Raw genomic sequence first — 131,251 nt, forward strand, 5'->3', positions numbered from 1 at the left:
ATTCACTTCACCTCCTGCAGAGGGCAGATATGTCATAATAAAAGCTATACAGTATAGGGCAGGCCAACTGAAATTTAGGATGTATGTCTGATTTTGTTTACTTCACAGAAGATGTTTAATGTTGTCTAGCCTATATTGTACATTTGTGGCCTAATGTTTATAAATCAGGTTATTTCTCCAATATGCAACTCTCCTTATCTCTGTCTTACACACATCCACATATGCATTGTGGACACACACACACACACACACACACACACACACACACACACACACACACACACACACACACACACACACACACACACACACACACACCTTCAACCGCTTATCTGTAGTCTGTAACTCCACCAGCTCCCTCTCCACTCTCCAGAGCAACATTAGTAACTTCCTCCTGGGGGATCCAAAGGCGTTCCAAGGCCAGTGAGTCGATGTAATCCCTCCAACTGCTCCTTGGTCTGTCCCGGGGTCTCCTCCCAGTGGGAAGTGCATCGAGGACCTCCCTAGGGAGAAGCTCGAGTGGCATTCTGACCAGATGGCCGAACCATCTAAGCTGGCATCTTTCCAGGCTAGTCCAGAGTCTCAGAGTCCAGAGTCTCCGAGTTTAGAGTCTCCGAGTCCAGAGTCTCTCTAGCGTGCACCGGTGTAGGGTCCATTGGGCCACGCGGGCCGTAGCCCAGTCAGTTTAGAGCTGGCCCAGTCTAACCTCGAAGAGAGGGGGCGAAAAAACAAGAAAAACAAGAAAAGACTTTGGCAGCCCTTGTGCATGCACATTTCTGTTTAGTTTAGCAAACCACAGCATGCAAGCCGCCTTTGTTTTAAATTGTCCCCCAAACCGTTCACACTTCACACCTATCGGCCGGGGATGCGCTGTGTGTGTGTGGCTAGTGGCTACTTTGATCTCCTCTCAGTCTTGCACCTGCGACCGGCTCCTCTGCACTCATCCAGAGGCCCAGTGCAGATATCTAGGGCCCTGCCCTATCAGCCTGCAACTCTTATGTTTCATGTCTCTTCAGTTCTTACCTGTACATCTCCTGTGTTTCATTCTTACTATAGCTGTTGATGCCCCAATTTCATTCTGGGGATCAATAAAGGCTTATCTTATCCTTGAATCTGTGCTGTGGTTAACCTAATTCTGTTCATGTTAGGGCTGTTGAGACTTCTTGTACCATACTAGACAGACATTATGATTTGCCCTTGAGGTTGTCATAGAAACCCTGTCTGTGAGTATAAGACAGCAGACGTGTTCTCACACTAAACCATGTCACCAAATGACAGGGTAGAAGAAATCCTACCGTGCCTCTGATGAGCACAACCAACCTCATCAAGTCAAGTGGACTCACGGCTCTGCCAGAAGCCACTTGATATGAAATTGGCTGCATTCCATGTGCACATGTGTATGGCATGAATTATTCATGTATTTTTTCAGCTGCTTATTTTTAAGTTATCTTGATTTAATTAGTTTAATTTGTGTGCACACGTTACATTTTGTTCTCTTGGTTTGTTGAATTGTCCCATTGTTTTGTTAATTTCTCGTCTCTCCATTTCTGTGCACAATATATATTTTCTTCCACTCTCCACTGCTCTCTTCACCCTTGGTAGTAATTTCTCCTGCTCACTCTCCGGATACCCTGGTTCCCCGTAATCCATGGTCACCATATAGGCACACCATCCACAAAATGATGCTAAATAGCATTAAAACTGGTTTATAATAATAGGGGAACCTCTTTTGTATAGGGCCTATCTTAAAGGTGCCTTATTGTTTTCTACATACCTATACCTGCTGTAACTTGAGGTGGTAGTTCATCACTGTAGCCTACTGGGATACAGGAATTGATTGACTCACAAATAGAGTGAAGCTGTAACAAAGCAGAGACTTTATGTGTCATGATGAAACAGCCAGGTGCATTATATTGCAATAATTACCATGTGCCTTCTGGCTGCCATGTAAAGAGGCTTTCAAAATGCACCTGGATACCATAGACTTAATGGGGTTTGGGAAAGAGGGGTTGTGATTCTGATTGCACAGTGGCTCACTAATTTGTTTTGCCATGGCAACATTCAATTTTAACCTACAACTGCAGCTGGATAACAATGAGATATTTGGGAACTAAATAGGACATTGCACAATGCTATAGCTAAATAGAAGGGCATTTGTATTGGGAATATGACAATTTGTAGGAAGTATACTCAAATCAGTTGTAATTATGGAGCCTGTCCCAGAGTGGATGGATGGATGGATGGATGGATGGATGGATTTTATTTTGTCATTGAACACACAACGAAATTAACCTGTTTGCATCAATACAATGCAGTACATTATCTTTTGAAAATACCAGATCTAGAAGCTTGCCCTGTGAGCTTATCAAATACTTGAAAACAAAATTTAACAATTGGATTAAAATAAGGTCCATGTCACAAACTATTATCAGATGGGGGTCAATGGCAAGGGGGTCCGTGACATCCAGTGTCATAGCAACCCCTATAGGAGAAAGGGTTGCACTTTCCATGCTTAAATGTAAACCCACTCCCTAGCGACAATCTTTACGTCTATTCCAGTCCTATTCTTATTTATGGCTCCCAATGACAATCTTCTTTTGCATCAGCTATTTCCGTCAAAGAGATTTGGGGCTATTCTTGTGCCACCCCTTATCCCTTATCCCTAAACTAATTTGCCAGTTTTTACTACCGGTATTTAAAAAAACCTTTTAAAATAGGTTCTGCATTAGCATTATCATGAATGTAGGCAGTTCATAAAGTTATATGAAATTAGCTGGGCACGAAGGAAAACTCTTTCAAAGTGAAATATTGCCTCCAGTGACCATGTCTGAAGGGACATTATAGGTGGCTCAAAGAGGTACTCAAGTCTAAGCTGGGATTAGTGGCGCTGCAGATTGTCAAGGGATTTCTCTTTTAACCTTATGCCTCGGGATGATCATGGTGGCCTCAGTGTGCGTGGAGACACTGGGTGAAATGTTGTGATCTAGCAGACTAGCACCCACGTAATGGTGCTTTCTCATTCCGACCTAATCTCACAGATTGCTTGCTCATCAAGTTGCAAGCTTGGCTCAATTGGTTGAATAGAATTTAGACAGGTTTTAACACAGTTAAAACAGTTGCAACCAAGACAAATCAGCATCAGTGATCTACAAGGTCATTGTATGTTCAGACACCCTTGCCCTGGTGAGCTATAACAATTATTGTAATGTACAAAATGATCATGGTTGTTGGTTTGTGAAATGTAGACAGGGGTGGACAACTTTGATGATGGAGAGAGCCACTATATTTCCACACTCACTCCAGAGGGCCACATTGCATGTTACGTCTTAGCAAAAATAGCCGTTCTTCAAGCTCAAAACGTGCCGCAGTGCAACATGCTTTGAGCTTGTGGATCAGCTATTTTTGCTATTAGGCCTATTTGAATTGATTTTTTTTCAATTGTCATTAACTATATGTGTCAGATCATTGGGGTCTGCTTATATAATAGTTGACAGTGGAGAGCCGGGGCGGCAAACAGAATGCAAGTTCAAGAGTCAGAGATAAGTTGCGAGCTCTGCTGTAGGCCATTCATGGCCAACTTGTGTGCAAAGCACAAGTTGGCAGCTCGACAGAGTGCATTTCTAGTTATTATTGTTTTATGAATTTGATGTTAAGGATTAATTGATGCTCTCCATATCCATGATGAAATGCACCTGTGTCAGGCTTTTAAAATGAGCATGTAATATATTTTCTGATAATAAGTGTCATCACATATATCAGTGGTTCCCAAAGGGTCCGGGGAGCCCCAGGGGTCCTTGAGGGAATTCCAGGGGGTCCCCACCCTGATAGTTTGGAACCAAATAGTTTGGACCCCTATGGGTCTGTAACTCTGAGAGTGTACAAATGTAACCAAATGGACCGTGTCCATTTGGTTCCATATACACTCTAAATTAACATTGATTTTACAATATAAATTGGGGGTCCCAGAGATAGAAACTTCATTAAATAGGGGTCCGTGAACTCTCTTTCTTTGGGGGTCTCTCTTTGGGGGTCCCTGGCATATCTCTTCACTGACGTAGGCTATATTAGCAGCTATAGTCTATAGCTGCTAATATACGTCAGTGGTTCCCGAGCGTCAGCCAAAAACGTTTGTCCCTGGAGAGTAGAGACTGGGTTCGTTAATGGCATCACTAGGCCATACACTACAGCTGAGAAGAGATGAGTAACTCAGACGTGGGCTCGACTGGGCTCCACCCATTGGCCGCGCGCTGCTGTCTGCTGTGCTGACTGACAGCTGGTGACGTGATCTTGGAAAGTATAGCGCTCAGCTGGCATTGGCAATACTAATTTGATGACTCTTTATCTCGAAACAAAATTGGAAATATTTCATAGGATAAAGGTTTACTGTTCGGTACAAAAAAATGGGATTATACACCATCAGCATGAGAGGAATAATGCGTTTGGTCGGGTCGCAACATTCTGCTTGAGGAGGCTTCGTCAAGGTGAGGCATCTCATCTGACTCTGAGCAGAGTGTGGCTGCTGAGAAACTTTGCTGTAGTTTGAAATGCACATTTTAAGGTAGGCCTATGGGCTAGGTCTATTTAATTGCAGCTTCACAGCTAGTCACATTTTAGGCTAAAACAGTCTGTTAATGTTGGGTTGCAAGCATGTCACAGAACAACAGAAACCATAGGTAGGCTACTGTAGAATAGCCTACCCTACAACATACCAAACTCCATGAATATTTTTGCAATTTGAACATAATGGTCTAGAAAGGCTAATTGCAAATGGGTCTTCTGAAACCATTATGGTGCACGGCGACTGAACGTGTTTCTGTCAAATTGCGGTGTTTAGGCTATTCTGCAGCAGTGATGTCTTCTGAGAATTAAAGCTATTGGACCAGACATAAAATAAAGCGCATATGAGGTAGGACAAGTGTTGATTCCAGGCCTGTTTATATGTCTACTATCAGTATAGGCTATTATAGGTAAGCCTATTTTGAGGAAGGCTTAGAATATAAATGAAATAGGGGGGAATCCCTCTTTCAGTTCACAAAATGTGCATTTAGCCTATAGCCATATTCAGCAGTAGACTAGGCTACAGAACAAGCATTACATTAAGGCCCCTTTTCCACCGGGAACCGGTTCAGTTCAGAACCAGTTTTTAGTCCATGAGCCAGACCTCCAAAATTGGAACATTAATTATGAATTATAATATATATAGGATCAATATATAAGTAAATTAATATATGATAACCCTTCCCCTATAGCTTTTTCATATTCACATTTTGTAATTTTCATCTACAGACCTATATGATAGATGAATAGGGTGAAACTTCCCCAGTTGATTACTTACACGAAGACAGTGATTTATTGCATTACACATTTTCTAACCCTAACCCTACATTTAAATATGCAAATTGGGCATAGGGAAATATGCAAAAAATCGAAATTATGAAAAAGCTACTATACTGTGGAAGGGTTATCATAATTGACTTATATTGACAATTTCATATGGTATGGTTTTGCACATTCAATTAATAATTAATGTTCCAATTTTGGAGGTCTGGCTCATGGACTAAAAACTGCATGGTTCTGAACTGAACCTACAACTGCATCTAAAATCACTATATAGGCCTATAGGCTATGTTCGACCAAATACCTCAAAAGCCTATTGATATTGTGATGATATTGTGGGGATGACTATTTGTGCTTTCACAAAAATATACACACTGTGAGATTTCTGATGAATAATCATCAGTAACTTTACAGTAATGCAGACTTTAACACCAGGGAAATGAACATGCCATATGATATCATGATATTAAATATGATATCCAGAATTCCAGGCAATAGTCTCATGTCAATGATAATTGCCCATCCCTACTTGTCACACTTGTTACGTTATTACAATATGATTCCAATAAGATAAACAAATCTCTCAGAACATCCACACACAAATCACTAAATGTGATTAAATAAACACATTTATATGCGTCTCAATTAACACACTGAAGTTTACATTTAGTCACACTGCAAACACCTTGTGTCCAACCTTTTTCAGACAGCGTTATTTAATTTAGTGGGGGTAGGTTAACTCCCCGGGAATTAGCACTAATCTACATGTGTACATGTGCTACAACGCACATGGCATAATATGCAGAGATCAATGATCCACTCTTATTAACTGGCACCATGCAGACATTAACAACATGAATCCTAGCGTCCCGATTCTGGGCATGACATATATTCTGTGAAATAGTAGGCCTATAACATTCCTCAAAAATAGCAGATCTACAATCTCATATTCTGTGAAATAGTATAGGCCTATAACATTCCTCAAAAATAGAAAAATATCTATTTTCTACGAAGATATTTGATGTAGAGGGAAAAAAGGAGGGGGCCAAGGACTCCCTGGGGGAGCCCCTTCAAGGAAGTATAATAGGTTTACCGGTAAGAGGTTAAACAAAGGCATTTTGATAGCATATTTTATTGAGTCGCACCTCTACTAGCTCTACTGTAGGCCTATAGGCCAAGTCACTCTCTGAAAAAGCGTTTCACAATCAAGCTCTGTGTACATCCACCAGCCCAGCATACTAAAAGACAAATTGGTTCTAAAATATAAATAAGATAGCTTAATATATATGACTCTTTCCCAAGCCTAAACCTCAAAACTCTCAGAGTTACATCATAATAAATGCAACTGTGTTTTATCACAATGAAGAAGTGGACTATTTGTTCAATGGAATTCCTGGTATTTCCAGTCTTGTTTTCTCAAATTGTAAACTGTTGAACTAAGGAGTAATTCTGTCCTCAGTATAATTTGGTCTTTAAGTGAGCTATGTTTTGAGTTTTTGCCTTGTTTTTTCTTAGTTAAATTCTTTATTGTCTTTTTACTTTATTGTGCTATGTTTTCCTGTTTGGTTTTAACTTGTTGATTGCTTGTTCTGTGTTCTGTTCAGCACCTTGTGACTTTGTCTTGAAAGGTGCTTTACAAATAAAATTTACTTACTTACTTACTTACAGTGGGCCTAATAGACTTATACTTCATACAAGAGAGTATGGCCTTTAAACCGAGGTGATCTTTCACAGTGCACTGATCCTGTTTGGAGTTAAGACATAGGCTAATCAGGATGTATTTTTAGTTTCTACACTGAGTGAAAATTGGTTTCAGTAAACACATGCTCAGCACATGCTGTATCCCACGTCTCAGGGCTTCCCTTTAACACTGGGGGACAAGAATGTAAAATCAGCTATCCTGGACGTGAGCTTTTAAGAAGTAATTAGAGCTATTTTCAAAGTCAACACACATTAGTAAAACGTATTCTCTCACAAACAAATCCAACTGATAGTGATAGATAGTTAGTAATACTAATACATTTTGTCTTGATGTCCAACTTCCAGGCCAGCAGAGCCAGCTAGACAAGAGAACATGGCGAAAATCCACACAAAGCAAGTCCTGTCATCGCGACAGAGGCGATCCATGTTCTGCACACCAGATGATGATGTGGTCGTCATTGAAAATGGGGAGAGCAGGTTTGGCCATAACACAGAAGACTTGTATTACTGTTCCAAATGTTATGGTTTTGTTCACAGTGACTAAAGACATCAAAGTTCAGGATTTTGTATCAAATCCATTAGAATTCAACATATTAACATACAGTACATCAGAATTATGGCACCTGAGATTGGGATGGGGGGTGGGTAGCTGCCGCTGGTGATGTTATACATTGCATTGATTTGGGCATGGTTTTATCTTTACCACTAACTTTGTCAGGTAATATAATTAGATAAGTACTGTACAGTATATTATGTTTTAAATGGACAAAAATAAGTTCAAGAACATGCAAAACATTTACTGTAAAATATTTGGAATAGAATAAGCCATCAACTGGCCAATTAGAAGTTTAATATTTTTGTCTAATTGATTCTGGAGAAAAGCGGACACCCATAATAAAGCGCAAACCATCTGTCCATATAGTCAGATTTAAATCAAATGAATGAAGATTGTCATGCATGAATAAATAAATATGCACCCCTCATTAACATGCCATTCATTTCCCACCCGCTATCTTCCAGGGCTCAATCTCTCTGTGAAGAAGCTGGCTCTGATATGCAAGGAGAGGGAGCTATGTCTTTAGCCACCACTGCCAGCAGACTGCCTGATTCCCACAGAGACTCATTTGCAGGTGCCGGAGGCATGGCCAGGTACTGTCTACAAGTGTTTGTACTTTGTAGCACATGTAACTGTACAGTTTGTCCCGTATGTATGGCTGCCTACTGCCTAGGCCCTAGACATGTGTTACTGTGTACTGCCTTTCCTACTGCTGATCCTCTAGGCTCTCTCACTTCCTGTTCATGCTGCGGAACTGGGCATCTCACAGAGTGCACCGCGAGGTGGAGAGGCCCGATTCCTTCCTGGAACGCTTTAGAGGACCTGACCTCAAAGATGTCTCGAGTCGAGAGAGCAACATCCAGTCTATGGGTCAGAATGAGACCCTCCGTGAGAGAAAGTAAGTAGTGTACAAAGGTGGTCCTTTGTTAGTTAGTTGGTCACCCGAATCATTTTGCTTTCCAATGACATCAAGAGGTTGCAAACTAATGTCATATCCTCTGGTGACTCACAAGTAAAATAATAGTTGTGCTGAGTGGAGCTAAGAGTGAATTTCAGTCAAGGGCAAACGGTACAGCGCATAGCCGAGTATGTGGGATGTTTTCTTTTAAGGCTACAAGCATTACACAATGTCTTCTTTTTTGTAGTCATCTTTGTAAGTGGCCACTCACCATTTACAACATGAATAACTGCAACAACACAGATAAGTAAGTGTGTATAGTGGATCTGAAAATAGATGACTGTAGCATATTAGAAAGAGAAATTGTAGCATAATAGCCTTTAGTAGCCTACATGCAAATAGATATATGGTAATGTAGTATTAATGCAGCAACTGGCCTAGTTGTTTTTGCTTAGAATTGTATAGTTGATGTGCCCAGTGTCTTGTCATGCATTACCGGTAACTTCCCGTCTACACAAGTAAATGCTTGTGACTGTGGTTGTATGGATTTAGCCATCAGCATTAATGTTGCAGACTGATTTGAATTTAATTTGGCCTTTTAATAAACAATTATGGCTGTTACATTTCTTGTTGAGTAAATAAATGTGGCAACTACTCTAAGTGGCAATAGAAAAATAAAGATAGCATAGACTCACTACAAGCACAGCTGTGTAACGTTGCCATCTGCTGGACTAAATGTGCACCACATCTTCCTCCTGAGGAACCCTACCTAAACAGTAAACAGCATCCCGGTTTTACAGTGCTGTGGATAGGATAGTCAAATAGTAGCTCCTCAGTAGACCTCCTCCTCCACCCGTCCCAACCACATAACGGCTCTGTGTGATCTGTAGCAAAAAAGACGACAAGAAAGAGGATGTTAAAAAAGATGAGAAAAAGGATGAGGAGAAAAAAGAGGAGAAGAAAGACGGGGACAAGAAGGAGGACGAGAAGAAGGATGAGAAGAAGGATGAGAAGAAGGATGAGAAGAAGGATGAGAAGAAGGATGAGAAAAAGGACGAGAAAAAAGATGACAAGAAGGATGATAAAAAAGATGATAAAAAGAAAGTGGAGCCACCGTAAGTATGTCACTGCGAATGGTTTTGGTGGTTCCAGTACATAATACACATGGGAAAATTAAGCTTAATTTATACGTCACTCATGGAACATAAATGATTTTCAAGCGACAAACCCAAGGCATTGCATCACATTTTCAGCGAGCAGCAACGCCACACAATGATGTATAAATGAGGTTTAGACATAGGATTGTCTACAGTTTTACACATGTTGCACTTTTGCAAATAAAACCTAGAGATGAATTTCCCTAACCATGCTGTTGTTCTTTTAGGAAAGATGTTTGGATCATGGATACATCAAGTGATCTCTACTACAGATGGCTCACTGTCATTGCTGCACCAGTGTTTTATAACTTAATGATGATTGTGACAAGGTATTCGCTGTTTCATACAGACCTTTATTCATTGCTCTGTACGGTTAGCACAAAACAATCTAATGCATTTCCTTTCTTGATTTCATAGGGCCTGCTTTAATGATCTCCAGGCCAATTACACAAAACTATGGCTATTTCTGGACTATACTACAGATTTTATCTACTACGCCGACACATTCGTCAGATCACGAACAGGTCAGGATCCAGAATTTCCCCTGAAGCAGGTGTATGTATATCATTGTCTCCACCAGGCCGAAGGTATAGAGTATGTTTTGTACTCCGTCCGTGTGCGTGCGTGTGTCCGTCCGTCTCCATACAGCTAATCTCTGGGACCGTTGGCCCGGTACATGCCAAACTGTGCACACACTCCCTGGACAACAAACCTATGCCCCAATTTCTCCAAAACGGCCTGTTATATTACTCCTACACATTTTATCCATACATCACGGAAATCTATAGTCATGTCATCAACACAGACCTGTCCGCTTCCCCGCATATTCCATCTCCATTGGCTAAGATGGCGTTCCAAAGTTTGCAGGATTGGTCCGTTTTGAGCAAAATGCCTCAAATCATTAACGCAGAGTGCAATTTGAGGGAAATCTCGCATGCACAATTTGCACATTCCCACTAGGCAGAGGAAGAAATGCCACTTGAAAAATTTCACCACAGCCTCATGTTGACGCTATAACTAGCCCATTCAGGTTTTTACCTATAGACGAATCCAGGAACGGGTCTCATGGTCGCAGCTTACCTATTTCCTGTAGGCGGACTCGACGTAGCTGCAGGGTTTAAACCCTCACCAGGCGCATCTCTTCCACTACAGTGAACGGCAGAGTGACTGATGTTAGTCTGCCTCAAACTTTACTCTTTTACCTGCTTTCTTACTAACACTAACATTACAAAGATGCCCAGAACATCGAGATGAACCTGTGTAGTTTATGGCTGCTCCAACAGTAGTGGCAACAAAAAAAAAAACTGAATGTCACAATATCCACCACGGTGGCTGAGTTACTGGTTGAGTAATGGTTGTGACGAAGCAGTGAAAGATATAACGCAGTCTTACCCAATACCCAATCTTTCTGTTTTATTAACACAAGGCTGCTGTACTTTATACCTCATACTTTAAATACTTAGTATGAGGTATAAAATACAGCAGCCTTGTGTTCATAAAACAGAAAGATTGGGTATTGGGTAAGACTGACATTATGTATCTTTCAGGACCTTTCACTGCTTTGTCTCAACCATTACTCTCGATGTTCTGGGCATCTTAGTAATGTTAGTGTTAGTAAAAAAGCAGGTAAAAGAGTGTCACACTTTGCCCTATATTGTGGGTAGTGTTTGCCGAAAATATAAGGCACATGTAGGAAGAACAGGCAAAAGTTGGAGAAAACTGTCAGACAGAGAGCTTGGATGCAGAGAAGTCTGTTCTTTATTCACCTTTTCACACCATCACAACTGAACGAAGGTATTTACACAGCAACTGGCAGGTTGGTCCTCACACCTCTGCAGTCCTGCTTTGACTGACTGGCAGTGGGAAGTCTTCCTACTTATATATGCTAAGCCCCTCCCACGGACCATACCAACCCTAAATTGATTCCATCAGTTTCCATAGTTACTCAATGTCCAGAGACACCACATTTCATATACACACATTTAAAGTGTTACATAATATTCCACACATTATCCACATAATATACACAATGATAAATCAGAGTACTCTAAACAAACCCTCATACTGTTGGTATGTTCCCCACACGCCACAGCTGATAGTTGCTCCCTACAATGGAGTCAACCAATTATCAATCAAGCATCATCATCATCATCATCATCATCTCATTTACATACACATCCCAAAATAATATAATTCTCTGCAACATACACAATAAATAATAATTAAAACTTTAGCCATTCAGTCTCAGTGGCAGGCTGAACTGCCACAAAGAGTAAGGTTTGAGGCAGACTAACATCAGTCACTCTGCCGTTCACTGTAGTGGAAGAGATGCGCCTGGTGAGGGTTTAAACCCTGCAGCTACGTCGAGTCCGCCTACAGGAAATACGTAAGCTGTGAGGCCCGTTCCTGGATTCGTCTATAACTGCACTGGTGTGTGTAAAACTTTGTATGCACACTCCCTAGAGGCCAAGGAAAAACCTTTAACCTGAAATTTTCACATCTGCTCCACCAGCAGGCCAACTTATGTAAAACATATTATTACTCCTTCAGATTGTATCCAAATTTCACGTAAATCGGTACACATGATCTCCATGGTCATATCAAGACAGATCTGTTTGATTTCTCATATTCCATTCTGATTGGCTAAGATTATCTTCCAAAGTTTAGTACAAAATGCTGCAAATCATTAAAACAGCGCCCGACTGCGGTGAAACTGTGCAAGCATATTCCCACTTGACATTTTTCCAAAAACAATCCTATCTTGGTGGAGACTTGTCCCCCGAGGGACACATTTTCTAGTTACTTGCGCAAGCAGAGCGCGCAAGTACTAGTTTCGCCCGGGACTCGTATGCACCGTCCCAGCCGTCCCGCCAATTTTGATGCGTATGCACCGTCCCAGCAAATGACGTAATGACTAATTGTGCCTGATACGGCAGTGGTGCCAGATTAGATACATGTACTGTATACATAGGAGCATTACCTTTAATCCTCCCAACACTAAAACATATCGTCATTACGTCACCATCGAAAACCAACTACACTCTGGCATTGGGTCCTTTAATCCACATCTTTATTACGTAATCATTGAGAGCTAGTTATACATAACTATGTATATGTGTATAAAACCAATGGTTTTCGATGGTGGTGACAATGACTTCTAGCTGTCGCCTCACAGCTAGAAGTCTAGTCTAGTCTAAGGTAGGTACCCTCACAAAAAACATGCAGTAATCCTGGTCACTAAACTGCCTCCCCCTGGCCTGCTGATGGAGGGGAAAGGAACTGGTTGGAATAACATGTTCCTTCCACGCGCTACGTCCAACCAGGGAAACTCCCCCCTGTCAGGTGTAAAGGAGCAACTTGGACACTCAGGCATGAAGGAAGCATGAGTTCAAGTCCGTTGCTCTCCCCTTGTCCCCCATATATGGGGACTAGGTTGGTGGAGGGTGTGTAGAGCCCAGGATCACATTAGATGATTGACACAGGGGTGAAAAATGGGTTACAAAATCGTGGGATAAAAAATATATTAAAAAAGAAAAAGAGAACCACTGAATTATAGACTTGATTCTAATTTCTATTTACATTCCAACAGGTTACCTGGAACAAGGCCTGATTGTGAAAGACACCAAGAAGTTGAGAGATAAATACCGAACAACGCCTCAGTTCAAGTGGGACATGCTTTCAATGGTACCTACGGATCTACTGTTTCTGAAGTTTGGCTACAACAACCCCGAGTTCAGAATAAACCGTCTGGCCAAGATAAATAGGCTGTTTGAGTTCTTCGACCGCACAGAAACCAGAACCAGCTTCCCAAATATGTTCCGTATCAGCAACCTCGTACTTTACATTCTCATTATCATCCACTGGAACGCCTGTATGTTCTTTGCTCTCTCCAAAACCATTGGGTTCGGATCGGACACGTGGGTATATCCGAACATCAGTCACCCGGAGCATGGCCGCCTGGCCAGGATGTACATCTACTCCCTGTACTGGTCCACCCTCACTCTGACTACAATCGGAGAGACGCCTCCTCCAGTCAAGGACATTGAATTTGTCTTTGTCATTGCTGACTTCCTCACGGGCGTGCTGATTTTCGCTAGTATCGTCGGTAATGTAGGTGCCATGATCTCCAACATGAACAAATCTCGTGCCGATTTCCAGGCCAAGATCGACTCCATAAAGCAGTACATGCAGTTCCGCAAGGTCACTAAAGACCTGGAGGCACGAGTCATCAAGTGGTTTGACTACCTGTGGACGGAGAAGAAGACATGCGACGAGAAAGAGGTGCTGAAGAACCTGCCCGACAAGCTCAAGGCTGAGATTGCCATCAACGTCCATTTGGATACACTGAAGAAAGTGCGCATTTTCCAGGACTGCGAAGCTGGTCTGTTGATCGAGCTGGTGCTCAAGCTGCAGCCGCAAGTGTTCAGTCCCGGAGACTACATCTGTAAGAAAGGCGACATCGGCCGAGAGATGTACATCATCAAGGAGGGGAAGCTGGCGGTAGTGGCCGACGACGGTGTCACGCAGTTTGTGGTGCTCAGCGACGGCGCATACTTCGGAGAGATCAGTATATTGGGCATCAAGGGAAGTAAGGCCGGAAATCGGAGGACAGCCAACATCAGGAGTGTGGGCTACTCAGATCTCTTTGCGCTGTCCAAAGATGACTTGGTTGAAGCAATGACTGAGTATCCGGATGCTAAGAAGGCACTGGAGGAGAAGGGGAAAGCCATCCTGATGAAAGACAATCTCATCGACGAGGCGATTGCCAATGCCGGCGCTGATCCCAAAGACATTGAGGAGAAGATCATCAAACTGGAGGGCAACCTGGGGATCATGCAGGACAAATTTGCCAGAATGATGGCTGAGTTCACAGCTACCCAGGTAAAGATGAAAAAGAGGGTGAGTGAAATGGAGGGCAAGGTGAAGTCTATGCGGCCTGAGGACCTGACTGAGGTGGTTGCTGACCAGGACAAAAAAGTTCAGTAATTTGTTAAATGAAGAAAACTGATTTACAGAGAAGCCCATTAATTCTACAGAATAAATATGCTTAGTGTGCTTTAAATTTTTTGCAATTGGGTCTTGCAACTACAGTAAGAGAAAAAACCATCACATTTCAGGCCTCTTTGTTTTTACTTTGTGGTCAAAATCCATAGATTTACCCAGGGACTAAAAAGAGCTTATTTTTCATTTGATATGCTACTTAGAATGTTAGAATGACACTTTTTAATTGTATTTAATTGTATGTATTTATTTACATATTGTTATTTGTTATCAGCACTGGCATTGTCTTTTGTACTGTACCTTGTTAAAATGTGTCAAAATATGTGCAGTGTAAGTTCAAGCTGTGATTGATATCCAATGTGCATTTATATTCTTGACATGGTGCATATCATTTCATCAGTCACATGTAAGAAATACGGTATAGGAAAATAAATTGTATATATTAATTATTAAAATTGCTTATTAGTGTTATGGGGATGTATTTATTTGTATGCCTAATCTGTCTTGACTAATAATGAATGAGCTGTTTTTCTCCTGAACATGTCTGTCTTTGTCTATAGACGTTAATCATGAACTACAGTGCACTCACAGTAGAAAGCAATGGATTTCATACATTTATTCAAATGAAATCTGGTATCGATTCTCATTGTATGTTTATCAAAACTCCAGTGTTCCATCCTTACCAGCACACACAGTATCACTTTGCATTCTGAAATGGTGACTTAGAAATGTTATTATAACTAAAAAAGGAAAAATATATTAAAATATACAACTTCTGATGTTCTTATTTAGTCATTTGGTAGATGAAGAAATATCCTGTATTGCATAATTATAAACATTAGCGCATCACAACAAATGACAAAACAACAGGCACTTACATGCAGGGCACGGTGGATAATTTGTTTCTAAATGTAGAATGCTAATGTGAAAAAGCCAATTAAATCGTTAAAGACTGATGTTAGTGATGAGCAGGCTAATTTTAGAGTAGGAAATTAGAAAAATGCATTTGGAGAGCAAAACCTTTTTTCTGTATGACCGAAACATAAGTTTCAATCAAGACATGGTTATTTACCATACATCAAAGTGTAGTAAATTATTTTTTATTCATATTTCATAAGTTCATCGACACGAGTATAACCATCTTTTAGCACATTCATTTTTTTCACCTGAGATAATATTTGACCAAATAAAATAATAAAGAACACTTGCCATTCTTTAAATGATGTAGGTATTGCACATTTGTGAAGGGATTGCACTTTCAGGTGGCGACTGGCGAGCGTCAGCAATTTCACTTCAAACATAAAAAAAGAAATAAATATACCCTTTTCAGTGGCACATGAAGCTGTCATAAAGCACATTTCAAAACCCACCTCACTACAAAATAATCACACTAGTACAGTTTACTAAATAACAGCACAAATCCGAAACCATTCAAGTAAAATGCTAAGTAAGGAGAAAAATACAAAACTACTTTGAAGACTTACTTCAAATGGGTGGCATTGGCTAGGTGTGTTTTCACCCTGAAATACAAATGGTTTTAATAAAAAGGTAGGCAATGGGGGTACTTTGCTCGGCAGTATTATGCCGGATTCCACCCCATGAGCTCAATGAACCAAGAATTGACAACTGCTGTAGCCGAAATGCACCAGACTATAAAGAGTAGTCATTAGAACATTTAGCACCAATGGCAACTGGTAAAACAGCAAAAACTCTAAACTTCATTTTAAAAAGTTTTGGCATTTACTAAGCATTTATGTTTAAGTGCACTTTCACAGTTTTTAATTCACAAATCAGATTAATAACCTCACTTCTATCTGCGCAAAAAGCCACAACAAACTTTAAAAGAAACAACAAAAACAGCTATATGACTTGCAGTGTCAACCTCTTTGGAAAAACTATTGGGGATGAATTACATTCCAGGTGAGGTGAGAGGGTTTCAGGCACATGATAATTGCAGCATTGTTGTAAATAATACAGTAAAATTCCCTTTTCTTTTAGTTGAGGTTGTAACAACCACAATCAGAGCACAATTCTGAACAAAACTGCCTTCACAGCATCCCAAATCCTTTGGAGTAAGTCATAGCTTTGAGAAGTCTTTCCCTCAACTTTTCTTTAGTAGAGTATTCTGGGAGCAGCAGTGCATTGAAGCAGGTGTGAGACGTTGGCAACCTGGAAGAAAGAAGGTAAATTAAATTAGTAAAACTAATTCATACAATAATGAGACAGCAACAATTGAAATGGCACCTGAATCACTTTATTTTATCATTGAGGGTATTTTCAGCCACACAGCTGTGCAGCGCTTAACCAATCAACAGAAAATCTGCTTAGTGTGTTGGTATTATGTAAAAATGTCTAATAGCGTCGGAGCTATTTACAACTTCACTAATATGTGAATGCTCATCTCTGTTCCATGTTATAAGAAAACATAAAGTTAAGTTTATAACCAAATTACATAATGTTGTACTTCATAACCTAAATGTTAAATATGTTCTGGTTTAGAACAGCCATAATTATTACAAAATATTGAGAGACATGAGATGAGATCTACAAGCGCATCCCAAAAGCAATAGTTACAATGGGGCAAAAAAGATAAATCACAGATTAATCAATGCATAGAGAAAATAATCACCAGATTAACCGATTATTAAACTAATTGATTTTTAGTTATTTGTAAACGTTGCTCTTACATGCCGTTTATGTTATCATACCTGTCTGTGTCTGAGCCATTCTTGGCGATGATCATTTTTAACTTGCCCAGGCCACCCACGGGTGCTCTGTCTGTGCCAGTGGTAAACTGAAGGAACAATCTCTGCTGCTCCTCTCCAAAAGAATGAATAGTTTCCCAGAAATCCCTGCGTGCAGACAATAAAGAACAATGAGAATCAATGTCAGTATTCTGCAGTACTGTGATAATACAAATATTTAGATGGATTGGTGCCCTTTGCATGAGTAAAGACACAAAGGAAGATTAAACTAATTTACTTGATAACTTGACAGTCTTTGTTATAACCGCCGTCATACTCCGTTGTTTTTTGAAGTGCGTGAAAGTCCAGATTCTGGAGGGGGAAAAAAATAAAATACATTTTCGATTACACAGTGAAACTAATAGCAGCTGCAGAAAAACATGACACAATACATTCATCCCTAAGTGTTTTCTTACCCTGCTTCCGCAGATAAGCAGCTCAACTTCCTCAGGTCTAAACAAGTACTTCAGCGGGGACTCATTTGTGACCATAAGGAAACCCTTTTTGAAGGCCCTGAATTGCCTCTCCACGCTCTTGTTCAGTACGTATTCTGCATACAGGTCCACAAACTCCTAGAATGACACACAAAAAAACACCACTTTAAACGAGTGGTTCTCAAACATTTTCATGTCAACCATGAAACCATGAACCATGAACCGAGGATGTTGTTCATGTCCGAGGACCCCCATCTGAAAATATATCAGGTACCCCCATACAAGATTTGTGGTGTTACAAAAAAATATAATATAATATCACACACACACACACACACACACACACACACACACACACACACACACACACACACACTTTTAAATATAAAAAATATATAAAATATATATTTTTCAAAATTGTGGTTAAAGTAGTTACGCTGGACTCCCCAAAAAGTCAATCAATCGCCTTCAACTCATTCAAAACACAACAGCTAGAGTTCCTACACTAAACAGGAGATATGACCACATATATTACACCTGTTCTTTCCTCACGGCACTGGCTACTAGTGGCGTTCAGAATTGATTTTGGCACCTGTTTATATTTTTGACCTCCTGACTCCTCGCAAACCCACCCGTAATCTTAGAACAGCAGACAAACTTTTACTTGACACCTCCAAGACAAGGCTTGTGACAGAAGGTGACAGGGCTTTCGCTGCTAGGGATCTATTTCTGTGGAACTGACTACCACTGGAATTTAGACAGGCCACTTCAGAGTCCACTTCCAGTCTTTTAAAAACTCATTATTATTATAATGGATTTTAGCTAGAAGAAATAGACAGCTAGTTTCTGCTTTCACTCTTCTCTTTGGTCATCCTCTAGGCCTCCTGCCTGGCAGTTCCAACCTCAACAGTCTTCTACCAATATACTTACTATCCCTCTTCTGTACGTGTCCAAACCATAACAGTCTGTCCTCTTTGGCTTTATCTCCAAAACATCTGACATGCGCTGTGCATGCACTCTCAGTCTGATGTACTTGTTCCTGATCCTATCCATCCTTGTTACTCCCAGAGAGAACCTCAACATTGTAGTCTCTCTCTGCTACCTCCAGCTCTGCTTCCTGTCTTTTCCTCAGTGCGACTGTCTCTAAACCATTAAACCAAATGTGTGGTTTAAATGCAAGTGCAAAGTGGACTAGTTGAAAATGTTTCTGAGGCTTTTGTTCCATGGCCCCCATAGCAATTGTAAAGCCATGTCTTGCTGTGTTGAATCCCTACAATGAAACCATAAGCGATAGGCAAGATGGCATAAAATTATAACATACTGTCAAATATTCTCTCATACAGCCATTGCATTGGTGAGGTTTTGGAAGGTTGAACTTGTGACCCATCAACATCACTAGTAGCATTTCAGTGCAGAATGTATTGCTGATAAAATGTCCGGCCACATAAACAAGTGCACTACATAGTCCTATCACCCCTGTGTCTAAGGTTATATAGGGTCATTTGTGCAACGTGCCTCTCCCCAACTACTGGAGAATTTGTGACACTGTACTGAAGTGACTAGATAACACGAGGAATGGTGGCGAGAGGGAAAAAACATTTCAGCCTATTACGCTTATCTCAGTGTTTCCTTTCCTTGAATGCACTACCCCAGTATTCTATAGAAGTGATTCTCAACCTCTTTAATATCAAGGACCCCTATTTGATATGACTTATCCCTAGGACCCAATCCAAGAACATTTTTATTGTTAGACATAATTCGTTTGTTCTTTCATTTGATCAGAAGTCCTTTCCAGTCTATGTAATGTAGGTATAGAGATAACCTAACAATGCAACTCTGATAAAAACACATAATAATATGATAAAACTATCAATCATGTCGCCGGGGATGCCCCCTTCAAGGACCCCTGTTTTGAACTGCTGTAGAGCACAATCCATCCTACAGCTGAAATCCTACAGAGATCTATTGAAACACACAAAATGCATTGCATCAGTAAATTACAGACCAGCATCTAATATGTAGTGTTGGTGTCGGTGAACATGAAACCTTGGGTAAAGGTATGCAACACTGTTTCTAAATATGGCCCATGGCTTATGTCAGGTCATCTACCCATACGTACCCACTTGAGTGTTGTCCTACTGGAAAAATAACAATGTTAGTTCAGAGTTCAGAAATGCCTTCACCTGTCTATTCTCCTTAGTAACTGGCAGCTCATCTCCCTCTTCTTTCAAGTCATATGTGACTGGATTTCCAAACAGGTCTGTCTGTGATATTTGGAAGGTGAGCATCATGTCCTCCTGAACGTTGCCATTATACTCCAGTAACCCCTTCAGACTCTGGTAGAGAACCTGCAATAGGAAACAAAGCATCATGAACACCCCCTAGCAGCTAAAACTACTTTCATTAAACAAACTTCTAAAGGTGACAGATTTGGTCAAATGTTACTGTGATCACTAGTCATCAAATGTGAGAGGATACAGTATCCAGTTATGTTTTCCATTTCTGAAATAAGGCTTAAGTCTTTAAGTAGATCCTACAAAATGATGAAACATGGTGACAAAAACTACACAAACTATTAACTTCCTTGATTGTCTATCACCAACTTTGTAACCTTCGTATGCAAGAGCAAATCCGGTTATTGGTGATATACAGTAGTGACAGATAGAAATCATTGTACACTACTCTCTGCCACATTTGAATATTTGTAATAAATGTGATTTTGCTGCCTTGACTAGATAACGCAAACCTTTAATAGTTGTTATTGGGCATGTAACGATATATCGATATATATCGATATTATATCCCGACGATATGTATCGATTTATTCAAAATAGAAATAGATTTTCTTTTTTTAGGGGGGCTAGTGTGTGATATGAAATGTGAGCTTTAATCATATTCCATCATATTCACGTGCTTTTGGAGAGAAATGAGACAGTCACCATGCAGTCACTTTCAGTAGTAGAGGCCTGCAGAGGGGAGCTGTATGTGTCTGTGACTGTTCCCAGGTGATGGTCGTTATTGATGCTCATTAATACATCAAGGAAGGCAATTATGTTTCTGCACTGTTAAATAGGTCTACATCTATCCTAAGATGCATTCAAAGAAAACTTTTTGTTGTTGTCATGTTAACTCGAGCTAGGTTTAAACATGAAAGCATGTTTACAGTTGTTACGTGATTTTACATGAAAAGTAATGCTACTTTTGCAATGTTTGCAAATTGTGAAAAAAGCTTGGGGAGGAAGATAAATCATAAAAAAAATGGTGTTGAAAGAATTGTTGAAAATCGTATCGTGACCCTCATATCGTGATACGTATCATATCGTGAGTTGAGTGTATCGTTACATGCTTACTTGCTTAGTTGTTATATTTAGAATGCATATTATGCATTCAGAAACATAGGAAAGACAATTTGAAGTTCACTGTGAATCATTATGTTACTATACTGGATGAGAATCTGCCAGATCCACGAAGGTTCCTTTCTTGCCCATGAGCTTCCGGTAGACAACCATAGGGAAATGTACGTCCAGGATGCAGTTATTGTAAATGGCAAGTCCCAGGACTATGCCAATGAGGGTGTACTGGGCTTCAATTTCCAGCGAGGTTGAATTAAACCAAAAAAGCTTTGTGGCATCGTCATAAGTGAACATTCCTGTTGAGGAAATGGAATGCATGAAAACAAAAACAATACAATGACACAGAGAGGAGTCAACATTAAGCAGCTGAATCGACAGAACTACGGTACGTACCAATGTCAGGATTAAAGATTTCCTGTAAAACCAACTGGAAGAACTCCTTTGAAACACCTCCCTCGTCGACGCCTTGCTCTCCCTCAAATTCAACAAACAGCTGTTTCTTCAAGTCAGAGGGGTTCTCCATGGAGATCATCTCCAACTGAAACACAAAGTAAAGGATTGTTTATACGTCATCAAACGACCATGTTCAACATAGTTTGAATTAGCCTTGAGAAGTCACTGAAGATGCTTTTCCTTTTTATACGGATACTGTATATTTCATTTTCACTTTAGGAATGGGGTAGTGTGTGTGTGTGTGTGTGTGTGTGTGTCAACTAGAATAGCCGACTGAATGTGACTGTGAAAGTGAATTTATATATTTTCCAATAGAGTATGGTTTAAAAAGAAAATAAGTAATCATTGAGGGAGAAATATGGGATTGAGCAATTATATCCTACTACAAAATACATGCATTTATATTACCGTAACTTACTCTGACGAGGGCATCGTCAATGATGTGATCCCTGCGCACTTTGAGCTTCAGGTAGGGGTTGGGCTGCTGGCCCTGAACCATGCTGTAGAGTGCTGTGATGCGGCGCTCACTGTACATCCTGATCCTGTTGTCGTAGTACAAACCCTGATTCTTGGTGATGGCATTGAGGATGAAGGGGCAGCTCTGGAAGGAGAACTTGGCCTCGGAGTCCACCTTGAAGAAGGTGAAGTCCTTATCCATCTCCACAACCTCGTTGAGTGGCTCGTTGACAAAGTCCTCGAAGGGAATGAGGGGTCTCCTGCTGTCGATGCTCCGGACGCCCAGCTCTTTCTCCAGGTAGTCGACCAGGGGGCCCCTCCTGTAGATTCGCTCCTCCCCCAGCAGCTCCTGCAGCGTCAGCTCATCGTTCTCCAGGTCCTCGTCTTCCTCTTCGTTGTGCTCGATGTCCAGCTCTCCTCCTAGGATGCTGGCATAATAGAACAGCTTCAAGCATTTTGTGGCGGCCACCACAGTCTCGTCATCGTTGACCAGATTGTCACTGTCGTAGTCGTTGCTGACGACCGTGAATGTGATGAGCTGCTGGAAGATCTCCATCATATGACGGAGCCGCTCCACGCCGTAGTCAGACCACAAGCGGGACAGCTTGGCGAGCGCCGCCACCGGCAGTTTGCACATGGCCTTGCAGAAGAGCGGCATGGCCATCTCCAGGTATTCGGGGCTGTGGAGGTTGCCGTTCTCCATCATGATGACAAAGATGTTGATGTAGTGGGGGTTTGCCTCGTACGCGTCGAGGTAGTCCAAGTCCAGCTCCAGGTTTCGGGAGAGGTAAACCAGCGCATTAACCAGAGCTGCCTCTAGCTGATCGTTGGCCAGAAGCTTGTCGTACATCCTCCTCACCGCCTCGATGTCTACCGACACTTCATCAGGGCCGAGCCTTCGAGCAGCACTGTCCTTGTCCGCGGCAGAGGAGGCGCCAGTGCTCTCCTCCTCAGGGTCTTCTGTAGGGGGGTGCTCAGCCTTCCTAAAGCTCTTTGTCAGGGCATCGGCGTTGGAGAAGACCCTGCCTATAACACGTACGAGAGTGGAGTGGTTTCCTTCCCCTTCACAGAAACTCAGGATGAGGCTTAAGTTGTTCTCTGTGAGATAATGAACATCTGCAAAAGGAGGGAATTGAAAATGATGAACCAAAGACATTGTTTACATATTTGTGTCCAAACCATTTAGAATGAAATCCTTGTTTACCTGAAAAGTCCTCTCGGTTGGGAAAGAGATTCTTGTCATTCATCTCACTGCTTAAGTCAGGGGGGACTCCGTTGGCACTGCTGTCAAGTGACTCTACGTCATCATATTCATTCTTGGAAGAGTTGGGATCACAGAGTTTTGCGTTAATCTTATAAAGCTCAAGCGCTCTGACAGCTGCTGAATTGTTATCCACGGCTTGAAAACTGCTGCATGATGCGCAAAACTCATTCGTGCACTCTCCATTTCCACAGCCGTCTGTTAACTGCCGAAAGTAGCGCTCGATTAGATGCTTTGCAGCCGCTCTCTTCCTGCAAGGAATCCGCAAGGATTTTAAGAACAGGATTCTCTGATTACTAAGACAAAAGCACAAAATCATATATTTTGCAATGCAAACATGAGAGCACACCAAAGGCATGTTGTTACATTACAAAATACACTAATAAACCAAATGCAATTGTATAGTAGGATGTTCTGTACTAAGCCTTCACTCTAGGAAAAGTGTGAATGAATGTTCCTAGACAGAACATGTGCCTCAGGGGGTGCAATGGTGAAGACAAGGAGTAACTGGTTGCATGCTTGTGCACAAGTCCAAAATGGTATGACTTACATTCGGCTTGGTTCAGATTTCCGTGTCGTAGGCCACTTCAGTCCTCTGAAAGCAAAGTAAAATATCACTTACATATAATGAATCTAAATGGCGTATCCGACTTTATATATGATGATGCAAATTCATACATTATAGAAAAATATAAATGTTAATTTCACTTTGGTGGCATACAGGGTGCTTCATTCTCCGTATCATGCAGGCTACTTAGAAATGTCAAGGTTTAAATCCCATCATCACACGGTCTGTTTTCCTTTCATAAATCATATTATTATTAAAAATACATAAAACATACATTTTCTCTCTCTTGCCCTCCACTTAGTCTCAATCTTGACAAAATGGACTACTTCAATGTATTCTAATAACAGAGTTATGTTTACATTGTGTGATATTTATTTTTGTTTAATATTTTGGTGTCAGCGTGTTGGTTGGCACAGGAAATATAATGTATTGTGAATTGTGTCTGAAAAACCCTGTAAGGGATGGGCTGCGAAAGGCAGCCAGACACGGAAATAAAATCATTCATTAAAAAATACATATCCTCTTTCTGCCCACATTCACATGTCTGCATAGTGCACACTACTACACTATACATACTGTAGATCACTATGGACAATGTACACTCATGCACACATGTGCAACTGTAGCATATGGATGACAGGGGGAGCAGTCTAGACTGGGTCTAAACTTATCTAAATGGATTGATTGAAATACATTAGTCAGACCTGGTGTTTTATTTTCATTTTGTAATAGTTGTTAGGTATTTATATTGTATTGTTTAGTACTGCATTGTTTGTATTACTTATCAATAAAGGTCAAAATCCAAAGTACTTTATGTTTTTGATCACTAATCTTACAACATAATAGGCCTAATCATTATTATAATAACAATGATTTTTTTGTATTAGTTTGTCACTCAAAACTTGTAACAAAAAGATTGTTACAATTAATCAATAGAACATGGAATATGTTTTTTTAAATGTTTGATGACAGTCATATGTTTACTTCTTGTTACCATGAATCAATAGAGCAACATGCATGTTTAAATATTACAATCAATCCATGGTGGAGAGAACAACATGGTGTTGCAGGCAGCGAGATTGACAGCTGACCCCCCCGCCGGGACCAACGTGAGGTACCAGAAAACGAATCGGTTTTGGGTAATCTTTAGATTCCAACTTTCAACACGCCAAAACAATAACACAATATATAGCAAACTGAATGGACATTTGAACTTAATGCATATTCAATCAGTGTATACTGACCTGTGATTTCAACTGGGGCTGTTGTTGTCCTTATGTGACTGTGCAAAAAAAGAGAAATCACTTCTTCTTACAGCTGTTACTGTTATGGATACAGTCGTTTGAATTATGTTCTAGGCCGGAGTTAAAATGTATGTTTCTACACTCAACTGACGAATATGAATATAATACTGAGTGATCGGATAGATTTGTTTAGTGAGTCAAATAATTTCCTCTACCATTTTGTCAACAACACAGACAGACATCTATCCCAGCATGCCGCGCGAGGTTGTAAAAAAAATCACAAGTTCAAGGAAGAACCTAGATCCCATAGCCCAGAGATAACTGTCACGCCGTGATTGGCTAGGTGTTAGATCCCATTGCCCAGTAGAGACAGTCACGCTGTGATTGGCTAGTTGGTTGTCAACGAAACGTCTCTAAGGCAGTGGTTCCCAAAGTGGGGTCCGGGGACCCCTAGGGGTCAATGAGAGGGAGTTCCAGGGACCCAGCTAAATTATAGTTTGGAACCAAATGGACCCTTAAGGGTCTGACTGTAACTCAAAGAGTTGGTTCCATGGTTAAATTAACTTTGATTTTACAATATACATTGGGGTCCCAGAGATAGAAATTCCATTAAATGGGGGACCGTAGCCTAATTCAGGTCAAACCGGGGGCCCTTTGAAATGAAAATGGCAATCACTGCTAGAGCCACAAAAATCATCTTATGGGGGTATATATTTTCAAATGGGGGTTAATGGGTATCATTTTGGGGGTCCTTGACATGAAAATGTTTGGGAACCACTGCTCTAAGGAGATCCCAGATAGCTACAATATGCAGCTTAACTTTAATTTACACAACTAGACATACTGCAGTGAAAGGTTAGTTAGTCATGCAGTTATCAACACGAGTCTCACTCTAAGCTTTAAGATTACATTATGATTTGATTTGAATCATATTTCTACACCAATTAATGGGTTATATAAACAGAAAATAAGGAAACAGAAAAAAGCGACCTAATATACTGACTGGATAGATATGCATTTTCAGAGCATGTTTATTTTAATGATCAATCAATCAATTGCAAGTTGGAACTAACTTATACAGTGCAGGCCTACTTTATACATTTCCTGAATAAGCATTTGATCCCCTCTATTGCCCACTTTCCTGAAATAAACATACAAATACCTTAAAACTAGTCTTTAAATCAACACAATCTCTTTGCTATGGTGTTCATGAGATTCATGAGTGAGAGCCCTAAGTTATAGCTGCATTCACAATTAGGCTGTCTATGTGGAATTGCTTATACTTGGGTTTTGTTTCAGTCTCTGAAATAGGCTGCAACTATATCGATTATATTGTAAATATACTGTATAGTGTAGGCCTAAATTATTCTATCTATCATGGGGTTTTGAGTAATCGAAAAATCGAGAAGCGCATTTCTTTTTCTTCATTTATCAATCAATCAATCGATTGTATTCATTGATATAGTTTCATACTTTGTCACACAATGGTGTCATGCAAAATAGTTACACACAAAGCCAGAGCCAAGAGTTGGATGGGCTAGATTATGAATTGATTATTTGATATTCGATATTTCTGTTTTTATAATCAATGAAATCCATTAGTTTGATTAACTTCTGCACCCCTGCTGTGTAAAAAGCCCTCTGCAGAACAGCAAGTAGAATATTTGAAGAAGCTTATGAGGTTGCACTGTATTATTTCAGATGCTAATACAATTTTTGTCTGCAATTGCTGCGGGCCAAACAGACAGCCCAGTCAGATTCATAACCTTTAAATCAGATTCATAAACAATAAATCAACACTGTAGCAGGAAGTCAAAACCATGGCAACTCTCACAATAGGGCCTTGTAAATTATGCATTATCTAATCCATGTGCATTTCTCCCATGGCGCTGGAGAGTGTTTGTAATTCTATAAGCGTGCAAGATGGAGATAGAGTCTTACCTCTAGTGTGACATTTTGTTTCTGTAGCGACCGGTCCAATCTGTCACACTAAGGAGGCACATCCACTTAATCTACACTGCTTGTTATGCCAGGGCCAGGGGTTACGATGAATTAAATGTGTGGTTGTGTGTCTGTTAACCACATTAATGTTCCTACATTTTCAAACTAAAATAATAATAATAATGATTAATGTAACAACATTTTTGGAATAACATTTTGGACAGGTTTGATTGATTGAACACTTAAGTACAGTTCAATTCAAGGTCTGCTAGACTCAGGATTTTAAACCCAAGAAAACCTATGACTTGTTTCCATTGGGGTCCATACCGTCCATTGTACTCAATTCATAGGATCCCAACTAGATACTTATATATTTAGTTACCAATTCGGAATTTATTATGAGATCAGTTTCACACACATGATTCTGTGCATGATGAATTGACATGTGAAGCCGTTTCATCTATACTTAACTGAATCACTGACTGCTCTGAACACGACTCATTTTTAGACTGCATGCAGTTATCCATGTGAACACTGGGAGTCTCTGCAATCACACAGAGCTAAAATTAATTATCAGGTATGGCTTCTGTTTCTCCCTGGATGTGGATAATGTTCCCCATATAATTTACGGTCCCATCCTATTTGTTTGACCACTTAACAAAATTTGCCTGTAACCATCTCCATTCAAAAGGTAGAAATAATTGTATATCACCTAATTTTAGGTGAAATGAAAACCTGCATGCAGTTCTGTTTACAGTATACTGTAAATACTGTGTCATATTGACATGTAAACTAACCAGATTTGACAGATCATGTATACTGTGTGTGTGTGTGTGTGTGTGTGTGTGTGTGTGTGTGTGTGTGTGTGTGTGTGTGTGTGTGTGTGCGTTTGCGCGCGCGCGTGTGTGTGTGTGTGTGTGTGTGTGTGTGCGTGCGTGCGTGCGTGCGTGCGTGTGTGTGTGTGTGTGTGTGTGTGTGTGTGTGTGTGTGTGTGTGTGTGTGTGTGTGCGTGCGTGCGTGTGTGTGTGTGTATGTGTGTGTGTGGTCAGTGCAAGGGGAGGGTTCTCAGTGGGTGGAGTATAACACCAAGTACAAACTTGAGATGCCCCCCAAAATAGCTAGATTATTTAAGGAATATTTAAAAATAATTTGGGACACAGAGGCCACTGGAATTTGTGAATCTTTCAATCTCTCTCTCTCTCTCTCTCTCTCTCTCTCTCTGTTATTTGCTTAATCAACACCAAGTGCAATATGGTGTCTATCCAACCTTTGTCAACTATATTCTGCTGCATGCTCACTATACTCAATATTTGACCGACATATTTATTATTAATCTAATTTGTATTTAAAATAACTTAATATTTTCGGTGTGCCACTCATACATCATATAAACAGTTTCATTCATGAATAAGTGACACCCATGTTACAATGCAGATGTTTTAATACTTCCATGCATTGGTACCAGAGCCATGAATATAACAGCTCAGCACGTTTTGTTGCAGTTATGTGTATTAACTGGGGAAAAATTATCACAAAATACCATGCATGGATAAATAAAGCATGCCGTTCCATCCCATCGCCAGTATCTAGTCACACTCGGCTTTAGTTTACATTCACAGGAACAAGTCTCATCATTTCATTTTTTTCAGCACAAAGGCTGCTCCCTGTAAACCTCTTTGCTCAGGCAGTGTAATGTTTGAATTATTCAAATGGACAGAAAGTAGGAATTTTCAGCCTCCGACTCAGGTAAATGGACCCCATGTTATAAGCCCATGTCCTTTGAACATTAGCGGTAAGTATGCCAATACTGTATATGCGGCCATCATTTTAATTAACATATTACCCTGTGACATTAGATGGCCACACTATTGTCTGACGTGGACTGACTTTACATGAAATGTACATGGTCACGCTGTGTGTCCTTCCTGGAACATCTCCATTAACCTCAAATGCACTATCATTACTCTACATAAAATATGGGAATGCAACGGCAAGGATCTATAGAACAGGCATCCAGCTCTGTGAGGGCTACTGAAGGTTGGTGGTAGGACACAGAATACAGGGCTGTACACATGCACTTCATCAATGTTATAAGTGATTCCTGGAGGCGTGCCATCCTCATGGGAGTGGACAGGGGGTCACCGTGGCAATTAAAAGGGAATTGAAATCTTCTGTGATTAAGATGAGTGTACTTCCAGCAAATTACATAGTAAAGATCTCAGTGTTCATATCTCCACTTGTAACTCAGAGATTATACAAATGTAACCAAATGGACTCTTACCATTTGGTTACATTTGTGCAATGTGCACTGTGTTTTTTGTTGAAACATTTTTGTTTCTGATCATTGCTATAGAGTATAGAGGACAGGTCATATCACCCGCAAATGTGGAGGACCCCCGTAGTAACTCTGAGGATAGGGGTTCCGGACCCCCTGTTGAAAACCCCAGCTAAATTTGTTCAGGATACAAATTCTATCCAGTCAACTCAGGAGAGAGAAATCCACTTCCAATTCACTTGTTTATCCTGTAGGAGTTCTCTCTCCTGATTGGACGAGATTGTTATTCAAAACGGAAAACCATTTTTACAAAAGAGCTGGGGAGACAGACACTCCATAGCAATTATTGCTATCAAAATATATACTGGTAGCTATTTAACACATATTTTAACAGAATATCTCTCACACACACACACACACACACACACACACACACACACACACACACACACACACACACACACCCTTAAAAAAAGAATGCTCTCCGTGTTAAATGAACACTCAGGATGTCACAGTGTACCATAAGTGTGTTGGCTAGTATCTGTGATCAGTCTAATTATCATGTGCTCTCAGATGTGTCTGTCTCGGAGGCCCATCTCATTAGCTCAGCTCATTTCACAACACCTCAGCAGTTCTCCGAGTATGCACCTCGTCTGAACAACAAGAGGGCAAAACATGTTAAACTAAAACGTTTCAAAGTTGGCTGCAACTGGATTCCTGCCTCACAGCGATGGAAAGACTCATGAACATGACTCTGAGCCATACAGTTTAGCCACATTTAGCTTCCGCAGGATACGAGCGGATACAAGTGAACACAGTCACATGGTGCATCTACCAACTGGGTGACAGATGGCCTTGGCCCGCAAGATGCTTCAAGTCCCACGAGGAGGAGGTTCACTCCTAAAGTTCAAATTGGTACCATGCACTTTATGCTGAAATTCACAAACTTTCTTTTAGGGAATAAAACGTTATTTTTACCAATCTCTATACGGTAGAGTATGTTAATACAAACATTATAACTAACACAACTGTAGCGTATTGGTCTCCCTGCTCTTCTATTGAGACATTTAGATTTGTGATCGGTGAAAAGAACAGCTACTGGTTAACAAGAGGTGCATGAAGGTCACAATGCAATAGCATATCCTCTTACCAAACAGGCTTTCTGTTATAGCTCGCTTAACTGTAGCAATTTCAGCACTCGCACAGGTGCAGTGTTGTGCAAATATAAAGTCACATCGTGACAACCTTTTAGATTTGACATGCAGATTGGCAATTTTCTCAATATTAAAAAGAAAATACAAGCCTGGGCCGGAATAGCGGTCTGGGCTGGGCCGTCAGAGTGTTGCAGGTTTTAGTCCCGATCCCGATGACCTTTGCTGCGTGTCTTCCTCCCCATCTCTCTCCCCATTTCCTGTCAATCTACTGTGATCTATCAATAAAGGCAAAAAGTTAATAAATATATATATATTTTTTTTAATATATACACAGATAATCTCAAAATAAGGAAAACAGCTAGGTTGAAAGTCGGCTGAGAGGCAGCAAGGAGTTAAAAACACAAACTATTCCTATAACCTAGCCTGTCAGCCAGCAGCATTGAGGCTCACTATTTATGAGGCAGCTTAGGAAATTGAAAATGTCCTGATTTCAGCCTGTTATAAAAGGATGGGCCATGAAAGCAGGTCAGGACAATATTAATGACCGAGCCACTGAGGCCAATGAGTCCCTTATATGACAACATGCAAATGACTTCCATTAACTATGCCACGATCAGTCTCATCTGTGTCTGGAGGCTGCAGGTCTTCACAAAAGCAATCAGATCAATGGGTGCAGATTGAAAAGGAGTGTGCGCCATTCATCCCCGGGAAGGAAGCCTTTCAATCATATTACTCATGTCTTACATCCCGTGAGAAGAGATTTGACAGGTTTATGACAAGAAATTAATTTAGCTCATTTCAGCTCTTTTGCGTGCGCTCACCGAGGAGAGCGCACATTGGACCCACAAAAGCTGTCGTTTGCTAGAAGAGAAACAAACAAAAAAAAGACAACCCAATTGTGAAGAAATATTACTGATACATTGCATCTCAACATTGCAAGGCAGACGGTTGCCATCAGCACCAGGCCGCTTGAACCCTGCAATGTGGCCAGAGCGAGGTGTTAGCCCAGCAAATGCCCTCAGAGTGGTGTGAAGCCACTGCTGCGGTCTCAGCAGTCTGAGTAGTCGCACCATTCGAGTTATGTATTCAGTTATTATAATACTTAAATTAAAACATTTTTGGAATAATGATAATAAAAAACAGTAAAAAAAAATTTGCACAGCCAATCGGGCTGAAAAAAGAACGGCACAAAAGTAAAATGAAAAAAGGAAATGCAGCTGATCAATCTTGGGCTTTGAAAGAGATGAAGGGAGCAGCACTGTGAGGGCAGAGGAGTCATCATTATCTGTTGAAAGATGAGGAACTGGTTTGTAAAAAGTGCAGCGACGGTCAGTAATTTGGCCGCCCCATGCCAGTGGCTGCGTAAAGGCAGCATCAGCAGAGCAGCGTCTCTATCCGTGTCCCTTTCCCCTCATCATGCCTGAAAAGAAGCATTAATAACTTCTCCTCCTGGCAAGGGACCACAGATGCTAAGCACACCAGGCAAAGACAAACTGCTGCAACAACAGGCCAAAGATCATCCATCTTCTAATGCTTGGTTTATGCAGCGTCGCACGACGGCGTCGACCTGCCGAAAATAGCTGATTTTACAAGCTCCCAAGGCGTTGTCGATGCAGTTAAGAGCTTGTAGATCGGCTATCTTAGGTGCGCAACACCATTGCACGACAAAGTATAAATCTGGCTTAGAAGGGCCGGCCGCTCACATCCACTACGTTTGTGCGCAGTGTATGAGAATTGGGCACTTGGTTTTGGAGACCCAGGACCAATTTTCCCAGAAAAGCAGAAATGGACAACGATAATGAACTCATGGAAGCCAGGAGAAAGGTCTGGCTGTGAGAGAGTTCAAAATGGACTCTGCATGGTTGGGAACAAGAAGGAGAAGAGTCTTTTCTGCCATATCAAATGTGCTAGTGTTAGGGCCAATTCATACTCCTATTTTACCGCTGTAGAATTTAGGACGGTACCCGCCCCCCCGAACCTCAAATGACGTCACATTGTAGGCTCTACAGAGCCGAACCGACTTTTATTCGTCTCTAAAATAGGAGTATGAATCGGCCTTTCATGACCTTGCATAGCCTACGTCAGGGATACTCAAATAGATTTACCTGTGGGCCACATTACAAAAATGGCAAGGGGCCAGGGGCCAGTAGATAAAATTACGACATTAATGATACTTGATAACTTCTCTCTTTCAATTGCTTTATTTTCGCAAAATGTATCAAAGTACAATGTGCATGCACACAATATGTAAATAAATAAATGTGTTACATTTTCTTGCATAAACACAAAGAGCTGTTTCCATAACTGCACAAATTATTGCACATAACATGAGTAGCTGTTATAATAACATAACATGAGTAGCTCTTTGCCTGCCTGCCTGCCTGCCTGTCTGTCTGTCTGTCCATGAGTAGTTATTTGTCTGTCTGTCAATGAGTAGCTGTCTTACTGTCTGCCTGTCTATGAGTAGCTGTCTGCCTGCCTGTCTATGAGTAGCTGGCTGTCTGCCTGCCTGCCTGTCCAATTGTCCATGAGTAGCTGTCTGTCTGCCTGTCTGAGTAGCTGTCTGCCTGCCTGCCTAATTGTCCATGAGTAGCTGTCTGTCTGCCTGTCTATGAGTAGCTGTCTGCCTGCCTGCCTAATTGTCCATGAGTAGCTGTCTGTCTGCCTGTCTATGAGTAGCTGTCTGCCTTCCTGCCTGTCCAATTGTCCATGAGTAGCTGTCTGTCTGTCTATGAGTAGCTGTCTGCCTGCCTGCCCAATTGTCTATGAGTAGCTGTCTGTCTGTCTATGAGTAGCTGTCTGCCTTCCTGCCTGTCCAATTGTCCATGAGTAGCTGTCTGTCTGTCTATGAGTAGCTGTCTGCCTTCCTGCCTGTCCAATTGTCCATGAGTAGCTGTCTGCCTGTCCAATTCTCCATGAGTAGCTGTCTGTCTGCCTGTCTATGAGTAGCTGTCTGACTGCCTGCCTGTCCAATTCTCCATGAGTAGCTGTCTGTCTGTCTGCCTGTCTATGAGTAGCTGTCTGCCTGCCTGCCAGCCAGCAAGTTGGTTAACAGAAAATAAATTGTTATGGCTGAGTAAAATAAAATACAATAAACACAATTTGCCTGAAAATAGATTACCCAGCTATGACCTTTTTCATGAAAAAAAATGAGTAGTGATATGGCTGACTGAGTAAAATAAAACAATCTACCTGAAAATAGATAGCTATAAGTGAAGAGCAATTTCCGCAATTACCATTTCCGCAATTTCCATTTCCGCAATTTCCGCAATTTCCATTTCCACCATTTCCGCAATTACCATTTCCGCAATTACCATTTCCGCATTTCCGCAATTTCCATTTCCACCATTTCCGCAATTTCCGCAATTACAATTTCCGCAATTTCCGCAATTTCCATTTCCGTTTTACGTATACGTATGACCTTGCATCTCTTTTTCTTTCTTGTATAACACAAATTTGCTTTGCCAATAGTCCACGATATTCAGAGTAGAGAGTAGTGCTACTGCATGAAATGTAGGCCTACGCCCACAAACATTTAAAATATATTTTTGTATTTCTAAGCAGCAAGCTAGATAGGTTAAGCTAATTTAATTTCCAGGATAAATCTTACACGACTGCAAAGGGAAAGGCGAAACATTTGTATGTGTGATTGTGTGTGTGTGTGTGTGTGTGTGTGTGTGTACCAGTCTGTCTCAAGAGACTACTCTGCAAGTGACAGCTATTCACTTTAAGAGCTGGCTGTGACCTGTATGCAAGCCACCCCACCTTCTACTTTGGCTCTGTTCAAGGTTATTTTATGCTAATTAATTTATCCAGACATTGACAAATTGTTTTGGTCACACTTATTTGTAGATACATCAGTCTTTCTAATATCAATGCTATAAGGAGCAGCCCTAACAGTTAGTGACATATATTTAATTGAGACCGCAGGTCGCATTTACTATATGAAAATGTACATTTCCCGTCAGTCAGTTACTGTAGTTAGTTAGTTAGTCACCCCAAGCCCCCAGTAAGGCTACCCAACGTTGAAGATGCCACTACCTACTGGCGAAATGTGGAATTGCAGCACTTTCATGGAGGTGGACGGACGTTCATGACGTCACGTGCGTAAGCCCGCACCTCAAAATTGAGGTTAGGGGCTAGGCTAGGCTAAACCTCCGCTCGCTCGAGCCATTGAGTTATAATTATACTTCCGGCAGTCTTCCGGGTGCTTCAAAACGCCACTGAGCAACTTCCACTGAAATGAATTGCGGGGGGTAGGGGCTAACGCTGTGGTTCGGTCTCTATCCTTTATAGCTCTATGATCACCCCAGGCATGACTCGTGAGTCGTGACATCACGTTACATGGCGGCGGTGGCTCAGGGGTAGAGTGCCTGGATGGGAACCGCAAGGTTGCCAGTTCAAACCCGGGCTCCCCCAGAGTTACTGTCGAAGTGTCCTTGAGCAAGACACTGAACCCCTAATTGCTCCCGATGTGCTAGTTGGTGCCTTGCATGGTTTCCGCTGCCATCGGTGTATGAATGGGTGAATGTAATGCACAATCTATGTAAAGCGCCTTGGATAAAGGCGCTATATAAATGCACCATTTACCATTTACATCATCAGGGATGGAGGTCCGATATAAATACATATATGGAGATCCCTGATGTCATCAATATTGTCCAGCAACTCTACATCTGACCGCAAATCTCAAACCATTAGATCTCCATATATGGAGCTGACCTGTTCTGACAACCATATGTTGATCCTTTCTTATCCATCCTTCCTCTTTGTCTCCCTTTTGACTGATACCTATCCATTTAAACTCTAGACGGGCCTGCCCCAAAGTTTTAGTGGTGGACAGGCCCGAAGTTCTCAAAAGGCCCGAAAACTACCTGGGCCCTCATCAAACCCTGTACACTCAAGACACTGCAATTCCTGGTTCAATATTCAAATATGTTGTGGAACCTCGAAGCCTTCACTACACATAGGCTACTGTACACAGATTGAATTTTACAGTGAGGTAGGCGCATATCTTGTCTAGCAGTTAAACTTTTGGAGAAGTTATTTTAAGTATTATTTAAGGAGTATTTCAAACCGAATTCAACACACTGATACTTAAAGGGGTAATGTGCATGCGTTTGTAAAACACCCACCAGCATAAAGTACATATTATCCACACCACAGCACAGCAGAGATGGAGAGTGAAGCTTGGTGGCAGTGCACAGACAACCTTGAACCATGCATGGGGCATCAAATATTCTATCTTCATGGATTCAAAAAAGGCATCAAGGTCTACAAAATTTCCAACCAAACAGCAGAAACTTTGTGTTCATTAACATTTTGAAACTAAGCGGTGGCAGCATGGAAAAATGTACAGCAATTAGCAAAAGTGACATTTAGAGGCTAAATGTGATCAAATCAAATAGATCTGCCATGGAAAATGTCTTCACTTAGCAACTCTTTAATGCAGAAAATACAAAATTTCTGGCACATTGACCAGATGAATGTCAGTGTAACCAAAATGTTGGCTGATCATTGCTATGCACCTGCCCAAGTAGGCGTGCAAAGATCTATTGATGTTTGTGCAAGTTTGAATGCCATGTTGATTAATGTGAATATTATGAAATGTCTGAATGAGCCGACATTCAAGTCCACAGGGTTTATTAACAGGTGAGAAAGTTAATTTACATTAGCTGGGAAACAAGTCTGCATTCGTCAATGTTTATTTCTATCAGTTTAATCACGCTATGCCGTCTCAGACACACATCTAGTAGGGTCAAACGCCTCTGGCCACTAATATCACAGCCCTAATAGGCCTACATAAAGTCATTAATACTGAGAAACACCTCTGTTTGCAGAGGCATGGAAAGTATTGCCTTAAACTCTATAGCGGTCAACAAACGGTGGGCATAAGCACACTGGCACACGTCCAGATGTGCCTTGGGATTGTGAGACAGTCAGACAGATATACACATATAAATTATAATTTATATTTACTACAGTACATATTTTGTGCACACTAATTCCAAAATGCAGAGGAAAATTCTACACCCCGATCAATTATATGAACAGTTGACATTTATCAATGTTAACGACTGAACACATTGGCAATAACTATACCTTACATAAATTATATGAGTGATGTGTCCAGTCCTGGCTGTATAATTGTTAATTATGGACTTCCTCTCAGTGCTCAGGGCTCCACAGGGGCAGATGATACCGTGCCCTGACCTCAGCTGGGTAGAAACATTTATATCCAGAGGGCATGCTCCCAGCTGTTCCCTCTTAAGTGAGCCTGGGGATCTGAAATTTCCTGTTCAATCAACTGACTTCGAGACAGGCCCGTCTGGATAGATCATTCACAGAATGCAAGAATGCAATAAAACAAAACGGCTAACTCCACCACCTCTCTCCTTCTCATGCAAGTAATTGACAATATCTAATGTCACAACACCAACTTTGATGAGGCAGTATTGCATTGTTTAAAAAATATAAGGTTTTATTCATTTCCTTAAAAATGTATATTTTTAATTTCCTGAAAAATGAACATTTTGGAGTTATGAGGTTTCCTCCGGACAGCAGAGATATCTACAATGGCTCTTGGAGCAAAATAAAAGACAATAACAAAGCAGAAGGTCAAACTTGAACTTAACAAAACAGAACTCCTGTTTTCAAACCATACAATGAAGTTTCACAGTTAGTAGGCTAAGTTACATAGTAGTGGCGGGTCGGAGGAAGACCATAGGGATGTTCCTCGATCAGCTATCAGACACAGACTGAAGATATAGACAAATTCAGAAACGGGTGCATGCTTACGTATGCTTTACGTATAATTTAAATGCTTAGTATGAGGTATAAAGTACAGCAGCCTTGTGTTCATCATACAACAGAAAGATTGGGTATTGGGTAAAACTGACGTTATGTATCTTTCAGGACCTTTCACTGCTTCGTCTCAACCATTACTCCATGGCTCTGGTCTCAGCCACCGCAGTGTATTTTTTGACATTCCGTTTTTCTCCAAAGTTGAATGTTGCCAAGGGTGAGCCAGAAAATAGCAGCCAGGAGAATGAGACTAGCAGGACACTGCCAAAGACACCAAGAGCTGTCAGCCAGCAAACTAGTGCTGTGGGAACCAACACACGGGCACCGGTCACGAGGGCGTCCCACGCCAACATACGTGGATGTACTCAAGAACGACGCAGGAGTGCAAAGCACCAACGAACTGGCCAGATGTATGGAGAACTGGGATGACTGGAAGCAACGATTAGAAAATCTTGCCTTATATAGGATGTTAATGGTAGAATCACATATAAACCCCTATAAAAGAAATTGCTCAATACCGACAGACGGTCAGCAAGTGGATTCATGAATGTATGTATATAGACCAATAAAAAAAGAATATAGGCCATATACCACATTTCCCACTTTAAACAAAAGAAGCCTGTCGTCTGCCGGACTATTAGGGTTGTAATTTAGGACGCATCATCGGTAGTCTACCCTTGGTTCTTGGGATGTTTCGGCCTTGACACTATACACACTCCCCAAGGTGGCCAGCTACAGACCTGAGCTTGCGTAATTCCAAATTAGTCATGAGAGTCACCTTCATGTTGAATGGCAGAGAGACTTCTCGTGGGACTATGAATGGCAGGGGCGTCCTTTTGCCAGAGTCAAGCCTAAACTCACCGCATACCTGTGTACAGAGATAACAGAGTATTATATACAGTAGGGCATGACAGTGACATGTAATCCTGATTCAACTCCCGAAAGTTATGATCATGCACCGTCTGGTTGAGCCATCAGAGCACACTGTAAGCTCATTGATCAGCTATACAAATCCATGATGCAAACAATTCATTTATCAAATGATTTTGTTTTTGTTACGGTTGTTGTCTTTCCTGTTTAAATAGCTACAGAACAGCTATAAACATATCAAAAGTATATATTTGAATTGAACACACAATGAAATCCTCTTGTGCTGTTAAGCTGGAATTTATTCAAGACATATGTACAAGAGCCTTAAATGAGACTGACAACGCATCATCCAAAGGCGGCAAGCAGCTTGAAAAGTGAACCATTGTGAAGTAAGACAGACACAATCGTTAAAAAACAGAACAAGTGGTACTGTACTGGAGGCCTATGTTGTAACTGAGAAAGCCCAGATATGTTTAATTGAGGAATGTCTCTTCATGTAAAGTGGCTAAAATGGAATGCATTAGAAGGCTGAACCCATTTCTTCTGGCAAACTGGATGCCACGCTAAGGCAAGGCAAGGCACAGGCAAAACACAACGACAGAGAATGGACCACACAGTATGATCTGAATAGATAAAAGCAAGAAGATGGACCGGAAATTGACTGAAAAGAAAAGTCAAGCCTGATTTATGCGTTGGTGACGGTGTTGTGCAAGAAAGAAAGGCATTGACGCATAAAAACACGCTCAACATCATTTTAAGGCAGAACACATCGTTGCCAAGGCATTATCAGGCTTAACCATACATAATGTACCATAAATATCTTCTACAAACACAAAAGTTGCTCCTTGGTGAGCAATGACGCCCTATTATCATTTAAATGAACAATATCTTTATCTCTCGAAGGCAAACTCTTCCATTTGTAGTATCTTATCCAGTGTTAAGGCACTTTGCTGTTGCTTAGAAAATATTTGTATAAAAGAAAACTGAAATACAACTATATATATATAATATATAAATGATCTTTGGTAAAAGGTATACTTTACAAAAAACATATTCAAGGTGCTGCTGCAAATTCTTTGGAAAATAGAAAAAAGGGTAGCATGTGATGCCAATTCTCCATGTAGCGTTTGATTACGGTGAGGTCTGCAAAAGTACCCACGATTAGGACTGGGCAATATATCAATAACGTGATATTACATTAAATATCGTCTGGGATCTTGGATATCATAATATTGTAATATGGCATGTGTGTTGTTTTTTGTCATGGTTTTAATCACTTAAACCTTATTTTATACTGTCAGAAAATAGCCAAATGCTTCAGAACATGTGTGCCTTTGACAGTCCAACCAAGCTCACTAACCGGACAACTAGCCCTATGAATTTTAACCCCCAGAACACCTTTAACAAGCTCACGTGACGTGGTGTGAGCCTGTAGATGGGCATTTTTTTCCCACCAAGAAACAATCTATATTATTGTCACAATACAATATTAGCAATGACAATATCGATGGAGCATGGAGGTATTTGGTAAAAAATATATTGTGTAATATTTTGTCACAATTGCCCAGCCCTACTTGTGATGCACTTTTTAAATTGGTTTAAATACTGCATCAATGAGCACAAAATATCTCCCTACGAAACATGTCAACAGCAACTTCAACACTCACTGGCAGCTCTGAATCAATGCTTCATAGTGCAAAACATGCATCTTAAAGCATTTGAGCATTTTTGACAAGAGCTTGACATTGACATCAACCAATGAGCTCTGCATTACAGCTTAACAGCAATGGACAATAGTAAACAATTGACTGACTTACAACATACTGGAATTGGAGAGTGAGCGAGTCAGTTTTGTCTGACAGCATGGAGGCAAAGTTTTTTGGTTTGTTGAATTAGTTTTGTGGTTCACATGGTTACTCATTATCAGCATAATGACATGAACAGCTTAATTAGCGCGCGCGCACACACACACACACACACACACACACACACACACACACACACACACACACACACACACACACACACACACACACACACAAAATGTCTTTAGGTGTGTGATGCCGATTTCTCTTGATATTACACCTTAAGACCTTAGTTAATTGATGTGAAATGTAACTTCCTTTAGTTTACTGTACTCATGATACGACGATATGTATAGATAGTCCATAGCTTGTGTAGCCACTGAAATGTACTGAAATACAGAACAGCATTAATAAACTTATCAAAAGTATATTTTAATTTAAAATCCAGCAATGAGACTGAGAAATAATGCTCTGAAATGTTGTGATAATCCATGTCAAGATAAGGCCCCGTTATACTTTGTTGCGCACCAGTGCCAAACAAAAATAGCCGATCTGTGAGTTCACAGCGCGGTGCACCACTACGTAGACTGGACATTGTTTTGGTTGCGAGACACCGGCGTACAATCAAATATAAATCAAGCCATAGATTCAAGTAGGTACTGTAACTGTACAAGTAGGCACTGTAGAACGTGTTTGCATGGCAATCCTGACGTTCAGAGAGAAGGACGATTCTGGAGGTATATGAGAAAACCAATAAAACGCTCCTCAGGCCCACTCGTACTGTACCTGTTCAAGGCCAAATTTAACACAAGTCAGAGTGGATTTACAGGCATAGTAGCTGAAAGAATGTGGACAGTACCTTATCATATTAGAGAGGATGTATACACTCAACTGCCCAAATAACCCGGTTAATGGAATGTCTGCGATCTGCACAAATAAAAACAAACATTGCTCAAGTACTAGATACATTTTTTCCAAATAAAAGGTATTCCAGAGTTTATTTTAGTTTTTTTTTAAAGAAGAGATAATCCAGTTCTTCCATCTCCGATCTCTCAGAAATATATATATTTTTAACTTTAGCTAAAACATAAGTACCTATTTTGTATTTTTTATAAAACAATTCTCTAAGAAAAGAAAAGAAAAAATATATAATAAAATTTTATAAAAACTATCGTGCAAATTGGAGGCAGAGTAACATGTTTATAATACATCATAAGGTGGTTTGGCGCGATTGTTCTTCGGAACAGTTTGGCACACGTCCCTCTGACCTGGGCAAAACAGCGCCATCGGCCTCCACGTTCCTCTTGTAGGTGACCCACTGGGCCCCCCCGGTAGGGGGCAGCGTCAGCTGAACACTGTCTTTCTGTGCGGGCAGTGGAGTCGAGGTGATCCAATTGGACAGGCTCAGATCCGAGAGGTCTAGAGTCCTGTCAGGGTCCTCGGCCGGAGGCGCCTGCGGCCGAGGAGCCTCTTTGGTAAAAGGAAGAGTGTCCGCTTCTGTAGCGGCTAAGGTGAAGGGATCCGAGAGGCCCTTCTTACTGTCTGCGAACCCCGGTGGGTTCCTCTGTCCCTTGGAATGGGCCTCCCCGACGTCGCTGGCCCTTAAGAGCGGTGACCAGCTGCCGGGGGAGCAGCTGGTTGGTGCAGCTTTGGATTCTTTCTGACTACAGTCTTTAGGGAAAGGCCTGGAGAAGGACAGGAAAGGAGGCTTCGGGCCGAGCGGCGACCCGACCTTGACACTGCTCAGGCTGAGGATATTCCTGCGAATTTCGCCAGGGAGTTTATCTAGCTGCCTCCCGACCTGGACGGGGCTAGGGAACAGTGTGCCTTGGCACGCCCTGTAGAAATATCTGCAAGATAAAGAAGGAGCAGACATGAAGCCCTGCTTCATAGAGGAGCCCGGGGAGGAACATGAAAGGCATCTGGTATCTAACAGACAAAACTTGGCAGTAAAAAAAATAAAAAAAATAAAAAAAGGCTTGAACTGTTCCGAGATGAGGATGCTTGTGTTTGTGTATTCATGCATCTGCACAACCTCTTGCTGGTCTACTGTAAATAGCCATTAACAGACAACGCACTAGATTAAACAACACAACCTTCGCTGCGGGGGGATATTGCGCACCTTATGCCAGATTTACATTTGGTTGGGCGCTGTTGTCGCACACTGAAAGGTTATACGTCAGTGCTTCTCAAAGTTAGGAACCAAATGAACCCTTATGTCTGTAACTCTGATAGCATATAAATGGAACCAAACGGACCATTAAGGGTCCAACTTGGTTCCATTTGTACCTTCTCCGAGTTACAGAGTTCCGTGGTCCTTGAAAATAAAACGTTATATAAAAGTATAACTCAGGCCTCATCCACACACAACAAGCACCCTTTGATGTTCACCTGGGCAGCAGGGCCACGGCTGGCGTGATGATACAGAGCAGGTAGAAGATGGGGTCCTGCAGCAGCCTCTGCATGGTCCAGTAGGGGTTGGAGGGGGAGTAGCAGGTGGGACAGGAGGCGTTGTAACACAGAGCCACCGTGAAGAACAGGGCTATGCTAAAGCATATAGACAACCAGTTCATCCAGGTCTGCAGGGGGAAAGACAGAGGGTATTGAGAACAGTGGCTCACGAGGTAGAGCAGCTGCTTTGGATCCTGCTGTATTGTAACTTCCTAGTCGAGCTTGGGTGGGAGGCCAATCGCAGCCCTTTCAAAGACATCCTGATCAGTCAAATCCGTTCCTGGCGACATAAACAAATTTAATTTGTCCATTTGGAAATCAGTTGGCTGTTCAGACTTCATCGCGACGAGGAAATCTTCATTACGATCTTTTTTTAATTTTGATTAGCTTACTTCCTTTTTAAAAAAATTCACAAAGTTACATACTGTGCGTAATATTTCAATACAGCTTTTAGTTAGGTAGTATAGTAATATGAATCCAACCTAGTACAAACCAATCCCTCACTGATGCTCTCTAATGTGTATCTTTTCTATAAGAAAGCTTTCTCAAAGATTGCCTGACAACGGAAAAAAGGTTCAAAGCAAATGCAAATGGTGTTTTGCTACCCTCCTGACTTGAACAGAACTATATAACTGTACACTACACTGCAAGAAGAAAAAAACAAAATAAATAAATACTGCATACTCCCAGACACTTTTCTGTTTTATTTGTCAATGTTTCGGCCAAGGCATTAAATCAGAACATGAAGGACAGAAACCTTGACAAATAACAGAAATGTGGGTGTAGTAGGAGTATGCACATTTTATTTTGAGTAAACGATCTTGCGTAGGGATTTACTCCCAGCACCACAAACATTTCTGAGTCTGCATATTGATCTCCCTTTAAATTCTTGCCTCCCCAAAATATTTAAAATTACTTAGCCGCATGAACTGTCTCTAGTTCTCTCAACACTGGGGTGTTGCAATGCGATGTAGACCGACTATTTACCATGAAGAAAGTTGGTGTAAAGAGAATAAAGGACAAGACAAAGTATAGACCCCTGGGGGAAGTATATTGGGTTTAAGTGGTTAAAGTCGAACAGATTTTTGTAAAAGGATATACAATTACAGTAACAACAGTTGTCATTTCCACCCTTGCTATTAGTGATATTGATGCATGGGCATTAGCTCTGACCCTGATAGAGATCAGACATTCTTATGTTGAATGTTGTGCTGGTGGCTTTAAATGTTTTTGTTAGCTGACCCTTTTCCACTGTTCATTGTTCTCCAACAAGATGCTGATTCATTGGACCAAACATCCAGATATTTAAACACAAGACTCACTAATAATGGTAAAACTATAAAATAAAATAAAAAATAAACTCTCAAACTATCCTTAAAATAATATATCATCTTTTAACCTAATTTCTTAAAGGCCATATCCAATATCCACATCTCAAAACAAATTATTGATATTCATGAACATGTCAATGTTTTTAATTGGTCTGTTCTTCAAACATCTCGTTTGAAATGGGATTCATTTTAATTTGTCTTTGTGTGTTTTCTGTCTGTGTTTTTAATTATCCTGCCGTCTATGTTATTAGCAAAAATAATTTGACTATCCTGGTTAAATAAATAAGAGTGTTATGTTTAGCCCATTGAGAGCATACCGTCGTTCATTAGATTTCCGAGGAAGCCAAAATCAACATGCATAGACTTGAAACTTGCTTGAGGTACAGTAGGTGATTAGGTAATCCAATACTGGGTTATGACCCCGTTATTTTATGTCAAAGCTACAATGTCGTTACCATGCCTTTACAGTCAAATTATTGGCTTAGAAAAGAGACCCAAAAAATCTCCATGAATTCAAGGCTTTATGGGGTGTGTAATTGATAGAAAATATGTATTTTGGGGTGAACAACTCCCTTTTCCCCATTTAGTGCTGTTCGGGAAAGCGTCTGTGTATTTGTTTTTGCAATAGATATAGAATAGATAGGCCTACATGATTTTATTTAACATTTTAGTTGTTCTCGGGCAGAAACCTCTTATCTCCATATATTTACTTAGTTTTTTCGTAAATTCACAGCCCTTCAGGCTCCTACTGCTACTACAGTGGGTTTCGTGATTAATTATTTATTCTTATATGATTTCCCTACCTAAAAATGTAGTGTCAAAAGTAACAATTATATCTTTGAAATGTAGAGTGAAAGCCATTATTATCGAAATATACAATCACTCAAGTTAAGTACAGATACTCAACAAAAATAAATATACCCAAGTATTCAAGTAAATGTACTTGACCACTGGTCCTCACAGATGTACAGTACTACAAAGTAAAATCCTCAGTGCTAATTAATCAATTTGTAACTCAGAGTTGGTCCATTTGGTTACATTTGGTCACTCTCAGAGTTAAACGAACACTGAGATTTTTTACTGTGTAGAAGTATAAGAGTACACATTTGAAGATGGGACACATAATTAATTACAGGCACACAGCCCACAGTGCAAGGATGAGAGAGAGTGTGGTCCGTTCTCACCTTAAATCCCCTTAACTGACTTTCACAGCCATTTACCAGTGCACGCATTATTTCCAGAGCGCCTGGGGCGATGAAGTACCTGCCAGCCGGGCATTTGGCTATGTTTACTTTTAGTCGATGCCGTTCACTGTGAATATGGGGCCCGTCTCTGCCACAAGAGGCCATCGTGTCCAGGAAAGGCAGTCAGCGAAAAGGACATTTTTCATGTACAGAACTTGTCAGGCAAAAAATTTACAGCCGCAGCATAATGGAACCGACCCTAATCCAATGCGGTGCCATAAATTTAAAACGGCTCATGACCAGGACAGCCTTGTAAGATATGCGAAAAGACACACACAGATACAGGCGAATAAAAATTCTGTGGGAACGTGGGACGTTAAAAAAACCCAAAGAAGAGTGAAGAAAAAAAAGACTAAGACAGCTATTTTTGGTCACTACTGTGCTTGTGTCAAACGGCGGAGTTGCTCTGTGGTGTCGACAGTTTGCAGAAGGTACTGGACAGAGGCAGACTTAACTGTCAGGGTGATATATAGGCCCTGATTCTGCACAGCCTTCTGGCTCAATGTAATCAGCCAGAGCTAATGCAGAAGTACAGCCCTGTCAGCCTCCGCACGGCTACACTTGCATAGCCAACATGCTGATTGGAGAGGGCATGAGACAAGAATATAGATGTAAATGTAAAGCTTGATTTATGCTGTGTTGCCGTCGCTGGTGTCGTGCACAGAAAAGCGCAAGAGAGCTTGTAAATCGGCTATTTTGGGTGTATAAATTAAGCATTGGATTCAGGCTAGTGAATACAAGTGAATACAAATACAAAGTGAATACAATTATATGATTGTTTCCATTCTTATTAGGTATAGAGCATGGGTTCTCAACCTGCGGACCGTGGCCCTCCCGGGGGGTCGCCAAATTATTTTGGAGGGTCCAAAATAGCAACTGAATGGCTGGATAATGGAAATTAAGAGTTTACACATAGTGTACAAATAGAGAAAATACATCATAAATAAATCGCATGGGGATTTTGAGTGATACACTGACTGACGGACAAAAATGTACGATTTCATAGTAAATGCGACATGCGGTCGCAATAACGAGTGCATCTTACCCAGGTTTTGGTCTCAATGCCCAAGTGAACCAGGATGGTGAATAAGGCTAGTGTGGTGATGGGAGTTCCCCATGTAAACAGATCCACATCAGAGTCAGCATAGGCCTGGAAGAACGAGAAGACAGGGACACAGCCGGGGACAAAGATGAAATTTGGAGGGGGACAGTGATGGAGAAAGAATGCAGAATCAATCCGAATGGCTCAAGTAAAGGCAACACAAGACATCATTTCACCATAATCTGCAAAGTTCAAATGGACTTGAAAGAGGCAAATTGAACTCACAAAGTAAGGAATGAAGAAGCAGACGAGGCTTTGGTAAAATGCATCAATCATGTTCATCCAGAACATATATGGCTTGTATTCCTGCAAAGATACAACACACTATAAGACAATGCATCAATCATGCATGTTCATCCAGAACATATATGGCTTGTATTCCTGCAAAGATACAACACACTATGAGACAGACAATGCATCAATCATGTTCATCCAGAACATATACATGGCTTGTATTCCTGCAAAGATACAACACACTATGAGAAAAACACATCCACAGCTAACTGAGAGATACAGAATATCGTTGCCGTCAGGTGGAGATTTTGTATGTACAGAAAAAAAAGAAGAGAAGAGCTTGTAGATCGTCACCTACTTTTGCGTGTCACTCTTGTATTACATTAGGGTATTTACTGAAAAACATACAAAGTTGAAATATGATTTTTGCCTGATAACGACGATATACAAAAAACTGTGAAATCTATTCATACATAGACAACCCTTTAACGATGAGGTTATTGATTGATTTATTGATGATGAACTGTAATCAATAATAATAACTGTCTTTGAGGCACACAGTTCTTATGGACAGTGCACTCACTGTAGGATATACCAGGCACAACACCCACACACACTTCTGTACAGTTGAACACTAACAATTACAGGGGGGGGGGGCCTGACAAACATGGCAGGACAACAGGTTTACAACGGTGCTGTGAAACGAGGCGTTCAGAGTACATTCAGAACCCATTGTTGGGCTCATGCTATTAGTGAAAGTGAGTGGGACTTTTGTATTCCATTATGTGCTTAAAATATGTGTAAGGTGGAGATGATGGTAGATAAATTAAACAATTGTCATTTTTTGAACAAATGTGCAAATGACATGCCCCAAATACTAGGGATGGCAGTCTTAAAGCGGTTAATATATTATACAAAGTATGTAAGCAGCCATACTGCAGCCGTCTATAGTAAAAGTTAAAGGATAAATCCAAGCATGCTATGCTAGGCAGGGCTAACGGTGTATATTTTAAATGTTTTAAAGCTGGTCATTTCAACTTCAAAACGGAAACTAAAATCCACCAAAATCCCTTCGAGATAAAAAATAAATACTTAATTATGGAATAATAATAATAATAATGAGTTGTTCTATAATTTGAAAATGTTTTCCTATATTGACATTGCAAATAGGGATGCCAAGTTGAAAGTAATGTATTGGATGCATGACTAGAAAACGCATACGGTATCAGGCTAGAAAACACTTATCTATAACATATCACATGTAGATCGACGGACATGGAATCAATTACACCCAGTGTTGATCTGAAATCAGATTAATTTGCAATGTTCAGATTTAGGAGAAAATATGCATATGCACATGAATTTGAGGTTAAATGTGAACTATTGCCATCCCCCGAGACCCTGAATGACACTCCTGATTTGTATTTGTATGAATTTCATGTCGTCATATTTGTAACCATTTTAGAAAAACAATAATCAATAAGCCACATGAGCCTATGAGGGTCGTAGGCCCTCTGCTTCGCGCCTTGCACCACTACACCTCCTAGCAGTGGTCAAATTCCAGGCACACCAAGGCCTCTTTTGCTTATTGCTTTTATCTAACAACGCTGAGTAGGGCTGGACAGACCTCTGAGTTCTGGCCGTTCATGTAGAGGTGAGGTAGTTGCTGGAGGGTCTCGGCAGTCACGTCCTTGTCCAGAGTGCCGGTGATGAGTTGTGGGAAGGCAGAGAACATCAGGTTGAAGAAGATAAGATACCACTGATCTACCATGGCTGAACCTGAGAATCCACAGTAGAACTGATACCAGAAGATGAGGGCCACAAACATCTGTGGGAAACAAAAGGCCAAAACAAATCAGGGAATGGATACACAGAACGGCATGACAAGATAAAACAAAACACTAATACGGTACATATTCACTCCCATGCTCTCGTCCAGTAGCTTGAGACTTCCACTCCATATTTTAAGATGGCAAATACACCAAATGGTGTATTTTCTCAACGTTTGTGTGACACTCTTGTACGACATACAGTATATGGTGTAGTAGGGTGTTGATTTACAAAAAAAACATCAAAATATGGAGATACAAGGCATCTGCCTGACGGTAACGAAACGTCACATTACACTCATTGAGCTTAAAACGAGGTCAACTCAAGGTTGTGCTGGAGTAAAAGCTTGACATGATACTGTAAATGTTTGCAGCTGGGACGTAACTTGGAACTTGCTCTATTATTAAACATAATGTACTGTAACTATTAGCAGACACAAATCTTAACATAATTTGTTGTTTTATTGTTAGCCTGTCATGATGTTAGCCATGTTCACAGTGAAATCCTAAGAATTATGAACTTTGCACAGCTAAAATATTCTTTTTTTTAATCGACTCGCATCATCACTAGTGGCTAGGACCCTATCCCTAGTAGGCTACTAGCTGCTAGTGATGCTGCGAGTCCAACACTGGCGAGGAGCACTGGCTCCTGTATTATCTATGGAAGTATGCAGAGTATTCTCATGACAACGTAAATGTTTAGATTTGTGAGATTATTTCATGCCACTGGGGCGACACAGGGAGTATTGTATAACATGCATGCAGGTTCAAAGTCAAACAAAGCTCAGACATTCTGGTCTTGTACGAAATGTTCAGTCAACATGGGCTGAACACATGATATAACTCGATTCACTCGGTATGCATATAGCAGTGGTTCTCAAACGCTTTGAGGTCAAGCACCCCGACATTTATATGTGGCTGTGGACCCCTATCTGGGCCCGTACCCCCAATAGAGAATTTGTATGCTAAAAAAAAGATTCTGCGACGCAACATGTTGTGATTCTGTAGATACTGTAAGTATAAAAGTAAAGTTGGTTTAACAGATTGTAATTAACTACTACTACTGCTGGGAACCCCCTGGACCACAATTTGAGAAACACTGTCATACAGAGCTACAGCCAACAACTCACAGCATTAGTTCCCATCTGAGTTAGGACCTGTGTCCCATATTGTCCCCATAAAAACATGGAATCTCTTCAGAGACTTGATATGGCTAAAAGGGAGCTTACAGCATTCTTGTAGAAGAAATAGAGGATCATGTTGGCCAGTCTGGAGTAGCACCAGTGGCCATGGACCAACAGGAGCTTCTGAAGGTACTGGAAGCGAGGGAGAGCAAAGTCACTCGCCATCACTGCCTGCAGAGGAACAGAAGGAAGCAATTATTCTCATACCATGTTCTTCATTCCATTTCCTAGTTTTTCTGTCTTTTGACCACAATTGTTTGTTGCTTTTCTGCCTTAACCTATTGTAATTCAGATTTTATGCATTGTGGGTTTTTTCCCATATGATTTGAGAGGGAGATTGGTCAGCTGCCGTATCTGCTGTAGGGATAATACAAAGCTAGTGTAAAGCCAGGCACTGATCATTGCCAAGTACCACCACTGAAGAGTTCACCACTACACACACGATTGCTATGGCTGGCTCGCAACGCGCTGTGTGCTTGTAGATCAGGTATTTTTGGTGAAGAGATTTGGTGTAGAGGGGAAACAATGAGGGGACCAAGTATAGACCCCCGAGGGACCCCGGTTAACAGGGTTAATTCACTGCTGAGTTTATTCTGTAACAAGAGAAGAAAACTGTGACAATCGACTGTTCACAGAATGACAGTATAATAACGGCAAGGCCGGTTGTCCGTGATTTCAGCCACCCTCCACACACACAGGGAATCCACCTCCACACACACACACACAGGGAATCCACCTCCACACACACACACACAGGGAATCCACCTCCACCCTCCACACACACAGGGAATCCACCTCCAACCTCCACACACACACACACCGGGAATCCACCTCCACCCTCCACACACACACACACACACACACACACAGGGAATCGAATCCACCTCCACCCTCCACACACACACACACACACACACACACACACACACACACATAGGGAATCCCAGCCTCAACCTCCACCCTCCACACACAGGGAATCAACCTCCACCCTCCACACACACACACACAGGGAATCCACCTCCACCCTCCACACACACACACACACACACACACACACAGGGAATCCACCTCCACCCTCCACACACAGGGAATCCACCTCCACCCTCCACACACAGGGAATCCACCTCCACACACAGGGAATCCACCTCCACACACAGGGAATCCACCTCCACCCATAACCGTTTAAAGTAGCTAATCCTGCTGCATTTGTGCACCTCTATTTAATAAATCTTTTTACGAGAATAATATCACATAAATGGAGCTGTCCGGCTTTTGGGGATTCATCGTTGCAATGGCAGCGTGTTTGTGGTTGTCAGTCTCCATCAATCAGCATACAAAACAAAAATCTCCCAGAAGTCTACTCGTTTAATAACCTGCATTTCAAAATGATCCCTGTAACCTTTGATAAAACGGCTCAAACTGTCAACCTTAACTGTCGACAAGAAAGATAACAGCAGATGCCTCATTGTAGAGCAATTTAGTTTCTGCTGCGCTCTAATAACGGAGCTTAAACGACTACATGGGGATGGGGCTCCTAATAGAAAGTGGGGCCTGTTAATCATAATGCGACATTTGCTGGGGGTTTGAGTGCAGGGGGGGTGGTGGGAAGAAAAAGAAAAAGTGCATCTCAGCACACCCCGGACTCCCGAGGAGGGAGTGACTGCCGGCTCATTAAGACCAAATTTTATTAACAATGATTAATCTAGCGACCCAGTTAAGGAAGGGATATTGAGCTTTAAACAGATGTGCCACGCAGCGGCTCGCCTTGGAAAGCCCTGCCTAGGAAGTTAATTGGACGGCTCCATCATTGCTATGCACGATCACCCTTCCTGGAACATTGTGTTAGCGAAATGTTCAGTGGAGGAAGGGTCAACAGCGCTGCCCTTCCCCGCCGCAGAAGCGGATACCTCAGCAGTGGCATTGGAAGTGGCCTTACAGAGCTGGGCGGAGCGGCGCTGGAGTGCAGCGCTCTCAGCAGGACATGGGCACAACGAGGGAGCCCTGACCCTCCTTGATATGCGGACATAAAAGGCCATCCAATTTGGAGTTGTGTGTTAACGCCTATAGAGGCAGGTTCCATTAGTGATGGAAAAACACACAGCTGGGGGGAATTAATTAAAGAGAACGGCTGAATCCACTTTTTTCAAGAAGATGCAGCGGGCGATTCCTTTTAACTGTACATGCATTGTCTGTATGCATTCAATTTCAAGGACACTGGCACCGGCCACTTTACAACTTTGACATAATTATACACAGACATACATGTACAGTAATTAGATTAGTTTCTAACCTACGGTAGTCAGAACCGTGTATAAATGAAGCAATAGGCATAGAATATTTTGAGACTTTTTACCTATAATACCATGCCAAAAACAAGGATGCCAGGTTATTAGGTATTAGTTAATAGGTAATAGATTCAGGTAAAATTCAGGCCTGGGTGTGAAACCAGTGGGCAAGCGCTGTCCTACACAATTTAATTTACAACCGTTTGACTGAGCCTAACTTTTACTTTGTCGTCAAGTAATAATTGACTAGGAGTATCTATACTTTGACTCAAGTACAGGGGTTGAGTACTTTCTCCACAACTGCTGGGTTTCTCCTTACCTGCATCCCCTCCTGTCCCGAGATCCCCACGCCCACGTCAGCCACCTGGATCATGCTGACATCATTAGCCCCGTCACCTGAGATTAATGCACGGAGAGGGGACGAAGGGGGAAGGGAGACAGAGAGAGAGAGAGAGAGAGAGAGAGAGAGAGAGAGAGAGAATGTCCTCAAGCGGGGGAAACTGCTTTCACAGCGAATTGCAAACCATATGCCACACGGAACAATAAACCACACCTACAGTATCACCTACTGGTTTTCTGACAACACAAGTTATTGTTAGGTTGTTATTTATTGCAGTTGGGGTATGATCTCTAGAGTCATTCTCAACCAATATTTATAATCTGTGACATTTAATTAGCAAGTAAGGCTAAGCACACTACACATCTGCAACATCATTTTACACCCCACCCCCCCTTTTATGTCCCTGAACATCTGGATGCTAAAAGTCAAACATTTTAAATGTAAATGTTTCTTTTGCTTCTGTATCGGTTCTACGCTCTGCTTGTTCCTGCACACCAGTGGTTGACAACGTGTGGTCCACCGCCAGGGATCCTTGAAGGGGTCCCCAGCTAAATGATTCATAGTTTGGAACCAAATGGACCCTTAATGCCCTGTACGGGTCCATTTGGATCAATTTGTACACATTCAGAGTTAACACTTGTGCATTTACAGTGTAGATCGGGGTCCCAGAGATACAACCAAATAGTATTAAGGCTGTTGCTTAGGCCACAGGGGTCCGTGGCCTAAGCATATCAAACTGGCGGTCCATGAAATGAAAAAAGGTTGAGACTACCCCTGCTACCCATGCAAATCTCTCCATCACAAGGAAAGATAAAACATGATATCATATCATAGCAACTGCAAAACCTCACAATGTACCAAAACCTAAGCATATTACTAAATTATATTATCAGCATATTACTCGGGAATCAGTAACCACAGAAAAATATATAAATGACCAATAAATATTGAGCACAGGGGAAAAATACAGTGTAGAAATATAGTGTATCCTCAATGGGATGTTAGCAATGGTCAAATAGCCTATTCCCAGACTGATGTCCACATTTATCATGAAATTATACTAATGAGGTCATTAGATACAATTTTAAATTATTGTTTTGTATTATATTACAACATTTGCGGGCAGGCCCTACACTAGAGACGGAAGAAAGAGAGGGGTAAAACATGGTCCTCGGACGGATTCTAAACCCAGGACACCGGCACCATGTGGCTGAACCACCACGATACCAATGCTGTGTGCAATATGTTCACCTATATTGGGGAGTGGTAAACTCAAGGATCTTGAAGGATGCGCATGTGTTGTGGAAAGATTTTGTTTCGGTTAGTGGCATCCATCATGCTGAGATGGCAAACAGGCTCCCAGGGTACAGCTGGTGCTCAACGACCATATTTACCACCGCCAGTGATACTCAGGATACTCAATTTCTCAGTCCATAAGCTGCGGCATGTAAACACAACATCCCATTTACAGTAAACTGGAAAATATGAGCAACATTAAAGTAGCAATGTCACCTGAAAGTCTGCCAGAAGAGAAGAAAGAGTCTAGGAAGATTTTCTGAAGCTTAAAGCTTCAATACATAACTTATTTTAAAGAAGTTATGGTTATGTATTTTAACCAATCTGTATAGTAGAATATGTTATTACAATAATACTTGTATATCTGCAGTGGTTGGTGGAGGTGGTCTCCCTGCTCTTTCCTTGAGACATTTAGGGCTCCATTTTTGTCTCATCTTTCTAAAGCCACTATTTGGGGTTTTAGGAGTGGGGAAAGGGTGTTCCCCCACTAAAGTTGGTATTATAAATCCCTTAAACACCTCCGTTACCCGTTATATTATGCATAGGTGTGGTTTGGGCATTGCAATAATTAAACCAAATTTAACCAATCACCAGTCTTGGCTTTAAGAGATCCCTTTAATAGATCCCTTACCCGTTGCCCGTTAGTGCTATATTGCTTCATTGCTGCCCTGAAGTCTCTGCTGCAAACCCCCCCCCCCCCCCCCCTCCTCCACTCGTCTTTTCATTGAGTCACAGCTCGCTCAAATCTTGCTCATTAAACTACGAAATTAGGGCTTTCATTTGGTATATAGATCGTGCGTGTAGGCCGTCTCTACGGAACGGTATGAAGCGAAAAAGAAAGGTCGGTCAATAAACCCCATTTGCTGCCGGGGTGATCATGAACTGAAAGAGCAAATGGAAATGGAATCGCGCACAAATAACTTATTTGACTATACAATTATATAAACACAATGGACACAAGGAAGTGGAGGGAGTGGCAGGCACTCGACTTCTGCTGATTATAGGAAAATTACAAAGAGATAGGAGAAAAGGAGAGATGAGGCAGCCTACGTACACCGCTCTACCGAACTAATTTGGCATGGCTTATGGGTGCTTTTAAACTCCACTAACGACTTCCGAAATGTATGTGACCAAAATAGCAATTTAGGGGAAAGCGTGCCAACACGCCCATGACCACACCTCTAGGCGCAAATACCGGTCTCGGCAAAAAATATAGCGGGTGACGAGGGACGAAAATACCATTAAGGGACAGAGAAAGCTCCTATATTCATAATTTTCAGGCAGCGGCTGAATTGCGGGCCGTGCTGCGGGTAAAGGCTGCGACAATATTGGAGCCCTTAGAATCTGGTGTCTGGGTAGGTCGTCTACTGACTGTGCCTGAAGCTCATAATGCGTTTTCTCTCTCCCGGGCCAAGAGGGAATTCTGCCTTGGAAGTAATTGAAATTTGAAAGACATTTGGTTTCCCTCGACCCAAGTTCAAATCCCGAGTAGGAAGACATGACTGCAGCTTTAATTTATATTCCAATGTGCAAAGTTGTCGCTTGCAGAAACGCAGTCTAATATGTAGTATACATTAGGCTTAAGGCAAAATACTTCAAGTTATTTTCAGTTTGTTTTGAACAACTTATTCCGGGGTATCTACCATTTTGCTCGTCTCTCCTGTGATGCTGTGGCGTTTTGGGTCTGGTTTTCATTCCATTTTGAGCTGGAGAAGTGATCAGGGATCTGGGAGACGTGTGTGTGTGTGTGTGTGTCCTGGGCATGACATTAAACTGCTCCGTTAACTACCACCGTTAATGTAGTGGGTGCAGATTTAAGATGCATTTTATGTGGACTGTGTGCTTCAACACCATCGCAAGCTTCCACACTACAAGGCACTGTCACCGAAGGAGTATACCGACAGCCGGTGCTGCCTGGTGGCCCCTCCCCTTCCAATGAGCAGCTACAAGGAAGAGAGGTGTTGGACCTGGCCTTTTAGCGGTGTGTCCGTCTGCTGTCGGAACAACAGTGGGTGGATTTTGGGCCCATGGGATCAGCCACGCTACGGGGAACGATATGACACCGGGCGGCAATGCAGGAGTGGACTGGGAAATTGTTTCCTCTGGTGGTCCAGCCTGGGACCACAGACTGTTTTCATTTGCTCCTTTTGTTCGCACTGTTCTATTTTTGTGCGTTTTACCCATTTAATTTCTTTGCAAAAAAATATAAATAATAATAATAGTTTTATTTTATACAAAGTGTAGTGTAGTAGAGTGCATACGCACTCATCTCCTGGCCGGCATATTGTGCATTGCTCCCCCACCACCATCAGAGTAGCGATTCATAATGCAGAACAACTTTCGCTGCTGTTCACTTTGGCTTAATGACACGGTGGCATAATAGAGGTGTCATCGAGGTGACTTATGGCTGTCTTTCCTGTGTTTGCTGTGTGTTTGTTAGTATTGCACTAGGGGACAGTCCTGTGTTGTTGTTTTTTTGTCTGTCAAGCGCTTTTCCTGTCATTGCTGTGTTAGCATTAACTTGGAGTGGCTTAGTGGAGACACAGGAGAGAGCTAGCACGCCCACCCACACAGTAAAATACAGTTCTAAAGGAACCAAATGCACCTATAAGGGTGCTCAGAACCTCCGCACCCCCCCTCCCCAAACACGCACACGTGGGTGCAGCAGGCGTAATCACTCAGAAGTGCTATTATTCACCATGTTATTCACATGTACACAGTAAAATCCTCTGTGTTACTTGATTAAAGTAACCCAACTTCCATTTAGGACCCATGTATACTATACATGACTTGGGTCTCTGGTTTAAACATGTATGCACAGTACACACAGACAGACCAACAAATAGACTCTGCAAAGAATATTCACAGCTATAAGGTCTACAAAGAAAGTACTGTGTGGACAGCCTGGTACAAAGTCAGTACAGTATGTGGCAGTATTTAAAAAAATAATGTATAATATGGAAACGTACGCATTTACACTTTTTTCATTCTGTAATTTTGTCTCGGGCGATTAAGGATTCAATATAAAACGTAATTGCAAAGTCATATTTATAGATATACAACTAGTCTACTAGTTAATTGTGTTAAACACAGATAAGTCTTGTGCAAAACATTCATAGATTGAGTTTGTGTACAGACAGGCTGTGGCTGTTGCACACGTGTGTCTGTGAGTGAGAGAGGTTCCACTTTTTCTTTGAAATCAGACACGTTGCCAAGAGAAGCTTGGCAACGAACAGGCTCCTTTTCACCAACTTTGCCTTTTAAACACCATACGGTATATGGAGTCACAAGAGGTTCCAGAAACAGTGCCATTTCCATGGTTCACCACCTATCGTGAGTTGGCTCTGAATGCTATCCTGGCATCAGACCGTCGGCATGTCGAGTGCCACCTTGCTCGCCCGTCACCTGTATGGTGAACAGCGGGTCCCAGGGCTGCATCCAGAGGGCTCTTCCCTCTACTTGCGTGTACACTAATGATTAGTGGTGCAACCACTTCATTAATACACAGGCAGACTCTTCACATACTAGAGCATGTCTGGAATAAGTGTCAGAGCTGAAATTGTCATGTAAATATGAAATAAATGCCCAAACATGTAGCTAGGTGTAATGTTAGAGTTCACAGAAGTGAACCTTTCAAGGCTGTTTTCTCACCTCGCTGTTTCTCTGCAAGACATTACTCTATAAGCCATATCTCCAAAACTGGTGTATCAAACTGAACAACCAATGTCAATTTGAAGCTATGATTCCCTGCTTTCATATGACATGAAAAAAAAAAATCCAAGGGGAATCAAATGTAGTCACATATGTAACCAGCTGCGTCACTTTCGCTCCCATGTAGCTGACATCTGCCCAGACACATTTAAATTATGCCCTGCAGGAAAACAAGAAGTTGACGATGACATGCTGTGCGTGTCAACCTGTGAAATTCACAAGTTGGCTTCCTCGCGTCTTGTGACAATATGCTCACGTCTTCTATAACGCTACATAGCTTCTTATTTAGCTAATGTATTTTCACTTGAATAACAATATCTACATGGTTACTTCATATTTCGCTTCTGGTGCAGCTCTGCATTAGAAAACAATTATGTATGTAAGTTTTTAACATGTCTGTCGGATACAGTAAAATGTATGTACCGTCAAACAAGTGTTAAAAAAAAAGAAAATAATGATGTCAGCATGTGTATAAATAAAAGGCATTGCATGACCCGATTCGCATTTGTAGATAAGACGATTTATGAGCCTCTTTTTAATCGATAGTTTTTCAAGTGAAGGCAGACAGGAAAGACGAGGGAGAGACGAGGAGCGACATGCAGCAGACCGCAAGGCCAGCAGGCACCCCGACTTATGGGCCTCTTAATAGCTAAACACGAGACATCTCGTGATTGGCATATAGATTGTGCAGCTCGCCAAGATCGACATTGGAAGACTTATTAGGTTATTATTAATCCATTAATCCACTTCGCGGTTACTATATTAGCGTTTCTGACGAAAGAATAATAACTAGTGCTCGCCCCGGAAATAAACGATTATTACTTCACCGGATCAGCTTTTGGGCTCTTCAAAATAAAAGCTCGCAGCTGAAAAGCTTGGCGTGACAGACCTAACCTTGAGAAATAGTTAAGTAATCCGGGATAAGACAATCAAACTAGTCCATATTCCTTCACTTAAAGCCCTCTAATCATATGTTTAGCCCTTAAGTAGGCTAATACATTCTGTATTGTGATTCTGAGGTTTTATCTAATTTAAAGCAGTAATCCGTAATGTCCTTTCCCAAAAGGGAGGTAATTGCAACTGTAACACCAAAGATGTGAACACGGGCCTCCCAGATGACACCACATCAAGGCAATTAACTTCTTGTTAGAAAGCCAGTAGTACTGTAAGTTCTGAAAGCAGCAGAAGTCCCAGAGAGGACCACGGGTGAAGGACATAGGGGGAACCAATTTTGCCAGATATCTACTCATAAAATAGGGGACTGATACAAATCCTAACAGCCACTGCTTTCATTGTAGTTGGAGACATAAGGCATTACATTACTTATGGTTTGGATTATTCATGGTGCTTACAAGAAGCAATGTTCTAAGCATTGACCACCTAAAATTGCACAGCCATAATGTTTCAGGGCAATAGCAACATTCTTGCAAGGCAGTGATTTATGGGAGGAAGATTCTAAGGTTAAATGTTTGGAGCTTTCCTGATGCAAACCACCTGTTCGGTCCCATCATCTGTTTTCCTGGAATCACTTAATAGTTCAAACTGCGTTGGCCTCGAGAAATTCTAGCAATGTAACCTTATGTGATCCTTTAGCACCAGTACTGTCTGTCAGCGGTTCACCAATAGCAAAAGCTTATCCCATCCAAATATTCACGGACACTTTCATTTACACTTACAGTATGTTTAGTATTATTAGTGTGGTTGCCGATAGGCAAACAGACAATTGTCATTCGTTTTTTTTTCTCTCCTCTGACTGGACGACAATTACACGCCCTATCTAACTGAAGGCATCTTTTTCCCCAGGATTGCACTTTCTAGTTGTTATTATTATGTAGTTATAGTAATGTGGTCGCATTGGACATTTGTTGGGGGAAAAAGAGTCCCTGCCAACTGTTAAGAATAGGTGAATAACTTACCTATGGCAAGGGTCATGACCTTCAGCTTGTTCCGCACCAGTTGGACAACCATGCTCTTCTGCAGCGGCGTGGAGCGACAGCAGAGCACCGAGCGACAGCTCCGGGCCACGGCCAGGAACTTGTCCTCCAGGCTCTTGTCCAGGGCGTAGGCCAGAGTCCGCCCGTCGATCACAAGGCCCAGCCGGTGCACCAGGAAAGGAGTGGCGTGGGGGGAGGAGGAGGAGGGGGAAGACGAGGGGGGATAGATGGCAAACGCCGGTATGTCCCCAGGGAAGGCCTTGGTGGCCTGGTCCATGGAGCTGCTGCAGGCCCCGACGTACTTGGCCTGGATGTAGTGTAAGCTTTCCTCCAGCAGCAATGCACACGCCTCCTGGTTCAGAGAGAGAGCACCGTCAGAGGACATTATTGGTTACACACTGATCGGTTAAATCGATTATAAAAATAAAAGAACAATTTTAATACAATAATTGATTTGAAAATATCAGATCTACGAGCTCACAATACGTCTCGTATTGAGTGGTTAATTGGTTAATCATATAAATCAATTTAGTCAGAAATATATTACAAATTCTTCATGCCGATTCTTTGATCTATTAAAAAACTAGAAAAAGTGCCCCTCCGGGCACAGGTCTCCACCAGGGCAGGTTGTGGCCTCCTGGTGGCGCTATAATAGGCCAATATGAAAAGAGTGACATTTCTTCTTACGCCTTGGATGGCAATTGGACGATTTGAGGCATTTTGTTCCAAAAAAGTGTTTTGCAAAATTCCACCTGTTGGTGGCGCTCTAACAGGCCAATGTGAAAAGGGTGGGATATATTCCTCAGCCTAGTAGGAAAGTCTGTGAAAGATTTCACGTAAATTGCACGCTGCGTTCATGATTTGAGGCTTTTTGTTCAAAACGGGCCAATCCTGCGAACTTTGAAAGCCAATGTTAGCCAATTAGGATGGAATCTGAAATATCGGACAGATCCGTCTTGAACACATGACTATAGAGATACTGTGTAATGATTTACCATTTTGGACAGAATCTGGAGGAGCAATATAAAAAAATGTGTTTTTCAAAAGTCCGAACAGGCCGTTCTGGAACATTTGGGGCAGAGGTTCATCGTTGGCATCCAGGGAGTGTGTGTGCAAAACATACTCTCTCCCCATGCCTTCGGCCTGGTGGAGACAAATAGCTGATGTAGAAGCTCCCAACGTGTTGAAATATGATGCATTGTGAGCTTGTATATAGGCTATTTTAACTATTGGGAATTATTTTTATAAATATTTCGTAAAGGAATGGTTTTGGTCATAGGTTTCCACCTGACAGCAATATATCTGTATCAGTATCAGTCAGTTTGAGCGGATTCCAAATTGGCTACTATGACTGCCTATGAATTCCACAGGCCTGGGTATACAACCTGACCTGGCGGGGATCTGCGTCGCGGGCCCGGCCGCTCAGCGCTCACGTCAAGTGAGTTGTCTCTGTTGCGCACCGAAAACCACTTGAACTCCCCGAAAACGGCTTGTGCTCACGGCAACTGGAGCACACAGCAACTGGCACGAGAATTAGTCAGTCGTTTCTTTGTCACAAGCTTGCGGCCGTGGTTAGATAGTTCTATTGTAAATAGCAGACCTAACAAGCTCACTAAGTGGCTCGGTAATGAAGTTTCAAAGATGTAGTATGCACATAGCGCAAACAGGACAGGTTAACTGGGCCATGTATGATAATGTACGAACAACACGCATTTGTGCGACCACGCGACAGACTATCAAATTAGCCATGGTTCACATGACGCTCGTACTTCACAGTCATGTTTCAGGGCTAGTATCAAATATGAAGGACTGACTATCATAAACGATACAGACTAGAGACACCTCGGCAATAATATCACCAAGACAGTTTTTGTGTATTTTTGGACCCCAATTCTTGAGGCTACTCAACAAAGTCGGACAGTGTTTTATTTAAGCTACTTCAATTTCCACATGACTGTGTTGTTGCTGTGAAGTGAATCTTCATGTCGTGCAGACGGTGTGAGTTTGTTACTCTTCATGCCGCGCCAACGATGGGAGCATTGGGATGTAAAGGTTGTTGCCAACTGTCGTGACAGAAATAAGCTAACCAACCTCCAAAAACCAGGCAAGCAACTGTGGGGAAACTGTGGCTGGAAATAAGCGGACTTGGCAACCCTGGTTAATGCTGGCCTCTGATGCTGGCTTACGACATCAAGGGGGCAAGAAACTACGCGCTCGAGCGCTGTTCATGCAGTCGGAACTGGGACAAGAGCTATGTTAAGCATGTGAGCCGCCATTGGAGCCGCCATTGGACTGGCCCCATGAAGTGAACGGAGTTGTCAGACGACAAACTAGGTGGCGAACTTGTCGTGTACATTTCCAGACTATTCTTTGACCAGCCTGCTTTGCAAGCAGCTGGTAAAAAGGAATCTATAGAATAATCGTCAAGAAAAGAATCGATAGTTGCAGCCCAAGAGGATATGTCAATATTCAATATGGCTCACACTTCTGAATACATAACAGAGTTAACAGAGATAAGAACGATGATTTTGCTGAATTATTTTTCCCTTACACTGTTGATAAGCAGTAATATGTTCAATGTCTTCACTCTGAGACGAGTTCTTATCATTCATCATATTGTAGAATTTGGTATATTTCCCAGCCTAAGTTCAGAGTTTAGGATTTGGAGAAAAAAAACTGTCCAACCCACACAGCGTCTGTCTGCTAGAAGAACCGACAACACAGAACCAGACAGACAACAACCAGACGAAATGTCTATTTATTTTAGCTAATGCCATTAGCTCAACAAAAACTGGAATAGAAACTCACCAACAACTTAACAAGTAGTTCTCGATAAACTTGGGGTGCCAAATGTTGCAAGAGAAATTATGGAAATGTAGCTACAGTCACATCTTGGAAAAAACTAAAACACAGAATACTCCGTTTGGCTGTTCCGTGAAGAAATCCAGGGAAAGGTATTGTGCAATACTGTGTGAACAGGTGTAATAATAATGAAGCTCACACCTGAGAGTCTGCGTTGAGGGTGATCATTTCTTCCTCGGGGTCCAGCAGCTTGCAGGCGTAGGCGATGTTGACGGCAGTCTCCTGCTTGTCGCCCGTCAGTACCCAGATCTGCAGGCCGGCCTTCCGCAGTGCGGCGATGGTCTCGGGGACGCCGTCCTGCAGTCGGTCCTCGATGCCCGTAGCTCCTGCACACAAGCACGCACACCATGACATGACGTCCGACGCTCGCAGACTAGTTGCTTGTATCGTCCGACAACATTATCAAATTTCATATTCTATGGAAGTCAAAATTAGAACGGTTTTCGTCTTTGACAGTATTGTCCACATTAAAAGGTGGGATATGGGACTGTCAATATGACTAGTGACTACATTGTGATAGATGGATGCAGAAATACTTCTTAGAAAACTTAAAGGAAGTCCATTTGTTTTAATTTCAATAGAGTTTTGGTGTCGTATGATTGTCGAAATATTGTTATATAGAATTTAAAATGTTCGAGGATATCATTTTGGCTTTAATCCCAGAAAAAGACTCCTTCTGTCTTATTAAACTCAAATTGTTTATTCATGTACATATTTGTTTGACCAGCTTTTATTTCCACTTATTATAGTTGCATCTGACTGATTGATTTGATTGATATTGGTGGAACGCTCCCTGTAATCGCATCCCTGGTGGACTGAGAATGCTGCCATCAGAGGTCAAACAGACGTACCCAAAAGTTGAAGGTTCGTCTCCAGTCGTTGGGCCGATTCAAAGAGCAGCTCTTCTCTCCCCTGGATGGCTGTTTCAGCCTGCAGATGGTGCTGCAGCCAGCATGCATATTCCTCTTTACTCAGAACCTTGCGCACGCACGCACGCACACACAGACACACAGACACACAGACACACACACACACACACACACACACACACACACACACACACACACACACACATTAAACCCTGGGAAAACCCCAGTGGAGAAACTTTTCAAACTTCTCCGTGGTGGTAGGGGACTCATAATAACGCACCAATCTATAAGAGTATGTGAGGCCTTGAGATGGCGTTTTATCACATCGGCATGGCGATGAGCTTTTACACTAGGGGAGGCAAAAAAGCAGGGCTATAATGAGCCTGGCTGTTGTGTTGAGAGCATAAATTAGCAGCCTGGGAAAGTGGCACAGATTGTGGCTGAGTCACAAAGAATGTCACTTTGGAAGGCGTGCTCCATATCATCATCCGAAGGCAGGCTTTGTGAAAACACCTAGGGTGTTTTCACAACTAACCACTGCAGAGACACAAAGTCATCACCATCCTGCTTGTACTTTTGCATCCAAAATAAAACAAGCTAGTAGATTCTAAACATCCCAAGTGTGTAAATTTAGACTAATTTAGAGTCAAATTATTAGAGTTAACACAGATTAACAAAGATTTTCTTTTTTTTTGTTGCTGTGAATAGGGAATTTGTCAAATTGTCTTTGAGGGTTGGTACCATTCTGTGTTACCTTTTTGGCAATGCACAGCGTGCGCAGACCATCAGCGGCATACAGGTTCAGGTAGTTCTGGGTCTTGTAGAGGACCTTCCGTTGCCGTTTCCCTTTGGAGTTATCTTGATAAGACATAAGAGAGAAAGAAACCCACACATAAAGGACCAAGACTAAATTCTCCATCTTTTCAGGGAACAGACAAACAATGATTCACCAGATTTCGTACCAGAAGATTCCAAGAGGCTTATGATGGCCATCTGTCTTTCACACCTAAACTAAGCCACATGCTGCTGCCTCCACCCTTTTCAGGTTTGCTCCCCTTTGCTGCTGTGTCTGGACCAAATCGAGCAAAAAGAAGGAACGCTTCAACGATTTCTTGGTTTATTTTCAATTTGCTGTCAGGATGAGCAGATTAAGAAATAAAGTCACCTTGCAGACACACAATTCAAGTACTGTTTTGACGTAACCGAATATAGAATGTTGTTTGATTTTGGCTACTTTTGAAGTGTCTGGGTGAAAGGAAACACTCAGGGTCCACAAAAGACTCATTCTTGTTACCAAAAATAGTCAATCTACAAGCTTGTAGATTGGCTATTTTTGGTGAGCCATGCTGTGGTACGAACTACGAAGGAGTAAAAAGGATTAAGCTGCGCCGTGGGACTCGTATGGTACCCACACCGTTACAGCCGGGTAGAATTAACAGGGAGACAGGCTTCATCAGTCTTCTGATGCAGCTGCACCAAGTTAAACAAAAACTCCTAATCTAAGCCACGGGCCTCTACTCTGCCAGAACGTGAAAATCTGTCTCTTTAATTTCATTTATTCCAGTAATAATAAAATAAATACAATAAATAATATATATATATATATATATATATATATATATATATATATATATATATATATTGCTTTACTCACATGTTAGACATGTGCATGTCCGACATATTACTCCTTTTTCTGCTCGAAATGAGACAAAATCTGGTGTTTGGGAGGTTATAATTCCCTGTTCTTACATGGAAGGAAAGAAACATGCGCAATTGAGACCAAGGAAGCTGAACGCGGAAGTGTTGGCTGCATATAGCCCATTGCGCATGTTTCTTTCCTTCCAGGGAACAATATGGAGTCCACCGTACGGTCTTCGCTTCCTGACCTATTTTAATAGTCCTTGATTGCCCAGGATTTCTTCTTCTATTTTGGTATTTCGCGCATTTGACTGGCACTGGCCTCACGATCCCGCCTAGAGTAACGGGAGGGAATGTGTTAATAACCCACCAGCTCAGCACGTCCATCATAAAACTACAACACCCCCCTGTGCACTTAGTACTTACAAATCAGCCCCAAAAAGAACAATTTGGTCAATTTTGTCCAGGGATTATTTTTATAAATATATATGTATGCATTCATAACAAGGGAACACTTGCCCTACTTTGTTATTCATCATTATAAATTATCTCTCAACCTTTTCACATCAGCACTGATAATTTTTCCCTGAATAATAGATGATGTTCAGTAGCTTGTGTCGGAAAGCCTTTACCCTCTCGGCTCATAAAAAGTACGTCCGTGGACATTGTGAGCTCTCCGTTTTGACAAATAGCTGCCAGGACCGGTAGGCCCAACAGTAACAGATGCTGGTGGAACAGAGTTGCTCTGTGTTTGTTATTTTACTCCCTTTAAAAAAGGAATGTTGAAACATAATTCACATACCGCACCTACCATATGAATAGATAAATCTGAAAACAGAAAGCTGAGAAATGAACATATAATTTTACATTTGAGATATTAGGCCAATATTAAACGGCAGATTTCAGCGGGTTCAAATCCAGGACCACCTTCTTTTAGGGGACGATCACTCGAACCCCATGTCAACCCCACCCGCCATGTCTGAGACAAGTATCCGGCAACTCCACTGTCCCGCTGTTCATCATGTTACCATTCTTACCAAATCTAAATGTAACCATCTCAAATAATTTAAACAACTGTGAATTCTGTGGCAGCATGCACATTTGCCTTTAAAAAACAAAAGATAGCTCAATATGTGTGCCTAGTGGCTGAGTGGAGCAGAGCAGACCTGGAGTTCAATCATGACAAATAGCTTCAGTCACCCACATGGGAACATAAACACACTGACATAATACACAGACGCACTTCAAAGACACACCCAATCCCCCGGACGCCTCGTGTCCGTCTGTTCGCCTGCAGCACCTTCATGTGTGCTGTTATTAGAGTGACATGGAGGGGCTATACTTCCTTGCTATAGCTCTGCACTCAATGGAGCCATTGTGGAGGTGCTGTGTTATGAAGAGGCTCCCGCTTGCACTGCACTCTAACTGGCCTGCTCTCACCCAATGGCAACACAAAGTGTAGAGTTGTCTGTGGAAGGACACACCCAGCCAGCCGGCCACGCGAGCAGACACAGGGCGAGGCACATGGCAGAGCACCGGGTGGGGCTTGGGGGGGGGTGGTTGGGGGATATGGGGGTGAGAACGGTTCCAAAGGAGCCATCATCAATTCCACCTCCCTATTCTACAGAGCACCATGCCGTGAATTTCAAGTGAGTCAGAGAACGTCTTAAAAATATGGCACACACAGTGACGGCACCCAGGTGCAGCTAGAATATTTAACATGACGAGCATTCAGCTCTATCCCGATACCGAAAATGCAAAGGGAACCAAACACAAAGCAACCAATGCAATAACCAATATGATTCCTCAAAAGAAAAGGACTGTGCTTAAACTGTAAAACACACTAAGAAGAACTAAAGCAAAGTACGGATTGCCTTTTCTCCAGTGATGTATAGCTGTTAACAAGCGCTCATTCAAGGCAGGAGGATAGCATTTAACTGAAGTCATATTTCTGCCACGCCTGCCTTGCTAAAGATGAACTCCCAGTTTATAATGACCAAAACGGAGGCACCTATTCCATCAAACTCACTAACCAGGACAGAGAAACAAGTCTCCTATCCACACATGAAAGGCTGTTGCAACCACAAAGCCATTTGTTGTTTTAAGAACTGTGTGAATCAGGCAGGCACGGAACAGGCTCCGAACAACCAGACTGGCTGAAGTTATATTCGGGTCTCATGTCCTTCCGGTTGTGCAGTAAAGGGCCCAGATGTTTTAACATGTGGCTACCAGAGCCATTTATGAACAACTCTGTTGTTCATAAATAAATAAAAGAAGAAGAAGAAGAAGAAAAAGAGAAACACTTTTTCCAACACTATTTCCATCAGTGTGCTTTTCTTGTTGTTGTGGCAATCCTTCAATGCCCCCTCCCCCCCTCCAGGACAGTCCTTGCTAAGCACTCCTGGACAGGCGTTTGGTGACTGTGTACAGAGCATTAGCGAAAAGTGCCTCTATGGCCCTTTGCGTGCCTCGAATCCTAACGACCCGCTACACCTCTGCCATTAGTACACCGTAACAACAACTCCAAGAATAACGAATAAGGCAACAACATTGGAAGAGGGAGGTCTTTTTATGTATTTATTTTAGAGAGAGCAATATGGACTTACGTCCTTTGTTGCGGGGGGGGACGGGGGGGACGCTCTAAAAAATAAATTGTCAATTTAATTTCTAGTTTTTTACATCATCGGAAAAGGTGGGCACTTCAGGCGGGTAGAAGAGAGAAAGAACCTTTCTCTTGCTATGCAGTGTGCTGCCCAATGGCCAGAGTTATGGCTCATTTATGCTCTACCTGCGACACATTTTCAGCAGGCGACACCGTCGTACTATGAAGTATGAATCAGGCTTTATTGCCCGGGCAAGCTGCCCTCCGACCAAAGCGGCTGGAATATTTTAAACCAAGGACACACACACACACACACACACACACACACACACACACACACACACACACACACACACACACACACACACACACACACACACACACACACACACACTTAATCACTGGCGGATGGCCAGTGCCACCGAAAAAACTCTTCCATTTGTTAAGGTGTAGGCCGCCGTGCCATGCGAAGATTACATCCAGTGATTTGTAGCCAGGCTGGTTCCCAGCCAAGATCAATCCTCAGTGGAGAATTAAGTCTGCAGACAGCAGATGGGTCGACGTGCCGAGAGGGAAACAGACTTGGAAACGCACACACACACACACAGGCTTCAAAATCGCATCATAAGACGGTGTTGACACACCCTGCGGTGTCATCACCTTTCCTTAAATAGCACGCCACTGACACCTTTACCGCCGAGTTATGACAGCAATAATAAAAGACCACGTCAACGCCACAGAACATGGCAGCGCCCCGACGGGAGCTCAGCCGGTTAGTATGTGCACTGCATGAGCACAGAGCCATAGTACTTCTGAACTGCATTCACATCCATCTCAACCACTGGCATTTCATCCAATCCCTTCTCTGGTCACTGCAATTCTCCCTGCCTACCTCCTTTTTATTTTATTATGTACGAAATAGAAAATGGACCTTGGGATTGGGAACCTTGGGTTCTAATAGCTATACTCGGGCATGATATAAGTCCAAGTATTGTCGATCATCTTTATCGGTTGCTTGCTTCTGTACACTGTGAGCGAGGAAACGGGGAAAGCAATTCCCTTCCCTCTCGTTGCATGTGCAGTGTTGTGCACAAAGTGGATTCTGCCTATATACTGCATACAGTATAAAAAACGAGACCTGGTATGGAATTTCCTTCCACCTATTTCTCTTACTGGCGGCAGGCAGTGCTTGCGTTACACTGATATTGGATGATGTATCGATTTTTATATCACAAGAGGACTTCCGTCAAGGATAATATAACATGAATACAGCCATTTCAATTCCCACAAAATATGTATTAGCACTGGAAGTAGCTAGAAGTGTGATTTAGAGAACTTTTTGGCCTTGCAATGAGAGTGAATGGAGTCACTACTTTTGGTTTCTTGCTCACAGAGCAGAGAAGCAACAGATAAAGAGGATTGATAATAATAATTATTATTATTAAGTTCAACCTTGCTTTAAAAAAACACTCAAACTTTGATCATTCTGTTCTTAAGTGGTTTAAGTTGCTCACCGGTGGCGGGCGGTCTGATGAGATCCATGATGGCGGAGTCGGCTCCCTTGGTGTACACGGTGATCTGGTCCGTTAGTGGGTGGCGGACCACCACCGACATACGCTTCCTGGTGGCGTCGAACCCCAGCGTGTGCAGCAGCTCGAAGGTCAGCTTGCCCAGATGGGGGAGGTCCACGGTGACCTGGTCGGGCAGTCGCCCCACCAGGGAGCACTTGTAGGCCCGTGCCGCGTAGACCAGCGCCGCCTCGTCGGGGGACTCCGCCTCATAGCGCAGCTCGCCCTCCTCCCCCGGCGCAGCCCCCCACGCCTTGCCGTCGTACGCCGGCGGGATGGGGCTGAAGGCGTGCTCCAGTCCCCCGGCGGGCCGCTCCTCCGCCAGCTTGGTGAGCGTGCTCTCGGCCGAAGGAGAAGACAGCGCACTGGAGCAGCCGCGAGTGGACGACCGGCTGGTGACGAGGCTGGACGAGCTGCTGCTGTTGGAACCCGAGGTCAGCCGGCTGGGCGTGAATCGCTTGATGAAGTCCTCGATGGTCTTCACGGGAGACTTCAGCTCGTACCGCGTGCGGACCTGCAGGTGGAATGCCGGGAGGGAATGGGGAGAGTAAGAATAAGTCAGAGTACTCGCATTTATACCTCAGCCACAGTTGTGCACACTGTTGTAATGGGAGAATTTCAGCTTTCTTAAACCTGGGCCCTATTTTTTTATGCTTTGGACCTGAAATCAAGGATGGGTGTAAAAGCTTAAAACAGGGGCAATCGTGCACTGAAAACAATACCCGAATACATGCTCATATTCTTAAGTTATATCTGTCTAAAAATAATCACCCTTTTCAGGTCCATTACCCTTCATTTCAGGTACAAATCATCTAAAAATAGGGCCACGGTAAAAAACTATTTAGGCCTAATTCTTTTAAACGAATCTTGTGAATGCACTACACAGGGAAATCCTTAATGTTAAATGATGTATCCATTTGTAACTCTGAGATGGTACAAATGTAACCAAACGTACGCTCACGGGTCCATTTGTACCCTCTCAGAGTTAAATACAGTGGTGTTGGAACTTGGATAGTATATAGATGCAGAAACAGTGGCTGCCAACATAGCCAATCCTTTATTCCAGGGTGGTACAGCACAGCAGCAGAGTCTGACTCACTTAGTCGTCTCCTGGTGCCCAGAGCCACGGTTCTCACATATAAATCATTCAGGTGCCGGCTTAGCCACAAGGGCATCGCAATAAAAAAGTGAGCAATTACAATGGCACAGAGGACACGCACACATAACACAAAATGCAAACAATAGGCAGCAAAAGGAGAAAAAATAAATAAATAAAATCATGCTGTATGCCTTTTTTTTTTTTTTTTTTTGATTTACGTTTCCCTCCAACATTATCAGATAACCTTCACATATAAACAACCCTTTTTTATAGCCACGCTAGTGTAGATTGCAGGGCTCTATGGAATGGCTTTGTCAGCCAGTTGGTTCAAACCATTTTGGTTGGTCCGATTAAGGGGGCAGCACTAGCCTCTAGGGGCCACTAGTGGGTCTTTTAGTCTTGTTTTGTTTTTTTAAGTGTTGTGCACAGCCAGGCGTTTGGGATGAAAAGCAGGGTGGTGAGCTGGTGAGCCCTGCCGGGAGAGGATGTCACCTCCTAAAACCGGAGAACCACACCCAGGGTTTAAACAAAACAAAAACAAAACAAGGGTACACAATTGAGCCCCCTTTGACTGAAGCACGCCATAGCCCTACAGTATGTTCAGACAATTGGTGGAATTAGTTGGAGGTTGTTGTTTTTCTGTGTGTGTGTGTGTGTGTGTGTGTGTGTGTGTGTGTGTGTGTTTTCATAAACAGGGAAGAAACCTTCTTTGTATTGCTATTCAGTCAAGATATATCTATGCATATATTATATATTGATTCTGAAGATTGAAACTGTTTCAATACTCATTCATTTGCCACAATATTTATCACTATTTAGTCACGTGTTCTCCTATGACTATTATATGCCTACTAGCGCTATATATATATATATATATATATATATATATATATATATATATATATATATATATATATATATCTATCTATCTCTCCTCTTTTGTTGGAGTCTCTTTATTTTCAACCCTTTTTGTAACATGCTCTGCTCCTGAATCATGTTAATTTCCCATTTATCTCCCCATTTTATACAGTAGTATTACAACCAGGGCCGTGCAGAGACATTGTGGGGGGCAGGTGTTCAAGCAAAAAATATATAATATATATATATGGCTATATAGTATATACTGTATGTTATATGGCTGGAAAGCTGCTCCATGAGGCAAGAAAGATGCCTTTCAGTGGGAAAAGGTGCATTTGCCACTTCAAGCAGTGCTTATGATGCTTCTTATTCTCATCTCTTATTACAAAAAGGAAAACACACTGCCGTCCGTGCGACTATTCCTTCTCCAACAATAATACACTTGTAGTAGTAGTAGAAGTAGTACACTTCAAGTAGTACACTTGTTGCTGCCCGTTTTAATACAAAAGAAAGACCACTATTTGAGGAACGAGATCAAAAAGACCTTTACTCTTATGTACTGTACACAAGATGTAACAATAAACAAACCTCAATCACTAACAGTAACAGTACATATCTATTATTATTCTGCGATATCCTTTATTGGGATCTTCTAAAGCTTATAGTATCTCCCATCCAATGTAGGGGCAATGACACAATCTATAGCATGATGATGTATGAGGCATCATTTTATCCTTCCTTAATCCCAGGCTCCTTAAAATACACACGCACACACACACACACACACACACACACACACACACACACACACACACACACACACACACACACACACACACACACACACACACACACACACACACACACACACACACACACACACACACACACACACACACACACACACACACACACACACACACACACACACACACACACACACACACACACGGAAGCAGTGTTTTTTTTTCTGTCATTAATTAATTGTAAATAACGTGTTAAAGTCCCGGCCCTATAGTGCGCTCGGAAGAGTTGTTTGCCTTTGAGAAACTCGGTAGGAAATCCATGAATGGTCCCTAGTCAGAAGTTACAACTTTCTGGCCGCATTAATTCTTTGACTGCCTCTATTCATTGCAAACTTGTGACTTACTACATTGTTTACTACCTTGGGACAAGTGGGCTCTTCACCAACTATGATCAGATTTAAAACTATTTACAACCAGTGGAAACATCTACAAAACACTGGTCTGCTTATCTGTGGACAGTAACTGAGACAATCACTCACATTTGGTTTACTTTTCTCGCATGCACGCACACATGCTGCATGCATGCATGCATGCACACATGCATGTACATATAAAGACTATAATTGCTAACAGTGGACAATGATGTGAATTGCAGGCTAGCCTTTTGTGGCTATTTACACACAGTTAACACAACATTAAGCATTTATTTTGTAATAACACGTCGTGTTCTTTTGGAACCAAAAACAAAAGTAGGACGTTAGCCACATTAATCCTTGTATCCCCATTTTGGGCAATAAAAATAAAATTCATAAAATATTTTCAAATATGTCACATTGTGGTGTGTTGTGATCTTCTAGATCAGCTATTGTCGCTATTCGTCTCATAGAGAAAGTATATAGGGTCACACAGGCACAATATCAAGGAGGTGGCGTTTAAAACCAATGTGTGAGGTGAAGGTTTTACCTTCTGTCTCGGCTGGTTGGGGGAAGACACCACCACGGTGTTGCAGATGGTGAGGGCGATGAAGAAATCCATGATGTCCGAGAGGTCAGAGGGCAGCTGGGACATGGGCTGGCTGTGGAAACGCATGAAGTCCATCTGGCTCGCACATTCGTTGACTTTGTCTAAGAGCTGAGGGTCAGGGGTGATGTCTTTCTCCTGGATGACAAAAACGGAGGGTGTTTTGTCAATATGTGGAAACCGGCCGCTAGGAATGCAGTGATGGTTATTTGAGATAGACTGGGAATTGGGAGAGAGAGATTGGGAGTGACACGCAGAAAAGTTCTTAGGGCTTGGGAATCGAACCTGCGACTTGCATTACAGCCTATATGTGGTTAAGCTTTAACCATTAAGCCATCGGCACCCAGAAAAACTCATTAATGTGCATAAGTAATTTTAGATTTCTAGTTTTCATTTAGTATTCAGTTAGTTGGTGTCTTAGTTTTTCAGATATTATGAGAAAAGCCTTGATTCATAGAAGCTGAAAAAGGTAGGATAAAAGAATACATGGCATTAGATGTTATCGATGGGAAACAAAGACTCCAATTCAATTTATTTTGAGTTAGTTTTAGTTATTTTTGCATAGTTCATTTTTAGTTTGTATTAACTTTTTGTGTGTGTGTGTGTGTGTGTGTGTGTGTGTGTGTGTGTGTGTGTGTGTGTGTGCATGTGCGTGTGCGTGCATGCGTGTGTGTGTCACTGGGACTGACCATGGGGCTGCTGAAGGCTGTGTGCTTGGACAGGATACTGGCTCTTTTAGCCTCTGCCCTGCTGCCCGTCCTGCGATGAGACTTGGTGCTCTGTGAGCGCAGCACAACCTTGGCACTCTGGTGGCTGGTGAGGCTGTCCCGTCTGGGCAGGGTTCCGCCATGGGACATACACTCCTCCTCTTCAGAGTCCAACTCTTGGTACATTGCCAGTCTTCTAGCTGGAGGATGAGAGACACACAACACGTCATGAACTACTGGCAGGGCCTGAACTTTTTCCCCCATGACCTAATTAGAACATACTCTGTCTCTGACATACCGGTGGAAAAATACTTCAATCTAAATTGATGTCCACTGTGTGGTGGCCGGTGGGGCATAGTTACGGAAATTATGCACAGGAATAAAGCATCAGTCACACCACAGAAAAAAAACTAAAATTTGTTTTTGTGCATAGTTCCCATCGGATCATTTTTCCACAGAAAATGAAGGGAGGACTGAAGCCCTATTCATACAGTCCAGATTTAGGTGAAGAGGTGAACACCTATTCAGTGGCCACCTCTTCACCAGAACGGTAGTTTTGATGGCACCGCTCATATTCCATCACCATTCTCATATTTCCTACCCTCCATGGCCAACACTTCCTCAAATTCATCCATTGTTTTCTGTTTTCCCTCAGCTTTCTCTCTACTGCATATTTGCTCAGCTCGCAAAACCACCACAAGCAAAGCCGGGCAGTGCTGTCATGTGTCCTCCTGGCCGTGATGAGTGTGTGTGTGTGTGTGTGTATGTGGGGGGACAGAAGAACGGGGAGGCGTGGGAACGGGGGGAGCTACGGGAGGCAGTGTAGGAAAAATACGTTCGTCGTTCACGTTGTGCTGGCTATACTGCGAGCCTGCAAACCCCGCCTCCCCGTTCCCACACACACACACACACACACACACACACACATTGCAACTATTATAAAGTATACTATAGCCAGCACAACATAACAACTTCTAGACCAATCACATTGCCTGGAGCGAGTTTCAGTGACCACTGTTTCAGCTGGGGAGAGCGGTGGTTTTCTCTTCACCGCGGCTCAGTGATGTCATGTTGTAGTTTTGGGTGATAGCGGTGGTCACCTCATCACCCAAAACTGAACTATGAATAGGCCTTAAGAAAAACTAGGGTGACTGCAGGGCCTTCTGCTGGAACATCGGGAAATGTGGGGATATTACGGTCAACATTCATGATGTCTTCAGAGCTGTTGGGAGAATGCAACAAGAATAGAGGGAAAATAATGTAGTCTGCAAATAACCGCCATCAGTGAAAAACACTTGGCCTTAATAATCCTAACATGACTAATGATGCATATTTTTTTAATATTGCTGCAAGGTCAATATTAATGGGACCATACAAAGCTTCATATTTGAAAACAAAGTTAATCAAGTTGCATCAAGTGGTCTTTATAGTGGTTTATGATAGATCACACTCATATGCAACATATGAATGCCTCTCGGTTGCTAGGCGATCGAATGAACAGCAAGGGTGAAAGGAGATCAAGAAAAGAGGTGTAAAAAATAATTCTACATATTTACACATAAACCTAGATACGGTATAAAGGTACGTGAGCATAGCAGCAGGTGTATACTGTGCACTATATACTTATATTAAGGATGTTAATTAATTCCAGGACGTCTGGAGACGTCTTGGGCACAAATTGGGTTACGGTGCTAAAATAACAGTCTAGTCTGTCTGGACTGCATAGTCTACATAAAAAGAATGACAATGGTATAATCCACGAGTAGGTCCATGAGGTAGAGCAAAGAAAAAGTGGTATAATCCACAGGTGGGTTCGTGGAAGAGCTAAATCCAAGCCACTTGTCCCTGGTACAATGCACAGGTAGGTTCAAGGAAGAACAAAGGTCTGAGACCAGCCTGACAACATCATCGCCTGTCATCAGGCGGGCGACTGTGCCGAAACAAGGCTTGTGTCTTGTTCGGCAGTCCAATGGCAGACATGCAGCAGTCTGTCTGACAGCATCCGGATGAAAGCTGAGCCCCTTGCCCGGCCGCAGTCGTTGTTGAACAGTTTGTGTCTTGGGTGGTGCTCATAGAGTACAGTTCCTGGAGCTCGGGGAGCTTGCCTCCCAGTCCCATTATGCGCTCTGCCGATCGCACTACTCACTGTAGGCTGGTCTTTTCTCGGTTAGTGCGGTTTCCATACCAGGCCGTCACGCATCCTGATAAAACACCTTCAACTGAGCCGTTGTAGTAGAGCCTGAGGATGCGCTGTCCTACTCCAAACTTCTTCAAGCGTCGGAGCCAGTACAGTCGCTGGAACTTGAAGTCTTGAACTCGCTGAGCCTTTCTACTGCAGCGCCATCGAAGCCCCCTTGCGGCCTCCGGAAGTCCACGATAAGCTCCTTGGTCTTGTCGACGTTGAGGGCGAGGTTGTTCTCCTGGCACCAGAGTGCCAGTGTGTCAGTGTGTTGATCTCGTCTCTGTAGTCAGACTCGTTGTTGTTGGCGATTCAGCCCATCACTTTCCTGCACTTTTCGTCTGCATACTTAATGACGGTGTTGGAGTCATTTGCAGTCATGTGTACAGGGAGCATGATTGATAACAGAGACATCGCATGATTTATACTAGCCAATGAGGGGAGACATGCTTTGCTAACTTTTGCTAGCAGGGTTGGTTCTATCCTACTTTATTAGAGTATATATACACAGTATTCATACAGTATACTGTATATGCCAACAGAGCATACTTTTATCACAATTCACGTTGTTAGCTGGATCCAAGCAGACGTATACAATATATCAGTCATATATACTATATGTATAATATACATACAGTATATTATATCTCTATATATATCTATTTATCTCAACAGTGTCATCATCCGTGTCATCTTGCTTTAAGATTTCAGTTTACTGAAACTACATCATCGATGCTCTTGACAGAATATTGGTTCTTGCTACGCTGGTTGCGTCTCTAGATTTATGCTCAGACTAGGTGGCTGCAGCCGGTATGAGTGACTGTGGCTGGATCTATGGGATGCATGCTTCTGTTACGCTTGAGTGCTGCTTTCCAGTAGTTAAAACCTAGCTTGGTAAAAACAACATCCCTCCCATTGGCAGCAACATATTTCTGACAGGAGAAACAGAAAGCATGCCTCTTTCCAGCCATGGATGTGTGCGGTAGAAACAGACACTACAAAGCAAAAAGCGGTGAAACGACTTTGGTGCGGTGCGCTAGGCTACCCCCCCAATCAGAAGTCAGAAATGTTACGGGAACACAACAACATGGCAACAGGCAGCTCCTGAACAAAGTCAAGAGGTGTTATGTATATTACACGAGCTCAGACATAATAGTCATGTCCAGGGGGTGTACTTGTATATCATGTTGCCTCACACTACAGAAAGGGGAGACAGGCCTGTGGGCCCCATGGCTTGGGAACCGTTGGTTTCAAGGTTACTTACTACTTATAATAAAATAGCATTAGCTCAATAACACCTTGGATTTAGCTTTATTTGCTAATGAGAAATACATAGTTGTTTCAGCACAACAACGACTGGCTAGTTGGTTGTTAGGTCAACCGAGGATAGATTACATTCCACAGCATGGATGATTGGTTTGTTACAGGTTAGTTCATTGTTAGGACAGACTGAATCCCATAGCCAGGAGGGACGAATGCCCTGTGATTGTGACTAGCTCAGTTGGTGGGACCGATTCTGATTAGATGACTGAATTAGCAAGTCAGGAACGTGTGATTATGAATCCCACCAACATTCTGGAATAGAACCGCCTTACCATATGTCTGATTGGCGAACATACAAGTCATTATAAAAGTATTATAATATTTAGTGCAGAGTGTGAGCCTTGGCTGCCCTCACCATTGGCATCATGGGAGTACTCCACGCCGGCCACAGTGCAGCGCCTGAACACCATTTTATTCTCCGTCAGGGTGCCTGTCTTGTCAGAGAAGATGTATTGCATCTGTCCCAGGTCCTCAGTGATGTTCAGAGCCCTGCACTGCAGGTGAGAGTCTGTCTCCTCGTCGTACAGCTCCATGTCCTGATGGATGAAGTACACCTGGCAGATCTTGACGATCTCAATCGACACGAAGAGCGAGATGGGAATCAGTACCTAGGAGAGCAGACAGGGCATTTGTTACCAGGGGTCATTTACAAGTCGGAGCAAACACTGACTGCAGCAGGGAGACGATGTATTGCTCTCTTCTGCAAGAAAGAACTCCTGTCTCAAGTCAGGGCCTGATTGTCTCTTTAACCTTCAGTCCATGCCGTATCATTTTTTATTACAATGTGCATTTATTTCCTGAAAAAGTATTTTATGCCCCTGGTGTGATGATGTTCGCTTTCTCACACAACTCCACAGGGAAATTAGACAGCTCTTAACCCACTGCTAAAGTGGGTACAATTGAGGCACAGTGTTGGTGAGGATAATGATTTTGCCTGGAACACAAGAGCCTTGTGTTTTTAATTCAGATCAAGTTTCATAACATTGATGGGCCTCAAACTTTTCTCAATTATTGTTTGGAAGGTACACATGACCATAAATCAATCTTTGATGAAAATGTAATTAATCTGAAGTGTCACTTGATACCAAGGGACCGTACTGCAACAGCTGACATTTTGTCGAAACATTTCAACGTGACATTTTAACATGCAAGCAAAATACTACCCACAATCAATAACTGACAAGTTTTTTCCCCTTTTGATTTGTACCAGCATATGGTTTATAACTTTACGAAGAGACAACGCCCCTCATCTGGCAAACTCTTGATGGCCTTAACTCATTGTAAAGATACTGATCTAAACAGAGAATGTCATGGACATTCATTAGAACTTAGTGATTACATTTATGATTCATCAAATATTAAACAAGCTTATCCTCAGGTTGGCAGAGGAAGTGTACATTAGATAATTGACACTGGGTGAAAACATGGGTTGCAAAATTATGGGATAAAAAGTAAAAAAGAAAAGAAAAAGCTGGACATAGGAGGGGCTAGCACCCCTCAAAAAAATAGCTAAAACAACTGATCTACAAGCTTGCAAAAAAGGGATGCTATTATTGCTATACTGTATTATTTTGTACATTTCCACACCTAAATAGATTTTTATTAGAAGCAATATTTTTTTGTACTCAATTAAATAAATTATTTGATTATTGTTGCACCCGTAATGGACATTTCCATGTCATACAATAGATTTGCTTACTTGCCTCTATACTAGTCCGCTTGCCAGCCCACAGAGCCCCATTGTGGACCCGTCATTTTGAGTACCCTAAGGTTTTATGAGTATGGTCCCCAGGATGTGGAAACTGGGTATAAATGTCCGGGTCCAAATTCTGGCAAGCGGACTATACCGGGAGAAGGTATGAATCAATTCCTCTCATATAATGCAATAAATGCATCTTCACACTGGGCATTGTTTGATTAGATTACAACATTGCACATACACTACTAACTTTGCATATAGACACATCTACAAAGAGGGACAAGGCATATCTCGTATTTAAAAGTCCCAGCAAAGTTGTTTCTACAAAGAGGGACAAGGCATATCTCGTATTTAAAAGTCCCTGCAAAGTTGTTTCTGTAATGGGAAGTTCTCTGGTGGCTACCTGAAAGACGATGATCATGGTGAGAAACAGATACATGGCTGTCAGGGCAGGCGATAAGTCTGTCCCTTCAGGACTGAGAACGTCAAACACAGGCCTCTTATCGCCGTACTGGAACATCCACAGCCCATGACCTGGAAGAGCACAAGCACAAGGTCAGCGCATGCTTGAAAACAACAAGATATAAATAATAGCAGCTTGGTAGTGCTGACTTCCAATCATCAACTGGTTCTTTGTCTTTCTCAGTCATGTCCAAGATAATGAGGCCAAAGCGTGAGGGGTTAAGGGTGTAATTTTCTGCAAAACGCCTCTTGTTTTGCATGACGACCCGAGAGCACACTTATACACACCAATGGCGGTAAACAGGCACATGACCAGCAGGATGATGACACACCAGAACACATGTATGTTCATCTGACGCTCCAGCTTGCTGCGCTTGTAGCGTGGCCCGTTGTTGTTCAGCATGGCCTTGGTCTCATGACCTGCAAGAGGATGGCCGTTACTAATGGCTATAATGACACAAACACAAGGTCCAATACAGGAATGACACTAACACTGGGTCCAATGCAGAAATGTGAAACAGAAATATGCAAAACTTTTTTTTGTTTTTGTGGTAATTTTCTTTTTAACCACATATGGGATATCTATTGCCCATAGATAGGGGACCACAGAAACCATATCTAGACAATGAGAAAGATTCACCATAAAAACTGCTGAAAAGGCATATTGACTAGCCATGTTATAATATTAAAGTAGAGGAGAGTGCCTGAGGTGCTCAGTGTTGGTCAGATATTGTACATTTACTTTAAACCAAAACTTGCAATGGTTTGGAAGCCACTCTAGTATCAAATTAAATGTATTGTAATGGGGTAGATTTAGCTGTCCAAATATCAATTTTCAAAATGTCTATAAATGTATTCTTTTGGAGAATTATAGCCAATATATTTTTCCACATTATTTGAATTTCCAGCACTTAATTATCATGTAGCCTACTGTATGACCGTCTTTAAGGTCGATTTATATTTAATCAACGGTGTTGCAGGCATAAAATACCTGACGTACCCAATCTACAAGATCACAACGTGCATTGTGGGCTTGTAGATCTTTTTGGCAAAGAGATTTGGTGTAGACCGGGAAAAAAAGCGGTCCAAGTACGGAGCCAGTTGAGGTCCAGTTTGCTCGTCTAGAGGCCCACCTGCATAGATGACGATCCCCACCGCCTCCTCTGTGTTGCGGATGGTGCAGCCCCTCAGCAGCAGACTGTCTTTGTACAGGCCGTCTCTTCTGCCACTCCGGAGGATTCTGACAAAGTCAAGAGTTTCCAAGATGTAAATATATTATCATCGCTCTCAGGTGGAAAACTTTATGGAAAAAAGATCCCATGTTCGAAAGGATAGGATAGTTATTTAATCACAATCTCTTAATAAATGCCAATTTTCATTGGCATTTATAAAACCCATAAATGATGTCACTGTAACATAAACAAAAAGCCAAAATTTCCAAACCTACAAGCTTGTGAAACGGCTTGTAGTTCATGTGATGTGGTATGTAAAAAGGCCATGGGTCAATTCATTATAAAAGACAACAGTTCAAAATGTATTTGTGTTTGCATTGTGGAGCAGCAAAAATGTTGTGCAGACTTTAGGTATTTGTACATGATGCTACAATGACTTCTATCACCAGCAGCTCAGCTTTTATGTTATTGTTGGGAGGTTTCTTTTCTTCTTCTTTTTTTCTTTCACACAAATGGCGTGATATATCACATACCCCGGTAAAATGTCAAGAAGGTACAGTATGTAAAACATAAATGCACAATCAACTATATCCGCTGACCCAGTGGGTACGAGGAAAAATACAGCTCCCCAAGACGACTTCAGTCCATTCTGCTGAGCGGCTCCATTGATCACGCTCTAAAGCACCTCTCAGTCCTCGCCTCAGAGAGAGACGCCTTATCTCAGCACAAAATCCCTCTGATATACAAACACTGACCCCACCAGCAACTCTATTGGCGAGCACCGCGGGGGCACCGAGTCAATCAGGCGATGCGCGGCTTTATCGCTGACCCTCAGATCTTGCTTTAAAAAACTCTAACATTTTCAGCTTATCAGGATCATCGAGACCAACCCCATGGAAGGCTTGAATTCAAAAGCGGCCCTCCTGGGTGGCCCACTGGAGAAGTTCAAACCCCTCTTGTAGACAGAAAAACGAAAGAAAGCCAGACGTATATTGAGCAAGTATAAAATGTGAGGGGGGGTTATGTGCCTGTAAATGGGAGAGCGCTAAGCTTTTAACGTGAGCCTTAATCCCCTTACTACAATCGAGGATTACAAGTGTGTTAACTTAAATAGTCGGCGAGCGTTTAGCCCGGGGAGTGATGCTCAATCATCTGAAGCTCTATTGAAGCACCTCTCTTTCTCCAACGTGTCACAGTGTCAGCATGTTTACTAACAGGAAGCCTTCCGCCTTTGGCCTCTTGGCAGCAGGCAGACTGATAAGTCACACCCATCATAGATTAATAACCATGTCCCTGAGACTTCCCCCCCCTCCCATTTTCTTTAAGCGGTTTGCCACGGTTCATGGCTCGGCCCTTGTCAACGCAGTACCCTCGGTCAGTCACTGAATTGATCAGTCTGAGACACTCTCTGAGGCGCACACGCACGCACGCACACACACATTGTGGCAGTGAGTGAGATTAGACTTGGTGCCATTGCCCCCGTAATGTAATAAAACATGGTTGAGACGAGCGTCGTCCCCCTTACCTCGATCCCCCCCCCCCATCCCCGGCACTCCACTGTAGCTTGGCAACAGAATGCTGGCTGCATCTGGTCTCTATCAGCGCCCAGAATAAATGTCAGAATCATGTGGGCCTACGGTATCAGCTGACAGTACCCCCGCCCCCACCATCTCTCCCATTCTGTTGAGCTCAAAGCACTTCCATTAATGTCTGTTCGGCAGTTAAGAGTAGATCCTGAACGAAATATCGCTCTGGACGATATACTAGCCATTATTTGACTTTTTCAATGACCTTGGTATCAGCATACACGTATGTAGCTGATGTGTCCTGATTTTTTACGAATTAATGAAAGATGAACAGTTATTATACGCAAACATAGACAAATTACAGCAAAAGTAGATTTTCTACCAGCTCACAACGTGCATTTTTTATCTATCAAAGAGTTCTATAAAAAATAACCTATGATTGGAAGTCAGCACTAACAAGAAATGGACCCAGAAATCTGTCATTGTTTGGTCTCTAGTAAGAGCTCACCCGACGGCCTCCCCACGGCAGAGGGACAACCGGACAGTAAGCATGTTTGGCTTGCGTAGTACTTGATTGAGAATCACCTCACATCATCGTTCAGGTCAACCAGCGGTTGTTGCCTCAGTTCAACTCAGGAGAGGAGTTTGATCTCCTTTATGAAATCACCGTAACACAACGTTCGCCTCGTCCCAAATTGCTCTCGGTCCGCGACCCTGTGGTAGTGTGAGCGTGACCCAATTCCCGGTCATGACCGGACCGCTGTTTAGAGATAACACAGCCGCGAACGGTTGGTTATGTGCTCTGAGCAGCCAGACAGTTCAAACTGAACCGACCCTCTGTCATTTTCTCATTAGGCCGAGAAGCTGACCTCTGTTCCTCCAGCCAGCGGATGTACACACACTCAGCTCCGACTCACCACCTCTTTCAACACCTCCTACACAGCCAGATCCTCAGAGTTCATTTAACTCAAAGAGCCAAGAACGTTCACCCCGGTGTAGCTAGTTTGGAAAGATTGCCGAAACAGCTGATCTACAAGCTCACAATGTGTCGTAATGCAACACGTTTGTGAGCTTGCAGAACAGCTATTTTCGCCTCGCGACACCATCATATGAAAAAGTTAAAAATGGGTCTTAAAGTGATATTTTGTTAGAATTGTTAACTAGCTCTATATTTTGTGATCATTGCTGCATAGGGAGTGTTACTGAACAAACACTCTACAACAATAAAAAGAAAAAGAAAAAAGCTTTTCACCTTGTAACAAAATAACAGAAATGTATCACTTACACCTATCCTGGCAAAATAAATAGTCTGGCGACTAATATCACTGTAGGGCCATTTCTTTTTCAGCTCTGGTTTCCAGGCCAACTTAAATTAACACTGAGGATTTGACTGCCTTGCTTAACCAGAAAACAATCACATAGGTAGGTACAGTATATCTTCTTGAGAGACAACCATTTCCTGCAGCTCCAGCATGTAATGTCTATTGTTAAGTCAGGGGGGAAACCCGAGATGCTGGGAGGCTCCGCTACCGGGCTGCTGAATAAGTCTTAGCAAGATAATTATGGCAGGCAGGTCATTTGAATAATGCTAGCGTACATGAAATGTAAACGACTTTGTTACAGCGTGTGTGTCAGACTCTCTCATTCATCCAGTAATACTACAGTCTTAAAGGAAAAACTAAGCTGATGTGTATACAGGCCTTTAGATGACTCACACCTGAATGTCATTGAGAACAAAGACAGGCAAAGCCGCCTCGAGTTTCTGCCGTACATTATATTTGTGTTGGTGGTGGGTGAGAAGGAGGACAAGGCAAATTAAGTCATTCAATTACCAAAATTCACTTCTCCATTATTCATGTTTGCATCTACTAGGGTAGCTTGTGGAGATGATCAGTTATGCATACGGAGAAGGTGTTGGCAAGGACATTATGCTAATGTGCTCATAATGGCATGTTTGTGGTAAAATAGAGGATAAATCATCGGTGTCTCATACAGGCATTCTACTCCAAATCCCTGCAGCTTTCCTAATATCAAAATGTATTCGATTATTTGGTGGTGCCGTGCGTCCAAAACAGAAAACACACAAACAATAAAGAATACAAAAAACATGACAGTACCATTTAACAGAAACAGGTAAACAAATTGCTGCATTTGTGCGGGTGACAGCACATCATGAAGCGCTAAAGTTAGACACAAAGACTGCTTGACGTTTCACTTTTAGGACCAATAACTACCAGTGTGCTTGTCCCCCATTTCCCAGAAGTAGTTCCATCCATCAAACTCAACACACTTCTTGCTGAAGCAAGCCAATACAGCACCAATTACAGGTATACTCACATGTAGCCTCGGAAACGGTTCAGGTCATTGTTGGGCTTTTCACATTCAATTATACTGTTGTACTTGGAGGGGTCAAAGTCACAATCCTGCAAACATAAAGGTACAATGGTTATTCATAGAAAGATACAACTGGCACATCCAGCACAGGTGTAGGACCAACAGTGGAAAAAGATAAAGAATAATACTTCTATATAATAGTCTTAGTCTGCACACAAACTTTTCAAGAAGCTCCCAGTCAAGGCATTATTTGTAGATTAACATTTCGACGCAAGGTCTTCTTCACAATTGGTTATTCGGTCATTGAAAATATTATTGCCACTAAATTGGACAGCTGAATAAGAATTTCTCTAGAACTGTAACTTTTGATATTTTCGACCATTATGTCACTCTCCCAATGTTTTGGGATAGTGCCCAAATTCTTACATGATGCTTTCCGTTTGCACATTTCCATATCTGCCAACATTATCCTGTGTATCAATTTGAAGTCGATGGGGTATCAATCGGTTTTCGAGTTACATGGATTACAGACGTACATACACACGTACGTTTGTACGTACACACAGAGACTGCGCATTTATAGATAGATAGATGTTTGGACTATGTGTGTTGAATTATGGTAACTGAAGTAGTGCACTTCAGCAATGTCAACTGCTACTTGGATACAAAACAAAGACTATTTGCCTTTATTAATAACCATACATTTGGAGTAACAACAAGCATGTTATTGTGTAGCTAATTAACTGGTCGCCCTGCACTATCTCCCATCTCATTTACAGTTAATGAAACAATCTAGCATGATGATGCAGACTGTGGTGCTCCATCACATTATGCTTCCATCTTCTTAGGTCTTCCCACACTCCTCCTCCACACACATACTGTGACCCACGCGCGCACACGCACACACAGTTTGCATGTAAATATCAGATGTTGTTTCTGAAAAATGTATGTTGCATATATCAGTGGTGCTCAAACATTTTCATGTCAAGGACCCCAAATGATATGCATTTGGCTGCGGAGCCCCATCTAAAAATATTTTGTTCAAGGGACACCCAGAAGCAATGCTTTGAGTAAAAAATCATGAAAGATGTCGATTTGCTCAGACACTATGACATAAGTTCTCCATTCATCGTGGGAATTTAACAAAAATACCAATTTGCTCTTCTACATATGATGTAAATTCTCCATTCATCGTGGGAATTTAACAAAAATACCGATTTGCTCTTCTACATATGATGTAAATTCTCCATTCATTGTCAATGGCATTTAATGTTTGTGTGAGGACAAAAAATTACACTATAGCTGAATATAGGAGGGGGCGGGGCTAGCGCCCCTCAAAAATGCACGCTATGAGTGTGTATATCTGCTAGTGATGCGCCGAATATTCGGCCACAGTAAATATTCGGCAGAAAAAGGCAAAACATGCATTTACTGCCTATTCGGTTTCGGACCGAATAGGCAGAAAATATATCACTGAATAGTGTATGCAATTAATGCATTCAAAAGAGCTGAATAAATGTTTTATGGACCCATAATAGTAAGTTTTGTCATAACCATTTATTTTGCCATAAATCAGGTAGCTTTAAGGTACGGCCATGACAGCAATTGTAGGAAAAAAGATAGATAATATTAATCATATTCGTATATGCGGTATTCGGTTTTCAGCCAACGGTTTCCTATATTCGTTTCGGCCAAGAATTTCCCTTTCAGTGCATCCCCAATATCTGCTATAGTCAATTGCAGATAGATCAAGAGATCTCCCTCTTTTTCACAGCTTAATATTGGCAGGTATGTATTTCACAAAACAGATTGGTAAAGGCAAAGATGTTATGCTAGTGTTACAATATTAATATTAAAGACTCAAGAGTAATTAATAAACTATAGCCTTAATTTATAGGATGTTTAGGTTAAGGGCCTACACTAGTAAGTAAAAAAGTAAAAAAGGTAGCACTCAGGCATAAACAGTCTAAAGCATGAGAGAACCCTAGTCATTATAAGAGGGGCTTATTCACACGTGGGTGTTTGTTAGTCATTGGGTTGTCCACTTTAGCTGGGCAAAGAGCACACAGCTGAACAAACCACACAGACAAACACCCCTGAATCCTATTAAACACAGAATGCACCACACACAAAGAAGGCTGAATTGCTCCTTTTTTTATTTCATTCTTTATCTATTTATCTGAAGTTATCTGAAATTCAAATAGGAAGCAATTCATCCTTCTTGTGCTTTCAAATTAAACACCTTAGATTTCTCAAAATGCTGTTCAAACTGGTTTTCTTTTTTGAATATTTTTGGTTTGCCAAAGCCGTAGTCTTTAATCAACTGTGCAAACTAAGCATTGGCCTCACTCACTCAAGCGGAATTAAGTCTGTACAGTTTAATCAGACTTTAACGTGCAGTTCGTTTTTGTTTTCTACAGTAGACTATGTCAGATGTTGCTACTGTGCAGAGTAAATGAGAAGAGTTGAAAGCCAAAATTAAGTCATAACCCAATCACAAATGAACCTTGAATACACACCTGCAAATGAAAACCACAGAGCTAGAACAACACAGACCAATTCTAGATGACATGGGAAATGGGAATTGCGTAAGGTGGGCCACAGGTCTCAGTCTCACCAGGTCATAGAAGCTGCGGACCACCTGCCTCTGCTTCAGGTTGGTCTCTCCATCCAGGGTGGCCGTCTCGATGTGGCACAGGCGGTCCGGGTCACTGGTGCTCAGTAGCAGGACGTCCGCTGGGAGGATCTCGTTGCAGCGCAGCCTGATGAAGTCTCCCACCCGGATCTCCTTCCAGTATTTCTCCACATAGCGTCTTTCCAGCCTGTCCAGAGGAAGAATGACAGGGGCAAAAAAAGCAAGCTTAAACTTAAATTGCGGTTGGCAAAAAATGTGCCACAGCTGTATTGTTCTCATAATTGAGATGTGGCGTAAACGGAAACCACAGCTCAGCTTCTGCCAATTATTTTTGGAAGGCAAAAGAAACCCCAGTAAAAACAAACTCTGCTGTGTAAAAAGGAACCGGCCTGCAATTCTAAAGTGGTGCTTTGTGGCACACGGCTCCCTCAACGACTTCAACCTGCGATGCATCTTAGCACCAGCAGTAAATACATTAGGGTTGCATTGCATGTCTAATGCAAAGTCGTTCAGTCAATGAGCAAGAACACTGCCATTGCTCAGCGGAGAAAAACAATAGAAAACATTCCCTGTTGGAAAAAGCTCTAAGGGCAAAGTAGTGTAGCCTGGGAGTGTGGGTGTGATAACATGCATGTGCATGCATGGAGATTCTCTCTCATATTATACAGAAAACAGGCAAAACACTCAAGAACAAGAGTCAATGAATCAATTATGCATAAAAATAACTGATAAAACCAACTTAAGCACTATTTTATACTTCGTCATAAGACAGTGTTTTGTGAAAATAGCTGATCTACAAGATCTGCTAATTCATTTTGCAATTCGTCTACAGTACTACAGTATAATAAACACGACCGAAATAGGGACGACAGGTGGACAGTGGTTCCTGAGGACAGACTGCCCTTCCATTCCGTGTGGTTCAACAGACAGGATTCCCCCGTGCCTGCAGACACAAAAGAATCCCGCTCACGTGACATTGTCTTCATGTCACACGGAGGACATGGTTTGAGGAAAGTCTCACTGAGGCAGACTGTGTCTATTTTTATGCAGTGCTGCTAATACGTTGTTTTTCTTCTCAGAGCAAACAACACTGGTGCTGACAGGATACTGTGCGTCACAACAAGAGCACACACGTTTCCTTTAGGTGTTTCACTTGAATTTTCTCAACAATTCAGTTTTCCAGGTTTTCTAAATAATGCATGGCTCGATCTGCTGCGAAGGCAACTGTTCAGAACCGTCACATGAGCTTTGCAAGGCTTATAGAACCCACTCCATTATTTATTAATAACCAACCCCCTCCACACACTAATGACTCATATCCCAATGTAGAAAACCACATTTGTTTCTTTAATTCTGTCTGAATCACAGTGTGTCTGTGAAATATCCAATGTATGCATTATATAATAACTATATATATTATTATATTACAGTAGTGAATATTGTATTCATATACTCTGTAATTACAATGACAATTGGAGATCACAATACAATGATAGAAACTATTCTCTATCATAGCATAGGCTAAAGGGACGGTTGTTCAACATTCAGACAGGAGCAGTAATGTTTTCAGAGGCATTATTATTATTATTATATTGGTTATTGGAGCAAAACATTTCAAGTAATGTGATTGTGGGAGCTATTTAGCATTTAGCTATTTAGTATCAAAGCAGGGGGAACTGGGGGTACATCCGTTCCCCGGCCCGGGATGCCATGTGTGTGGCATGATGTTGGCACGCACACACGCACACACAACACAAATTATCAAGCCTATAGCTAAACATGTTCTATTGCAAAGCTTACACTACTTATATATAAGACAATATATTCAAAAACGGATAGCAAATCTTTTGATTACATAGACCTAAGCTTCAATGCCCCGGGGGTCTGTAAACAAAGTTAGCGAGGCCAAATATTATGACAAGATGAACATCTCCAGGCAGAAAAGACACTAACCGGTCTGCCATCAAAGACCTTGGAGTATTGATGTTCAGGAGAACATAAATGCCTGAAGGCCTTACTCAAATGTGTCTTACTTTTGCTTCATTGGCCACTTAAACCCTATAACCTTTGGTATTTGTCAGAAGGGGAAAATAACTGATCTGCAAGCTCACAAAGTGCCACAATGCAAAACGTTGTGAGCTTGTAGCTTTGCTACCTTGGTCAAATTTGCATCTATTTATTATAAACATTCCCAGAATAAGGATGCTAGTGTTCAAACAAAGGGTTACTGTTATCTGTACTTTTGGTTCAATTTGACTTTCTTTCTGAATACTTTCTCTCACTTCATTAAAAAAGGAGGGGGAGGGGTACCTTTACCTTCACGTTCCCTTCAATTTGACATTCATTCTGAATAGGATGTACAGTATACGTACATTTCTGCTACTACAGCACAGAACCTATTTCTAAGCCTGACAAGCATGGTCTTGGTCTAGGTTGGATAGGAGGAACATTTGAAGACAGCAGTAGCTCATTAATTCTATTACCACATGGAAAACTGACTTACCGGTACTAACACAAGAACAATCCTTGCAAAGAATCAAATGTATGTTTAAAACAAATGTGCACAGCTAACATAAACAAAGCCATGTGAACTGAGTACTGACATGCAGTTTTCCTGAATCCATGTGCGTTCTTGGAAGCATGTGACTTCCAAGAACGCACATGGATTCTTGTTAAGAATTATAATACAGCAGCCAGAAGAATGCAGATAAGCAGGTCTCTAGTTAGCTGATATCTTTGCCTGTCAGCCTATTTAATTCAACATTGACACTAACAAGACCCATAATCTACCCATTAATAAGATTGCTGTCTGTGCCATCATTATTCATCCTGTGTTGACTATTCTATGAAAAACTGATGCCCTCAGTTTTTACTATAAGCCTAAATCCTCTACTGTGAACAGTGCAATGGTTCTAAATTGGAAATACAACAGTCATTCTTGTTCTTGTGGCATTAGAAATTCCTAAACTCTTGCCATGGACTGGATGATTTCAGACAGTGAATTAAAAAAAAACTAAAAACCTAGCTGAAGAACACAAGAAAACTTGGCCTACATTTTTTAATTTGAATAAACTTTTGTTGCTGCACCGCTCTCACAATGTGGTTTATAAATGATCTGTCAAATACAGCTCGGAAAGACTAAGCCTCACTATGTAACTACAGTATGTAAATACAATATAACTTGGCTGGCTGTATTTTGTCTCCCACATCTTCTATTGGGACATTTTGATCAACTCAAATGTCATGTCTCACCTTAGACACAGGATCTGACAAGATTTACCCCCTGAGCAAGCAAGACCGGCTCTATTAAAAAATGTCAGCACTTAAGCAGGAAACCAGGTTCAAGTCCGGGGTAGAAGAGGATACATAGTGCTGCTTTAATTGAGAGAACTTAATCATGTTTCTTGAGAGGCACATAAAAACTGCTACTCTACTGTATAACTTATCACAACCATAAGGAGCATGTTGACTAATTAACTGTTGAATTGTGAAGATAATCAGTTTAGTTAGCCAGTTACATAAGAGCGCCTTGCCACCTTGTAGTCTTATACCTGCTCTTGGGCGGCAGAATGTGCCGATGGACAAGGCTAACATGTTTACATAAAGCACCTGAGGAACTCAATAATTCCATGCCTGCAAGCAAGATTTTCATTTGACCAGTTATTATACCCCTGTAGAAAGGAGGTACAGTAAATCAGTCATAACGAACTAACCAGTTAGAAGTACACAGACTATTCTTCATGAATAGATGAATATTAGCATTTTTGATTTTAAAAAAAGTGTATATATATCATAAACAATGACTCCCAACCAAAAAGGAAGAAAGAAAAAAACAGCCCAGGAAAAGTAAATGTTGGTTCATCTACAGATGAACCAACATCCAACTTGGGTTACTTTTCCTGTCAATGCTGAGATCTTGATTTACTTACACTAGGAGGAAAAAAGTAAGGGGATCATGTAATTTTCAATTTAGTCTGTTTATAGGTTGTAGTAAACAGTGGAGCGTTGCCTAGTTGCGAAATAAGATTGTTTTTGCCCAATATTGACCACAGCACAAGAAAATTCAATTATGACCAACTTTGAGAACAGCTTTGGCCAAGACCTAATAGTGAAGTCACGAAACAGTGAGCCTTTTGATTACCATGAAATATGCTCTGTACGTGGCTGACAGTGCTGCTTTTCATTAGGGTCATACTCTCTTCCTAGCTCAGAAAATAGGTAGGCCTACCTTTTTACTAGTCAACTCAGTATTGCAGGGGAGAGCATATCTGATAGAAAAGTACAGTAATTTTTAGGGAATATCCTTTGATCAGGCTGGTCATGTACCACAAAAATAGGCAGTAGGCTACAGCTTCCATCTAACTGACCGCATTTCCATATTAAAAGGGATAAATAATGTGAAGAGGAATACTGTAAGTAGCCTAGACTTCTTTATCACCTCCTAGACTGAGAGTCTGGTATCCCATCGCTATCCATGTCTCCAACCACAACCAACGGGCCTTACTTACTACCATCATGGAACAGCTGGCTACATGGGACTTGTTGCAATATTGATCATCTGCTTGTACTGTAGTGCTTTTGGAGGAATCTAAATAGTCCTGTAATAAAGTGTTTTGATCAAAGCAATCTGACTGTGGTGAGCTGGCTGAAGAGATCTATATCTATCAGGGTGGCGGTGCATAGACATAAACAACAGTACAAAACAAAAATCATTCATCTTTCTTGTGTCCATGCTACAATGAACATCACTCACACAGGCCACACAACTAGTAACAATGTAGGCAGCAAACCTGTTGCTACACAAAATAACAGTGTTTGTTTAGCATACCTGCTGTAGACCAGACAGTCCATATGATTTATTTCTTTATCAGATCTGTGTCTTCTATAATCCTCCCAGAGATCTTTGATTGCAGTGACAGATAAGATGAACACTACAGGAGCCAGTGCAAGTTCAGGTTGAAATGCATTGACAACCGGAACGAAATTCAACAAAGCGATGAAAACAAAATAGACATTGGCAAATCTGTGGAACTGTTCGAAGAGATTCTTTGGTAGAAAAGAAAGGAATGTGTATTTGGTCGTTTTTATCTTATTGTTTGCATAGTGTCGGTTCGGGTTGTCCTCTCCTTTTGCGTGATCATACAGTATATTTGCGTGGATAATCCTCGTTTTGTTCTCCTTGTTTCTCTTCTTTCTTTGTTTTTTTACTTTAGAATCCTTGGCCATCCCGGCTTCTTCTTCGGTCTGTCGCGCCATGCCTCAAACTTTCCCAAAGTTTTTGCTTTCGTCCCCGTTTCGCAAAAAAACAAAACAAAGGAAAAAAGAAAGTGCTATGTAATCATGGTTTTAACGTGGATAGAATGATCTGATCATTCTTTCTTTTCAATCGAGTTTCTCGTTTTCGTCCATATCGTCTCCTCTTTCTTCAGCCAAGAGGAAAACTTTCGCCGTTTCGCCTTTTTCCTACTGCTGCTGGGAAGATGCTGAAATATTAAGGGCCAGCGTAACTTCTCGACTTTCAACAGCTCGATCGAAGACTTGTACAACATGTGGATTGACTCGTCTCTGGTGCCGTGTAAACTTTTTCTCGTGTAAAGCTGCGATTCTGCGCAGTTTCAGCACAACGGGGAGGTTCGTCAACGTGGGGGAGGAATCTGACCCACTGGGGCCCCTCCTCTATCCAACCTGTGTGTTTTTTGTGTCTCCAAGTGCCACGCGGTACTATCATTGGAGTTCACGCTGTCCCTTATCATGCCTTATGATAAGTGCAGCGTTTATGATGACACAGCTGATGTATTTATATAAACATGTTGACTTCGAAGAAGATTGTACCACAACACTTACATATTACTTGTTTTGTTTATCTAATACAAACATGAACTTTGTCCGTTTATCTTCTGTATTCTCCCATCCATGTACAGTATCTTGATTCTTTCCAAAATGTCATGGACATTTATTTGCTGCTAACTGGTTTGGTCAGGACAGCACAGCACACAACACTATTACACTGTATTGTAGTATGGTGTATATTAAGTTTATTATACAATTTAGTAGCCTATTTAGGTGATAACAAACACTAGTGTTAACCCCGGTGCACTGTAATATGACTGTCATATATATGAAATATTAAATGTTAGCCATTTGAAAAGACATGAGCTTAATAATAAAAAAAATGTTGCTGTGCAGGAGCCACGAGAGCACCAAAAATGTGTTTAAAAAAGTGTGTAGTGATCAAATACTGTATTTGTCTGCAGAGGCAGAGCTTAAGAATTAATGTCTGTGCTATGTGTTTTGCCTTATTGTTTTTAGCCTACTCAGTGTTGTTGCTGGCTTTTTGAGGGCATATAGGCTCATTCAGCCTCTTGCCTCACATCCAGCTCACTTGGACAATTCATCACAGATACATTTAATTGTTCCCTATGCCAAGATGAAGATGCCACACAGAGTACAATCAACCATTATTTTTTAGCCCAACAGCTGGACAGTCCTGTAGCAAATTGCTGTGGACCATGGGATAGGTCTTTGATTTATCTTCTTGGGGGCCTCTGTTGGCTAAGTGGCCGGTCTGTCCCTGGAAGTGCTGAAATGTCAGAATTGCAAGTCCTGTGTTCATGTCCAGGATACTATAGACTAGCTCATGAAAGTCAGAGAGGAAGTGATGTGCTTTTCTACTGCTCAAGGCTTGAAGTTTTACTGCTTAAAGAAAGATGAAACTTGGGGCTTATTTATTTTATTTATTCCGCAATTTCCAATTTCCGCAATTTCCAATTTCCGCAATTTCCAATTTCCCCAATTTCCGCAATTTCCGCAATTTTCAATTTCCACAATTTCCAATTTCCGCAATTTCCGCAATTTCCAATGAACCATGTAAATACAACAAATTGAGCAGGGCACTGCAGGGAGTTGAACCCCGTTCCGGTAAACCAGAAGTCCGACACCAGTGCCTTAGTTTTTGTGTTGTTCATTTACAGGTCCAGGTGTGCATACGCATGTGCGCCTGTGCGTGTGTAGGTGCATATGTGCATTTGTGTGTGCACGCTTCAATGACCACTGTTGGACCCCATGGGGATCAAGGACCTCTGGGAGCCACCCATAATTCACAACGGTCACAGCGAACTCTGTTGCATAACAACTGGTGGCACGCCGTTTTTCATCATTTTTCATCATAAATGTAGACGTCTAAATGTGTACGTCTTCTCTTATGGGGGTCCCTGGCATATCTTTTCAAATGGGGGTCCACGGGCTAAGTAGTGTCAATTTGGGGGTCCTTGACATGAAAAAGTTTGGGAACCACTGCTTTAAACACTTTAGCACTTTATGAACATGAACAAAATAGATGGGTCCCCCCTGGAACTCCCTCAGGTACCCCTGGGGGTCCCCGGACCCCACTTTGGGAACCACTGCACTATAGTGATAAGCCAATGGGTCCCAGACTCCCCAGATGATTAGCTTAATGTGCAACATTGCAGTAAACAAACCAACATACAGTATACGTGTGTATATAGGGTATATCTGTACATTTCTAGAGTTACAATTTAATTACTTTTAAGACATTTTATACCAAATTGTCAAATATTATGTAAGAAAGAGGCAAACATTGTGAAAATAGCCGATCTACAAGCTCACAACGGCTTGCAGTGCCTACAATTCCAAGTGCTTGTCAGGGTGGGGGGTCCCCCGTTGAAATATGATTATTTTGGGGGGTTGCAGCCTTTAAAAGTTTGAGAACCCTTGATGTAAGCAACACAGCTATAGCTAAAGAGATGAATAATTAGATATAAGCAGGTGTATGATGATTGTACTAGATTAGAGGCATTGACAAGTGGTACACCCATGGCTCTGGGCACACCTATGATTAATCTCATTGCGTCATTAGCTGCTGTAGCTGCATTTCTTTACTAGTCTGCCATGTTTTTAATCTGCTGTCGTTTTTAACCTGAACTGGAAAACAAAGAAAACTAGAACTGCACTCTGCCGAGTGCATACTTGCTTGTTGCACACTAGTAGGCCATAAATGGCCTACTAGTGCGCAAGCAGAGCGCGCAAGTACTTTCGACCGCTGGAAACTATCACATCTCAGTATCTCTGTGAAGGAACGTTTGAAATGTATAATCATTACGTGTAACTATTTGCTACCTAACTACTTTTTTACAGAAAAATGAATCATTGATATGTGATGAAAAAAAAGGTATATAAACTGGTATATAAACTAAAATATATTATACAGTATAATTATTTTATTACTTATTGTAAATTGTCAATTGTTTTAAATGTATTTCATTTTGTACTATAGTGATATTAATACTAAATCATGATCAGAGTAATATGTGTCTCTAACTTCAATTTCTGTAATAATACTTTCAAATTTGTTGAAATATACATGATCTAAAATACTTCCGAAATCTGTAGTTGGATTTGTATCTCAGTGATGACGTAAGAGAAATGGTCATCTGTGTAATCTGGTCCCACCAGATACCACATTACGTCATCGTTGAGAGCTGGGACCAGAGTACACAGTGTGTATATGTATGACTAGCTCTCAGTGATGACGTAAGAGATATGGTCATCTGTGTAGTCTGGTCCCAGCAGACCAGGCACAGATTTACAAATTACAAATCACATTACAACTACATATACAGAGTATGTAGTTGTAATTTGATTAGCAGTATACTGTGGTTACTTGGTTCCAAAAAGTGAAGCCAAGTTTTTTTCAACCGTAAGTCTGTGCCTGGTTTGCTGGGACCAGTTACAACATTACGTCATCGTTGAGAACTGGGACCAGAGTACATGGTGTGTATATGACGTAATGTTGTAACTTGTAACTAGTCCCAGCAAACCAGGCACAGACTTACGGTTGAAGAAAACTTGGCTTCACTTCGAAGAGACCAAGCGAAATGATTACTTGCGCGCTCTGCTTGCGCAAGTAATAAGCTAACCAAGAGTTTCATGCCCCTTCTAGCCGTATACAAGTGTCCCCCAGGGGTCTCTCCTGTTGACCACCCATCACTCTCTGGTCCTTGTTAATGATGTTAGCTCATTATCCCTCACGATGACTAATGATTCATTCTTGATTGTAATATTGTGTCTTTGTACCAAAATTATAGCAGATAACATTGTTAAAGGGATAAGTAATAATTCCATACTGGTATTATAAAAAAATATATGTCACTACATTCCGGAGACCTTGATAATTGTGACCTTGGCCTTTGACCTTGTCAGCCCAAAAGTGAATAAACTCTTCAAAGCAGGGGACTTAGTCATGAAGATCAGCCCATCCAGTCTGAGTCTTTATCTATTGTTTTCACAGAAATAATCTGTCCTTTATGACGTTAGTGTGATGTTACTGACAGCAAAAGATTACATCACTTGATTTAATGAGACCAGTTATGTATTTCAGACATTGACCCTGATTGTGACCTAGCTTGACCTTGAATCATCTGTCCTGTAAAAACGATCATGATCATTATCATGATCAGAGGTAGAATTTACCATCATCATCTTCTTTGTGAAGACATACTGTAACACTTGGCACTGATTGGAACAACATTTCAGACATGCTGGCTATGATGCTGCCCTCTTCTATCCTAGTTTTATTTAGTTTTCGCCTTCTGTCATACAGTAAGTAGGGGAGGGCCCAGTGTAGCACTACAATGTATCATGTATGCTTCAATCATCTCTGCCTATTTGCTTGAGTTTACACAAATGAACAGTAAAAATACATACATCTATCTGTATGTTGTTTTTGTTAGCCTAGCCCTAGTAGTATCAGGACGTTAGCCATGTTCCAACATTGACATTGTAATAATAAAATAAAGTAATCAGCAGGTCCACTGTTCCCAACAAGTAACCAGAGAGCCTGTGTAAATATAATATTATAATTTCTAACTAATTAAATTGCTTGCATGCATAGCCCTTTCTCTACATTATAATGAAGATTGTAGTTTATTTTTCCTGACCACCAGAGGCAGTGTTAACAATAAATGTTATCCATATTCTATGGTAAAGCATTTATATCAACAATACCTTCTACATGACCTATAGTCCTAGAATGACACAGGCCAGTAATGTTCTGTGCTATGACATCTTTTATTACTGTTAATACACCATTGGGTAGGAGCATAATTTCCATTCTGCAAAAGCTGTGGGCTCCAGTGATCTGTTCAGCTGTCAGAAAAGCACTTTCACCGTCACCGTCAGCGTCACGGCAAGTGCTGCACTTCTGTGCAGTTACAAGCAGGCCAGCCTTTACTATAGTGGCATTTTCTGCACTGTTATCTTACAATCCACAATGCGGTCGGTGAAATGTTGTTGCCACAATTATTTTCACAAGCTAGCCTATTACCAGGAATAGAGAAAGAGTGTGCGCAATGGCACGGTTGGCACCTGCAGGGATGGGTGGGTATTGGCCACCAGAATACACTTCTCAGAATGTTGCAACACCATTCTTCTCTCTCCGCCTGCAGTGCAGAGATTGAGACATTAGCAAACAGCAACAAAGGCACTTGAATGAAACACATGAGCTAATAGTAGCAGTGGGTATCTGCACAAAATTATCACAGATACCAACAATACAAATCTGCCAACCTAAAACAAAACAGAACCATACCCAACCCAATCAAAATGACCCAAAAGTTTAAGTTTAAACTTTTGGCCCGGACATGAGCCCCCACATGTTACACCCCCTAGTCTAGGGTTAGGGGAAGCAACATAAATGCAGAAAGACAAGTGCAATAAAACAGAATGAGCATTTATTTACAGCCCCAAAATCATGGATATTTACAACAATATACAATAACCCAAATAAACCTAAACTAACAAAACACAACTTCAAACACAAATCAAAAACAGAACTCAAAACTTATCCCAAATAAACTGGACAGGACAGGATGGTCACAGGTTGTGGTGAGAGGACAGGGGTCACAGGGGGACCGATTCCCCTGCTGCCCTGAAGCTGACAGTCCTCTGAGTTGTTTGTCACTGAGCTTTATAGTTCGGGTGTGGCCACCACCCAATCCACTGCTGGTGTCATAGGGCTCATCAGAGCCGGCCAATCCATGGAGAGGACTAGTTCCCCACAGCACTCTCCAGTAATCAGTCTCATGATGACGCAGGTCTCCTCCACTTCTCATCAACTCTCCACCTCAGAACAAAGGAAACAACAGATAATACCAAATACAAAATAACCTAATTATGGCTGGCCGTAACAGGCATGCACATCAGTTGACATCACACAGCGAGTTCGGTTCAGTTTGCTTTCTAGTGACTTTTGAGCATCCTCGAGGTTCTTACCGCATCCCACATGTACACAGGAGATCTTCCCATGGTTGTCACACTGTATGAAACAGATACATCCCTGTTCAAATGGAGAGCTGAGTGACAGCACAGGATAATTAAGTACCCTTGGGAACCAATGGTTCCTGAGCCATGAGGTCCATAGGTCATATGGACTTATTTCTGTAGTGTGAGGCAGCTGGACATGATGGTAGCATGTTGCAAGGGCTTACGTTACTCCTCAAATCCAGGCCTTGATGATGAGTGCCAAAGGGAGGCATTGGATACCATTTCTATAGTCTTCTTTGGTATAACCTGGCTGGTGATTGGAACCCCCAACCCCCTAGTCTCAGGACACTCTAACAACAACGTCACTGACCTGGTATAACCCAGGATGGTCGGGAGGCAAATAAGAAATGTTGTGGAATGTGTGGAACATTGCATTGTCTAGGATAGGATGCGATAACACTTTATTAATCCCCCAGGGGGGAAATTCAGGGTGTAACGGCAGCGAAGATCAAAAACGTGCACACAAAACTGAACAATAAATACAGCAATAAACCATACAATAGGTAGAGCAATAAAGTACACTCATTCACAAAGACACACACACACACACACTCGCTCGCAAACACAATAACAATACAACTATAAACTACACTCAGGGGTGCCCGGCAACCGATTGGTTGGGGTGCGTGCGTGTGTGTGTGCGTGTGTGTGTGTGTGTGTGTTTGTTTGCAAAACAACAATTCATGAATTTGGAAGAGGTGGGCTTAAAGAAATGCCTCAGGGACCATTGTGAATTCGCATGGCTATTGCTTGGCACAAAGGAACGCCTCAGCTGCTGTTTTTCACCTGGGGAGAATGAGCCCCAGGCTGGAGGTACTCCCCCTCTATCTGCTATACAGCTCATCATAGACAGGGGTGGAAGGAAGGGGGTGTCGTCCTCCAGAGTCCAGACCACTGGTTCATCATAGACAGGGGTGGAAGGAAGGGGGTGTCGTCCTCCAGAGTCCAGACCACTGGTTCATCATAGACAGGGGTGGAAGGAAGGGGGTGTCGTCCTCCAGAGTCCAGACCACTGGTTCATAGACAGGGGTGGAAGGAAGGGGGTGTCGTCCTCCAGAGTCCAGACCACTGGTTCATAGACAGGGGTGGAAGGAAGGGGGTGTCGTCCTCCAGAGTCCAGACCACTGGTTCCCAAACACTGGGTCGGCACTCATTTATGGGTCGCCGACACATTTTTATGGGTCGCCTTTATTTTTTGTTTGCCACATTTAGTTCTTAATTATTATTAATTCAAAAGATTTTCAAAAAACATTTCCTAAAAAACAATAACTTTCATAAAGTAATTTCATAAAAAAGAAAGAAAAAAAATAACAACTAAAATCCATAAATTAGAAATAAAAGTTTTAAGAAGTAGTGAAAATAGCTGATCTACAAGTTCACAACATGGTGCAAAGCGACACGTTGTGTTCTTGTAGATCTGCTATTTTCACCAGTTTGGGTCCCGGCCGGGCAAACATCTAATCTCCCTTTTGGGTCACAGGCTAAAAAGTTTGGGAACCAGACTGTCCAGCTAGAGTGCTAGACCAACAACAGCACTGGCTTGCCTCCGTTGTTGAGCTTGTGCAGCTCACCAACCTTCCACAGCAAAGAACAGACTGGTAGCCTGCTGCTGCTGACATCAAAGGACCCGAGCTGAGCCCCCTCAGGGAGAACAGTCTGTATGCTCTGTCCCTTCTGACAGCACATTCTACCAGTGTTAGAGTCAAGATCTGATTGCCTATTCAATGCCATATCATACATAAAAATAAGGCATTTTCTTGTTTATCACTTTATCACTTTCTTGTCTTCTTCTTCAAAGTTATTAAAATATTACAGAACTTATTTGGAATAACTGAGTCATGGCTATTTTAAATTTGTTTGTGAAATTAATCATTTCTCTAATGTGTTGGAGTATACCATCTCATACTGTACTGAAATGAATGGAAATCAGTGGCTTCTTCGAAAACCAAACCACATTAGGCCCTGGAAATGTGTAGCAGCGTCTACTGTAAATCATAGTCAGAGTGCAGCCAGTGGACTAAACATGCCAGACCACTGGCAAGATGACCAAGACAAGACTTAATGTGTACCAATATTGGAGTTAGATAGACAATGGTATATATCTCACTTAAAAAGAGACCCGTTATAATATCGACACTCACATCGTAACCTTACGTTTGAAAATGTTGTGGTTTACTCTAAATGTTTTGTTTCACCTTTGTTCTCTGAGCTCTGGTAGAGCAACTACACGATCCTCAACAAGTGGTAACTGTATGTAACTGGTGTAACAATTATTTTGACTGTTCACCTGAGTGATTATGTTTGCATCTTTTGTTTTATAGGTCAATCAGTAATGGGTATTTTTGGGTATTGGGTATTTTTTTGTAAAATATTAATTGTATAGTTAGTATATTAATGTATTAGATTAGATGCATTAGCATACTGTTTTGTAAACGATTGTTTTTAGTATAGGTAGATCATATTTGTATAGAAAGGCCTAACCAGGGACTGGGGTTGCAAATTAGCCTATATGTACAAAGTAACGGTTTCATGTTTTACAACTTGATACATTGTTTTTTGTATTGTCCCTGTTAAATAAACGTTAAAAAAACACAGTACAAACACAAGTACAGTAAAGCACAAATAACTCAACATTGTACTTAAGTAAATGTACAATGTACTTACCGGTAAGTAAATGTACTTATAGACTACCAGTAAGACGCGCAAACGCGGGAAGCGAACGCAGCTCGTACATATTTGGTTTTTTTAAAGATTTATAGCACGCCATCACACTCATGTCACCATGACTCAGCCATAACCATATAAGGAGTCCCCAAAGCAGCTCCATATATGGGCCCAAGTTGGACCACGCCATCACACTCATGTCACCATGACTCAGCCATAAACATATAAGGAGTCCCCAAAGCAGCTCCATATATGGGCACAAAAGCGTGACACACGGACAGACAGACATGATCTGCTAGGTCTCATAGTAAGTGCTCACTGCTTTCGCAATAATAGTTACTTTCCACCAGTGCTCTTCATGTCACGATTATCCTGAACAAAATAATTGTCTAGAAATTGTCTAGAAACACTTCACCACACTCCAGGTTGCCTACCCAGGGCCCGCAAACGTTGGTCATATAGCCTCTTGGAATGGGATCTGAAAAATCAAAAATGCGTTTAGCAAAAAGCTTAGCTGTCCACAGAAAGACCAACATGCACACGCACAGACATATGTCATATTATTCGAAATTGGACAAACTAAATCTGTTAAAAAAAAAATACAAATACAAATGAATATGTAATATGTTCATATATTTTAAATAATAAAACCACCATTAGCCTTTTCATGTCACGCACCCCCTAGAAAGCGCTTGTGCACCATAGGGGATACACGCACCACAGTTTGCTCTAAATCCTACACAGCACTGGGTCCAGTGAGTGCCCATGATCAACAACACTTGTGATGCAGCAGCAGCTGTTGCTGAATGTCCCTCAGCTTCTAAGCCTCAGAGCCATACGTGTCCCTGGTTTACAGGACAAGGTTGCACACCATACAGGTGAGGTAACCCATGCTGTGCTCCAATACAGAGGTGCGCAAAGCAGTTGCAGAGCACAGAACCAAAATGTCTCATGTGGAAAGCACACTCTGTGTTTCAAGCAAACATTCCGGATATGAGCTTTACTTTTCTGTAGCAAAAACTTGTGTCATCATTTCTAAACGTGCCTGGTTGTAATCTCACTGCAGTACATACAGAAACAGCACGCCCCGTAACCAACAATGCTAAACTGTTTTATTTTTATTTTACATGCCTTATTTGGATAAATGTTGCATAAAGTTTGAATTTCTCTCTCTAGGAGTTAAAATGTTATTGTAGTATAAACATAGGCTCATGATTGAATGCCATTGCAGAAAATGTAGATCTATATGCAAACTACATTTTGCCACATTTGAGGTGTTGACATATGACAGATGCACTTTGGTTCTTTTCATAGAAAGCATGCAAACTGCCAGAAGAGGGCATGAGACTCAAACCAGTATGTACAGTATAGCTACTCCTGACATCTCCAATCCACTAGCAATGTCTAAACCATGCACTGTTTCCCAAAAACTGGGAACATTTATGGGTCGCTTTATGTTTTGGCTCCTAAATTCAGTATTTAATTATTACTATAGCGGTGCCAGTTGGGCACTGGCCTACTTGGAAATGCATATGCCCTTTTATGCCCATAATTATGGAGTTCTTTATCAGGAATGCCCAAATATGGAGTCTATGCAGATGTCAGAACATAATTGTGATGTCAGAACAGGCCAGCTTCATATATGGAGATCTAGGGGTGATCCTTGGGTCCTGCATGGGGAGACATTACATTTCTCTTTTGGGTCACGGGCTAAAAAGTTTAGGAACCACTGGTCAAAACTAGCTGTAAAGCTCAATTCACCCCAAGGTTCTGTGTGTGTGTGTGTGTGTGTGTGTGTGTGTATGTCTGACTGTACATTTCGTATACAATTGTGTGGATGTGTGTTTGGGTGCAGAGGGTATATCACAAGAATGTCTTTTAACACATTATGTAGGTGTGCCGGTGTCGCACACTGAAAATATCAGATCTACACAATGCTACACAATACAAGTTCACAATGCTTTGCTTGTAAATCAGATATTTTCGGTGTGCTCAACTAAATATAAGTTATAACCCAGGCTTTAGGTGTGAGCACTAATCGTTTGGATTGCAGGTGCATAACCTCCTCCATCACTGACAACTTCTTCTATGCTCTGTGTTATTATGAGATTTCTTCACTCCTGGAGCATATTATGTTAAACCTCAATAGAATTGAATCAGAGGACCTCCTCACTTTTCTGTCAGTCTGAGTTGAGCAGTGAATGGGAAGATGTTTGCATTGGGGAATTCAGGCCACAACAGGCTTTCACACGTCGGCATTTCTTCCCACCCACCTACCACCGCCGTCTTACCTCAGAGGTCATTCGCAGTTTTTCATTCACAGAACGTTTGGCTTTGACAAATTAAGAGATTCAGAACTGAGGTATCCAACTGCCAAGACTGGAAATCAGTCTATTAAGCCGAGAATGTTCCCGTGTTGCCTGGAGACTGTGTAAGATGTGTTTGGCACCTCTGAAGGTGCTAAGAAACGCTGAAAAAGGAAATCCATAAATCTGAAGGCGAAAGATAGAACTCGTGCATATGCAGTCGACACTTCATTTAGTTTGGGATGTCAAAATGTGTCGAGATATAGGGGAAGAAGAGAGGCCCTGTTCCGGCCCTGTTCTTTTTGCAAAACTCATTTCCACAATTGTCTCTGCTTCCTTTTACTGAATCAGTGTGTGTGGTGTGTGTGTGTGTGTGTGTACTGTGTATGTGTGTGTGTGTGTGTGTGTGTGTGTGTGTGTGTGTGCGTGGCTGTGTGTGTGCGTGCGTGGCTGTGTGCGTGCGTGTGTGCACTGTGCACGTGTGTGTGTACGTGCGTGTATTGAGAGACAAATTCAGACAATGTTTTGACTGTAGGGTCCATCCCGGATCTACCATGCAGTATCTTCCTTTTCTGCTTTCCCGGCCTATACGTTTGCCTCTCTGTTGTCTAAATCTTGAGAGTGTGCTTCTCACTGTCCTTTCAAAGGAATAGGCTAGAGGCTGTACGTAGTCAAAGTAGGTCTAGAATAAATAGACCCCTGTTTTATCAATAGCCTCAGACCAACATCCTTGTTGGACCTTGACCTGTAACTATGTAGACCAGGTCAGGCAGGGACAGGAGCAAGCGTGTAGCACACATACCTTCAATTTCTCAAAGGTAATCGGCAGTAATTCAGTGTCCGGTGCTGCTTTGTTATTTTAGTGTGCAGCCGATTCTAAAAACAGAAAAATACTTTTACCAGCAAAATCAAATGTAAGGATTGTTAAAAAAACCACATGGGCCAAAAGTGGATGAATTAGCATCCCTCTCAATGACTGCTCGGCACCTTATTCCCACCCTGCTCATAATGAATCCGAGGGATGGATATTATCTTTGTCAGACAGATAAGGGATGACTGCCGACTCCACGGATCTCTCCGGCGGGCCGGGAGTAAACCTGCTGATTCTGTTGAAGTCGCAGATCAATCTGCTGGAATGATGAACGGCATCTCAAGACCATCGTAACAAAGCGACAGACATCTAATCAGTTACTGCAGATGGCATTCAGGACCCCGGCAAAGCACTGCAGTGTTATAAAAAGCTCTCGGGTGTTAAACGCGTTCAGACAGTGTGTGATGCGACGAGTCCTCCATTTCCACGTTCAAGTCTGTGTTGTACGGGCAAATGCATGATGACAGTAATGCTTTTGTTTGAAGGCAGTGATTCTCAACCATTCATTTAAAAATGACCAGTTTTTTATTAGGACACAGACTGGGGGTCTGTGGCCTAATAAATCACGTCTTACCTTTGATACCATTTGCTTTGTCTGGGACCCACCCAAAACTACACTGTAAAATTGTTCATTACTGTACAGCACCGGAGCCGACATGTATAGGCTACTAAATTAACTTTGACGGATGATCAGATGAGCAGAGCAGACACACTTCATTTGTTTCTGTTCTAAGCATGGGAAAACTGTGAAAACCTTTATTTTATTTCATTGGATTCATAATAACTAAGCATTTGAAAAGGCACCAATTCTTTCAGATTGGGATGGAAATGCATGCATTTAGGCTGTCTATCCGTACGTAATTGTTGCCAACATCGTCCAACCCCGAACATACATTTTCGCTTGATATCGTTTGACTGATGGGTGACAATAGAATCATGTCTGATATTGCAAATTTAAGCATTTTTAATCTTACAAAACAAAAGTGAGCGATCTATGGCTTAAATGCCAGTGGTCTTGACTCCAAATTATGGATTCGTTTGTGCACTCAGCTATGGTGCGATGTTGGTGCAGCCTTCCCAAGGAATATGGAGAAATTCTAATGAAAGAAAATAAGGTTCAGAAATGACTGATCTATGGCCGACTCAAACATCATTTAAAATATCTGTTTGCAAAAGGGGTGAAGTTTCCCTTTAATTAACATGAACACTCCCACATTGCTTAAAATAAGCTTGCGAGTCGTAAGCCATATGTGCGCTCAGAGCGACTTGCATAAGATGGATAATGCATACGATGGTGGCGTTATGACCTATAATTATATGGCATAACACCTGAATGTTAGATGCACATTATAGGGCCCTAAGAGGCTACAAAATGTGCACACTCTGAATTACAAACCATGCAGTAAGGGTCCATTTGGACCCCTGGTGGTCCCCCCACTCGACATTGAGAACCAGTGTTTTACGGTTTTGGATATACTTCCCATGCATCTTTTTATAATCAAGGCGTGGCACTGTAGTGATTTAGATTCAGTTCATTTGTCACTACGCTGGGTACATACAGTATTTAAAAATCTTAACCCGGAAAGCTCCACTACATTATGGAAACATATGGAGTGTACTTTATGGAAACAAGGCCCATAAATGAGAGAAATTATGTCAAGAACTTTAGTACCCCAGAAATGTGCAAACATATCATGTTGGTACCTTATGGTAGAGGCAGATGGTTGTAATATACAGTACCATGGTTGACTCCTAGCCTATAATACAGTAGTTAATCTCACTTTACGGCACAGATGGAACTCTATAGGTGTGATGCTCCCACATGTAAAAGCAAATTGAGAAGTATTATTAGGTTGGTGCATGAGGAAAGAGCTATAGAGGAATGAAACAGAGTGTGTGCATTTCTCAAACAGGCTGGGGAATATGTGGATTGTGACTTTGAACAATGCTGTATTTATAATTGCTGTATGTAAGAAAACCTGTGAAAGACAAGTTAAAGGAGAATTTCGGACATGAAGGCTTTCTTACCTTTATTTTGTAGTTGTTACGTCCCCACCAAAGAGGCCCAGGTGTTATTTTGTGCAAAAGCCCATTACTGGCTATTTCCCCTACTCTAAGCCCTCATTGGGACGTTGGGTTTTAGTGCTAATTCGCTTATTTCCATCAAAATAAGCGTGCAACTTGGGATACTATTTACATTATGAAGAGAGGATATATAAATTAAAAAAAAGAGCCAATAATGGAAATAGCCAATAATGGGCTTTTGCACAAAATAACACCTGAACCTCTTTGGTGGGGACGTAACAAGTACAAATAAAGGTAAGAAAGCCTTCTAGTCCGAAATTCTCCTTTAATTTTTCCATAGAGGCAAAACACATGCTGACTTTTGTGATAATCCAGACATAATTACATTTGTTCATGTTTAGTCTGCATATTCTGTAGACCACAACAGGTTAACTTAAGCCACGTTTTATTTATCGGAATTGTAAAATAGCCGATCCACAATCCCACAACGCACCACAACGCAATGTGAGCATTGTGAGCATTGTGAGCTTGTACATCTGCTATTTTGAAAAAATCTAGAAAAAATGTAATAACTTAAAAATTGTTTAACCAAAACAAAATGTTCTCTTATGAGGGTCCCTGACACAAAATATTTTCAGTTGAGGGTCCGTGGTCAAATACTTCATGAATCTGGGGATCCCAATCTGGGGGTCCCATTTTCGCATGAAAATGTTTGTGCCCTAGACATTATGACAAAATTAGATTTATGACTAGAGGCGGGGAATTGGGTTGTTAAAGCAGCCAGTAATACTGTGTAGGACATAGATAACCCAACAATAGAAGGAACAATCAATACAGCAGAAACATGGAGCAACAGCAGACAAGCGCCCAGCTCACAACAAATAAGGTAAAAAATAGAACAGTCAGAATCTCCAACATGGGCACAGATACAGACTAGTAGGTGTACAAAAGAACCTATATTTTCAACTGAAAGAACAAGTTGTTTGTTCTTTCTTTTTTTCTTCTTTCAGTTCAAAATATGAGTCACAGAGGCATAAGAAAAAATACCAGGCAGCAACTGGAACATGACAAGATGTTTTAGGGAAAGAGCCAGAGATCGGGAGAGAGAGGAAAAAAGGGGTGAACCCACCCTGATTAACTGTGTGGGACACTTTTGGGGCTTAAGTTAATCAGGGCACCTGAAACGTACACTGATTTCTAGCAAGGAAGAGTAATTCACCAGAAGTTAGTGATGGAACAAAGGAGGGGGAAATAGAGTTTAAGACAAGCGGCAGATCTGGGTCATTGACTCACTCCAGTAGCATAGCATCAGAGCACATCCAAATTAGATTCCTCTTACTGTTCCTATACCTAGGTTCATTGTTTTAGTATTGGACTGAGGTAATGGGAAATACATCATCCATTGCTTGGATCAGATGTCAGGCTCTAAAAACGATGGAAGAATAGGCAGGTATCAAGGAAGAAAATTAAAGAACATCCGCACTCTAGTTTCTAGAGCTCCGAGACTGGCAACAAATTTGAATTTGTTGCCTCTAAATAAAGTACGTGTGCGGATGTTCTTTCTCTTCCAGCACCTGGTCTAAATATAGGCATTGAGATGTGCACACAATCTTCTCTGTGAAGAATAGGCAGGTGGCAGATCAACCCTACTGATTTGTGACCCCATGCCCCCCTCAGTGAATATACAATTATAATTATACAATAATGAGGACAGATGTGTGTGCATGACAGGTTGCAGGCTCATACTTCTGCCCTGATGTCTGCACACCCCTGAGACATAATGCAAACCTCACCAGTCTATTTAATGCCATACAAGCGATTCCATTCTTTGGACAAAGTGGCTAAAACACCATTGAAATAGAAATGCATCTCAGCCCCACTTCACTGGGGAGTTACATTTCCTCAGCATTTTCAGAAAGGCTGGTGTACAAATACTTGACTATGTTCTAAACTGAGGGCAAAACCTGACTGCAGAATGATCCAGACATCAGCTTATCAAAGCATAAAAGGTAGAAGCATTATCAGGCACATCCCCTAAAGGATAAAGGCAAGATTAAATCAAGGCCATATAGTAAAGCTATATGGTCAAAAGGAGGAAATCAATACTCCAGAATTCATTGCAAAGTAGACAGTGAAACGTGTCTGCTTTCTCGCTCTCTGATTATCTGATAGAGAGCATTCTGGAGACCATATTACCTCACTCTCCCTTAGCAGTGCACGCCTCTCAGTGAGAAGTGAAGCCTTCGAGATTCACGATATCCTGAGTCTCCTGACCTTTCTTAATACAGAAATAAGCATGACAGGTTATCTGTGTTATCAGTGGTATTGAGTGCGTTCCACTAGGTGTCACAGTAATCTAGATGGATTGCATTCTGATTTATGGACCGCGTTTGTCACACACTGACCCTGAGAGGAAATCTATGGTCACATTCTGCCGGAAACACCCTTTAGATTGAGGTGTTATTATTGTTCTATGTTAGCCTGTGCATACAGCTATAGCACACACAATTGTGCTATTCACTATTCACTACTCGTTCTCAATCTTTTTGTAAAATTCATGAAAAGGGGGGGCTTTCGTTTAATTATTGTTGCATTAAAAGGTGAGCTCTGACAGTGTTTTCTCATCAACACCAGAAAGGAAAAGGGAGTAAGATTCTGTTCTGTAAGAAAGTTGGTCCATTAAATATATTACATTTAGTAAATAATGTATAGTAGTAGGCCTATTATAATACTGCATTGCTGCTTTATTTCTGAAAGACAGGAAAGGGGAGAGAGAGAAGGGGGATGCAGCATGGAGTCTCAGGTCAGATTAAAACCCGGGCCAGCTGCAGTGATGACTCTATGCCACTGGGGTGCCCTTTGTACGCTTTATATTTTGAATACAGGACTTCTTTACTGTGATATTGCTACTTTTAGTAAAACATCTGACTACTTCCACCACTGTATAACGGCAGTCGGCATTGCTTCTGTGCAGGGCCACTCCCCAAGCAAGCTGCAGCTCAGGTGCTGCAGTGGGTGAGCTTCACTGATGCAAAGATGATCCCTCGTGCAAAGCACAGGGATGGGTCTTTTCCAGCAGGGGAAATCATGCAGTTCAATAACATACCTTTTCAAGAATTTCAAGAAACACAGACAGAAGTAATATTTTATAAGGAGGTTAATGGCCTAATACAATGACAAAATAAACTAATCTTTAACAGGTGTTCATTGGTCATATAATCAAGGATTCTATCAAGATTCCCTAGATTCCTTGCATCATGATACGACTCTTCACCTTTTATCATATGAGGCACTACAAATGCAACAAGTTGAACTATATGTCATATAGAAACTCTAAACTTAACCCTATAGCTTACACAGCCGTGTAGGCCACCCTGCATGGAGATATGCAAACCAGGGGTCGCCACATTCTAATTAGAAAGGGTGTCGTCCACTGACTCTTATAGTGTAAATGAACACATTTACACATTTAATTTGATTTAACTGTATCGGGTCAAATACTTTATTGTAAGCCATACAGGTGAGAAGTGCGATTATTTTTAACCTAGATTATTTTCTTGGGTTGATTGAATTCTAGCCTCTGCATTATAGTTATGAAACCATATTAGAGATGCCAGTCCCAAGGGAAATAGTGACAATCAAATTAGGACACAGATGCCTGTTGGACACACCAGAGAAATGGGGCCAGCCTCCTCTAGGCCTATGGGTACCACGTTGGTCCACAAATAATAAATAACACATTTGAATGAAACCATCCATCAAGCTATGAAAATAAATGCCACGGTCTGACACAGCATCTTCATCAAAGACTTGCAGGATTTGGCACTATACCAGGGCAAAATGTAGATTTGATGTTAAATTGTTATGGGGAAAGCTGTTCCATAGCTCATTAAAATAGCATCTGTGTCATTTTAGATTTTAGCGTTGGCCTTTCAAAAATAGCAGATCTACAAGCTCACAGCGCATCACTGTGCAGTGCTGCAAGCTTGTTGTACCCGCTGTTATTAAATTAAATCTTGAAAGTGTTTGAAAGCTTTTGAATATTCTTTTTTTAAACACAAATCTTCTTTTCTGGGTGTCCCTGAACATTTTTAGATGGGGGTCCATGGCCAGCGAATACATATCATTTTGTGATCCTTGGTACAAAAACTACTGATTAAGGTATTTGTAGAATAATTATAATTTTATAAGGGGGTCTGCAAATACATTTAAAATTTGGGGGTCTTTGACATGAGTACCACAACATTTGAGCACCACTGATATAGCAACATCGAAAGACAATTATAGAATCGGGTCTTAATGGGCTAAAAATAATTATTTCAAACAAAATGTTCGTTTTGCTACCTACTCAAACAGGTTATTCCAAAGCCACAGGCCGATTGAAACAGGAGCCACAGACAGCACATCATGGGAATGCAACCAAGAAGACCCAATGATTTATTGGAAATGGCAGCAGAGAGGTTCTTGATTAATAGCCTGGCATGAACCCGGAGGAAACTGAAGGGTACTTCTGAGGGGTCAGGTGGCCTGCTTGGCAAATCATTTATAAAGTGTTCATCCCTACACAGAAGCCAGCGGTAGTGGAAGAAGTACAGTTTTAAGTAAGCAGTACAATACTACAATGTAGAACTCTGAACTGTTATAAGTGAAAGGCCTGTATTCAGAAATGTACTTTGAAAGTGCAAAAGTTCTGTCGTCAAAATATATACAGGTATAGTACCTAAAGTAAAAGTAGCTTACTCATAATGCAGAAGGTCCCATTTCACTTTTTTTTCTCCATTCAAAATAAATCTTTAAAACCCATTCTGAGCGGGAACCCCTTTTGGGTTCTGTACAGTATGTACAGTATTCAAAAATTACCAAATATTGATGCTGCTATATAAATATTTGAAGTTTTTCAGAAAACTTAGGTCAGGCTTTAGAAGGAGTTTTTAGAATCGGCCTTAGGCCTAAATGGGTTAAAAAATAGCAGATCTACAAGCTCACAAGCTCTTCACAACATGATGTGTTGTGAGCTTGAAGATTGGCTATTTTCGAAGAGCCAAATACAAAATTTGTATTATGTTTTGTATTAGTGATCAAATACATAATGGTAGTGGGTCGCACACACCAAGACTGCAGTTCAAAACATTTATCTCATTTTGAACAGGGGACAAACGTTTCGGATATCCAGCCTTCACACACTGATGAAACGTTTGTAACTAGAAGTACCGGAGAAGTACCTAAAAGTTTTACTTTTAACTCGGGTAAATGTACTTATAGTTACCTTCCACCTGTGCACAGAAGCCAGTATACTTGCACTGTGACTGGTACATATTAATGAGAAAGCCCACCAAGTGAGCATTTCTCACAGGAGTTTATGAAGTGGATACTGCTCTGCTTAATTACAGAACCATCCAGCCTTTTAGATAAGATGTGTTTAAAATTAGTATCTCTCATAGGACTTGTGCAGGGATGATTCTAGGATCTAGCTAGCAGTTGGATAACAACAAAAAGTGTGTGTGTGTGTGTGTGTGTGTGTGTGTGTGTGTGTGTGTGTGTGTGTGTAGGGGTGATCCATGACCATGATACAAGAGGGTAAATCCTTTGATGCAATCTTAGATGAGCCTATTTGATTGCACTCAATTGCAGCATATTATTGTCTTGATGTTAAGTAACATTAGAAAGTAAGTAAACGTGTCTCAACTCCAACTGTTTATGCTTCTGTCTTTCATGTCTGTGTCGTATTTGTGTATTCAATTTAACATTTTCTTTATGATATACAGTATATCAAGAACTCAAGCCAGCTGACGCAATAAATCATAAAAACATCAAACATAACTATTAATACATGGTACATCTTTTAATATCCCTTTGTTCTGATGTCCCTGTACCATATCAGTCCATGCATGTGCATGCTATACAGTTCAAATTGACATTTAAATCAAGACATTTGAAGATTCTAACATCCATCAAAGTTGTTTTATTTGGGGAAATTTGTTCATATAGGTAAAACAGAATCTATGCAAGAGCACTATTCATGTCAGAGAGGTAGGACCCAATTGAAGGACAGAGCTGTTTTTCACAATTAAGAGTTTGTTGTCTGTTGTCTGTCGTTTGTTGTTTGTTGTCTCTTTAGCATAACCTTTGACTGTACTACATGAACTGTTAACACGCTTGTTAATAAAGTATTCAATCAATGAATCAATCAATGAATCAATCAAAAGATACGTCAGATGTCTGGCAACAGACGACTGGCCACATTAAGTCCAAGATCACCATGTACCCATGTAGTTACTGGACCCATGCAGTCTAGTTGTGATTAAACCCATTTCTGGTTATTTATTCACAATGCTTGTGTTTTGTTATTACTGTTGATCCGTATAGCACTTGATAAACAACAATCATTCTCTCAGCTGTGCATGATCTGCTACTTATCAAAGGATTCAGCTGACTGCATCCTGAATGTATTATGCATTTAAAGTTCTCTGTGAAGATCAGCCCAAATAAATCATCGTAATTAACTCAATAATTGATTTGATACAGTTTCTCCCTAAATGGAGCGGTTTTTGCTCAATCTGCAGAAGCATATGCAGCCGTGGGTTACTCAAGGGAGTCATTTGGAGAAAAATCTTGCATAAACAATTGACACGTTCTGCCAGAGGGAAAGTCACTGTTAATTACACCACACAGGAATCTAGAGCCATTATATGACCCTTTAATCAATGATTCAGTGGTGGATACATGCCAGCTAACACACTGGTCAGATGAGCTAATGAAGACACAGGTCTCCTTCCATTTTGACCTGAGATCAGATTCTAAAAATGTCTTCTACATCCTGACAGTTTTCTGAAAAAGCTATGTTTCTATGTCAGTCGTTCTTCGATTTTTCAAAAATAGCAGACCTACAAGCTCGTAGCGTGCCACTCGGTGGCGCGCTATGACCTTGTAGATCTGCTGAGAAGTGAGGGGCGCTCTTATCATCTTACAACATTGAGGACAAAACAAACACAGACAAAACAAACATTAAACTCTGTCCATTGTCAATGGCGTTTTTAATGTTTGTTTAAGGAAAAACAAACATTAAACCTGTATATAGGAGGGGCTAGCGCCCCTCAAAAAAAATCACACTTGTGTAAAGTGAGGGACGTTCTTATCATCATACATCATCACATTCCGTGCTCAGCCAATCGAATCATTCCATGCATGTATGGGGATAATGAGTGACTGATGGGAAATGAACGATTTCATAGTAAATGCGACCTGCAGTCGCAAAAAATGTGTACACACCTGCTTCTGTCTACAATAAAAAAATCATGTTTTGTCCACAGGTACATTAATAATAGTCACTGAGTTTCCAGCTAAATGCACTTGAATGAATGGCATAGCTTTCCAGGAATGGTAGGCTGCAAAAAAACCTTTTCTGTTTTAAAATTAATGTAAGAACCGTTGGGGAGGGGAATTGATCTCCACAGCATTGTTATAAATCACCAAAATTATTATTTAATTCCAAATCAACCTCATCTTGTGCCCACAAGGCCCCATATAGGTATTGATCCTATAGTCTCAGAGGAAGAGTTATTGCACATAAATCATTAAAAATGTTTTTTGCTGTTATGTTGACCAAAGCTTTTCTATGACTGGGTGTGAGACGGGGGATAAATTGGAAGCATTCATTGTATACCAACATTCTTATTCCAGGCTAATGCTCAGAGACATCGAGAGGCGTTTCATCCACGTAAGTCCAGAACTAGCTCATCATCTGACCCAGAGGGTATAGAAAATGGGGAAAAAGTCACTATTCATCACTAACACACTGAACGTCCAGCCATAACTGAGGTGGTCATATGGTCATCAATCAACAATTGATCGGTTACAGATCATTTTGAATCACGCCCAGTCAGTCTCGCTGTGTGTGGTGAAATTATAATGTAAGTGGGTTTTGCAAGCTGGTGGGATTTATTTCCACTGTGGATGTGGATGGATTCCGCAATGCTTTTAATGCTGTGTCCAGCTGAAATAAATAAATTAACATTTTGTTTTCTCCACCACCCACACCTCTCCCTCTCCCTCCCACAGTCGACTCATTATGATCACATGTCTCTGTGGAATATCCTCAGAATTGAAACTTTATGCAGAGACACAAGGTCAAGTGTCTTTCTCCTCAATAATTCTACGAAGATAACCTTGCATTGCATACACACTTTCTCTCCGTCTCGTATTTAAAGATGGAGGCCGTGATTTTTGTACTTTTTCTGTTTGTATGTGTCTGCGGAGTTAACATTAACTCTAATAGACCCCCAGGTGTGGTTAGAATATTGAAATATGTCTTCTCTGTGTATTTTTGGTTTCTCAAAAGGCCCAATCGAGGCCCAGATCAAAAGGCCCAATCGAAATGACAGTGATATAGTGACATCACTATATTATCCCCTCCCTAACTCCTCCACCTTTATCATACAATCAGCTGTGAGTGCAGCTTCAGTTAAGGTGGATCACCACCCATCACCACCCACCCAGGCAAACCAGGCATACTTAATGAACTGGTGGGTGTAGCCACATAAAAACATCATTTTAACACTTTCTGTAGCCTACACTAAAGAAATATCGTACCTGATGATCATGTTTTCACTCATCTTTAACATGTTTTACTACTGTATGTGCTGTTATTGTGCTATTTTTGCAATGTGACCTTCAGTAGACTCACTAGACTGACATAAACAGTACCTATCTGCAACCTATACTGTATAGTTTTCTTGCAGGCAATATGGGGCCCTGGGGATGAGACAGAAAGGCTTCTTCAACAATGTGTTGGCCCTTGTTAATGATTCAGAAGTATGTATGCCTGACAGGCATACATGCCTGTGTTCAAAGAGAAGAACTTAGATTAAATGAAAAAGGATGCCATATATCTCTGCTAGAAACCAGCTAACTCCACATATAAATAAATTAAGAAAACCTCATATTTTCATATTGTCAGATACTTGCATGAGAGGGGGAGAGGGTGTATACAAATACACTGTTCAGCCATGTGCTTCTAGGTTTTTCCCTAGTTTTGTTATACTGAGGAGGCTTTATGACAATATGAGCACATCTAACATGTAAATCAGTTTCTCACCTACAGTATGTGCTGCAAATCTGTGGTGAGAAAATGTGAATCCACGAATATTCAGATCACGCCCAGTTGACTGCATTTCAAATTCCTACATCCAATGTTCCTCAATTTCCTTTCCACAACATGAAATGTACGCAGTCATGATGTAGTTTCTCTTGTACAATGGTAGAACGTATTAGAAATGCTATCCAGAAAATAATATCCAAATGTATACCATCTTAATCTTTTCATATTGTTAAGTAAAAAATAATCACTTTAAATAGTATTGACATGAACTGAAGTCATAAACTAATAGTAATTCATGTGTATGACTATGAGCAATTGAGCATACCTGGTCCTCATTCTTCCCTTTCTCTGCTCTCATTGTTGACATTTTCCTGAACCTCATATGATACTAACCTCACTGTAACGAAGACTCTCACTTCTATTCATATCAGGATCTGGGAGAGTTGGCCATTGGATATTTAGTCTCCATATATGGGGATATTCGACTAGGACGTCGGGCTATACGACATATCCGACTAGCACGTTGGGTTATATGACATACTGTATGACAATCAATCCCTATATTTGGTTCGGGTTGAAAAAAATAGGCCTACCTCAAAATTGTACTTAAGTAAAGTACTTTAGTACATGTACTTAGTTACTTTCCACCACTAAAAGTAAGTCTGTTTGTCCCCCAGTATAATCAAACAAAAGGCTTTGCGTAAGTTTGACGGTGCATTTTAAAGACAAATGACCACTCACTAAGGAATGTCCCTGAACCCTGCATGTAATACACAATGAACTATCGCAATATTTCTAAATAACATTAGCTCCATGCTTCAGGGCCTTAACATATGCCCTATTGGATCTGGAAAGATGCCCACAAACACTTTAAATAATGAAGTATACACACCATCTGATCGTACGTCCTCTGGTAAAACAGTCCAAATACAAGGTTCATTTAGCAACAAGCAGACCAAGTCTTTTCTTGTTAGATGAAAAAAGCTCAACATTGTTGCTGTTGGGCAGGAACGTTTGTATCTTGCGATGTAGTCTTGTGTTCATCTGTACTGATAGGAGTTATCCGATCGTCTGGCTATGCGAGACTACTCACGATGAAATGCGTTGTGGGCTATTTCCAAAAAAAAATAGGGTTGAAAGCATAGACTGTAAAAAATATGGACAAAGCGCCTGTCAGTCCTTGCAATGGAAGTCGCCATCTTTCTAGATCCGTTTTGGCCCAGTTCAGGCCAGCTGGCCCATTGGCTGGCCCAGACAACGAGGCGGGACTTCCCCCTTCTTTTTCGTTGGTTTTTATTTTGACTCGAGTGGGTGGGGGATCCCGTTCATAGACTGTAACGGTAGCCACGCCCCTCAGAACATGCGCGACTTTATGGTCATTTTTTTAATAAATGGGACCATAATTTTCCAAAAAGAATATTATGGCATTAGAAATGAGACTTTAAACTAGTGACTGGAAGTAAAAAGTATTCATGAGGGCCCAAATACATGGACTTCTATGGGGCTATGGGTTTTTCTGGGTCCAGTGACAGCGCCACAACAGGCCATTATATGAACTTTCATTTCCTTAGTGGCTTCACAAAATATCCGTCTGACTGCCCCCCTGGTTGAAAGTTGCTAAGTTTGTTTGTGGGTTCTGTAAATATTGTATTAACAAAAGCTTGTAGCCTATGTCACAGTGACAGTACGATTGAAAAATGTTGCACTTCACACAAGTGTGATTTTTGTTAAAAGTGCTCTAAACAAACATTAAAAGTCCATAGACTTGGCTGCCATGCATTGGAGGTGCTAGCAAAAACAATAACCAGGGGAACAGCGCCCTCTAGTGGCAGTGACGTCAGACTTCAGTGGTCTCTCTATACTATGTTTTTTTTTAGTGTGGTTGCGGATAGGCAAACAGACTATTGCTATTGGTCTTTTTGAAGGGCGCTATAGCCCCTCCTATGCCCAACTTTGTGTTTCTGTGTGTGTGTGTGTGTGTGTGTGTGTGTGTGTGTGTGTGTGTGTACGTACCACGGAAATGATTTGATTGGCTGAGCACGGAATGTGATGTATGATGATATGATAAGAGCGCCCCTCATTTCACACAGTGTGATTTGTTTTCTGTCCTCTGATTGGACAACGATTACACGCCCTACCTAATTGAAGGAATCGTTTTGCCCTCGTACGATTGGACAATAGGCTATATGGTGACGTCACAATTATGTAATAGATAGGCAATTCCCCATGCAGGACTGCATCTTTATCATTTATGTTAATGCTGCTATTGCAGCAAAACAGTTGACAGGAAAGTTCTATATAAAATTTGAGAGGCGTTGTCATGTCACGTCACATGACATCACCCAGGTGAAAGAATTTATTGTTGCGTCGACAGCACATTCAGCTTGATGTACAGTACGCTGGTGTTTTTGCAGACTGTGCACGTTGGCCGCCTGAGAGAAATCGAGTCAGAATTCCTCTGCCATATCATTGGTGCTTCTTCAGCGGCAAGCACACAAAAGCTATGCTGTTCCCCAAAAGAGTTCCAGTTGGAAGAGAAGGGTTAACAGACACCTCTTCCAATCAGTCCGTTTCTGAACATCTCCAACAGTGCGAGCCATGAGCAAGCCTAGCTCTCCCAACCTGGTCACCGATGCATCAGTCATCCACAATCCAGAGGTTCCTGCTGCCTCATCCTTGCGGGGAATGCCACAGTCAGATGAGGACACTGGGGACCTGAACAAAACCTTTGGGGTCCAGCGTTTCCAGCAGATCCTCACCCCTGCCGATGTAATCCCTGACGACCACAACTACCATGAGGAGGACATTGAGTACCATCGTCACTCCTCTCATCACACCCACCAGCCCCTGTCCAAACTGCCCTCTGAGGGACGAAGAAAGAAGAATGGCAAGAAGAGAAGAAAAGACAACCTAGGTCACAGCGGGGGCCCCACAGAGGAGGGAGAGGAGGAAGGGGAGGAAGAGGAAGAGACAGAGCAGGACATGTACAAACGCATTGCCACTGATGAGAGCGAGGCGCAGACCCTGGCCTCAGCCGACCTGGACGGAATCAAAAGCCATCGTTTTGAAGACGTTCCTGGTGTGCGGAGACACCTGGTCCGAAGGAGTAGCAAGGGCCAAGTCGTCCACTACGGCAAACACCACAAAGAGCCCAGCAGTCGCAAGCAGGACCGCATCCCCAATGAGGTGTTCGTGGAGCTGAATGAGCTGATCATGGATAAGAACAAGGAGCTGCAGTGGAAGGAGACAGCTCGCTGGATCAAATTTGAGGAGGATGTGGAAGAGGAGACAGACCGTTGGGGTAAGCCTCACGTGGCCTCACTGTCCTTCCGCAGCTTGCTGGAACTCCGCAAGACCATGTCACATGGGGCGGTGCTGTTAGACTTGGACCAGAAGAGCCTGCCTGGTATTGCCCACCAAGTTGTGGAACAGATGATCATCTCCGACCAGATAAAGTCTGAGGACCGGGATAACTTTGTGAAGGCGCTGCTGCTAAAACACAGTCACCCAAGTGATACGAAAGACTCTGACACCACGATTGACACCGATGTACACATCGATATCGAGAATCTTAAACTACATAGTGGGGGCATATCCAAACATAAGCTGAGACTACTCGAGAAGATCCCGGATAATACAGAGTCCACACTTGTCCTTGTGGGTAATCTGGACTTCCTGGAGAAGCCCACCATGGCATTCGTCCGACTAGAGGAAGCAGTGCAGTTGGGCTCTGTCTTGGAAGTCCCCGTGCCCGTCAGGTTCCTTTTCGTCCTGCTGGGACCCCCCGACACTAGCATGGACTACCACCAGATCGGACGCACCATCGCCACGCTCATGTCTGACAAGCACTTCCATGAGGCAGCCTACATGGCAGACAAAAGACAGGACCTACTCAATGCCATCAACAGCTTCTTGGACTGCAGCATCGTGCTCCCACCCTCTGAGATGCAGGGAGGGGACGAACTCCTCCATTCGGTGGCTCGCTTCCAGAGAGAAATGCTCCACAAGAGGGAGGAGGAACACGCAAAACTATCGCCAGAGGAGGCGGTTACTGAGCCTTCAAAAAAACCAGATGACCCCCTGGAGAGGACTGGACACCCCTTCGGAGGACTCATCAGAGATATACGCCGCCGATACCCTAAGTATGTCAGTGACTTCAAGGATGCCCTTAACGGCCAGTGCATGGCTGCTTTCATCTTTATCTACTTTGCCGCGCTCTCCCCAGCCATCACATTCGGAGGTCTGCTGGCTGAGAAGACAGGGGGTCTCATTGGTGTGTCTGAGTTGATTATGTCAACGGCCATGCAAGGCATGGTCTTCTGCCTACTGGGAGCCCAACCGCTGCTTATTGTAGGAATGTCTGGGCCACTGCTAGTGTTTGAGGAGGCCTTCTTCCTGTTTTGCAATTCGAACAAGATCGAGTACTTAACGGGTCGTGTGTGGATTGGCTTCTGGCTCATCATCATTGTGGTCATCACGGTGGCCTTTGAGGGCAGTTTCCTTGTATGCTACATCTCGTCCTTCACCCAGGAGATCTTCTCTTTCCTCATCTCCCTCATCTTCATCTGGGAGACCTTCAGCAAGCTGTTCAGTATCTTCAGTGAGCACCCACTGGGGTTCAGCAACACTCAGGACAGTGGGGAGCCCAACACCGCGCTGCTCTCCTTGCTGCTCATGGCTGGAACATTCTTCATCGCCTTCTACTTACGCAAGTTCAAGGACAGTGCATTCTTCCCCGGAAGGTTCCGCAGAATGATTGGTGATTTTGGAGTACCTATTGCTATACTCATCATGGTGCTGTTAGACTATAACATAAACGTACATACAACGAAATTGAATGTTCCTAGTGGCCTCTCTCTGACACGCCCGGATAAACGTGGCTGGCTAATCAGTCCAGTGGGGTCTGATGAAGATTTTCCCATCTGGATGATGTTTGGTTCCGTGCTGCCTGCTTTACTGGTGTTCATTCTCATCTTCATGGAGACCCAGATCACCACGCTAATAGTGAGTAAGAAGGAAAGGATGCTGGTGAAGGGTTCAGGTTTTCATTTAGATCTGCTGCTTATTGTGGTGTTGGGGGGAACCTCTGCCCTGTTTGGTCTGCCTTGGATGGCTGCCACCACGGTCCGCTCCGTGACCCACGCTAATGCCCTCACCATCATGAGTAAGGCCGTCGCGCCGGGCGACAAGCCGCGTATCAAGGAAGTGAAAGAGCAGAGGGTCACGGGGCTGCTGGTTGCCATTTTGGTTGGCCTGTCTGTTGTGATAGGTGACCAATTGAGTCTGATCCCTGTAGCGGTGCTGTTTGGCATCTTCCTCTACATGGGTGTGATGTCCCTCAACGGAAACCAGATGGCAGAGCGTATGGTGCTGATGCTCATGCCTACCAAGTATCACCCCGAACACACCTACGTCCGCAAGGTGCGTACACTGCGGATGCACATGTTCACGATCATCCAGGTGGTGTGTACGGCTGTGCTGTGGGCTGTCATGTCTACCCGTGCATCACTGGCCTTCCCCTTCTTCCTCATTCTCACAGTTCCTGTTAGGATGTTCGTCCTCCCTCGTATTTTCACACCGGGAGAGTTGTCATCTTTGGATGCAGAAGACACAGAGCCGAAGTATGACGAGATGGAGGGCCATGACGAGCACACAGAGATGCACATGTAACGTACAATAAGCTCTTGCTCACTATGCCCTTAGCAGACACAAACCTGTTACTAACTAAACAAGACTGTATGCCTTGCGCCTCTAAATATTACAACTCCCTGTGAGTGTTTTTTCTTGTTCACTTGACTTTTATGACCTGATACACTGACATGTGTGCCAGTTGTTTATATAATGAGCTAGCCCCTCTATGCCCACCTTGTGTCTGTGTACCATGGAAACATCACATCCATGGTGTAAGGGAACCTAATACATACCTTAACTTTCTTTGTTATTCTAACCTCAGGTTTTTTTGTTGTTCACTTGTTGGGCTCAAAGGACCACTTGTCACAGGGTATTGATCATCAGATCTGCAAGAATGTGGGACAACTGAGTTCCGTTTAACCCATTTATTTTCCGTTGCACACATGAGGCAAGGAGGTGATGAAGCGACCATGGTTATGACATCAACCAGAAATCAATAAAATACAAAAATAATTAAAAAAAATCACACCAGTGTGAAGTAAGGGGTGATCTTATCATCGTACGTCATCATACATCATCTCCTTCCGTCTAATCAGAATTTGTGTCCTCACCTTCGTCTTTAATGTTTGTGATACGCAATGTTTGTGTTTACACGAACACTCAAATTGTCCATTCATTGCTAATGGGATTTAATGTTTGTGTTAGGACAAAGTTTGTGCACATACACCAAAAGCTGGACAATGGACAATGAGAAGCCCCTCAAATGAAAAACTAGAAAATATTGTTCCTGAAGAAAGTGTGGGCTCGAGTAGCTCTAATCTATGACCATGTATTGTACTCGCATGACGTCACAGCCCAGTAGCCAATGAAAACGAGTCCACAACTAGAATTCTATCACAAAGTATGTGGAAGTTGGCGGGAAAGTAAACTCAAAACCTGCAATGTATACAATGTACATTACAGTATACTGTACAATGATCAGTAGAACATTCCCTGATGCAGTCCAGTCCAGGTTTGAATGTGTTGTTATAGCAATGCTATATGGTTGGCCTGTCTTCATGCAATAACCTTTACAAAAGAAAAGATTACAAAAAGAAAATACACACCTGCATGAATCTGAACATGTTAAAAATTTAACTTGATTTCTAGCATACAGTATGTGGAAGTAATGCCAAAAAAGGTCAATGGGCTCACCACTTGAGCCCACAATAGATCAACAACGTCCAATTAAGTGCATAAAGTTTATGAGGAAGGAGGAGGAAGTTACTAATGTCTGGAGAGGGAAATCTGAAGGTCTCTGATGGAGCTAGCTAGCTGTTGCCCCCGCGACCCGACTACGGATTGCGTTTGAAGATGGATGGATGGATAGATGGAAGTTTTCACTGTGACTGTGTTTTGTCAATTTTTGAATGGATTGATTGATTGTCAGGGGATTGCGTCTTTATTGCTGCAACTCAAGTTCTTGGGGTGATAGCATGCCATGAACTATTGAACACATCATGCTGTCATACAGTCTATGGAAAGAATTAAGCGGCTGGTGACTATATATATATTAGAGGAGACACATGGTTGTCTACACCCTCCCCGGGCCAACTGTGAGGGTTGGCAGTGACGGCGACTGCAGGACACGTGGGGAATTGGCAATAACTAAATAATTAACCACTTAAACCCTATATACTTTGTTGACAGCGGTTGCCCAAGGGTCTATCTGTCTCTGGCTCCTGAATTTCCCAGCCGGCTCAATAAAAGTTTCTATCTATCTATCTATCTATCTATCTATCTATCTATCTACTGTATCTAGCTATCTATTAGAGTTGGGGTCCGTTACTCAAAAAAGTAATACACTAGTTACACTACTCGTTACATTACTTTTGCGTTACTCCAGAAAATCGCCTGAGATGCAGTCACATAATTTGCCCCTTAACAAATCTTTATAATCCTAGTGAGGAGGACATTCATTATGCTCTTTAATACCAGGAACAATTGAAGGAATAAAACAAACAAACAAACTTGTAACAGATGTTACAAGAGGCTAGTTTTAAGTTCTTCACTGCTTCATACATTATTTATTTTGTAATGTGAGTGAAGTCCAATCTAACTGCAGTGGACGGTTGGTGAGCACACTGTGAGTAGGCCTAATTGGAATCCGTGTTAAATTGTAGGCACGTGGGCAGGACATGGGGTGTGGAAAAACTCTGAATTCCCATCTGCACAATATTGGTCATTCTGATGAATCTATCTATCTGCTACATCATGCCACGCGCGCGCGGGTGGATACACGCACGCAAGCATGCACGTGGGCAAGTTATGAGGGCAATTTTATGAATGTCATTTTTAGCTATGTTTTGTAATAAAAAACCTGACAACTATATTGCTGCGTGTTGGTGTCACCCAACACGCTGTGAACACGCACACAATCTTGAATTGGTGCGTGACACTATAGTGCACAACTGAACCTAACTCTTAGTATAAACCACTCAGACATAACTATAAACCACACCCCTAAACCAACCTGTAAACGCCTAGTTCTAACCTTAATCCTTTTCTAAGTCTTAATATCTTTTTCAACCATATAATAACCATATTTTTCTTGTGAGAACAGGAACATTGTCCTCAAAGTCCATTTCTCAAATTCTACTATACTTGTGGGGACAAGGCTCTCAAAGGTATAGTAAAATAAGTGCAAACGCACACACTCACGCTGGCACATACTGTAGGTAACACCCAGAGTGTCTTGCCAAAAAAGCCCTCAATCTGGGAGACCTGAGCAGTATTATTGGCTATTGTTAATAATGACTGCATCATTAGTGGTGTCTGGGACTGTAATGGATGCAGTGAGAAGCTGATGCATCGTGTTCACTGTTCTGCTCAGAATGCATTATATGGTCTCAGAAAGTTCCACAGAGGGACAGCCAACCAGGATAAAATCAGGGTTGGTTGTGTGTGTGTGTGTGTGTGTGTGTGTGTGTGTGTGTGTGTGTGTGTGTGTGTGTGTGTGTGTGTGTGTGTGTGTGTGTGTGTGAGCTGGTGTCAATCAAGTAGGCTACTTTAAGTATTGTGAATCATATGACACAGCCTCGCTTCCACATGAGTGACGTGCTCACCTCGCTAAACAATGACCAGAGGTGGAAAAAGTAATCACATTAGTACAAGTAAAAGTACTGAAAATTGGAAATACTCAAGTAAAGTACAAAAACCTAAAAAATGTACTTAAGTACAGCACTTAAGTAAATGTACTTAAGTGCTTAAGTTACTTTCCACCGCTGACTTTAAGTATTACGAATCATATAACTCCTCACATGAGTGATGTGCTCACCTCGCTAAACAATGACGTGATGTGGTTGTTCGTTCCAAGTGTGAAGTCATCCACGTGCAACTGATTATACGTAGTGTACAATACTGTGGGGCATTTCTATCAGAGTTGAACCGCCTACCAGCGTTGAGAGTTCACAAGCGTAAAATGCGGCCATTCAACTGATAGAATTGTAAAACGTGGCCGCCCGTTCCACTGATATAGTTGTTAAACGCAGCCGTTCGACTGACAGAATTGTAAAACTAGGCCGTTCAACTGACAGAATTGTAAAACGCCGCCGTCCGACTGATAGAATTGTAAAACGCAGCCGTTCGACTGATAGAATTGTAAAACGCAGCCGTTCGACTGACAGAATTGTAAAACGCAGCCGTTCGACTGACAGAATTGTAAAACTAGGCCGTTCGACTGATAGAATTGTAAAACGCGGCCGTTCGACTGACAGAATTGTAAAACTAGGCCGTTCGACTGACAGAATTGTAAAACGCAGCCGTTCGACTGACAGAATTGTAAAACGCGGCCGTCCGGCTGATAGAATATTGTAAAACGTGGCCGTTCGACCGATAGGGCCATTCGACTGATAGAATTGTAAAACACGCCCGTTCGACTGATATAATTGTAAAATGTGGCCGTTCGACTGATAGAATTGTTTCAAACAATCATACTGCCATCAAATGAAAATAACCAAAATCAAACAAACAGTTCAAACAATAAACTCACCAATTCAAATCATCATCTACAGCTCATCCAGCTCATCAGTTTAGTTCACCAGCGTAGTTTGGAGGTCTATAAAACCATCATCAGTATCAGTGTTAAATAATAATATTATAATGTTTTGTAATGAAGAAAATGGTTTAAGTTGATGGGATACAGACCTGCCACAGCTTTATACTCGGGTGTGGTGGTGATCGATTCCAAACTGGTGTGACTGAGTGACTGAGCGGTGTGATGAGCTGCGAACAGATGTAGATGGTACCGTGAGTGACCATACAAATACAGAGATACAATTATAAACCTGGGTTACATAGCTCTGGTCCAGCATTAGGGCTATGGAACAGAGCTAGTGTGTGGTCAGTTAAATAAAAATGTAGTGGCCCTTGACATGAAAATATTTGAGAGCCCTTAGCCCAGCATGGCTATAACCTCAAGTGTACACCTCGAAACACCAGCACCACCACTGCTGTTTAATTGTGTGTGAAATTCAGAGCAAGAATTGTAAAATAAAATCTACCAATACAGTGCAAATCCTATGCTAGTTATTGACCTTGAACTAATGGCAAGCTTCCTGGAGCGTGCTTTACTGCTTAGCCAGCCTGTCCCAACCCAACAATGTTCGAAGTTGACTAGAACAGACAGACACACACACACACACACACACACACACACACACACACACACACACACACACACACACACACACACACACACACACACACTTTTGTGCTCTGAGTGCTCACAAACACCAACTCCGCAAAAAAATACTTTGCTGCATTGCACATTAGCTTTTTATTCCACACCATTTCACTCACTTTAGTTTTCCAGGATGATAAGCATGTTTTGTACAGCATGCTGATGTACACAATACCATGCCCGATTGCAGGAGGTGAACGTTTGCTTGATGGAAAATCTATAAATAAATACACAGCAAATCAGAGTGAATACGACGGATTCTGACAATGACCACATGAATAAACAATCACATATTCTGTGTGTATATAGGCAGGGCCGGTTCTAGGCATAGGCGAACTAGGCGGTCGCCTAGGGCCTCAACCACTGAGGGGGCCTCGTCACAGGGAGAAGATTTTTTTTTTTTTCATGTATCCCCTATCCCTTACATGGGCTACTGGCCACATGTGGCCCCCACCTAGCTTCTTAATTTTGATCTCAAAGTGCACCAGATTGAAGCATTTTCATGGCAAATTTACAAAATTTTCTGGACCCTCAGCCAATCAGTCGAGCACATTCCATGAACAGACAGACAGACACACAAAGCTGTGCATAGGAGAGGCTAGTAGTACCGCTCAAAAAATGCAACAATCGATAATTCGATGGCTGCTACGTGGCCCTCACACCCAGAGCCGTAGAGTATAGACAGAGTTGCACAAACTCCGTTCAGTTCATGTGGCCGGTCTAATGGCGGCTCTCCTACATAGACTTCTATTGAGAATGGGTACAACCAACTGGGACAAGTCCTGGACTCGCGTCCGGGTTAGGCTAGGCTAATACTTGCGCTCGCTCGAGCCATTGAGTTATAATTGTACTTCCGGCAGTCTTCCGGAAGTACAATGAATAGCAATGAATAACAATGTCTTTATTTAAAGACATTTAAAGCCTCGGACAAAGCCAACTAAACAGCCGAGTTGACAAATCATGACAATAATGAATGACAATTCTTTTTGGGGCTGAACAAATTTAATTAAAAAGAAGAAAACATTTAAAGGGCAGGGTACAACACTTTACTTCTTTTTTCTAATTATTTGTTCGGCCCAAAACAATGTGTTGATTTGTCAATTGGGCTGTTGGTTTTGTCTGAGGCTTACAGATCTTTAAATAAATACTTTTAGAAACGCCTATGGGAATGGGGAATTATAGCCTGGTGCCTCGTTGTTCTGAAAGGGGGCGAGACTGCAACGCTCTATTGTACGACGGAGCATAAATTAGGCACAAGTCTTACTCATTGGTCCGTCTCCTTCTCTGCTGTGTTACAATGCCACTCCGCCCCCACGTTTTATGTATGCCCTGTTCAGATTAATTATACTGCGTGAATGTACAATACAAACACTCAAACGGCTTGTCTCATTAGGTTGAAGAACGCCTTATTGCTTTGCTATAATTATCTCCCTCGCAAGCTTATTTTCTGGAAGGGGCCCAATCAAATGGCTTCGTTTCTTCATATGTTTTATTGGCGTAGGCTATATTAAAAGAGAGACAGAGATAGAGTAGGCTATATTAAAAGAGAGACAGAGATAGAGAGATACAAAGACAGATATACTGTACAGAGAGAGAGAGAGGGAGAGAGAGAGAGGGGGAGAGAGAGGGGAGATAAGTGATTTTTACCTCACCTCATGTGATAATTTGTCTCTAAATAACCTCATTATACAATCAAAACACAAAGTACTTTTCCTGAGGAAGGTGTGCAGTCTGCCAGTCCCCAAGGGTTTATTTGGTTTTGTGACCGAAAGTTATTTTCCCTCAAGAGAATTCAGTGAGAATGGAAATGTAGCTTTTATAAAAGCCGGCTTCTCCTTTTATTCATCAAAGTCTTATCATCCTGTCCCTTCATGCACCAATTGATACACTATTCCTATGCTCAGTCAGAAGCATGCACATTGAGTAGCGCATAGAGTATTTAGATGGAGTGCCAGTGGTTGCAGTGGACTTGGTTTGCCTTTTATCAAGATTTTAGAGTGTTATGGGCACTTATAGCTGACTGTGACACACATAATTTAATCTTTATTTTGTTTTGCGAAGCTGCTGTTTTCCTATAATTTTAACATCCATGCTAAACCCCTTGGGGGCTGTATTTTGCGTGTCTTAAGTACCAGGTCTTATTACTTAACTTAAGACCTGGAGGCGTGGTCAATGTTCTTTGGCCACTCAGAATAGCCAAATGGCATTGATCACACCTCCAGGTCTTAAGTTAAGTAATAAGACCTGGTACTTAAGATACGCAAAATACAGCCCTATCTCTAAACTTATTTGCCTTTCTTTTTTTCTTTTTTAAACTATTTTGAAAAACATTTTTGAATAGTTAAACAGCCAATCTACAAGCTCACAATGTGAAAATAGAGCCCCTAGGGCTCTGTTGTCGCCCATGCTAAACCCCTTATACCTAAACTTCTTTGCCTTTTTTACTATATTTTTACTATATTTTTGAATAGTTAAACTAGCCGATCTACTGTACATCGTCACATTGTGAGCTTGTAGATTGGCTATTTTAACGATTTAAAAATGTTTTTCAAAATAGTAAAAAAAAAAGGCAAAGAAGTTTAGGGATAAGCGGTTTAGCATGGACGAAAATAGAGCCCCTAGTCTGGAGGCAAAAGAAGGCCATTGCTCCTTGAGTCCATATTTCTTGATTTCCTTCATTCCTCAGTGGCACATAAAGGTGCTGGTTCGACGCCTACTGGGGCCTCTTCTGTATGTTATTGTCCTTTCCCTCCTGTGGGTTTAATCCCACACTGAAATACATACACGTTAGGGACATGCTAAATAAAACGTCTGAGTTTCCGAGGCTAGGGACATGCTGACAAAATGCACTGGCCTTATAGATCCTCAGGTGTTTAGAGAATGGTTGATCCTTAAGCCACCACTTGTGCCAAAGGTTCAACAAAATGACAAAAGAGACAAAGAGAGAGGAGCAAGAAGGACTGGTAGAAGATAGCTAACGCTCACATGATCATGATGATATACTGCATACAGAGCAGAACACATGATGATATACTGCATACAAAGCAGAACTCACCTGCTGTTCATCTATCTGAAGTGTAATTTCTGAAGTGAATGATGGCGGCAGAGCCAGATCAGCTCTGTTGGAGTGTGTAGTGTAGACCACACAATGGAGTCTCCCACGCTACACAAAAAGCCAACACATTAATTGAAGCAATGTAATGAGAAAAAACAACAGTAACCCGGCATGATGACACATATATTACATTACGGTTATGACTAACAGTTGTTGCAATGTGATACAACAGGAAAAGGAATTGTAGAAATAATGAAGATTGTAGATGATGACTCACAAATGTTTAACACATTACATCGGATGGTGTCGACCTTACGAGGTGTGGGAAGGATAATGGTTTGCATGTTGATGCAAAAAGCAAAGCATTTATGATTTAACACTTTTAATATCAAAACAGCATAAAAACAACAACAACATGGGGCAGGATGGCCAATTTAGGATTTTGTTTTCCCGTCAAATTTGCAGATGGTGATAAATGAATTGAGAAAGATGACTGCAAGCATTTCATGTTCAAATGTAACAAAAACTGAACATGTTGAAGAAGTACTGTATACTTAGAAATATTACAAAAGTATAGGAAATGAAAATGGTGTCCTAAAAGTATGAAAATGATGCTGTAATCAAGGTCACTAGCCCAAACATCAAACATCCGTCAAGGCGAAAATAGCAGATCTACAAGCTCACAGCGCACAACAATTTTTTTTAGTATAAATCAGTCTTAACTGTGATGACAGTGGTTGCCTTGGGAAGCTCCCTGATGTGAGTGTGTTTACCTGTAGGCTCATTAATATGATTGATGTGATCACAATGTCCCTGGTTTGATTCTGGCTGTTGTTCTTGTCCTCTCTCTGTCCTTGGCTCCATCTCTCTCTACTACACTGTCCTGTCCCAATTAAGCAAACCTGCAAAAAATAGACATTCGGAGAAAAAAAAAGATTATTCCAATGTGCCAACGAACAGAATCTTCACGGGGGGTATAATCTTCACGGGGGGTATAATCTGGCAGGGATTGGCGTTTTCTGTTGCTGCACTAGAGCGCGTGTTCAGAGTCGAGAGGAAAGGAGTGATATCATGTTGCTCTGCACGCGTTATGTCCTCCCTGTGGATCAGGTGAAAAAAATAAACTGACGACTTCATGTTTATCGGTGGAGACAAATGTGGTTGTCTACACTCTCCCCAGACCACCCATAGGGGTGTCCGTGGCAGAGACTATACAAACATGGCAGCAGCAAAAAAATTAAATACAAAATGTCTGTATGAATGCAAAAATTACAAGAGCATGTTTCCATTGTATCTAATCTAACTCATATGCATATTGTAACTACTCATGAATTAATTCTGAGTCAAATCTTTTAAACACGTGCTGATATCACAATTTTATGTACAGTCTGCACCTATTACATGTAAACATTTCCCTCTTGAAAGAAGCAGGGAGAGTGCTGACAAGAGCGTTCCATTCACAACCCTCATTGAAAACCTCAGCCCTTTGAACAAAGACTTTAGTTTTATGCAATGCAATCCATTCTCTAGGGGCCAGTGCATTTGTTATGGTATACTGAACAACGTCAATCTGGGGAAAAAAAATGTCTGCCATGCTGCGTGGTCGTCTGACAGGTGGTGTCACTCCTACGCGATACAAGTCCCTCAAGCGAGCAGTGCAGATGGTGCGGTGTGAGCTGAGCCCTCAGTTGTCGCTTTTGCACGTCCTATACTCTCTAATCCTTGCTCTCTCGTGGTATTTCGTGCCCTCGTCTTGTCAACCCATTAAAGAAAGAAGAATGAAAATGGTCACGTTCTGATATTGTGTATTATATTTACAACACGTTGGGAAATAAGATGACCAAACATAATGTCATGTAAGAGGCTAAAACAAAAACAAAAACACCAACCAAGCATTTCATCAAGCAAAAACATCGTTCACAGCATACTTATGTAATGTGTATATGTATGGCAGAGCTGACATTGTGTAGTGTTAACAGTATGTACATTACATTTCAAAACAATCACAGACATCTCCATTTGAGGGCTTCAGTGCAGAACTAACACAGGACTGCAGAAATGGCTCACCCACTCACCACTTATACCATGCAGGGACAATCCAACCCAAGTTAAATGAGGACACATCGTGTACATGTGTTGTATGAGCGTGAAAGATTAAATAAAAAGATCCAGGGTCTAATGGGATAGCAGTCCGATATTAAGAGATAGTTTGACCGCACTGTAGGCCCTACTTTAGGAATGCACGATATATTGAATATCGGTCATCAAATAATTTGTGTATGAGGTCATCATATCATCATTAATGGCTGCTAATTATTGGTATTGGACAGACCAGTAGGCCTAATACATCAGGTCATAAAGTAGTTTTTAGAAATCTGTATCCAGCATCAGTCACAACAGGTGTACACCAAACCCAACTGGTGGAAACGAGTGTTGCAAGATCGCAAACAATACAATATTGGTCAATATGACTAGAAATAATTGGTTATTGGCCATGCATCCCTACTGTACGTATATGTCAATTGGCGTACTGTACCAGATGATAACAAGTAAATTAAATCAACTTAGAAATTGCAGTGAACAAAGTCAAATTGACAGGGAATTGCCCTGTCCAAATACATGCAAATTGAAAGTGAGAAATACTACAATACAAAGGGTTGTACAAAATGCTGGTATGGATTCAGTGTCTGTCTATGAGTCAAAACCTGTAGGATTATGTCAGACCAAAGTTATTTCTTGAGTCGCTAACACAGCATTAAACTGAACCTGTGAAGTGTAAGAGAAACATCACAGTAATTAAGCACTTTGAAAGAACCAGTGTATCGCTTGTGGCAGCAACCCCAAGGCAAATTAAATTATTTTTCCTGTCCCTGAAAAAATATTTCAGGGACAAGGAAATAATCAATGGGTATGATTCATTGCTTGAATATGCTCAGTAAAATCCTCAGTGTTAATTTAGCTTCAAAGAGATACTTAAATGAACACAGCGGATCTAAAAACATGTATTCTGGACCTAAATAAATATTATAACTCATTTGTTTTTAGTTCCCCTGTGTTAACCTATAGCGATAACTTGTATCACTATGATCCCAGTTTCTATTCGAATTATGGATATAAACGTAATATATGGCATAAAGCACTGTAAATAATCTTTTTGATATACAACTGTATACCATTGTTAAACAAAGAATCTTCTGAACACGCTGGGTTTTTAACTCCATGAGTGAAAATGTCCATGGACCTTCATTAGAACAGAGTAGAGGGCAGTCATTTACATGACTGTCTCTGTA

General features: G+C 41.8%; 4 protein-coding genes across 6 annotated transcripts; 2 read left to right on the top strand and 2 right to left on the bottom strand.

The window, feature by feature from the left end:
• Window positions 1-8,152: 8,152 nt before the first annotated feature.
• Window positions 8,153-14,635, top strand: cnga3a (cyclic nucleotide gated channel subunit alpha 3a; the record flags this gene model as incomplete). Its single annotated transcript, XM_080770914.1, has 6 exons — window positions 8,153-8,187; window positions 8,319-8,492; window positions 9,383-9,607; window positions 9,877-9,978; window positions 10,067-10,173; window positions 13,239-14,635. The coding sequence occupies exons 1-6, from the start codon at window positions 8,180-8,182 to the stop codon at window positions 14,633-14,635; spliced, it is 2,013 nt and encodes a 670-aa protein (XP_080627040.1). The 5' UTR covers window positions 8,153-8,179.
• Window positions 14,636-15,734: 1,099 nt separating this feature from the next.
• ube3a (ubiquitin protein ligase E3A) lies at window positions 15,735-25,408 on the bottom strand. 3 transcript variants are annotated; one of them, XM_080770849.1, is made up of 11 exons: window positions 25,164-25,408; window positions 23,902-23,946; window positions 23,295-23,406; window positions 22,053-23,206; window positions 21,575-21,719; window positions 21,272-21,477; window positions 20,012-20,176; window positions 17,811-17,966; window positions 17,633-17,706; window positions 17,359-17,502; window positions 15,735-16,819 (listed from the first exon to the last, which is right to left on the bottom strand). In XM_080770849.1, exons 3-11 carry the CDS (start codon window positions 23,335-23,337, stop codon window positions 16,699-16,701), a joined length of 2,208 nt encoding a protein of 735 aa, XP_080626975.1. In that variant the 5' UTR covers window positions 23,338-23,406; window positions 23,902-23,946; window positions 25,164-25,408; the 3' UTR covers window positions 15,735-16,698. The 3 variants fall into 3 exon arrangements, with proteins under 3 accessions (XP_080626975.1, XP_080626976.1, XP_080626974.1); XM_080770850.1 differs by having other exon boundaries at window positions 23,295-23,556; XM_080770848.1 differs by having other exon boundaries at window positions 23,295-23,602.
• A 13,083-nt stretch (window positions 25,409-38,491) lies between these two features.
• On the bottom strand, window positions 38,492-91,685 carry atp10a (ATPase phospholipid transporting 10A). The gene is made up of 21 exons (XM_080771278.1): window positions 91,081-91,685; window positions 86,235-86,439; window positions 83,621-83,706; window positions 79,719-79,825; window positions 78,874-79,005; window positions 78,527-78,657; window positions 76,780-77,032; window positions 72,905-73,122; window positions 72,159-72,353; window positions 68,439-69,006; window positions 63,439-63,542; window positions 62,667-62,793; window positions 61,957-62,141; window positions 58,936-59,305; window positions 51,992-52,068; window positions 49,433-49,558; window positions 48,002-48,202; window positions 46,366-46,446; window positions 46,084-46,188; window positions 42,404-42,591; window positions 38,492-41,862 (listed from the first exon to the last, which is right to left on the bottom strand). Exons 1-21 carry the CDS (start codon window positions 91,506-91,508, stop codon window positions 41,223-41,225), a joined length of 4,527 nt encoding a protein of 1,508 aa, XP_080627404.1. The 5' UTR covers window positions 91,509-91,685; the 3' UTR covers window positions 38,492-41,222.
• Window positions 91,686-117,153: 25,468 nt separating this feature from the next.
• Window positions 117,154-120,225, top strand: LOC308320134 (anion exchange protein 2-like; the record flags this gene model as incomplete). Its single annotated transcript, XM_080770453.1, has 1 exon — window positions 117,154-120,225. The coding sequence occupies one exon, from the start codon at window positions 117,154-117,156 to the stop codon at window positions 120,223-120,225; it is 3,072 nt and encodes a 1,023-aa protein (XP_080626579.1).
• Window positions 120,226-131,251: the final 11,026 nt, after the last annotated feature.

The sequence above is a fragment of the Protomyctophum bolini genome (genome assembly GCF_963924005.1).
Source record: "Protomyctophum bolini genome assembly, chromosome: 8".
Lineage (NCBI taxonomy): Eukaryota > Metazoa > Chordata > Actinopteri > Myctophiformes > Myctophidae > Protomyctophum > Protomyctophum bolini.

Bases quoted from the DNA above. Each gene is read 5' to 3' on its own strand.
- ube3a (XM_080770848.1), bottom strand. The intron at 17,967-20,011 runs GTGAAGGCATTT...GTGTCATTCTAG, and splicing joins TTACTAAGGAGAATAGACAG to GAGTTTGTGGACCTGTATGC. The intron at 17,707-17,810 runs GTAAGAAAACAC...TTCCCCCTCCAG, and splicing joins TGCTTATCTGCGGAAGCAGG to AATCTGGACTTTCACGCACT.
- atp10a (XM_080771278.1), bottom strand. From the start codon at position 91,508: ATGGCGCGACAGACCGAAGAAGAAGCCGGGATGGCCAAGGATTCTAAA. The intron at 86,440-91,080 runs GTATGCTAAACA...TCCTCTGGACAG, and splicing joins GACTGTCTGGTCTACAGCAG to GCTGGAAAGACGCTATGTGG. The intron at 46,189-46,365 runs GTGAGTTCAATT...TCGTTCTTCCAG, and splicing joins GCTTCTTCATTCCTTACTTT to GCCTATGCTGACTCTGATGT.